The following is a 144,179-nucleotide window of genomic DNA, read 5'->3' on the forward strand; positions in this document are numbered from 1 at the left end:
ACAGGTTTCCTTGCCTTCCAGCTTCTGGGTGGGTTCACTCAGTGGGAAGCATTGGCAGGAGATCTGGAAGGTGGGAGGAGAGTGAGGTGTGCCATTTGAAATGACCATCAAGGCTAGGTTGAATGTGCAAAGCCATATTCCATTAGAAAATGAAAACGTAATATATAAGTTTGGGTCCAAGCTGGTTGGAAGGCACAAGTAAACTGCATGAAGAGGTGGTTCAGACCCTCACGATGCTTGCTGCTACTGGTTCACTTCTCCTTTAACCCAGATCTGCGACTTCCCGGAGAGTTCCCTATGACTGGATAACAGAGAAAGAGGAAGGTTTATGATGCACAGTTTCCCAGCACAACCTAAAAGTGGGTGGTAGCTGCATTCTAGCCCCTGAAAGACAGTGGTGAAGGGGCAACACTTTGGGCAGTACTTCTTGTTGTCCCTTTCATGTGGAAGGAGAGATGGCCTATTTTCTCTACGGGCATATTGTTGGGAGAGGTGATCCCCCATGGCCCAGAGAGTTCCTGCTTGTTCTTGCTGGGCATGCCAAAAATGCAAGGTCCTGACTGCTCTTTAGCTGGGCCGTTTATCAGGGCTCTATTGCAAGGAGCTGCCTTGGGGGATGAGGTGATATCTCCTTCTGGGACAAAGAGCAGGCTTGCTTTCCCCAAGGCTGGTATTCCTTGGCTGTGAGGCAAACCTGCACTGTGTACACAGTGTATCCACCTGGGCCCCTTCGCAAGGTCCTGTGGGACTTGGAGACTTAGGGAACTGCATGATCCCATGTGAGACTTAGAGAACTGACACAAATATGCTGATGCTCATGCTGCTAGCTCGTGTTGCTGACATCCGTGAAATGGATATGTGGATCCACAAAAGGCTAACGTGTAAATAGGGGGAAATCCCAGACCCTGGCAAATATTCGTTAGAAACATTGCAGTTGGTTTTACAAGCTTTTGGACATCATGTGACTTGTATGTGATTTCGCATTGGAGGGTACAACTCAATTATTTCTCTGTAGTTTTGGTCCCTAAGGGAAAAACTTTGTCACTTTTGTGTTTGAATGATTTTTTTTGTTGTTGTTATTCAGGCAAAACTCCACTGGCAAAGGTATCACTGCACATCTGTTGGAAAAAACAGGTCACTTTTAATAACTTCATGAACGTGTTTGACAGAGTTTCATAGCAAACAGTACTAAGGACTAAGGGCAACTGGATTGCCGATATAATAAACCAGAAATTTAAATATTGTCATTGTTTTCTATTCATCCTATAGATGGATAACATCACATGCCTCAAATTCCAATTGTTTATAATATTATTTTGCCCCTTTCTTTTCCATAGTAGCTTTTAAGCTTCTCAGATCTGTCTTTACTTTTTTCAGTTCTAAATAATGGAATTCCAGCATTTCATCTGCAACACCACAGGCCCTCCTGACTGCTGGTATAAGAAATCCTAGCAACGGAATAAGGAAAAAGTGATTTTTCTGGTCTCTTAAAATACCCTTGAAAATGTTATTTCTAACAAAGGGCTCTTGTAAGACATCTAGAACTCTGAGCTTGTGACTTGATCTATGAATGTAACCTTGGCCTTAAAAAACCTGAAATTCTTGGCCAGGCGCGGTGGCTCACGCCTGTAATCTCAGCACTTTGGGAGGCTGAGGTGGGCAGATCACCTGAGGTCAGGAGTTTGAGACCAGCCTGGCCAACATAGTGAAACCTCGTCTCTACTAATAATACAAAAATTAGCCAAGCGTGGTGGCACACCCGTGTAATCCCAGCTACTCTGGAGACTGAGGCAGGAGAATTGCTTGAACCCGGGAGGCAGAGGTTGCAGTGAGCCAAGATCATGCCACTCCACTCCAGCCTGGGCAACAGAGTGAGACTCTGTCTCCGAAAAGAAAAGAAAAGAAGAAAAGTCTGTAATTCTTTTGGTTTGTATCAATTAATAATCTGTTCCCCTAGTGATAATATTTAAATTGACCTCTCCATGTCCTAAAAGCTGTGAATACCTATGAGTTTTCTTTTCTTTTCTTTTCTTTTCTTTTTTGAGACGGAGTCTCTCTCTGTCGCCCAGGCTGGAGTGCAGTGGTGCGATCTCGGCTCACTGCAACCTCCACCTCCCTGGTTCAAGCAATTCCCCTGCCTCAGCCTCCTGAGTAGCTGGACTAGAGGCGCACGCCACCACACCCGGCTGATTTTTTTTGTAGTTTTAGTAGAGGCAGGGTTTCACCATGTTGGCCAGACTGGTCTCGAACTCCTGACCTCAGGCAATCCACCCACCTCGGCCTCCCAAAGTACTGGGATTACAGGGGTGAGCCACCTCCCCCGGCCAAGTTTTCTTTAATAGCTAAGTGAATTGAAAATTTTTGTGCAGACAAAACCCTGTATGTAAATGTTTATAGCAGTTTTATTTATTTTATTTATTTATTTATTTTTGAGATAAATACATTTATTTATTTATTTATTTTCAGTTTTGCTCTGTCACCCAGGCTGGAGTGCAATGGCGTTATCTTGGCTCACTGCAACCTCCGCCTGCCAGGTTCAAGCAATTCTCCTGCCTCAGCCTCCCAAGTAACTGGGATTACAGGCGCACACTGCCATGTCCAGCTAATTTTAGTAGAGAAGGGGTTTCACCATGTTGCCCAGGCTGGTCTTGAACTCCTGACCTCAGGTGATCCACCCGCCGCAGCCTCCCAAAGTGCTAGGATTACAGGCATGAGCCACTGTGCCTGGCCTATAGCAGTTTTATTTATTTATTTATTTTTGAGACAGAATCTCTCTCTGTCACCCAGGCTGGAGTGCAATGGTGTGATCTCGGCTCACTGCAATCTCTGCCTCCCAGGTTCAAGCAATTCTCCTGCCTCGGCCTCTCGAGTAGCTGAGACTACAGGTGCGTGCTACCACACCTGGCTAATTTTTGTATTTTTAGTAGAGATGGGATTTCACCATGTTTGCTGTCTGTTCTCAAACTCCTAACCTCAAGTGATCCACCCACCTCAGCCTCCCAAAGTGCTGGGATTATAGGTGTGAGCCACCGTGCCTGGCCTTATAGCAGTTTTATTAATCAATAACTGGGAACAACCAAGATCTCCTTCAGCAAGTGAATGGATAAACAAACTGTGGTATATGTGTACAGTAGAATACTCGTCAATGAAAAAAAGGAAAGATCTATCGACTCACTCAACAATACAGGTGAATCTTGTTTTTTGTTTTTTGTTTTTTTGGGATGGAGTCTTGCTCTGTCACCCAGGCTGGAGTGCAGTGGCGCGATCTCAGCTCACTGCAAACTCCACCTCCCGGGTTCACGCCATTCTCCTGCCTCAGCCTCCCGAGTAGCTGGGACTACAGGCACCCGCCACCACGCCTGGCTAATTTTTTGTATTTTTAGTAGAGACAGTGTTTCACCATGTTAGCCAGGATGGTCTCGATCTCCTGACCTCGTGATCCACCCGCCTCAGCCTCCCAAAGTGTTGGGATTACAGGCATGAACCACCGTGCCCGGCCTCATCTGTTTTATTATACACGTCATATTTTTCTTTTTTTGTTTTTGTTTTTAAGACAGGGTCCTGCTCCGTAGCTGGAGTGCAGTGGGGTAATCTCGGGTCACTGCAATTTCCATTTCCCGGACTCAAGCGATCCTCCCACCTCAGCCTCCTAAGCAGCTGGGACTACAGGCACACCTGACCACACCCAGCTAATTTTAAATTTTTTTTGTAAATACAGTGTCTCACTATATTGCCCAGGCTTGTCTCAAATTCCTGGGCTCAAGCAATCCTCCTGCCTCGGCCTCTCAAAGCGCTGGGATTACAGGTGTGAGCCACTGCACCTGCCATATTTTCCTATGCTATTTTTAATGTTTCCTTGTCATTTTTTCTTTTATGATTTTTCTTTTTTAAAAAATTTTTATTGAGATGGAGTCTTGCTCTGTTGCCCAGGCTGGAGTGCAGTGGCGTGATCTCAGCTCACTGCCAACGTCTGCCGCCTGGGTTCATGCAATTCTTGTGCCTCAGGCTGCTGAGCTGGGACTACAGGCGCGTGCCACTACGCCCGGCTAATTTTTTTTTATTTTTAGTAGAGGCGGGGGTTTTGCCATGTTGACCAGGCTGGTCTCAAACTCCTGACATCAAGTGATTTGCCCTCCTCGGCCTCCCAAAGTGCGGGGATTACAGGCGTGAGCCACCATGCCCAGCCTTATGGTTTTTCTATTGTTTTTTTTTTTTTTTCTTCTCCCTTTTGAGCGTTTGCTTTTATCTTCTTCAGTTCCTTGGAAGGCATATACACTCCTTTCGATACTGGCGAATGCAACCTTTCAGTTTTTCCAAAGCATTCTGTGGGTATTGGGAAAGTAATGTATAAGGTGTTTTGTTTTGTTTTTTGAGACGGAGTTTCGCTCTTGTCACCCAGGCTGGAGTGCAATGGCGCCATCTCAGCTCACTGCAGCCTCCGCCTCCCAGATTCAAGCGATTCTCCTGCCTCAGCCTCCCAAGTAGCTGGGATTACAGGCATGTGCCAGCATGCTCGGCTAGTTTTTGTATTTTTAGTTGAGATGGGGTTTCTCCATGTTGGTCAGGCTGGTCTTGAGCTCCCGATCTCAGGTGATCCTCCTGCCTCAGCCTCCCAAAGTGCTGGGATTACAGGCGTGAGCCACCGTGCCCGGCCTATATAAGGCATTTTAATAGCAAGAAAGTTATCAACAATTGCTAGGTTCCCGTCAAAAGGACTAAGGAGCCAACTTAAAGAAGTTCCTACTAGCCAAAATTAAAATAATTTGAGTATCAACAGAAATAATTGCAGTTGATTGAAACACATCAAATAAGTTTGAGCCCATTAATATATAATATTACTAAACAAACTTATTTTTACCTTTAAAAAAACCTGATTGAGGTAGAGGACTTCCAAAATAGTGGGATGAGGAGATCAGTAGATATACTCCCAAATGGAACAAACTTTAACTGGTGAAAATTATTATTGTTTTTTTCTTTTTGTCTTCATTTTTTTGGGGGGGAACAGGATCTTGCTCTGTCGCCCAGGGCAGAGTGCAGTGGCATGATCATGGTTCACTGCAGCCTCAACCTCCCAGGCTGGTCTTGAACTCCTCAAGTGGAGAAACTTATTCAAGAAAATCTACCTACTAAACCTTGGGAAGAACAATGGGAGTCTGTGGCTTTTGAACCCCAAAATGCTTCCTGTCCTCTCACCTCAAGCTCGGTGTGTTAGAAGCTCTACTCTGGGAAGACACAGCCAAGAAGATGGGGCACCCTTTCTTCCCAGATCCCAGAGTAGGGCTATGGTTTTACTCTAGGAAGGGCATGCCATCAGCATCGCATCACCACCAGTTCTGTCTTACAGAAGTTGTATTCCAGGCAACTGCAGGGCAGAGGATTGGAGCTCCCTCCTCCTTCCAGCCTCCACCTTAGAGCAGAAGTTCTACTACATGGAGGCAGGCTGCAGTACTTTGCCTTGCTTATTCACAGGGTAGAGTTTCCACACCAGGAGGAGGGAGATGAGAAGACCAGGGGCTACTATCTTTGCCCAGTGCCCCTCTTGAAGAGCAAGTGTGTCATTCTGGGAAAAGGAGGCCACCATCTTCCTCCCCCGGCCAGCTCAGGAGTAGTGGTACAGAGGTTCTGTCCAGCAGGAGAGGCAAACCAAAAGAACAGATTGCTGGCTGGGTGTGGTGGCTCACGCCTGTAATTCCAGCACTTTGGGAGGCCAAGGCGGGCGGATCATTTGAGGTCAGGAGTTTGAGACCAGCCTGGCCAACATGGGGAAACCTTGTCTCTACTAAAAATACAAAAATTAGCCGAGCGTGTTGGTGGGCACCTGTAATCCCAGCTAGTCAGGAAGCTGAGGCAGGAGAATCACTTGAACTGGGAAGGTGGAGGTTGCAGTGAGCCAAGATCACGCCACTATACTCCAGCCTGGGCAACAGAACGAGATTCTGAAAAAACAAAACAAAACAAAACAAAACCATAGAACAATCACCTAGAAATTAGAAGAGGCTAAGTGGGTGTGAAGTAGACCAGCCAAAAGCTTAAGAGTTCATCAGGGAAATAGATAGAGAGCCTAGAGTCAGTCATCCCTGGTGGTCATGGAGACTGTGTGTGCCCAAGGCTGTGGCCTCTGAGGAAGACACCAGCGGCTCCACATTGCATGGGTACCTGGACTTCACCGAACTAGTCCAATCAAGTCACTAAACAAATAACAAGCAAATACAGCAGGTCCTGGAGGTAGGTAAGGGGGAATCAGTATCCAGAGTTGCTACCATAGTCTCTAAAATGTCGTTTTCAACAACAAAAAAATTACAAGACATGCAAGAAAAAGGAAAGTGTGACCAATACATAAGGAAAAAGCACACAATAGAAATTGCTTTTGAGGGGTCAATGGGTTGAACTTAGCAAAACTTCAAAGCAGCTATTACAAATATATTCAAAAAACCAGGCGAAACCATGTTTAAAGGGTTGAAGGAGGCCGGGCAAAGTGGCTCATGTCTGTAATCCCAGCACTTTGGGAGGCCCAGGTGAGCAGATCACCTGAGGTCAGGAGTTCAAGACCAGCCTGGCCAACATGGTGACACCCCGTCTCTACTAAAAATAGAAAAATTAGCTGGGTTTGGTGGTGCGGACCTGTAGTCCCAGCTACTCGGGAGGCTGAGGTGGGAGGATCACTTAAGCCTGGGAGGCAGACGTTGCAGTGAACCAAGATTGTGTGCCACTGCACTCCGGCCTGGGTGACAGAGTGACACCCTGTCATAAATAAATAATAATAATGCACTAAAGAAAAAAGTGTCAAAATTAATTGGTGTTACCCTCTGGGACAGCTGTCCCTTAAAAAAAAAAAAAAAGAATCACTTGCACCTAAACCCAAAGAATCACTGTTTCTTGAAGTGGTGGTTTAAACAGAGGTGCAAACAGCAAGCGAATCTCATTACTTTTGGTGGCTGTGGCCATGCTCCTTAAAGTGAACTTAGAGGCTCTACATCCCTGGTGGCCAGTGCCTGCTGGGACCAGAGGCTGTGGCCATCTGGCCCCCCAGTCAGCCCCAAGTCATCGCCCCCAGGCAATGGCTGTGCCTGACAGAATGTACCAGGTCACTGGACAGGCACTCGATAGGAGGTTTGCCAAATGCCTAGAGTCCAGGAAATGCGGTTACCCTGCTCCCTCCCCCTTTTTATAGACCTAGACATGGGTGCCCAGCACCACACCCTGGCCCACTGGAGGAGATTACAGCCAGCAAGTGCAGTTCCACAAATCCATCAAGTTCCTGCTGCTCCACCGCGTCCTGCACCATCAGCACAAGCCATGCTTCACTACCAAGAGGACCAACACCTTCTGCTAGTTGCAGGGGCCTCTCACCCCAGTGTGCCCCATATAAACTCGGGTACGCCAAGAAAGAAAAAAAGAAAGGAAGGAAGGAAGAGAGAGACAGAAAGAAAGAAAGAAACAATCAGTAAATTTGAAGATCAATAGAGATTATGCAATCTTAAGAACAGAGTGAGAAAAAGAATGAAGAAAAATTAACAGCTTCACAGAAATCTGGGACACCATTAACCACACACCAATATACGTGTAATGGGAATACTAGAAAAAGAAAAGGAGAAAGGAGAAGAGAAAATATTTGAAGAAAGAATGACTGAAAACCACAAAACATTGCTGAAATAAATTAAAGAAGGCTTAAATAAAAGGAGACATCCCATATTCTGAGATCAGAGAAGTTTACAGCATGAGCTCAGAAGATCAGACTGCCTAGGCTCAATCCTGACTCTTAGGTAAGTTACCTAACTTCTTTGGGCTTTGGTTTTCTCATTTGTGAAATGAGGATAAGAAGTCCTATATTATAGAGTTGTTCATGGAGTGAATGGCTCAATATACATATAAAGCACTTAGAGCAGTGCCTGTCACATGGTGTGTGTTTAAATGCTTTTTAGCTATCCTGAAATTGTGAAAGACAATTTGGCAGAGTGTATGAATCTTCAGTTACAATCTTTTTCTCCAGAAAGTCCAGCTGTTGCTCCATTTTCTTCTGAAAGCTAATGTTGCAGAGAATTCTGAAACCAAAGAGGCTTTGTTTTCTTAGAGCAGGGTGGTTAAGAGTCTGGGGTTGGACTGCCTTGGTATGAGTCCTGGCTCTCCCATTTACTGGATGTGTGACCTTGGACAAGTTGATCTCTCCTGTAATGTGGGGCAACTCATAGACCCTCCCTTTCGTGGACGCTTTGCATTTGTTGGCCAAACCATCCTTCCTCCCTTTGAGTTGTTTGGGTTTTTTTCACTCCAACCTTTTGATTCAGGTGGGACTTCCATTCATAGCAGCTTCACCCCCTTGCCAATATCTCACTGAATTCTGTTGGCCACTGTGCTGGATCTAAGTGTTGAGCATGTACCCTGAAGACAACAGGAGTCCTTCTATGGGCAAACCAGGAGGGAGACTCTTTCTTCCTTCTGGGGTTCCTGAGCTAGGATTACGTGAACCTGGAGCTGCCTGGGCCTCACCTGGAAGCCTGTCTGCAGTAGGAGAGGCTCAGGCTACCACAAGAACCAACCGGAGCTGAGCAGCTGGAGAGTGCAGAGGCACCCCAACAACATGGGTTGAGTTCCTGCATCCAGCCAACTTCCAGGCTGGCGCCGCCACTTTATTGGGATGCTGTGTGGTTTAAATAAGAGAATTCGTGTAAAGCGCCAAGTATGTGTCAGACACAAGGCAAGTCCTCAAGAAAAGATGATCTGTCTCCTCCTGTCATAATGACTGTAGGAGTTTTTTTCCTTGTAGTTAAAAATTGTTGGGCCTGGAGCAGTGGCTCATGCCTGTAATCCCAGCACTTTGGGAGGCCAAGGTGGGAGGATCACTTGAGGCCAGGAGTACGAACCCAGACTGGCCAATATGGTGAAACCCCGTCTCTTACTAAAAGTATAAAAATGAGCCAGCCGTGGTGGCACGTGCCTGTAGTCCCAGCTACTTGGGAGGCTGAGGCAGGAGAATTGCTTGAACCCGGGAGGCGGAGGTTGCAGGGAGCCGAGATGGCGCCAATGCACTCCAGCCTGGGCCACAGAGCAAGACTCTGCTCAAAAAGAAAAAAAGAAAAAATAAAATTGTTGCCAAATGTGTGTACGTGTAGGTAGCTGATTCTCCTGAAATGTGGTAAATTCCTTCAGTCTGCAGATACTGATCTTTCTTAAGCTTAGGAAAATTGTTTCCAAAGCTCTTTCATGATTGCATCTCTTGGCCAGGAACGGTAACTATCTGTGTGTTGGTGCCGCATTCTCTGTTCTCCGTATCTGTCATCTCTCTCATCATTTTCTCTCTCCTCCACCTCCGAATGTGGGAATTCCTCAGGGCTTGGCCTTGGTGAAAGTATTAATTATGAGAGCAGTTGACTCCTTGTTCCACCCCAACCTTCCATCCAAGGGCCGTCCAAGGGACAGAGGAGGAATCTTAAGCCACCTCCTGCCTCGAGCCCAGCTCCTTCCCACAGGCCACCAGGGGGAATGAGTTTCTGCCTCTTCTGGGTCCCCCATTGTCTTTCTAGCAGTGGTGCTGGCAGGTGTGGGTGATATAGGACTTGGTGACACAGACTTTCTGCAAAGCCAGTGGGAAATGCAGCAGCTCTGCAGGATCCCAGAGACCCCTGCTGTGCAGCCCAGCAGCTCCAAAGGCCGCACCTGAGAGCCTGTTGGAAACGCAGACTCTCGTGCCTTATCCTGGACCCCTGAATCAGAACGAGCATTTCCACAACATCCGTGGGTGATTCGTGTGCACATTAAAGTTTGCGAAGCTCTGCTCCAGGGTGCAGGCTCAGTTTAACCCTTTTTTCATAATCCATTTTTTGTCTACCCACAAAGTCATTCTTTACGGTGAAAACCCCCAACTCCTCACCAGACGAGATCATATAATACTGACTCTCTTTACTATTAATACCTACTTCGTTTTTGTGTGATATTTTCCCTCAATATAATGATTTTATTTTATTATTTTTTATTTTTTCAAACTCAGAAATTCTTAAGAACAATGTAATGTTATTGCCATAAAGTGGGAGCTCTGTTGCCAGGGCACTTTGAAGTTTTGTATGCACAATTCAGACTTCATTGAAACTTTAATTTTACTGTGTCCTTGGCTTGCCTTACCTTTTCGAGAATTACAAAACTTTCCACAGTTCTGCCAGCTGCTTCTTCCTGTTTTGTTCTCAATTTGGGATGTTTATTTCTTTTGCTTGATGTCTGTATGCTAAAAGAAATAAATAAGCAGAACACATTGCGGCTCATTGAAGCACAGGGCACGATCCAAATTCGTTCCATATGATAGTCTCTGACTAGGAATTCTTATGTCCTATAATTGGTGAGTATATTTTTGCATTAAGCTGTAATGTTGAATTATCACTTCTTTTAGCATATTTATTTAAATATATGTTGGGGGTGAAAAGTCATTATGTCATTAAAAAAAGGAGTCTTTGTTCAAAAGGTGATATAAGTTTCGAGAGCTGCTTTGGCAAATGTTAACTGAAGGGTCATTATGTAAGGTAGTTGTGTATTATATGTTATATATATTGTAGAAACCCCAGTGCCATTACAAATATAGTTTGTAGAGCGGTGTCAGTCAGTGAACTCTTTGTTACCCATCTGTGATGAGATAAATACAGAAATTGAGAGTGTTTAGAAACTTTTATAACATTTTTATGTCTGCTGCCTTTAACAGTAAAACTTTGGCTTTGTATTTTATACATCATTTTAAAATTTTATTTTTCTAGTGATTTATTTTTATTATATCTTACAGAAATATCAGTGTGCAATAGATGGGAAAATTTTTTAAAATTGGTTTTTCACTGCAGATGGTTTGAACAGCACTGATATAGAGCATATTATCTGGCTTTAAGAAATCAAATTTGGTATAAATAATAGAATGAAAGTATAACCTTCCTCTGCCCCTAGTAGGGACATTTAAAAACATTTCTAAATAATGACTGGGTTAAAAAAAGAAACTGAAAAGAAAATTACAAAATATTTAGAGCTGAACAGCAACAGAACAGAATCCATGAAAGGTTGTGTGGGCTGGGTGTGGGAGCTCATGCCTGTAATCCTAGCAGTTTAGGAGGCAGAGGTGAGAGGATGACTTGAGCCAAGGTGGTTGAGACTGCAGTGAGCCATGACTGTGCCACTGCACTGCAGCCTGGACATCAGAGTGAGACTCTGTCTTAAAAAAAAAAAAAAAAAAAAAAAAAGCTTGTGTGATAAAAGGTGGTATTTAGATAGAAATTAAAGTTTTAAATGCATATATTAGACAAAAAAAATTTACACTTAATGATCAGAATGTTCAGAAAAGGTAGAGAATCAGTACTCAGTACTTTTTTGTTGTTTTTTGAAACAGGGTGTCGCTCTGTCGCCCAGGCTGCAGTGCAGTGGCAGAATCTCAGCTCACTGCAGCCTCTGCCTCCCGGTTCAAGCAATTCTCCCACCTCAGCCTCCTGAGTAGCTGGAATTACAGGGGCGCACCATCACACCTGGCTAATTTTTGTATTTTTAGTAGAGACGGGATTTCACCGTGTTGGCTAGGCTGGTCTCGAACTGCTGACCTCAGGTGATCCACCCGCCTCAGCCTCCCAAAGTGCTGGGATTACAGGCATGAGCCACCGCGCCCGGCCAGGCTCAGTACTTTTATCAATGAGTCCCCAAAATATAGAAATTTAAATAAGATAGACCACTGTTTTCTTCTCATAAGATAGTCTCGTGGTAGGTGGTAGGTCCAGGGTTGGCAGGCATTTATGTCAAACTCAACATAAGCCTTTCATTTGCATGTCAAAAGTAGCACTATCTGGTTGTCATCACCTTTCAGTATCAGACAGTGGAAATGAGCTCAAGAGAGTGCACACACAATTTTTTAAAAATGTAAGACCTGGGCTGGGTGAGATGGCTCCTGCCTATAAACTGAGCACTTTGGGAGGCCGATGTGGAGTTCAAGAGGCCCAGGAGTTCAAGAGCAGCCTAGGCAACATAGTGAGACCCCGTCTTTACAAAAAGTAAAAAAATTAGCTGGGTATGGCAGCAAACACCTGTGGTTCCAGCTACTTGGGAGGCTGAGGTGGGAGGATCGCTTGAGCCCAGGAGGTACAGGCTGCAATGAGTCATGATTCATGGTGCCAATGCACTCCAGCCTGGATGACAAGAGGGAGACACTGTCTCAAAGAAAAAAAAAAAAAAGACTCTGAAGTGGTCCTCCATTCCATTGGTTAGAACTTGGTCATATGATGACAGGTAGCGGCAAAGGGGATTATTAAGAACTATGGAGTTTAGATAAGAAGTCCTGAGTCCAATTACAATTCCATATCTCTGAAGGAAAGGGAAAAAGATATTGGGGGACGATTACCAAACTGCCATAAGCAACCATATTAGTAAACTCAAAGACAATTGAAGGAAGAAAACAATAGGTATAAAAGCAGAATGCTATAAACAAGGATAACAAGGAACAATAGGTGATCAAAACTGAAAGTCAATTAATTTAAGAGAATTAAAAATAGGCTAATCACTTAGAAAACTAACTGAGAAAAATAAGAGGCATAATATACAATAGTACGAAGGAAAAAGGGCACACTATGATAGAAACAGTAAAGTTGCCAAAACTCGTAGGAGATTATTATGATCTCCTCTATAGAAATGCATTAGAAAACTCACAATGAAATAGACACTTTTCTAGAAAAATATAAATTTTCAAAATGAATTCAAGAGGTAATAGAATTCAGACACAGACTATTAATGAACTGATATAATAGTGAAAATACTTAATCACCTAAAATAGTCACACACATAAACAAAATACAACCAGGCCCAGAGGGTTTTATAGGAGAGTGTTGCTCAACCCACAAGAAAACAGAAAACCCTTATCTTAATTATTTAAACAACAATAATAACAATAATAAAAGAGAATGCTATCCAACTCATTTAAGAGGCTACATTAACCTTAATATGAAAACTGGAAAAAGGCCAGATCCAGAGGCTCATGCCTGTAATCCCAGCACTTTGGGAGGCCGAGGTGGGTGGATCGTTTGAGTCCAGTGGTTCAAGACCAGCCTGAGCAACATGGCGAAACACATCTCTACAAAAAACACAAAAATTTGCCGGTGTGGTGGTGCACTCCTATAGTCCCAGCTACTCTGGAGGCTGAGGTGGGAGGATTGCTTGAGCCTGGAAGCTCAGGGCTGCAGTGAGCTGAGATTGTGCCACTATACTCCAGCCTGGGCTACAGAGCAAGATTCTGTCTCAAACAACAACAAAACAACAACAACAACAACAACAAAACCCAAAAACAAAAAAACTGGAAAAAGATCTCACATGGAAAGAAAATGATAAGCTAATATTGAAACCAATCTAACAGTCCCATAGACAGTTTTTTCGGTTGTTTGTTTTTCTGAGACGGTGTCTCCCTCTGTCACTCAGCCTGGAGTGCAGTGGCGCCATCTTGGCTCACTGCAACCTCAGCCTCCCAGCTTCAAGCAATTCTCCTGCCTCAGCCTCCCACATAGCTGGGATTACAGGTGCCTGCCACCCCGCCCAGCTAATTTTTGTATTTTTGGTAGAGACCAGGTTTCACCATGTTGGCCAGGCTGGTCTGGAACTCCTGACCTCAGGTGATCCGAGGTGATCCGCCTGCCTCGGCCTCCCAAAGTGCTGGGATTACAGGCATGAGCCACTGCACCTGGCCAAGACAGGTTTTTTTTTTTTTTTTTTTTTTTTTTTTTTTGATAAACATAGAAATTGACCTTTCTGGTCTTAAAACTTGAAACTTACCAGATCTAGGCAATGGGATACCAAGCCTCTCAAAAGGTATCAAATAACTGAAACCCACCAGATCATTGCATCCAGACGTTAAGACACCCTCATTCATCATGATTGCTTCCTCTGTTTTCCCATACATAGTTAACATTTCTTTCCTGCTATATAAACCCCTAATTTTAGTTGGTCAGGGAGATGGACTTGAGACTGATCTTCCATCTCCTTGGCTGCAGCACTTGATTAAAACCTTCTTCCTTGGCAATCATTGTTGTCTCAGTGATTTGTCTTTCTGTGCACGAGCAGCAGAACCTAGATGGAGCCCCTGGTGTTTTAGTAACAGATTTTGGTTCCCTGACCCAGTATGCTTTGCTTGTGGCTTGGCTGCAGTGGGCTGCTGGGAGTCTCAGAAGCCCTCCTAAGCAGCTGCCCACCCAATTTAGGCTGGAGGTGAGTTTCCTTCTCTCTGGCCCCTCTGCAGCCAGCCCCAACAGGGTTCCTGATTGCCTCGGAAGAACAGTCTTTGAAATTTGACAACTGCATCCAGATAGGATGAGTGCACTTTTTGGGCCCAGACAGCAGGATCTGCTCCTTTCAGTTTGGGAAATTTGTAAAGGAATTCCCATTTGCAGGTTGAACAAGCCCAACTGAGGCTGGGCCCGGTGGCTCACATCTGTAATCCTAGCACTTTGGGAGGCCGAGGCGGTCAGATCATTGGAGGTCAGGAGTTCGAGACCAGCCTGGCCAACATGGTGAAACCCCGTCTCTACTAAAAACACAAAAATTAGCCAGGCATGGCGGTGGGTGCCTGTAGTCCCAGTTACTTGGGAGGCTGATTAAGGAGAATCGCTTGAACCCAGGAGGTGGAGGTTGCAGTGAGCCGAGATGGCGCCACTGCAATCCAGCCTGGGTAACAGATGGAGACTCTGTCTCAAAAAACAAACAAACAAATAAATATAAATAAATAAAATTATTGGTAAAATAAAAATAGAAATGTCTTCAGAGTTGTCAGCATACATTTTTGTTTGGGTTTTATATTTGTCTCTGCTAGATATCTTGAGATATCAGGGTTTGGCACAGAAGGTTATAAAACTATAAACCCAGCCAAAACAAAATGACCTTTATGCACATTTTTAATTAAGTAAGACTAATTTAATATTATTGGTTTAATGAAAAAAAAAAACAGCAGAATATTCTGAGTTAGTGGTGAAAATGCCCATGTAGTTACCTTTAAGGTTCTTAAAAGGTGAACACCTGATATTCACAGTTTGTAAAATAGATAACAAGGAAATGATTTATAAATAACCTAAACTGCTAAAAACAAAATATCAATGAGTAAGTGCTATAGGTGAACTTCTTGTGTAACTTAAAATCTTAAAGTTATTTTTGCTGCTCATTGGATGTCTGGGTCATTTCCCATTAAGAAAAGATTATGATATGGGGAAACATGTTTCTAAAAATCGTGGAATGGTTCTCATCTATAAAATGCTAATATGTGATAGGCAGCTCAGGATTTCTTGCTTCCCAGGTTTTCACTAAATTTAAAGTTACTAAGGAAAAGAATTCTAGTTAAGATATAATTCTGTATATAATATGTGCCCAAGAAGATGTGGTTTTATTGAGAGAAAGAATAATTTTATCTAATTCAGAAGTTATCTGAAGATTAATTCAAATTACAGACTTCAAAATGTTATTCAGGAAACAAGGTAGAAAGGAACCAGGAAGTAGAGGAGAGATGTGAAGAAAGTTATAGATATGAAGATGTATTTTTGGTAAGGAAGGTTTTAAAGAAAAGAAAATTTAGGACAAAAACAGAAAGTCGGCCGGGCACAGTGGCTCACGCCTGTAATCCCAGCACTTTGGGAGGCCAAGGTGGGCGGATCACGAGGTCAGGAGATCAAGACCATCCTGGCTAACATGGTGAAACCCCGTCTCTACTAAAAATACAAAAAATTAGCTGGGTGTGGTGGCAGGCGCCTGTAGTCCCAGCTATTTGGGAGGCTGAGGCAGGAGAATGGTGTGAACCCGGGAGGCGGAACTTGCAGTGAGCCAAGATCGCACCACTGCACTCCAGCCTGGGCAACAGAGCAAGACTCGTCTCAAAAACAAAACAAAACAAAACAAACAACAACAACCACAACAAAAAACCCAGAAAGTCCAAGCATGTACCAGCACTAAAGTACTTACTGGTCATATGCCTACAGCAAATTTCTTAATTCCACAAAATGTATAGTGGTATTGGTAGATTTAAAGATATTAATTTGGGGCCGGGTACAGTGGCTCATGCCTGTAATCCTAGCACTTTGGGAGGCTGAGGATCACCTGAGGTCAGGAGTTCGAGACCAGCCTGGCCAATATGGAGAAACTCTGTCTTTACTAAAAATACAAAAATTAGCTAGGTGTGGTGGTGTGCACCTGTAATCCCAGCTACTTGGGAGGCTGAGGCATGAGAATCACTTGAACCTGGGAACCAGAGGTTGCAGTGAGGTGTGATCCTGCCACTTCACTCCAGCCTGGGCGAAAGGGCGAAACTCCTGTCTCTAACTAACTAACTAACTAACTAAATAAAAAGACATTACTTTGGCTGGGTGTTGTGGCTCATGCCTGTAATCCCAGCACTTTGGGAGGCCAAGGCGGCGGGGCGGGGGGGGGGGGGGGGGTCTCTTTTGAGGCCAGGAGTTCGAGACCAGCCTGGGCAACATAGTGAGACCCGTCTCATTTAAAAAAAAAGTTCCCCAGGATTTTAATTGACTTTAAGATGTGCAACTAGAAAAACTACCTTAGACAAAGTTAGTTAAAAGACAAGCAGCAGACAAGGAAATGATATTTGTAACATACATAATTAGCAAAGAAGTATATTCAGAATGTAGAAAGTATTTCTACAAATGAATAAGAACAATAGAAAAACAGACAAAGGTTATTCCAAGGCAATTTTCAGATGAGGAAAACTATAGCTAATAAAGAGTGAAAGATACCTTGAACTTACTTGTTATCAAGGAAATGTCAATTAAAACAATTTTACCATTTCTCACTTATTAGATTGTGAAAAAGTATGAGCACATCAAGAGTTACGAAGGAGTAGGGAATTGGGAATTCTCATATTCTGCTGGAGGGAATGTTTATTAGGATAGTCATTTTGGAGAGTAATATTGAAAATGTGCCATATTCTGAAATTTTACTTGTTTATACTCCAAGAAAAACTCTTATACATGTGGGCAAGAGGCATTTACAAGGATGTACTAATATTTCTTAAAGTGTTATTGGTGTGTGGATGACTTGTCTGTGTATCACCAAGACTCCTGGTTAAACTGGCCCTATCCCATACCTATGTATCAGTCAGGGTTCTCCAGAGAGAAACAGAGTCAATAAGATATATACATAGATATATAAGAGGAGATTTATTATGAGAATTGTCTTATGTGATTATGGAGGCCAAGCAGTCTTACAGTCTGCCTTATGCAAGCTGGAGAACAAGGCAAACTGGTGGTGTAATTTGATCTGAGTCCAAAGGCCTGAAAACCAGGAGCTCCAATGTCCCAGGGCAGCTCAAGAAGAGAATTCACCTTTCCTCTGAATTTTTGTTCTATTTAGGCCCTCAATGGATTGGACGATGTTCACCCGCGTTAGTAACGGCAGATTTTTTTTTTTTTGAGATGGAGTCTCACTCTGTCACCCAGGCTGGAGTACAGTGGTACAATCTCAGTTCACTGCAACCTCTGCCTCCTGGGCTCAAGTGACCCTCCTGCCTCAGCCTCCTGAGTAGCTGGGGTTACAGGCACTCACCACCACGCCTGGCTAATTTTTTGTATTTTTAGTAGAGATGGGGTTTCACCATGTTGGCCAGGCTGGTCTCGAACTCCTGACCTCGTGATCCGCCCACCTCGGCCTCCCAAAGTGCTAGGATAACAGGCGTGAGCCGCTGTGCCTGGCCGATAAGGACTAGTTTTTAGACATAATCACACCATCATTATATCTAAATGAATTAACATTACAATAATTTGTTTATATGAGCATGTATCCAGTCAGTATTGACAAAATCCAGTGTTCATATTTCTCCAATTGTCTCATATTTTTAGTTTTTTGTTTTTATTTATTTATTTTTTGAGACAGGGTCTCATTCTGTCTCCCAGGCTGGAGTGCAGTGGCATGATCTCAGCTCACTGCAGCCTCAACCTCCCGGGCTCAAGCGATCCTCCCAACCTCTGCTTCTTGAGTAGCTGGGACTACAGGAGCCCCACCGTGCCTGGCTAATTTTTTTGTACTTGTAGAGGTGGGGTTCCATCATGTTGTCCAGGCTAGTCTTGAACTCCTGAGCTCACTGGCCTCCCAAAGTGCTAGGATTACAGCATGCGCCACCGCACCTTACCTACAGTTTGTTTGAATCAAGATTGAAATGAGCCAGGTGCCGTGGCTTGTGCCTGTAATCCCCCCACTTTGGGAGGCTGACGCAGGTGGATCACTTGAGTCCAGTTCAAGACCAGCCTGGGCAACATGGCAAAACCCTGTCTCTACGAAAAATACGAAAATTACCTGGGTGTGCTGGTGTGCACCTGCAGTCCCAGCTACTCAAGAGGCTGAGGTGGAAGGATCACTTGAGCCTGGGAGGTCGAGGCTGCAGTGTGCCGTGATTGCACTACTACACTCCAGCCTGGGCAACAGAGAGAGACCCTGCCACAAGAAAAAAAAATGAAATGAAGTTCATACACTGCCATTGATGAACATGTCTTTTAAGTCTTTTCTAATCTATTGATTCCCCTCCTATTTTTTTCTAATAATTTGTTTGTTGAAGAAATGTATTTGTTAAATGTTGAATTTTTCTTATAATTTGTTTTCTTATAATTTGTTTATTCTTATCTTTCATTTGTCCTTTAGAGTTTCTCATCAACTGGATTTTGTCGACCGCATCCCTGTGGTTTCATTGATATGTTTCTCTGTTTCCTGTATTTCCTGTAAACTGGTAGTTAGAGCTAGAAGGTTGATCAAACTCAGGTTCGATTTTTTTTTTTTTTTTTGTCTAGTAGCATTTTGTCCTTCCATCTTGAGGCATATTTCTGGTTTTCTCTCTGCTTAGCAGCCACTGATGATCATTGCCAAGGTCCATTAATTCATTAGATGTTGCAAAATGGTGATATTTTGCAGTCGACAAAATCCAAAATGGTGATATTCTAATTTCATCAGGACTTCTTCATGTATTAGTTGGAATACTTCTATTAAAAGGAAGGTCCCTTCGTCAACTATTTGGTTACTCTGAGGAGTAGATCTTACAGGCTTCATCTCTTTTCCTTCACTAGTTTTCAAAATATTGAGTTGGTTCCCTAGCATTCTCCAAAAGTGATCACTTAAAAAATTGAAATATGACTCTTATACTATCAAATTCACCCTTTTAAAGCATACATACGTCACTAATTTCTAGTACATTTACAAAGTTGTGCAACCATCACCACTAGTTGATCATTTTTAAAGTCTCATAAATTCATTAACATATCCACTATGTTTCACTCCATAGCAATTTTTTTTTGACATCCAAATTTTCTTAATGTTAGACAACCTAGTAAGCTTGGACACTTTCTTCTTTTGCTTTCTGCTATAAGGAGATGTTCCTGGCTTATCTTATACTTTCCTGCTCCAGCCCTGGAATCAATCACTTCTCCCTTTCCTTTGGTGGGAAACTGTAGAGGCCCCAACTTGGACACCAGGGGTGCACACTGCTACTGCTCATTGTTTCTAGGCCTCTATATTGATTTTTTTATCTCTTTAGTGGAGCTAGTTTGTTTGCTGTGCCCTGTGATTTATAATCCATGAAGAATTTGGCTATTATTTTCAGGAATTAAACAATGTCTTGTTCGACTAATGACTCATGTAAAAAGCACTGCTTGAAAATCACCTATTTGCCATTGTTTATTTTAAAATTATTCTCCTTGGGGAGAGTGTGTGGCTTAAGGGCTCAGATGAAAAATTCTTACTTGGCATTAATTATGGCCAACTGAATTCCAACAGAAGATGTAACTTGCGCACGCTAAGTATAACCTAAGTATAAGTTATCAGATAAATGGTTAATTTTTATAGGGCATGCTTAGTTCAATAAAACTAGGGCCTTTCTAGGGGAAGGTAAATATTTTTTAATGTTTGGGATACAAAAAAAAAAAAAAAAAGAATTACCACAACTTTATTCAAGAAGGTCTACATTTTCTCATAAGCCAATAATTTATTGCTTCTTATTTGAATTCCCATCAGTCTCTGATGTGGAGTGAAAATCAACAGCTTCTTTTCTGACTAATCTTTCTCTGGAAAAATGATTGAAAGGCCTTCTATCGTTTCTGGCTCAAGGACCTATAAACATGTCAGAGATTTTTAGTTAAGTTATTAAAACACTGTCAAAACCTTGAGTAAATGCTTTTAACTATCTGATGTACATTAACAGCTCTGAAGGAACAAATACATTTTAGCACGTAATCAAAATTCCTTTTACTGCTTTGAAACCAGCTATTTTGTATTCATAGCATTCTCTTTTGAAATGTTCTGCTCTCGACCTCCCTAGATAAAATTTCCTTTTATTATGTTTACTTAAGTGAGAAAATGAAAGTACTTAGGAATGTTTTTATTTTGCCTTACACAGCCTCCTTATTCGAGTTCCCCAAGGGCAAGCACATCTTTGTTACTTCCTGTGCCCAGAATTCTAAAGGTCCCTAATACGAAAACAATTATCAAGGCAAGATAGGCTGCAGTAGGTCCTTTAAGTGCAAGATGTCTGGTGCTTAATTACCAAATGCTTTCAAGGATCTTAGGTGTCCTCAAGGTCCTATTGTGAGTACTTTCATAAAATGCATTTTGTATTTTGTCACATCAAACAATTTCTGATCTCTGCTGTTTACACTTCCTTTTCATCTTCACTTTATCATGAGTATAATACTAAGTGTACCTCTAGTGAAATGATTTTTACCATTGTTCTTTTACCAGTTAAACAATGTTCTTTACAGACTTCCGTAAATGGGCTTAAAGTACAACTTTACCTTTTTTTTAACTAAAAAAAATATAGTTGACCTTATCTGTATAGTCATCTATAAAATAACTGGACTTTATAAAGTTTGCTGGACTTTAATAAAGGTTTATCTAATAGAACTAGGCCATCCTTTCTTTGTTTCCCACCAAAGTTAACAGTCTCTTCCTGTATGAAAAGTAATGACAAAGGGCTCTTTGAAAGTATCAATCCCTAAACTACTTGTGATCTTTTAAACTGAGAAAACTTCTTTTTCTTTCATGCTCCTTGGACACTGTTTTCTTAAGTGCTTTACACTGGTGGATGTATAAGTATTTTTGATGGTAATTATGGAAAAACTAACAAGAATGGTGACATTAGGTTTTTCTGTCTTGAACATGCTGCTTACAGTTGCATGGATGAAGTGAGGCTCTATTCTTCTTCTTCTTTTTTTTTTAATAGAGACGAGGTCTCACCATGTTACCCAGGCTAGTCTTGAACTCATGGGCTCAAGTGATCCTCTCGCCTCGGCCTCCCAAAGTGCTGTGATTACACGACTGAACCAGGGAACCTGGCCTCCATTCTTGCCATACCGTAGCATCACACTGAGGCCCTTGGAAAGTACTTAAACGCTGGTTATCAACGTTTTGAAATATTAATGTGGGCGGCCGGGCACGGTGGCTCACACCTGTAATCCCAGCACTTTGGGAGGCCGAGGCGGGTGGATTACCTGAGGTCAGGAGTTGGAGACCAGCCTGGCCAACATGGTGAAACCCCATCTCTACTAAAAAAATAGAAAAATTAGCCAGGCGTGGTGGCAAGTGCCTGTAATCCCAGCTACTCGGGAGGCTGAGGCAGAAGAATCGCTTGAACCCCGAAGGCAGAGGTTCAGTGAGCCAAGATCACGCCATTGCACTCCAGTCTGGGAGTGCAAGAAATATTAATGTGGGCACACAAGCTATTTCTCATTTTTTTTGATTGAAACAACATTGCTTAGTTTCATTTACCTTTCTGTGAAATGTCTTTTTGTGAAAGTCTATCACAGCCTGATGTAATTTTTATAAACAATGAATACATGCTGTTACTATTTTTGAAAGGAAATTTAATCGCTTGGAAAAATTCAGACTAAAGCCCCGAGAGGAAAATTATCATCCAGTGCATGCTCAGAGATTTCTTCTTACTCTACTTTTGTTTTTCCTTTTTGAAAGCATTTGTGATTGAGAGATGTCTGAGGGAAGGGACAAATTGCATTCTGGGAGTTTTAAAGAGTTATGTCAGGCAACTAAAATACGTGGCCTCTGTATTTAAAGAGATTTCACACCAGTATACTATTTGCTTTATAATTTTTGTGTTTCTTATTGTTTAAAAATGCCTTTAACATTTAGTGCTGTGTTAAAGGATAGCATGCCAGATTCCAGATTAATGTAAAGACTCCACTATTTAACTTTTCCCTAGTAACTTTAAAACAGAGTTTGGGTTCCAAGTTCAGCATGGAAAGATAGCATAAACATTTAAACTAAGTAAAGTGCGAAATACACATTTTTGAAGTTGGTAAGTGCTGTTTAATCATTTTCCCCTTCTCTCCCAAGTCTTTTGAAACTTCAAAAGGCTTGTTTAAGCAGTTTGTTAAAAAAAAAAAAATCCATACCCAATTGGGCTCCTCTCTATTAAGGAATGTGGAAAATTCATGATTTATGAAACGATGACACCAGTCTTACATTTCACAGGCTCCCAAGCTCTGAAACACGGGTACATAGGAAAATACACAGAAAATTCCTGTTCTTTGCAACGTGCGAAACGTTTCAAAATGCAACTTTGCTCATCTCCCTCCCCCGTACAAACTAATAAAATCACTTTGGCTCTGACTGCTTATTTTTAAAAAGTAGACGGCCTGGTAGGTGCTCTAGGGATAACCCTTCTCCCCCCACTCCACCCCCCTTCCCGCACACCCATTTAGACTGGCAAGCCCGTTTTCATTTTATTTCAAAGATTTTTTTTTTTTTAAGCGAAGGCAGGGGACGGCGGGGGTTGCTAAATTTATCTTCCTCCCCAGCCACGGGGATGAAGAAAACACATTTACTGCGGGCGGGGGTCTGAGGGCCTGCAAACAACTCGAGCTGGAGCCTCGGCCAGGACCGGCGCGAGAGGCGGTAGGTCTCCAGGGAGGCCCCCGGGGGGCGGCCGCGGCCCACGGGACATGGTGGGGGGCGGCCGGGCCGCCTGCCTCTCCGCGGGGTCGGCCGACCGCGGCCCCGCGCGGGCTTTACGGCCGAGGCGGCGGCGGCAGCGGCGCGTGTGTGGCGGCGGCGGGCGGGAGCGCGGAGGAGGTGGAAAGAAGGGGGGCGCTGTCACGGAGACTCCGGCCGCCGGAGACCCCGCCGCAGCGAGGCCACTGGGCTCCCCGGTCGCGGGGCGGGAGCGGCGCCGACACGGGGTGCCAGAAGGACCCACCGGGCGGAGGAGGGGGCCTGTCTACCCTTCCGCATTTTCCTGGGTCTCTCTCCCGGGCGGTGACGTGACGTGCTGACGGCGGGCCCGTGCCGGGGAGCTGGGCCGCTTTTTGTCAGCTCCGAGCTCGGCCCCTCCTCCCTCCCTCCGCCCGCCCCACCAGCCGGAGCCCGGCCCAGTGCTCCAGAGAAAGGCCGGCCTGCAGCACCCGCCACCGTCGCCGGCCGCCCGCACGTCCGTCCGGTGAGTCCCGGGTGCCGCCGCGGCCGCGGGGCCTAGTGCGCGCACAGCGGCCTGGTCTCGGCCTGGTCGGCGGCCCGCAAGGCGCCCTCCCGCGCTAGGCCGGGCGGCGTGGCGCGCGGCGCCGAGCAGGCCCCGAGGAGGCCGCAGTTAGGCCCGGGGAGGAGCCCGGCTGCCCCGAGCGGCGGCGGAGGCGCGCTCCGTAAGCGGGCGGGGGTTGGGGGAGGGTCGCCCGGTTGTGCCGGAGGCGGTCGAGGGGCCCCGGGTCGGCTCCGCGGCCGACCTGGGGCACCGCGCCGGGGTGAGGCCTGGGGAGGAGGCGAAGGCTGCAGGCGTGAGGTGAAGGCCGCAGGCCGGCCGGGCCGATTTTCGCTATGTAAATATCGGTGAGGGGGGGGGAGGGACGGGGGACAAGATGGCGGCGGCTCGGCGCCTGCTGCAGGGGACGATAGAGGGGGTTGCCGGGAGGGGGAGCCGCCATCTTGGAGGCGGTGTCTGGAGAGAAAATTCCGCTACAGCCCGTGAGGGGGGGTGGGAGAGCGGGCGGCGGCGGCAGCGGCGCCGGTGACGGGCCCCGGAGGCCCGGCGCGGCGGCGTGTGCGCGCGGAGGGGCGTGCTCGCTCCCCGTGGCGGCCATTGCCCTTGCCGCCATGATGAGCGCTCGGGCTCCAGGCGCTCGGCGGCAGCGCCACCTTCCTGCCTTGCCTCCCGCAGCCCCGTGACTGGCTGCAGTTTCCGCTGCGTTTCAGCTGAGCTGCCGCAGGCGGCCACCGCCGCCGCCCGGACGCCGGGACCGTTTCACCCTCAGCGCCCCCGGCCCTGCGCCTTCCCCCGCGCCTGTAGCCACCCGAGGGCAGTCGGGGCAGGTGGCATTCCGGACACCTGGGCTTACCAGGGCATACGGGACCCCAGGAAATGTTATTTTTGCTTAAGTCAAATCATATGTGGCTGCTAAGGTGCTTTCGATGCAGTTGTTTTTCCAACAATCTTTGCCGCCCCGAGTATCTGAATAAAGGAAGAAAAATAAAGATTGATGGGAAAGTTTTTGCCATTCTTTTGTCCTATAGGGAAAAAAATTGCACAACACGAGAGCGGAGGAATAAAATTTTGAATCATTCGTACTCATTTATGTGGAAACAACTTTCTTGAAAAACGATTTAAGTAGTGATCTGTTGGTGGTATTTTTTTAAATCGAGGAATAAGGGCAGACGTTTTTTATTTTCTTATTGGAGGACAACTTAGTGTGGTGCATATTTATTGTGCATTTGCCTGTCATGGTATTTCGATTTTTCATTTGTGAAGTTTTTAAGGCGGAGTTTCATCCCCTAACGTACTTTTTTGATTGCACACTGTGCAACTTTCTTGATAAACTCGGAGCCTACTGTTAGCGATGCACCGTGCTAGATGCTAAGAAACATTAAAAAGGTTCTTGTAATGCAGACGGTGGCTGCAAGAAGTCTCATGTTTAGAGGTAGGTGGGGCAAGGTGAAATGCAGTAAAGTGAGAGGTACAACTAATTACTGGGATTTCCGAGGGAAGCAAGGTTGCCATTGGAGGATCAGGGAGGGACGGGTTCCTGAAGTATTAATAGGTAGCATTTTGAGAAGGTTACCGAGGGATGGGTAGGACTTTGTTAGGTAGAGGTGGAGGTGGAGAAAGGACGTTTCAAGGGTGAAGCTTCTTCAGTAAACAGTAAGTATTTACAGTTTGGCAAAAGTGGATGGTATAGGTAGGGGAGCGGTGGGAATTCAGGCTAGAAAAGTTAGATTGCAGAAGAGCTTGCTTGCCAGGTGGAGGGGCTTATACTCAATGGGGTAGGCAGCGGGGGTGCCCTCAACTAGAAGAGTGATGGCACACCTGAGCTGCACGTTGTTATTTACTTATTTTTTATTTTGAGACAGGTTCTTGCTATATTGCCCCAGGCTGGTCTCGAACTCCTGGGCTCAAGCCGTTCTCCCGCCTCCCACTGCCCGCCTGTCACTGTCGTCTGTTCCCTGAGCTGTGCTTTACGGTACTTAGTAGTTCCATTGGACTAGGAAAAGTTTCAAAGTTGAAAAATAATGAGAGTAGTAAGTTGATCAGTGTTTTCATTATCAGAACGATTACAAGAATGTTCAGAAGTTAAGCAAATTTTGCTACTTTTGGAACGATGCGTCTCTATTAAGACAGCTGCTCCTTTTTTCTATCCTGATTTCTCATCCGAAATAATCTTTTGCTCAGAGTTGTCAGAATTTCTATGGTACACAAATAGGGAGGGGTTTCTAACATTTCATTTACCATGGTTGAAAAGTACAGGATTAGTGCTGTGGGTTATTTGACGAAAATGAGAAATGAGTATTCCCGTGGTAATTTTTTTTTTTTTTTTTTTTTTTTTTTTGAGACTGAATCTCACTCTCTTGCCCAGGCTGGAGTGCAGTGGTGTGATCTTGGCTCATTGCAACCTCTGCCTCCCGGGTTCAAGTGATACTCCTGCCTCAGCCTCCCGAGTAGCTGGGACTACAGGACCCTGCCACCATGCCTGGTTAATTTTTGTATTTTTAGTAGAGACAGGGTTTCATGTTGGCCAGGCTGGTTTCGAACTCCTGACCTCAAGTGATCTGCCTGCCTTGACCTCCCAAAGTGCTGGGATTACAAGCATGAACCACCGTGCCCTGCCTGTTTCCTAGAATTTTATGATGGAAACCTTTAGGTGGCATAGATACCCATTTTCAGTTTTTCCATTTTTCTAGACTGTAACAGGTCATGAGCAGCGGTGCTCCATGAAAGGGCTGGAGGGAATGAGAGTCTCATGTTTATTATAAAGGGCTATGGTTTAGAAAAGTTCGAGAAACAGTGCATTGGATGAGGCTGACTAGAAGCAAGTTGAGAAGGCGGGTTGTGGTTGTTGAGGTGTTAAGGGTAAACATAAACTTAGAAGAACCAGGTGCTTTTATATTTTGACAGCTGGGAAAGACATAGAAGAACTATTAAGAAGATAGAATTGTTTTGCTGCGCAGTACAGCAACAGTGGATGTTCAAGATTAAGATTAGAGTCAAGTTGTGTGATTAAGACAGGTAAGTGTGTAGTTTAGTTTCAATTAGAAATGGTTAAATATAAAATTATTTTTGCCTGAAAGGGTAGACCTTGAAACTTTGGAAAACTGACTGGTGGAACACCTTCGAACCCAACCACCCTGGATAAATAAGGTGTTAGTTTTTAATTTCTGTGTATTTTTCAGATAGATGCAGATTTGTTTTTTTAAAAAAACATGCTCACGAATGTGTTACAAATTTTTTTTTCCACATTGCTTTTTGTAAATGCTTACTCTCATTGCAAATGCTTACTCTCACTTAACCCATTTAGACTGATTCTGTCACTGATAATCTTCTTTGTATTATTTGTTCTTGTGTACACTGGCAATTCCAAACTTTTTTTCACTCTTAAAACTACTCAACGGGTCCTTGAAATCTCTCACCTTCAGCAAAGATTACCCAATCTTTCACTTCACTGAGAAGGGTAGATGGCCATCTGATAAAGAGCCAAGTCTCCCCTCCCTTCCCCTTCATGCCTTTCCTGTCTTCACCTAGGCCTTCCTCCTTTTGCCGCAGGGGAGGTTGCAGGAGGGATTGCTGTCTCACAAGCCCCACTGCTGCTCTGAGCCTGCTCTTCACCCTGGCTGCCTCCTTAGGGACCAAGCTCTGTGCGTGATGCCGTCTCTTGCATCATTAACCTCTCTTTACAAATATTCCTAGGTTTGCTCATCTTACAAAAGCCTCACCTGTCTTCACTTTCTTTTCACCCCATTTATTCTTAAATCCAGTATTTCCCAAATTGGGAAACTTGCACAGCATGTTAACAGGTGTGTTATATAAAAGTGCTCTGTGTTTCAGAAACTCTCTGTGCCTTCTCTGTCTTCTATGGTGGGATTCCCCTTAATTTAGCATTTAATGTATTATATTTGAACTGTGTGTTTATATTTTTTCCTTCTACACTGTGAATATAGAGACAAGTTCTGATTTATCTTTGTCTCCAAGCAGTACCTGGCATATGGACCATTATCTCTCAAAGCAATAATTTCGGTTACTGGGTGCAGAGAATTCTACGTAGTTAATAGTTTTCAGCTGTTCAAAAATCAGGTATCCAGTCAGTGTGTTTTTTGACTAAGGGACATACATATTAAGGCACACTTATTAGGGCACCAGGTCAAGGAGTAACCCCTCCCACCACCCCTTATCTGATTGGAATATGGCCAGCCTATTCTTATTCCTGCCAAGTTATTTTTCCAGACAACATTTTATAAAACCCAGGTATCTTGTAATTGTATTTTACTCAAAGGAAGTATACTCTAAGGAAATTGTGTGGCCTTGAGGTACACAGCCATTAGGCATTTAAAAAATATATTTAAAAAGTTTTATGGAATATTTTTAAATTACTGAAAATCAGAATCACCCAGATTTAAGAGATCTTAATATTTTGCTACATATTTGATTCATATCTTTTTGTTGTTTAAAGAAATAAAATCTCACAGATTCAAAGGGTCCCTCCCCATCCCCTTCCTGTCTTCTTTTCCCCAGAAATAACCACCTGTCCCAATATGTATGTACCAAAACAATATCAGGTATTGCTTGTGTGTTTAACTTTACATAAACAGTATCATAACCATACCTTATATATTATTTTTACTTAACAGTGTGTTTTTGAGATTTATCCATGTAATGTGTTTAGTCCAGCAGTTTTCAAAGTGTGCTGCAGGGATTCCTGGGGATCCCTAAGATTCTTCCAGGGGGTCCATGAGGTCAAAACTATTTTCATAATACTTTTTATTTGCTCTTTTCACCCACATTTTCCTGTACACTATAGGAATACTGTACAGAGGCTGCATGACATGTGATGTCATAATAGATAGAATGCAGAAACACTTATGGGAATCCAGCCGTTTTCTATTAAGCCAGACATGAAAGAGATTTGCAAAAATGTAAAACAGTGCCACTTGTTTTACTATTTTTTTTTGTTTAGAAAAATAGTTATTTTAAAATAAATATGCACCCATAAAAAAGAACGAGATCGTGTCTTTTGCGGAAACATGGATGGAGCTGGAGGCTATTATCCTTAGCAAACTAACGCAGGAACAGAAAACCAAATACTGAATATTCTCACATACAGGTGGGAGCTAACTGATGAACACAAAGAAGGAAACGAGACACTGGGGGTCTACTAGAGGGTAAAGAGAGGGAGGAGAGAGAGGATCAGAAGAGATAACTATTGGGTACTGGGCTTAAATACCTGGGTGATGAAATAATCTGTACAATAAACCCCCGTGACAGAAGTTTACCCATGTAACAAACCTGCACATGTACTCCCGAACCTAAAATAAGAGTTTTAAAAAAATCTCAACAAAAGGGAAAAAAGGAATAAAGAAAAAAAGTATTTTTATGGGTTAATAAGTGCTTTTAAATATCTCAGTTTTAATTTCTAGTATGATAAACATCTATAGATACGACCCACGTAAAAACTCTTTGTGGTTCTTAATTTTTGTTTTTTGTTTTGTTTTTTAAATTTTATTGTGATCCTTAATTTTTAAGAGTGCAAAGGAGTCCTGAGACCACGAAGTTTGAAAACTACTGATTCCATTCATTTTATTTGTATTTCAATGTATAAATAAATATACCGTGGTTTATTTATCTTTTATTCTTGGAGGGACCGATAGAAACTGTTTGCAGTTTCTGAATTTCAAACACTACTGCTATGAACATCCTTATACATGGTTTGTCTTTCTTGGGATTATATACATATAGTAGAAGTAGAATTGCTTCATTTAAGAAGTCTGTGCATTGTCAACTTTACTGGGAATTGCCAAAATGGCAAATTGTCTTCTATTTGACACTCCCGCTGTGTTTGATCCTGTTTCTCCAAATCACTGCCAAAGGATTAGATTTTGCAATTTTTTCCCAATCTGTTGGGTATAAATGGCATCTCCTTGCTATTTTCATTTTGCATTTCTAAGATTACTAGTGAGGTTGACGTTTTTTCCCCATGTATTTATCGGCCATCAGAGTTTTCTATTAATTGCTTGTGCATACCTTTGGTTCATTTTTCTGTTGGATTGTTGCCTCCTCCTTATTGGTATATGGGTTTTATTTATTTATTTATTTGAGATGGAGTCTTGCTCTGTTGCCCAGGCTGGAGTGCAGTGGCACGTGGTCTGGGCTCACTGTAGCCTCTGCCTCCCAGGTTCAAGCAATTGTCCTGCCTCAGCCTCCTGAGTAGCTGGGATAACAGACGCCTGCCACCATGCCCGGTTAATTTTTGTGCTTTCAGTAGAGACGGGGTTTCACCATGTTGGCCAGGCTTGTCTCGAACTCCTGACCTCAAGTGATCGGCCCTCCTTGGCCTCTGAAAGTGCTGGGATTACAGGTGTGAGCCACTGTGGCTGGCTGGTTTATGGGTTTTATATTCTGGATACTAATTTGTGATTATATACACTGAAAATATCTTTTCCTGGTCTGTGGCTTGGCTTTTAGCTCTGTTTGTGGAAAGTTTTTTATGTAGGACTTCTTAATATGATGGTAGCCAGTTCTCAGTTTTTTTCATTTATGGCTTGTGTTTTCTTATGTCTTCAATACATTCTTCCCTTACCCCAAGGTTGTAATGATACTGTGCTTTTTCATATTTAGGTCATTAATTCACCGGAGTTTTTTGTATATTGTGTGACGTAGGAATCTAATATCTTTTTCATGTGGATTTATCAAATGGTTCAGCGTTTCTCCCCACTGATTTATAATGCAACTCCTGAGATAGATCATATTCCCACATATGTATCTGTTTTTAGTTTCTCTCTTTTGGTTTCATTGGTCTGTTTGCCTATCTCTATATCTATACTATCCTGATTTAATAATAGCCTTTTTTTTTTTTTTTTTTTTTTTGGAGACGGAGTTTTGCTCTGTCGCCCAGGCTGGAGTGCAGTGGTGCGATCTCAGCTCACTGCAAGCTCCGCCTCCTGGGCTCACGCCATTCTCCTGCCTCAGCCTCCCGAGTAGCTGGGACTACAGGCGCCCGCAACCACGCCCGGCTAATTTTTTGTATTTTTAGTAGAGATGGGGTTTCACCATGTTAGCCAGGATGGTCTCGATCTCCTGACCTCATGATCTGCCCACCTCGGCCTCTCAAAGTGCTGGGATTACAGGCGTGAGCCACTGCACCCGGCCTTAATAATAGCTTTATAATTAAAACTGAGTATATCTTCTTTTCCTTCAGGATTATTTTAGCTGTTTTCCTCCCTTTGCTTATTTTGGGGTTAGTTTGTCATTTTCTGTGAAAACTGTTGGATTTTTATATTTGCCTCAAATTTATAGAATAAATACATAGATTCATGTAGATAAATGCTAATAGAGCTGGGATTTGAATTCTAGGTATGTGCTACTACTTTTCATAAAGCTCTTGCACAACTTTTGTTAGATATTTTTGTTAGATACTGTGTAATTTTTGTTGTCATTGTGAATAGGATTTTCTTTTAGTTATAGTTTCTATTATTGCTGATGTATAAGGATCACTGTTGACTTATATGTATTGATCACGTAACCTTGCTGAACTCTCATCATATTTCATAGATTCTGAGGTACACTTTTCCCCCCTACATCTTCACATATCTGAAGTCAAAATAGATCTTTGATGGTGTCCCATAATCACTGTTGTCTAGGCACCAGTCATGATGTAGTTATCATTGCTTGCACATGCACAAACTTGGTCAGGGCTCTTCATTTTGTCATCACTTTAAATGAGTATGTGCATTGCTGTATTGTTATTTCATGCCAAACAGTAAAACTGGAGGCGGAAGAAATTGCAAAGTGGGTGTCTGCCTTGAAAGAAAATCCCATAAATAATAATGGATCATTTTAAGAAGTGCTGCATCACCAACACTCTTATTGGCAGAGCACAATATTGTTAGCAACAGTTGAACAGTTTTGAGTGGAAGAGCAATCCATAGTAGGACCTTGAATGTGAAGTTGTAGGAATACCTTACCAATTTATTTTGCTTCTTTTTTTTCTGTCGCCCAGGCTGGAGTGCAGTGGCACGATCTCAGCTCACTGCAACCTCCGCCTCCCGGGTTCAAGCAATTCTCCTGCCTCAGCGTCCCGAGTAGCTGGGACTACAGGTGCACGCTGCCACGCCCAGCTAATTTTTTGTATTTTAGTCGAGACAGGGTTTCACTGTGTTTCCCAGGCTGTTCTCGAACTCCTGAACCCAGGCAATCCGCCCGCCTCGGCCTCCCAAAGTGCTAGGATTACAGGCATGAGCCACTGCGCCCGGCCAATTTCTTTTGCTTCTGTATACACAAGATATGATAAAAGTCTGTCTAAATAAGTCTGAATTGTCTTGATAAATCTAGAATGAAAATCCTAGATAATAAGAAAATACTGTATCAGTTTAATTGGCAATGTTTTTTTCTTAGTCATGTAAAATAAGGGTACAGCTTATAATTGGTATCTTCAGAGTCAGTGAAATGTAGTAATAACAGTTCATGGCCGGGTGTGGTGGTTCACGCCTGTAACCCCAGCACTTTGGGAGGCGGAGACGGGTGGACTTTGTCTCAAACAAACAAACAAACAAACCAAAAACAAAAAAACACAGTTCATAATTCTTTTGTATATAGTTTTCATGTCTGTGAATAATACAGTTTTATTTCTTCTTTTCCATTCCTTCTTGCCTCCTGTTTCTTGTTCTGGTTTTACTGCATTGACTAATTCCTCTATTGAAGTGTTCAGTAGAAGCATTGATAATGGGCATCCTTCTCTAGTTACTTTAATGGAGTGCTTCTAATGTTTTATCATTAAATATGATATTGTAGTGGGCTTTTTTGAGAGGGGGTGCTGATGATATTTTTATTTATTTATTTATTTTGAGCCGGGGTCTTGCTCTGTCGCCCAGGCTGGAGTGCAATGGTGCGATCTCGGCTCACTGCAACCTCCGCCTCCTGGGTTCAAGCCCTTCTCCTGCCTCAGCCTCCCAGGTAGCTGGGACTACAGGCATGTGCCACCATGCCCGGCTAATTTTTTTTTTTTTTTTTTTTTGTATTTTTAGTAGAGATAGGGTTTCACCATCCTGGCCAGGCTGGATGATATTTTTTAGTTGCAGTTCTCTTTTACTTATCATTTTAGAGTTTCTACTGTGAGCAGGAGTTTAATTTTGCTAATGCTTTTGCTACATCTATTGGCGTGATGAAGTCCATTAATCTTCTATTTTATTTTTAGTTTTTTTTATTTTTCATTTTGAGATGGGGTCTTGCTCTGTCGCCCAGGTGGGAGTGCATGGCTCACTGCAGTCTTGACCTTCTGGGCTCAAGCCATCCTCCCACCTCAGCCTCCCAAGTAGCTGGGACCATAGGCATGTGCCACCATGCTGGCCTGATTTTTTAATTTTTTTGTAGAGACGGTCTTGCCTTGTTGCACAGGCTAGTCTTGAACTCCTGGTCTCAAGCAGTTGTCCTGCCTGGGCCTCCAAAAGAGCTGGGATTATAGGCGTGAGCTACAGCGTGGGTCCTACATTTTCTATTTTAAACTATTTTTCGATTCCCGGATATTTGCATATCTTTGTTATTGCCATGTACTTTTCCTTTTTTATGTAATCTTGTTTGGATAACAAAGTTGTATTAACCTCATAAGATAAATTGGGGAGTATTTTTTTCTTTCTTTTTTTTTTTTTTTAAACAGTTGCTGTTTAATAGAGACAATCTGTTTCTTTTCTTTTTTGGAGACAGAATCTCTCTCTGTCGCCCAGGCTGGAGTGCAGTGGCACGATCTCGGCTCACTGCAATCTCTGCCTCCCTGGTTCAAGTGATTCTCCTGCCTCAGCCTCCTGAGTAGCTGGATTACAGGTGCCCGCCACCATGCCTGGCTAATTTTTGTAGTTTTTAGTAGAGACGGGTTTCACCATGTTGGCCAGGCCTCGGGTCTGGTCTCGAACTCCTGACCTCAGGTGATGGGCCTACCTTGACCTCCCAAAGTGCTGGGATTACAGACATGAGCCACCGTGTCCGAGCGAGACGATCTGTTTCTTAAAAGTAAGAACCCATCTGTGAGATTATCTGTGCTTGGTGTCTTTTGAGTGTAAATTTGTGGTTTCTGATTTGTTAATTGTTTCTTTCATGATGATAAGTCTTGTTTTAGCTGTTCTTGAGTTTTTTTGGTCATTTATACAAAATGAACAATTTTCTAGAAAAATATTAAATTTCAAATGCATTATTATAAAATATAGATTTCCCTGATGACTTTTAAAAACCTAATTTTGTTAGTTTGTTCCTTTTTTTCTGATCAGTATTGCCAGTAACTGCCTTTATTATTGAATTTTTAACATAGTTATTTTTATTGATCCTTTCTATTTCTACTCCTGTGGTTAATATTTTCCTTCTGCTTTATTTGCATTCATTCTGACATTTAAAAATGTAAGTTAGAGGCTTAGCTCATTCATATTTAATCTATTTTTATAATATATATACTAAAAACTATAAAATTTTCTCTAGACTATAATTGGATGCTATTTAAAAAAATTGAAATGCTTTTTTTTTTTTTTTTTTTTTGAGAGCGGGTCTCGCTCTGTCGCCCAAGGTGGAGTGCAGTGGCGCACTCTCGGCTCACTGTAACCTTTGCCTCCCGGGTTCAAGCGATTCTCTTGCCTCAGCCTCCTGAGTCGCTGGGATTACAGACGTGCACCAGCACACCCGGCTAATTTTTGTATTTTTAGTAGAGACGGGGTTTCACCATGTTAGCCAGGCTGGTTTCAAACTCCTGACCTCAGGTGATCCACCTGCCTCGGCCTCACAAAGTGCTGGGATTACAGGTGTGAGCCACTGAGCCCAGCCGAAATACACGTATTTATGGGGTAGAGTGATTATGTACATGTATACAATGTGTAATGGTCAAATCAGGGTAATTAGCATATCTGTCACACCAGCATTTATCATTTCTCTGTGTTGGGAACATTCAAAATCCTTTCTTCTAGATATTTGAAAATACATAATGAATTATTTTTAACTATAATCACCCTACAGTGCTATAGAACACTAGAACTTATTCCCCCTATTTAGCTATAATTTGTATCTGTTAACCAAACTGTCCCTATGTCTGGATACTATGATTTTTGACATGAATTGGTTTTTATTATTTAGTTCTAAATATATTGTGATCTCCATAATTTTCCTGTTGCCCATTAAAATTATTTAGAACTTTGTATTTACAGGATTTTCTTTTTGTATTACTGTTATCTCTGTGATATTTATTTCTAATTTTATTGTATTATACTTGGGGAACATTGAGATGCAAAAATCAACTCTGTTTCTCTATACCAGCAGCAAACAATTTGAAAATCATATTTGAAAACTAATATAATTTATAATAAGGTCAAAAAACATCTGATACCTTGAAATAAATCCAACAAAGCATACCAAGGCCTTCAGTAAAAACCTTACTAAGAGAAATGAAAGAAGACCTAAATTAATGGCAAGAGATAACCATGTTCATTGGATTGGAAGTGTCAGTATTGTAAAGATGTCAGTTCTCTCTAAATTGATATATACAGAAATTCAGTGCAATCGCAATAAATATCTCAATAGGGCTGTTGCTGCTGCCACTGCTGCTTTTTTTTCTTTTGGATAGGCTAGTTCTCAAATTTACATGGAAAGGCACAGGGCCAAGAATGGCAAAGGCAATCTTGAGAAAAAGTTGGAAGACTTAACACTAACATATATCAACACTTATTATAAGGCTACAGTGATTAAATTAGTGGGTGCAAAGCCAGATTGACCAGTGGCACAGGATAGAGTCCAAAAGTTGACCTACACATACAAGGTCAGTTGATTTAAAGAAAGGTGTATTGGGATTTTGATTGAATGTAGAGGTTAATTAAGGGAGAAGTGATACTACTAATCTAACATATTCTTTTTTTTCTTTTTCTTTCTTCCTTTTTTTTTTTTTTTTATTTAAAGACAGTCTTCCTCTGTCGTCCAGGCTGGAATGCAGTGCAGTGATGCAAATTTGGCTCACTGCAGCCTCTGCCTTCTGTGTTCAAGTGATTCTTCTTCTGCCTCAGCCTCCCGAGTAGCTGGGATTACAGGTGTGCGCCCCCATGTCTGGCTAGCTTTTGTATTTTTAGTAGAGATGGGGTTTCACCATGTTGGCCAGCCTGGTCTCGAACTCCTGACCTCAAGTGATCTACCTGCCTCAGCCTTCCAAAGTGCTGGAATTACAGGTGTGAGCCATTGCACCTGGCCCTAATGTAACATATTCAAGAGCAAGATTGCTTTCTCTATTTATTTGTCTAAAAAGGAAAAAAAAAAAAAAAGAAATCCCTAGCTAGGCGTGGTGGCACATGCCTGTAGTCCCAGCTACTTGGAAGGCTGAGGCAGGAGAATCGCTTGAACCTGGGAGGCGGAGGTTGTGGTGAGCTGAGATCGTGCCATTGCACTCCAGCCTGGGCAACAAGAGTGAAACTCTGTCTCAAAAAACAAAAAAATCCCACACAGTAGAGTTTTTAATTACTCTTATCAGTGGGATTTTTTCATTCTTAGGTGTTTACATGAGAAAGCTTTTGTCTTCAAGTATATTAATTTTGTACCAGCACACCTTATGAATTCATACCGATAATAGTTTTTCAGTCGATTCTCTTGTATTTCCTAGATATAGCATATGCAAATAAGTTTAATTTCCTTCAAGTAATAATTATATCTTCTATTTCATCATCTTACCTAATTACACTGGCTGGCATTTGTCACACAATCCTATAATAATAGTATTAATGGCCATTCTTAATTTTGACTTTAGAGAGAATACTTCTAATGTTTTACCTTAGGTTTAATAGATGTCTTTTTGTTATAAAGTGATAACTGACATCATTCTCATATCCCAAAACACATGTTCTGACATGAACTGGTTTAAGATTGCATATACTTGAGTATTTTTTAAACAGCTTTATTGAGATAAAGCTATTATTAAATCTACCCTTTAAAATGTACATTTCAGTGGTTTTTTAGTAGATTCAGAGTTCTGTAACTATTATCACTAATTAGAACATTTTCGTCACCCCAAAAAGAAACCCTATACCTATTGGTAATCACTCTCCTCTCCCCGCTTCCTTCATCCCCTAGCAACCACTAATCTACCTTCTGTCTGTGTGGATTTGCTTGTTCCTGACGTTTCATATAAATGGAATCCTATAACGTGGTCTTTCGTGTCTGGCTCCTTTCACTTAGCATATTGTTTTCAAGGTCATCCATGTTTTAGCGTGTATCCTATTTATTTAATTTGTTAACTGTTAAAATATCTATCCCAATTTGACTCAAAAGTTTGCTTTAAATCAAAAGTAGGCGTTCAGTTTCAACTTTTCAGCATCTGTTGAGAATATCAGGCGTTTTTTTTTTTTTGACCTATTAATTTGGGCCATTATTTGGCTCCATCCTTGAATTCTAGAGTACCCATACTGTGCCAAGGTCTGTGGTGTGTGTGTGTGTGTGTGTACATGTACATGGATGTGCTTTTTTTTTTTTTTTTTTTACATGACGGATCATATTTGCGGATACTTGACTTGGGATTCATAATTAACCAAGTTTGTAATTTGGTTAAATTATTTTTGTTAGGTTTTTCTTTTTTTTTTTTTTTTTGATACAGAGTCTCACTCTGTTGCCCAGGCTGGAGTGCAATGGCACGATCTTGGCTCACTGCAACCTCTGCCTCCTGGGTTCAAGTGATTCTCGTGCCTCAGCCTCCCGAGTAGCTGGGACTACAGGCGCGAGCAACCACGCCCAGCCAAGTTTTGTATTTTTAGTAGAGATGGGGTTTCACCATGTTGGCCAGGCTGGTCTCGAACTCCTGACCTCAGGTGATCCACCCACCTCAGCCTTCCAAAGTGCTGGGATTACAGGCATTAGTCACCGTGCCCGGCCGCCTAGCTAATTTTTAAAATTATTTTGTCAAGATGGAGTCTAGCTATTTTGTCCAGGCTGGTCTTGAACTCCTTGCTGCAAGTGATCTCCTGCCTTGGCTTCCCAAAGCGCTGGGATTACGGGTGTGAGCCACTGTGCCCAGGCCCCCTCTTTAAAAAAAAAAAAAAAAAAAAAAAAAATTCATGACGATCGGGTTTTCTTTTATTGAGTTGATGCTGGTAATTTACATTTTCCGTCACTGTGCTAGTGTAGAATTCTAGACCATTTTCATACAAGTTGTTTTCTTTTTTTCTGTCTGTTTTTTTTTCTTATTTCAAATTATATATGTTTGTGCTTTCTCCCAGTTTCTTCCCCTCTTTTAGATTATTATCTTGTATTTTATTGTCTTCCCAACCCCCTGGAAAAAGCTTGGTTTGGAGATTTTTTTGGGGTAAAAATTAGCTGGCTCCCTAGCTTTGCTCCAGAGAATGGTCATGAAATTAATGGTTGCTGATACTCAACCTGGAGCATGCCTGTTGTTGGTCTTGTGAGAAGCAGGCGTATTTCAAACCTGCCCCTGCATTGCCCAGCTTGTTCTTTTCTTTTATTATTTTTTTAATGATTAAAGGATTTATTAAATTCCATGTGCAAAACACATTGCTGATTGCATTAGCAAAAGATCAATGTAAAAATACCCCACAATTCTGGAACTGTCCATTTAAAATATTTGTTCTAGTTGTTGAAAGGCCCAGTGTTATATTCTTGCCAGTGCTTAAGGTATACAGAGAATACTGTAAGTGTTAACACTGAGTTTACAGAACCTCATAGGCCGAAAGTAATGTATTTAGGAAAAGCAATAATAGTAAGTATGCATTCATGTAGGTGAGATATAGTATGGTCAATATGGGTCAAATTACAGCGTTGGTGATCAGTGACAAGGGAGTTGGCAAGACAATTATGTTAAGAAAGATCATAGTTTAAGAATATTTAGGGCTGGGCGCGGTGCCTCACACCTGTAATCCCAGCACTTTGGGAGGCTGAGGCGGGTGGATCACCTGAGGTCAGGAGTTCGAAACCAGCCTGGCCAACGTGGTGAAACCCTGTCTCTACTAGTAAAAAACACAAAAAATTAGCCAGGCGTGGTGGTGCATGCCTGTAAATGCCAGCTACTTTTGGGAGGCTGAGGTAGGAGAATTGCTTGAACCTGGGAGGCGGAGATTGCAGTGAGCTGAGATCGCGATGTTGCACTCCAGCCTGGGCAACAAGAGTGAAACTCCGTCTCAAAAAAAAAAAAAAAATATTTAGAGTGTTTTCAAAACTGTAAACCTGCAAGGCATGATTTTTACAACTAGTTACCAGAAAATGAACGAAAGCACATAATTAGCTTGAATAAAGTAACATGAAAGCGAGACTGCACTAATTTAAAAAAACCCCAAATCCTAATACAGTATCAGAAAAATATTTTCTTTTCTTTCTTTTTTTTTTTTGAGACAGAGTCTCGCTCTATCACCAGGCTGGAGTGCAGTGGCACGAATTTGGCTCACTGCAACCTTTGCCTCCTGAGTTCAAGCAGTTCCCCTGCCTCAGCCTCCTGAGTAGCTGGGACTACAGGCACGTGCCACCACGCCTGGCTAATTTTTTGTATTGTAGTAGAGACAGGGTTTCACTATCTTGGCCAGGATGTTCTCGATCTCCTGACCTTGTGATCCGCCAGCCTCGGCCTCCCAAAGTGCTGGGATTATAGGCATGAGCCACCACGCCCGGCCAGAAAGATTTTCTAATACAAGGAGACATATTGCTCATTGAGAAGGGGTTTGATAAGAAAAGAACTTACTAAGTTAACAACTATGTTAATGACTAGTTCAGAGATAAATTAAATGCCCAATTTTGGGAAAGGTAGCAGGTGCAAGAAAAAGGAAATGTATAAGAAAACAGTTTCTGATACTTAAACCTTTCTTCATCATATACTGCATTTGACAGAAATTAACCTTTTAAAAATTTTACCTAGGATGGTTTTATTTCATTTATTCCATGTACAATGTAGTCTAAATCTCCACTTGATAGCATGTCAGAATCCTGTCTTCATGCTTTGATTACATCAAGTGTTTCTCACACTGCTCGAACTAAGTCTGCAACTAAAGGTAGAATACTTCAGTAGAGGAAACGTGAATAGAATTTCTTTTCAGAATTTCAGCAAAAACTAATAAGCTATTTTAAAGTTTTTCACTATGAAATAAAAGAGTGATCCAAAGAGTTGAGTTGTTTTACTCATTCCATTATGATATATGGTAGAATGTTATGGAATGAGCATGGATATTGCTAAATTATTGAATGCATTAAATGGCAGTACTTTATTAAGGAGGCTGTACTGCTTTAAATATCTGAAAACTAGTTAGAATGTGTGCATTTCCTCACATCAAGCTAAGCCTTAAAAACAAAAGCATTTAAAACTAGTGTTTGTAGCTCATTGGTACAAGTAGGTTCAGAGAGTATTGTGTCAACTCTTAATCTGAGCAGGAATAGAAGCTTTGAGAAAATAGGCTTTAAGAAGGTTTGTTATTTTACAGCCAAGTTTTAATAGATTGTGAAAGTTTGGACTCTTAGATTTTAAACAAACAAAACCTTGAAATTACTGATTGGCTCAGCGTGGTTTTATGGAAAAACTAATACAAAAACTTGGCCTTGACTATTTGAGCAAAGCCTACAAAAGTTCCAGATGGGACAGGGCAAGGAAGGATGGGGCTCTATTTACAACAGCAGATATTTTCTTTTCCTCTTCTTGACGTGGAGTAGGCAGGGCTATTTGAAAATAAAATATTCTTTTCTTAGAGAATGGAACTTGAATTACAGTTATTAGATTAATATCGATTATATACATTTTCTCTTTTCCTTTTAGACTAGTTGATCTGTTAAGTGTTGATAGTTGTTGTAACCTTCCCCTACTATTGATTTTTTTTATTACTGTCTCATAGGTTCTTTTGCTTTTTTTATATTTACATATTTCCATGCTGTTTTATTTGGCACATAAAAATGCATAATGACTTCAAATTCAACATAGACTAGAGAACACACACACTTATTTTTTCTTCCTTCTAAAATCACATAAAGAATATAAAAACAAATCCAGAGAAACAAGAAAACCTCAGTGGTATGAATCAGAATATGATGAATTTTTGGTTGAATAAAGCAATTGGAAATCAATTAATGTCAAAACCCAAGAGAGCTTAGTGAACGTGTGACCTTATTCAGAAAGTAGAAGGGACCAGCCAAGAATTGGCATCCTGCAGTACCACCAACATCAAAAGCAGGGAGGCACTTGGAGATAGAACAAGCCATGAGTACAGCCAGATAATTAAAGCCATGGAAAGCTAAGCCATTTACCTATTAGTATAGGTGCCCGTAATGGTTTTCCTGCTGGGATAATGCCCAAAATTCAGCTCTCTGAATTGCTTGTTTGTCCATAGGAAATTCCAAAGTGAGTGCTGTATAGCAAGAAAGATAGGGGCAGTAGTTTAGGTAGCTTGTGGCTATCCTGAAGGATATTGAACCTCCAGCACCTGGAAGATGGGATACTCTTCCACCATTAAAGGAGAACCTGGCTGGTTACATGGCTTCTTTCTCGCCTATGGACTCATTCTAGATAGGACTCCTGTGATCTGAATTTAAGTTTATTGTTGGGCAAACAGGAATTATCACTTGGGCTGAAGAAGTTCACCCCAGCAGTCAGAATATAACTCTAGTCTGGACCCTCATCTACAAGTAGGAATAGACAACCAGGAAGAACCATGCTTTTCAGGAGAACCAGCAGTTTAAAAGAGAGGCACCAAATTCAACTAACTGAATAATGAAACACCAGAGGAGACAGTTTATATAGGGTACAGAATGAACTTTAAATCCACAGAGAGATTTGGGAAGATATCGTGTCCACCCAAAAAAGAAAAGATTGCTATGGAAAAGAAACTATTGGAATTAAAATATGAACTTTTAAAGAAAAATTCAGTAGATGGGGTGGAGATCAAATTAGCTAGCTTAGAAGAAAGAATTCAGGGATTCTCTGAGAGTGTAGTAGAAAGACAAAGAAAATCTGAGAGAAAAGTTAAAGCAATATAGAAGCTAGATTTAGTAGCCTTTTTACATCCTGTAATAAATGCTAGTAAGAATGAACAGAGAAAATGGAGGAAAGTATAGAAACAACAAGAAACTTTCCTAAGTTCTAGAAGGGCGTAAGTCTTTTGATTGAAAGGCCCCACATGGTCTGCATGTGAGAAGAGAACTTGTTAAGAGTGGTAGCAGTGAGAATAAAGAGGAAGTGATAAGTATAAGAGTTACTGGCTTTGAGATGAATTTAATTTAAGGGCTGATAGAGTCAGAGAAGAGAAATATGACTCCAGATTTGAAAATGAGGTATCTGGAGAAATGATGGCTAACATTGAACAACATGGGGGAAAAATTAGGAAAGAAATGCAGCTTAAGAGAGAAGATATTAATTAGGCCTTAAATATAAGTTTTCACCAGTTCTGATTTCCCTCTAAGACAAATTGTTATAGACACATTTGCCTTTGTTTGCCTTTCCTGCAGCTTAAGCATTCCTTCTACCATGTATAATAAAATTTAGTTCTCTGAGTGTGACTTAGTGAGAAGAATTAGAGTTGAGTCATAGAATTAACAGGCAGTGAGGTTTTGGGAGACCTAAAGCAGAAAAGTGATTTTTATATGCATATTAGCTGCAAAAAGCAAAGTGAATAAATAAGAATCCTGTTAACTTGCCCAAGAGGGAGATCACAGAAGTATCTAAGCATCAAAAGATATAAAACAAATAAATTATATCTGTGATCCCTAATTTAAGATAAAATGCCATTGCTATACCTGTTAACTTTTATTGCTTTATTATATATTTTATTTATAATTACCTTCTTCTAGGATGATATTGCTTTATTTTAAAGAATGGAAGGACATTTTTGTGAATTTCCTGGGTTCTCCCAGCCCATTATTTCCCTCAAAACTATACGTTTTTCTTTTCTTTCTTTTTTTCTTTTTTTTTTTTTTTAACTTTCTGTCCTCACAGTCTGTTCCCAAAAACTATGTTTTTCCACTGTGAATTATTTTCAGGATCATGATTCTCGTAACTGGGAAGGGAATATCTTACTGAGTTTGAGGTGTTAGTAGAGTCCCAGAAATACCTTGAGGGTGTTTGATAGTAAGACTAAATGTTAGTACTTGTTCACCCAAATTCTGAGATTCTTGGTTCTCTGAACCATCCTGCTTATTTGTCTTTAGGTTCAACTGATCTCTGGGCTTGGTTTGTACTACAAAGGCATGGACACCGCCAGTTACATTATCACGTACCTTCTTCCACCCTTCCTTTATCATATCTGAGAACTCCTCTGAGGAGGTTCTGTTCTGAGAACAGTTTCATTCTGATTGTCAAAGGGAGTTAGTATTCTAACTCCAGAGGGGTTACAAAGTTGAGGTATAGTCATCTCTGTTTAGAATGTTTGAATTTTTGTAATGACAAAACCGAAGGGAAAATGACCAGGCAAAACAATAGTTTGTTGAATAATTACTGCTCACTTAAGATGAGATGAGCGGGCACCCCCATGTAGGCCAGAATATCTATTAGGAAATGCACGTGATGTAAAAGGATGGGAAGAAAGCAAATCAGTCTGTTAATGGTAGCTTGGGTTAATACTGCAGAGCCTTTGAGTATTGAGGAACTGCTGAAGTGTTCAGAGCAGGGAAGTGGTATGATCAAAGCAGTGCTTCAGGAGGGTTAATTTGCCTACAGATTGCAGAAATGCCTCAATACTTGGCACCAGCCCTTACGTGTAGTATTAGGGTTTCTAGTCATTTGTTGTGGGAGTGGCAGAAAGGAGCAAGGCCAGTCCAGAGGCTATTTTCATCCCCCAGGGATCAGGAAATATGAAGCTGAGTGGGAATGCTAACTAGGAATTAAAAAAAAAAAAAAAGATTCTTGAGAAGTTGAGAATTGACAAGATCTGGCAATCTGACTGTGAGCAGAGAAGAAGAAAAAGGCCATAGTGGTCATATCAGGAGAAGGCTGGGTTTTATCCGGATGAGAATATTCAACAGTCTGTTGGACATGTTGGGATGATTGTAGGAATCATTGTTGTAGAAATAGTAGTTGAAACCATGGGAATAAAGAGAAAGCAGAAGAGGAGAGGGTTGAGCACACACCTGGGCTGAGCCGCAGTAAGGGGTGAGGGGAGGGTGAGCAGCCAGCAGTTAAGAAGAGGGAAGAGAACTAGAAGTCACTTAAAGCAACAGAGGAAGGAGAGCACTTCACAAATTAGGGAGTTGATTGTTTAATAGAAATGCCAAGGAGGATGAATGCCAAGAAAAGTTGTTCTGCAAGTTGAGAATCCGTAGAGCTGATGGGATTGGGTTTATGTAGGGAAATTTGTGCGGTGAGGGGCTTAAATACCTTAATGTATCCCCTTTATTGCCTTCTTAATTGGCTTGCTTTAATGTCATAGTGTTTCATAATGCTTAGAATTTTTTTTTTTTTTTGAGACAGAGTCTCGCTCTGTCGCCCAGGCTGGAGTGCAGTGGCGCAATCTTGGCTCACTGCAACCTCCACCTCCCGGATTCAAGTAGTTCTCCCTGCCTCAACCTCCTGAGTAGCTGGGATTACAGGCACCCACCACCACGCCTGGCTAATTTTTGTATTTTTAGTAGCAATGGGGTTGCGCCATGTTGGCCAGGCTGGTCTCGAACTCCTGACCTCAGGTGATCCACCCGTCTCAGCCTCCCAAAGTGCTGGGATTACAGATGTGAGCCACCACGTCCAGCCAATGCTTAGAAGATTAATTTACGTTTATCATTTTTAAAAGGGGGAAAAGGTATTCTATAGCCAGAGGTGGTTTTGCGGGAGTAGGGCAGTAATAACTTTTTCAGAGCATGTATACTTTCTGTTTTTCATTTGCTTTAATTTTTTTTCTTTAATTTTTTTTTTTTTTTTTTTTTTTTTTTTTTTTTGAGACGGAGTGTTGCTCTATGGCCCAGGCTGGAGTGCAATGGCATGATCTTGGCTCATTGCAACCTCCGTATCCCGGGTTCAAGCGACTCTCCTGCCTCAGCCTCCTGAGTAGCTGGGATTACAGGCATGCGCCACCATACCCTGCTAATTTTTTTGTATCTTAGTAGAGGAGGGGTTTCGCCGTGTTGGCTAGGCTGGTCTCGAACGCCTGACCTCAGGTGATCTACCCACCTCGGCCTCCCACGGTGCTGGCATTACAGGCGTTAGCCACCATGCCCAGCCCATTTACTTTTATTTGAAACAGTTTGAATAAATAACATGAAACATGCTATTTCTTAAAAATGAGTAGAATATATCTCAGAGTTGATATGTTGAGAATTCCTTTTATGAATGTTAATTTTCTCAATTAACATTTAATGGATATTTCCATTACTATTCCATGTTAATGGATTTTTTTAAGGACTATATATGTAATTTAGTATCTGTAAGTAAGACATATATAAATAATCATAATATGACAAACCAGTACAATAAGAGAAGAATAGAGTGCTGTGGAAATTTCAGAGGGAAAAATTGTTTCCAGCTTTCTCTTTTTTTTGTGGGGAAGGAGATTTAGAGGGAAAGATCAAAGCAGAGATAATGGGGGAAAGGGGTTCCAGGTAGAAGGATCCCTGAATCAAATATGAAGTTGGGGTTTTATGGGGATGTTGAGCATTTTTGTTTGGCTGAACTTTGTGTGGGTGGGGGCCGTGTGTTTGTGTACATGCTGACAGTGGTAGAGGGAAGTGCTTGAAGGAAAGTTAGGGGAGATGATGATGGGAAGGTAGTTTGGGGCCAGAACTTAGAAGATGACAGGTGTTTGAATTTTATTTAGAGGGAGCAAGAAGCCATTAAACATTTTTGAACAGAGGAATGATGTCACCTAGCTTTAGAAAAATGACTTGTGTTTCTGTTAATTGAAATTTTAATAAGCATGTAGTACTTATAAAATCAGCAAAAAAAGTGGTAAAGGTGAAAATCATTGGTTAGAGTTCTTTTTGTCAGAAGTTTTTGGCTTAAGTAGAAAAGGGAGAATTAAGGCCATTGGAATGTCTTACAAGAATTCAAGGCAGGAATATAGCTGGACCTCAGATAGGTCTAGAACCAGGAGCTAAAGAGCTGTCTCCCCTCCCTGCTTACTCTATTCTGTTACTCAAGGCACTCACAGTCTAAGCCAGAGTTGCAAAATGACTTTTCTCAGCTCTTATGTTCCAGCCACCAGGACAGAGAGAGAGAAAGAGAGAGAGAGAGAGAGAGGCAGACAGACAGACAGACACTGATTCTTGCTCATGGTTTTGGATTCTCAGGGATAGGACTTTGATTTTATTGTGCTTAAAGATGAACTTATTGTTTACCGCTTTATAGCTAGTGCCAATCAACTGTGGCCAGGAGAATATAAATACACTATGGGAATTTACTTCTCTAGATGAGAGGGTTAGTTAAGAGAGGTTAGGCAGAATCCCAAGGGTTGTTTACTACAGTTATGCACTTTGAATTTTTATCGTTGTGTAATCTACTGGTTGGAAGTTAGTAGACTAATTACATATAGAGAATATGAAAATTGTGCAAAAATTTCCCCCAGTAAGCTACAGAATGTATTTTAAGTTGAATCTTAACAAAACTGGTTACCCTTGTGGGAACATGGGGTGTTACAGACTGAGGACACAAGAGTGCTGGGGTCTTAAAAGCGTTCTATATTTTGATCAGGGTAGTGATTACAAAAGTTTATGTATGTATCAGAATTCATCAAGATGTGTGCACTTGATAGACGTAAGCAATACATTTATTGCTTCAACTTAAAAAGAAGTCCAGGCAAAGTTGACTTGTTTATCTGCCCTGCTTTGTCATATAGATGCCCATTTATCATTGTAAATCAAGTAAGTTCTATTTTACTTTAGATAGGTAAGTTTTTGATACACATTTATCTTTCACATAATTTGAGTGTCTCAGAAATGAAACTATCATGATGGCATTTAATACCTGATATGAAAAAACTAATGGCTTTGGTTTACTTTTTTCCCTGATTTAGGAGCTGTGACTGATGAGAATTAAAGGCCATGGATGAAGATGGGCTTGAATTACAACAAGAGCCAAACTCATTTTTTGATGCAACAGGTATAACTACTTGAATTGTTCCACTTCCCATCTACCAGATTTGGAGTTGGTTGTCATCAATGAATTGCTAGAACTCTCACATTGATCATTCACAGGTTATCTTGTTATCCTGTCAAAATTCACAGATGTTACGGTGAGCGCATTATTATTACCCTCCTCAAAGATGTGGCTCCCTCACAACCAACTCTCATATTCTTGTCAGTAACAGCAGCAATATCAAACCTTAGTTTTATCTTCAGTTATGAAGATAATATCTTGCCAAGTTATGTCCCTAATTCCTGTTGTTTTTCCCTTTGAAAATATTCCTTGTTAGCTTTGTTTGGACCTTTGTTTAAAAAAAGAAAAAGAAAAAATATTCTTTATTTACATCTGCTCTTCTTCATCCTAGTGCCTACCACATAGACAGGCTCTACGTCTCATTCTTAGTCTGGAAATAACTTTTGCATTATTTTCCTTATCCTTAGTCTCTCTTATCTAGCCTGCTGATCAGAGTACTCACTGTAAAATAACATGTGGATCCTGTCATTTCTCTATTCTCTTAATACCCAGCAGATAAAGAAGGTCTCCCACATTGACCCTGTCCTATTTTTATAACTCTCTCTCTCACAAGTTCCCAAAAAGAGACTTCTGCTTCAGGAAGATGGAGTCTTCACTCCCCATAGTGTACAAGGAAAAATTATACTCAGGAAGTTCTAAAAATAGGAAAAAAACAGTATTAGAAAACATGTATTTCAGATTACCCATGGTTATAATTATATAACGTTGTAAAGTGGTTACACTTGCGTTTTGGGTTTTTTTGTTTTCAGACAGGGTCTTGTTCTGTCACCCAGGCTGGAGCACAGTGGCGCCATCTGGGTCCACTGCAACCTCCGCCTCCCAGGCTCAAGTGATCTGCTCAGCTTCCCGAGTAACTGGGGCTACAGGTGTGTGCCGCAATGTCTGGCTAACTTTTGTATTTTTTTTTTTTTTGGGTAGTGACGGGGTTTTGCCACGTTGTCCAGGCTGGTCTTGAACCCGTGGGCTCATGTGATCTGCCTGCCTCGGTCTCCTATAAGTATTGGAATTACAGGCGTGAGCCACCATGCCTGGCCTATACTTGGTTTTATAACGTAAAAGGGATTTGAGGCCAGACACGATGGCTCGCACATGTAATCCCAGCACTTTGGGAGGCTGAGGTGGGTGGATCACTTGAGGCCAGGAGTTCAAGACCAACCTGGCCAACATGGTGAAACCCCGTCTCTACTAAAAATACAAAAAAATTATCTGGGTGTGGTGGTGCACACTTGTAATCCCAGCTACTCGGGAGGCTGAGGCATGAGAATCGGTTGAATCTGGGAGGCGGAGGTTGCAGTGAGCTGAGATCGCACCACTGTACTCCAGTCTGGGTGATAGCACGAGACGCGGTCTCAAAAGAGAAAAAAAAAAATAAATAAAATAAAAGGGTTTTATATCACACCAGGTAGCTACCCTTATTATAAATAAAATGCTAATAAGTTTTCCATTGGACTGTAAATGATCAGATTGTAGTATATTAAAGAAATAGCAATCAACTTTATCAGGAAATTAAATGTCAGTGATTTTAAATTAAAAATTTTTTTTTTTTTTTGAGACGGAGTCTTACTCTGTCACCAGACTGGAGTGCAGTGGCATGATCTCGGCTCACTGCAACCTCTGTCTCCTGAGTTCAAGTGATTCTCCTACCTCAGCCTCCCGAGTAGCTGGGACTACAGGTGTGCACCACCACGCCCAGCTAATTTTTTTGTATTTTTAGTAGAACGGGGTTTCACCATGTTGGCTAGGATGGTCTCGATCTGTTGACCTCGTGATTCGCCTGCCTCGGCCTCCCAAAGTGCTGGGATTACAGGGGTGAGCCACCGCACCTGGCCCTAAAATTTTCTTTTTATTATTATTTTATTTTTCTTTTAGAGGCAGGGTCTCACCCTGTTGCCTGGGCTAGAGTACGGTGGCATGATTATAGCTCATTGTAACTTCAGACTCCTGTGCCCAAGGGATCCTCCTACCTCAGCCTTCTGATTACCTTGGACTACAGATGTGCGCCATCAAGCCCAGCTAATTTTATTTTTTGTGGAGACGGGGTCTCGCTGTGTTGCCCAGGCTGGTCTCGAACAAGTGCTCCTCCCACCTTGGCCTCTCATGGTGCTGGGATTACAGGTGTGAGCCACTGTGCTCGGTCAAATTTTAAAATTTTCTTGAATCTCTAAATCCAGTGGGGATGTGTGTGTGTTTCTTAACAACTTGGGATACTCTTTTAACTCGTTTGGTAATTTCAATTTGATAATGATAAATGTAAGGTTTATAATTCTTTCTTCCTTGGAACGTGAAATATAAGTAATATACTTGAAAGAGACTAAACTCTTTGGAGAAAAATGTGCAGTGTTTGTTCACTTAATCTTGCCACAGGCAAACCTAGGTAATGGACTAAGTGGTAGATTGAAGGGCTATTGCGTTTTAGTCTTGATTGATAACACTTAATGGTATTTGTTTATCTTTGAGCAAGTCACTTAATCTGCCAGGGCCTCCGTTTTCATATGTCATAATAATAATGAAACCTCTCATTACAGTTTTTCAGAACACTTCCCATACATTCCCATTTGATCATCACCACAGTCCTGTGAGGTATGCATGGCAGATACTACTGTCCTCATTTTACTGATGAGGAAACTGAAACTCAGAGGTTAAATGACTTGCCCAAGGTCACAAAACTAATAAGTGTCCTACCCTGATGTACTCTCTGATTTAGATTTTGGTTTTTTTTTGGTTTTCTTTTTGAGATGGAGAATTGCTCTGTTGCCCAGGCTGGAGTACAGTGGCCATGATCTCTGCTCACTGCAACCTCCACCTCCCTGGTTCAGGTGATTCTCCTGTCTCAGCCTCCCGAGTAGCTGAGATTACTGGTGCAGACCACCATGCCCGGCTAATTTTTGTATTTTTAGTAGAGATGGGTTTTTGCCATGTTGACCAGGCTGGTCTTGAACTCCTGACCTCAAGTGATTCGCCTGCCTTGGCCTCCCAAAGTGCTGGGATTACAGGCGTGAGCCACCGCGCCCGGCTGATTTACGTTTTATAACCAGTGCTCTTGCCACTAGATGCTTTCATCTTTATGTATGCTACATGGAGATTAGTGATCTATTACTTAATGATAATATTGTGGATATTGAAAACAAGTATAAAGCATTTTGTAGAAATTCTGTAGAAATTAAAGTGAACATACTCTTTTTTTTTTTTTTTTTTTTTTTTTTAAATGAGATGGAGTTTTGCTCTTGTTGCCTAGGCTGGAGTGCAATGGCGCGATCTTTGCTCACCACAATCTCTGCCTCCCGGGTTCAAATGATTCTCCTGCCTCAGCCTCCTGAGTAGCTGGGATTACAGGCATGCGCCACCATGTCCGGCTAATTTTGTATTTTTAGTAGAGATGGGGTTTCTCCATGTTGGTCAGGCTGGTCTCGAACTCCTGACCTCAGGTGATTCGCCTGCCTTGGCCTCCCAAAGTGCTGGGATTACAGGTGTGAGCCACCGTTCCCAGCCTAAAGTGAACATATTCTTTTTATTATTTCTAGATGTAATTAAAATAGATATTAGTTGACTTCCTATAATTTCTAATATTCCTTGGCCTTTGATTTTTTTTTTTTTTTTGAGACAGTCTTACTCTGTCGCCCAGGCTGGAGTGCAGTGATACAATCTCGGCTCAATGCAACCTCCGTCTCTTGGGTTCAAGTGATTCTCCTGCTTCAGCCTCCCGAGTAGCTGGGATTACAGGCATGCACCACTACGCCTGGTTAATTTTTATATTTTTAGTAGAGACGGGGTTTCACAATGTTGGCCAGGCTGGTCTCGAACCCTTGACCTCAGGTAATCTGCCCGCCTTGGCCTCCTTAAGTGCTGGGATTACAAGGCGTGAGCCACCACGCCAGACCTGATCATTTTTGGTTGTTGATTAAGCTATGTATTTCTCTGAGGGCCTGGCCAGTGACACATAGTTATTGAGTTAGGCACCTGGTTGGACTCAGCCTGGTCTGAGTCAACCAGAGGCACTAATCTACTGAATAGCTATGTAGGTAAGACTTTTATAAAACTTTCTTTGCTTTTCTGTAGAACAGAAGCCAAGATATTTTATTTATTTATTTATTTATTATTGAGACGGAGTCTTGCTCTGTCACCCAGGCTGGAGTGCAGTGGTGCCATCTCGGCTTACTGCAACCTCTGCCTCTTGGGTTCAAGCAATTCTCCTGCCTCAGCCTCCCTAGTAGCTGGGACCACAGGCACGTGCCACCACACCCAGCTAATTTTTTGTAGAGACGGGGTTTCACAGTGTTAGGCAGGATGGTCTCGATCTCCTGACCTCGGGATCCGCCCACTTCGGCCTCCCAAAGTGCTGGGATTACAGGTGTGAGCCACTGTGCCCAGCCTTCTTTTATTTTATTTTATATTTTTGATAAGGATATTTGATTCTATTTCCATTTGTGACATTCATTCAGAATAATATTTTCTGAGCACCATACACTGTGCAAACTGTGTGATCTTGGTTAAGTCATTTAATCTCACTGGGCTTCAACTGATTCAGTCCTCTACCTTCATTCCTTAACTGCAAAATGGACTAGGGGAACTATGTTCCGAGGAACTGCCTTGGGAGTTGGGGTCTAGAGGGACGGGAGGAGGCTAGATGGAGGCAACGTACCCTGGTGAAGTTGGGGCAGCTCCTGCTCCAACTACTCTCAACCTCCACCACTCCAGCGCAGCTGCACTTGTATTTATCCTATCAGTCTCCAGAGCCTCCTCAACCCAGTTGTCTTTCCTCCTCAACTGTGGTCTTTAGTCCCTCTTTTAATTTATCCTTTGATCCTTGTATGTCCTAGATTCAGAGGATGATTTCTAAATTTCTATAGCCATAGATGGAGCATATTGGTGGTATATTGCACCAGAACAAAAAGGGAAGCGTGTGAAGGGAGAAAGGAAAAAAAATAGAAGTAAAAGAAACACATGGGAGAGATGGAAAGAAGAACAAATATGAGTTGAGGAGAGGGAGGTGGAGCAAAAAGGTAAAACACATATAATGAAGGAAAATAGTATGTTTGTCACCTGAAGTTGCATTACTTAATTTTTTTTTTTTTTTAAGAGACTTAGAGACGGAGTCTTGCTCTGTCACCCAGGCTGGAGTGCAGTGGCACGATCTCGGCTCACTGCAAGCTCTGCCTCCCGGGTTCACGCCATTCTCCTGCCTCAGCCTCCCGAGTAGCTGGGACTACAGGCGCCTGCCACCACACCCGGATAATTTTTGTATTTTTAGTAGAGACAGGGTTTCACCGTGTTAGCCAGGATGGTCTCAATCTCCTGAGCTCGTGATCCACCTGCCTTGGCCTCCCAAAGTGCTGGGATTACAGGCGTGAGCCACTGCACCCGGCCTACTTAATTAATTTTTGTAATCTTCCCTTAAGTACCTATGTGTATGGTTTTCTTTTCTTTTTTTTTTTTTTTGAGACGGAGTCTCACTCTGTCGCCCAGGCTGGAGTGCAGTGGCGCGATCTCGGCTCACTGCAAGCTCTGCCTCCCGGGTTCACGCCATTCTCCTGCCTCAGCCTCCCAAGTAACTGGGACTACAGGCGCTCGCCACCACACCCGGCTCATTTTTTTGTATTTTTAGTAGAGACATGGTTTCACCATGTTAGCCAGGATGGTCTCGAGCTTCTGACCTGGTCATCCGCCCGTCTCGGCCTCCCAAAGTGCTGGGATTACGGGACTGAGCCAGCGCGCCTGGCCTTTTTTTTTTTTTTAAAACAGAGTCTTGCTTTGTCACCCAGGGTGGAGTGCAGCAGCGCCACCTTGGCTCACTGCAATGTCCGCCTCCCTGGTTCAAGCAGTTCTGCTTCAGCCTCCCAGGAAGTTGGGATTATAGGCTTGTGCTACCATGCCCGGCTAATTTTTGTGTTTTTAGTAGAGGTGGGGTTTCACAATGTTACCCAGGCTGGTCTCAAACTCTTGGCTTCAAGTGATCTGCCCACCTTGGCTTCCCAAAGTGGTGGGAATACAGGTGTGAAGCCATTGCACCTGGCTATATATGGATTTTATTAGTGTGCCTAAAATTTTACTTTCATGTATGTATTTTTTCTGTGACTGCCTCAATTGCTTTGTTCTCCTAATTTTTAAAAATCTATTGATTTGAGATGATTACAAAAGTTCTTGGGTTAAAAACATGTGATTCAAAATAGATTCCCTCTTTATTTCTTTAATCTATCTTAATGTTTAAGAAAACTGAGGAGCTAATCTGTTTTCCCAGTAGAAATTAAGTAACATTTACGTTAATTGTAGTCATGCATACTTACCTGAAATTTGTCATTTTAATTTTTTTTTTAAGGAGCTGATGGTACACACATGGATGGTGATCAAATTGTTGTGGAAGTACAAGAAACTGTTTTTGTTTCAGATGTTGTGGATTCAGACATAACTGTGCATAACTTTGTTCCTGATGACCCAGATTCAGTTGTAATCCAAGATGTTATTGAGGACGTTGTTATAGAAGATGTTCAGTGCCCAGATATCATGGAAGAAGCAGATGTGTCTGAAACCGTCATCATTCCTGAGCAAGTGCTGGACTCAGATGTAACTGAAGAAGTTTCTTTAGCACATTGCACAGTCCCAGATGATGTTTTAGCTTCTGACATTACTTCAGCCTCAATGTCTATGCCAGAACACGTCTTGACGGGTGATTCTATACATGTGTCTGACATTGGACATGTTGGACATGTTGAACATGTGGTTCATGATAGTGTAGTGGAAGCAGAAATTGTCACTGATCCTCTGACTACCGACGTAGTTTCAGAAGAAGTATTGGTAGCAGACTGTGCCTCTGAAGCAGTCATAGATGCCAATGGGATCCCTGTGGACCAGCAGGATGATGACAAAGGCAACTGTGAGGACTACCTTATGATTTCCTGTAAGTCTTGGGGTACAGTGATTGTCAAAGGTGTTTTTGTAGGCTGCCTCTTCTAATTTACATCAGGGGTGAAATTTTCTTGACTTAAATGTCTGTAAAAGTAAATCTCATAGACCTACCTGCATTGTTGTTTCCATTTGCAGCCTACAAGATAACTGAAAATTAAGAAAAGTGAGGCCGGGTGTGGTGGCTCATGCCTGTAGTCCGGGCACTTTGGGAGGCTGAGGCAGGTGGATCACCTGAGGTCAGGAGTTCGAGACCAGCCTGGCCAACCAACATGGTGAAACCCCGTCTCTACTAAAAATACAAAAATTAACCGGGTGTGGTGGTGGGCGCCTGTAATCCCAGCTACTTGGGAGGCTGAGGCAGGAGAATCGCTTGAACCCGGGAGCCGGAGGTTGCAGTTAGCCAAGATTGTGCTACTGCACTTCAGCCTGGGTGACAGAGCAAGACTCCTTCTCAAAAAAAAAAAAAAAACTGAAACGAACAGAACTGAACTTTGAAATCATGAAGAATGTGATTAGGCTGTTACCAGCCTTTATTAGAATTATGAACTCTCTTGAAACCTAAAAGGAGTTCAACTTGGAAAAACAAAAAGTCTAACCAAGCTACTTACTTTTTTTTTTTTTTTTTTTTTTTTCGGAGGGAGAGTCTTGCTCTGTCGCCCAGGCTGGAGTGCAGTGGCGCGATCTCAGCTCACTGTAAACTCTGCCTCTCGAGTTCAAGTGATTCTCGTGCCTCAGCCTCCCAAGTAGCTGGGATTGTAGGCACGCACCACCACGCCTGGCTAATTTTTTGTATTTTTAGTAGAGGGGGGGTTTTGCCATGTTGCCCAGTCTAGTCTTGAACTCCTGAGCTCAGGCAATCCACCTGCCTTGGCCTTCCAAAGTGGGAGGATTACAGGTGTGAGGTATCACGCTGCTACTTATTTTCTTGAATATGGATACACGGTACTGTTTATGTAATACTTATGTACTTATATAATATGTAAAACACTGCATAACAGATAACATGAAAAAGAGCTCTGGTATAGTATGAAACATGATTCCAAAACATGGTATCAAGTATGATGGATTCATATTAGGTTATTGGAGAAAAGTAAAGTATTTTGAAACACACCTTTACATGTTTATCTTAGCATCTGGAAAGACAACCGTTATCTTCTTACAACATACTTCTTGGTACCAATTTCGGAGATAAAATTCTAGATTGGCTAGGCCACGGTTCTGACCCAGTGTGGAAATTCTTATGCCTTAAGGAACTAAACTTAAAATATAAAGGATTCACAGACTATTTATAAATTTACAAGAATATTTGCGTTGTTCGAATACCTGTTTTAATACAGGAATTTAATATAACATTAATATACTGGAGTCCACCAGCATTTTAGGAAACTTCTTTGAGATTTTGAAACTCCTTTGAAAACTTCTTGAGATTTTGAAAATCAAAGAATTATTTGTGGAAAAGGGAAGAAAATGCCTTCATTCAACACGTTTATTGGACCCTGAATGTGTGAGACATTGTTGGAGGTAGCGTAGATACAGATATGTGCTAAATAAATACATACATAAGACCATTATCCCTGGAGAGCTTTTGATCTGCTGTGGGAGAGAAAGTTTGTAGTGTGATGCAGAGGTGTGACTAAACTGCCATGGAGATGGGATGGAGTAGCTGACCTTTGAAATCAAGGATGAATTCTGGTTTTACAGGATGAAGGGCACGGGTGGCAGGAAGACATTCCAGGCATATAGTATAGTGTATTAAAAAAGAAAAAAGTTCTGGCCTTTGCTGATATTGCTGATAATGATGGGAACTTTAGGATACACTTTTATATCTTTGTGTACGTTCTATTTTATTCCTTAGAATAAATTTGTAGAAATAGAATTGATCAAAGGGTGTACACATTTACAAGTTTGGTTATGCTTTAAGTTTGGTTAAATTCTCTTGGTATTTTGCCTTAATATTCCCTTCACCAAGTTTATGAGAATGTTCATTTCCCTACACTGGAACCAACACAGAGTATTATTTTTCTTTTTAGTTTTCGCCAGTCTGATAGGGAAAAATACGTTACCCTGTTTCAATTTTGAATTTATTTTAGGATGATGATCCTTGTATGTGGAATAAGACTTAAGTGAGGGAGAGATTAGTGGCAGTGAGCTGTTGAAATGGTTCATATATAAGATGATCTGAAGTACGTTAATAATAGTAAAGGGGACAGAGAGGTAGCTGCATTCAAGAGAGATTAGGAAGAAAAATGGATGAGATTCGATGATAGATAAAAGAGGCTAGGGGTTTGAGGAAGAAAGATAATTCAAGGATGACCCTAAGTGTTCTACCTTGGGAGATTGGATGCCTAGTCATGCCATTACCTGAAAGGAGGAGTAGGTTTGGTGGGGGAAGGTGGGGGAAGGGGGAAGATTTAGGATCTGTTACAGTTTGAATTGCTTGTTGGTGGATGTTTCTTCTAGGCAGTTGAAAATATGACTTTGGTGCTTTTGAGAGAGTTTGTTGCTAGAGGAAGAAATTTAGGACAACAGAATGTAGGCAGTATCATATATGGAAATGGATGGTAGTCCCCAGAGCATGCTTGTCGAGTAAGAGTGTCAAGTATGGCTCCTTTAGGTATTTAAGAAGTAGGCAGAAAAGAGTCCTTGAAAAATCAGGAGGTTTGGGGAAGAGAAGGAGGAGAAAAAGTGTTTCCAACACTGTTAAGGATAGAGTTTCTACAAGTTATCAGCCACTGAGGAGAAAGCAGGCTTTTTTGTTTGGCATTTAGGAGGTCATTGGTATCTAAATTAGAGTAGGTTCAGTAAGGCATGGGCTATTGGAGAGGAGATGGAAGAGATGAGCTGTGATGGATTGAGAAGTTAGTGGAAGTAGAGTTAGGCGAAGCGGTTTGGATAAATTGCCATTTTGGTCAGCAAAGGGACTAAAGAGGTGGGAGTATAGCTTTTGATGGTTGCCTGGATGGCGAAAGTAAGTTGAACATGTTTATAGACTTAAGGGAAAAAAAAAATCACTGGACAGAGAGAACCTGAAGATAAAGAAAGGATGGGCTAGTGGAGCAGGTTCCAGAGAAGGGGAAGGGACTGGGGTCCAGGGCTGCAGGAGACGGCTGTTAGGTAAGTCCTGGAGAGGGAAAGTGAGTCCCCTTCTCTGAGACAGGAAGACAGTTAAGGATGAGGCCCCTTTCCAGGGACAGAAGGTAAAGGGAGTACTTGAATGTTGGGAGCTATTTTGTCTGTGAAGCAGGTTCATCTGCACATATGGAAGGACTGCAGAGGCTGGGTGGAAAGCTGAAGGATAATGGCAAAGGGTTGAAAAGCTTTAGTCTTTAGGGGATGGGCCAGTGTGGGAAGCCAAGAATTTATGAGATAGATTGCTGAACCGCATTGAGGGGCCAGCTGAGGTTAGGAGTCTATTTTATTTTATTTTATTTTTGAGATGGAGTCTCACTCTGTTGCCCAGGCTGGAGTGCAATGGCACCATCTTGGCTTACTGCAACCTCCGCCTCCCGGGTTCAAGCGATTCTCATGCCTTGGCCTCCCGAGTAGCTGGGATTACAGGCACTCGCCACCATGCCCAGCTAATTTTTGTATTGTTTAGTAGAGACGGGGTTTCACCATGTTGCCTAGGCTGGTCTTGAACTCCTGACCTCAGGTGATCCCACCCGCCTCGGCCTCCCAAAGTGCTGGGATTACGGACGTGAGCTACCACGCCTGGCCGAAAATGCTATTTTAAAATGCAGGTTGAGCATCCTTAATCCAAAAATCCAATATCTGAAATGCTCCAGAATCCAGAACTTTCTAAGTACAGACATGACACCACAAGTGGAAAATTCCACACCTGACACTTGGTTTCTGAGGGTTCAATGTATATAAACTTTATTTCAGGCACAAAATTGTTTTAAAAAATTGTATAAAATTACCTTCAGGCTATGTGTATAAGGTGTATATGAAACACAGATAATTTTTTTTTTTTTTTTTTTTTTAATTTGAGACAGTCTTGTTCTGTCTCCCAGGTTGGAGTGCAGTGGCTCCACCTCGGCTCACTGCAGCCTCCACCCCGGCTCACTGCAACCTCCACCCCCTGGGTTCAAGTGATTCTCCTGCCTCAGCCTCCCGAGTAGCTGCGATTATAGGCACGTGCCACCATGCCCAGCTAATTTTTTTGTATTTTTAGTAGAGACGGGGTTTTGCCATGTTGGCCAGGCTGATCTCGATCGAACTCCTGACCTCAAGTGATCCATCCGCCTCAGCCTCCCAAAGTGCTGGGATTACAGGCGTGAGCCACCATGCCTGGCTGAAACACAGATAAATTTCATGTTTAGACTTGGGTCCCATCCCTAAGATATCTCATTGTGTATATGCAAATATTGCAAAATCCACAAAAGTCTGAAACACTTCTGGTCCAAGTATTTTGGATAAGGGTTACTCAACCCTTACGACTGCCAGATTTTCTATTACAAGACTGGGCAACCCAGGACCAAGGCTAGAGAAAGCAGAGAGTTGAGTTCGTCCCAGTTTGTGAGGGGAAGAGGGCCTGGTGAAATACTGAAGAGGATAAAGCACTCTCGCTTCTCCTTGACTTCTCTCTGCACTTTCTGCCCTTTCTGTCTTCCTCAGCTTTTTTGCTAAGGAGTAAAATGCATGGTATTGGTTTGCCCTTTAACTGCGCACTATCTCTTGCCTTTACTTTCTCCTCTTTTAGGAAGTTCAGCCCTCCAAGGAAGTCATTGAAAAAAACCCAGAAGTTGCTTTAGTAACAATTTACTCAGCATATCAGGTTCTTGTGTTACAGAATTTGTAATACAAGACATGTAAAATTTTACAGACTTGTAAAATTTTCATTAAAAATTTTATTTATAGTCATCTTTAGGCCCTGGGTTTCTTCTAATTTATATAGATTTTAATGTTCCTGAAAAAGTAAATATGGATGAACATAAATGGCTATTAGTGTATTTTATATTTTTTAATATATGTTTTATGTATGTGTATATATTTTGGTAATATAATTTCTTTCCTTTTAAAATAAAACATATCCAAACTCAAATAATGCAGAGATACATTTAAACAAATACATACACACATGAGCATTTGCGTGCACACATGTGCTATTCCCCTATTTCACTATAATGAAATGGTTGTTTTTAAATTGGGTTTAGAGATGGTGGCCTTTAGTAGTATCTTTTGTCTTCTCTATTATTATTATTATTTTTGAGATGAAGTCTTGCTCCCTTACCCAGGCTGGGAGTGCAGTGGTGCCATCGCGGCTCACTACCACCTCTGCCTCCTGCGCTCAAGCAATCTTTCCACCTCAGCCTCCCGAGTAGCTGGGATGACAGGCATGTGCCACCACACCCGCCTAATTTTTACAATTTTTGTAGAGAGGGGGTTTTGCCATGTTGCCCAGGCTGGTCTTGAACCTGGTCTTGAACCAGCCTGGGCTTAAGCAATTTGCCCACTTCAGCCTCCCCAATTTCTTCAATTCAGGTGTGAGCCACCTTGCCCGGCCTCTATAGCCACTTTTGCACTCTTACTTCCCTCTACTTCATCATTCCCTTTCCTTTCAAAGTAATGATCATACTTTAAAATTTAATTTACTATTGGCTTTGGGATCAAACCAATTGAACACTTTAGAATTAACTAATATTTCTCTTGGCTGTGCCTCCCAGCAAAGATACTTAATGATGCATTTTATTTTAATTAATTTATTTTTGAGACAGAGTCTTGCTCTGTCGCCCAGGCTAGAGTGCAGTGGCATGATGTTGGTTCACTGCAGCTTCCACCTCCCAGGTTCAAGTGATTCTCCTGCCTCAGCCTCCTGAGTAGCTGTGACTACAGGCGCGTGCCACCACGCCTGGCTAATTTTTGTATTTTTAGTAGAGACGGGGTTTCGTCATGTTGGCCAGGCTGGTCTCAAACTCTGGCCTCAAGCGATCTGCTCACCTCGGCCTCCCAAAGTGCTAGGATTACAGGCGTGAGCCACTGCTTCCAGCCTTAATGATGCATTTTAACTTAAAACTTATATTGAGGTCGGGCACAATGGCTTATGCCTGTAATCGCAACACTTTGGGAAGCCGAGATGGGGGAGGGTCGCTTGAGCCTAGGAGTTCAGAGGTTACAGTGACCCTTGATTGCGCCACTGTACTCCAGCCTGGGCGACAGAATGAGACCCTGTTTCTTAAAAAAAACAACCCCTCCCAAAACCCCCCTAAAACACCTATATTGATTTCAGAAGTTAAGGATTAACAAAGGTTTTGTCGTAAGTATATAGAGGAACTATGGGTTGATTTAATCCATGATAGAGAATGTGAAGATACCATTATCGGTAGTCAACTTTAATGCTTTTCATATTATGATGAGAGATGGTAGTATTTCTGAATTCTTATATTTATTAAACACTCTATCTTTAGGTCAGAAATGTGGCCAGATGTCCAAGTACTCTCTTTTCTACTCTCTTCTTTAAAAGTTTCAGTAAGTTACTGGATCTGAGTGTCTAATAAACAGCTTTTATAATGTCTTTAGTATCCATCTTGGCAGGTTTCTTCCCTCTGCAGGTCTCATTTAAAATGATGATGGGCCAGGTAAGGTGGCTCACACCTGTAATCCCAGCATTTTGGGAGGCTGAGGTGGGAGGATCTCGGGGGTAAGGAGTTGGAGACCAGCCTGGGCAACATGGCGAGACCCCATCTCTACTCCCCACAACCCCCCCAAAAAAAGATTAGCTGGTGTGGTGGCATGTGCCTGTGGTTCCAGCTGCTCAGGAGGCAGAGGCAGGAGGATCCCTTGAGCACAGGTGTTCGAGGTTGCAGTGAGCTGTAATCATACCATTGTACTTCCGCCCGGGTGACAGAACGAGACCCCATCTCTTAAAAAAAATCAAAAACCAAAAAACCACACGAAACAACAATAAATGATGATGAAGCAGTCCTCATTCTTTATAATATCATGGTTGTGTATATAGACACAAATGTTCATTGTCACAGTATATAGCTACCTTTGAGGTCAGGATGACTGCCTTCTTCAGTCTTTGCAATCTAGATTTTATGATTGGCTTCTAAGTTAATTATATGTTTCTTGAGGACAGGAACTATTTACTGCATCTTTGCTGCTTATGTATCTTCCCCATCACACTGTATGTATATTAGGTATGAAATAAATATTTGTTGAATAAGTGAATATATGAATGTTATAGCTGAAAGTCCGTGTACATCATGCCTCATCCAAGGCATTAACGATACATTTCTTCCCTACCAGTAGCTATTGTCTCTTGATAAAAATAGGTAATAGTAAATCTTCAATAAATGATATCTATGTGCCGGAATTGAAAATATAGTTAGTTTTTGAGATGAGATCTCACCGTGTTGCCCAGGCATACATACATACATACATGCCTGTAGATGTGCAGTGGCTATCTGCAGGTCTGATCATAGTGCACTGCAGCCTCGAATAACAGCTTCTCCAAGGTCACTCCCAGCAGCATTAGGGTGAGGCTTTGAAACCAGTTATGTTTTATTCCAAAGTGTCCACTCTTAATTCTCTTATTGGCCCCCCCTTTCTCTCTCTGTGTCTCTCTCTCTGTGTTTGTATGTTTGTATGTATGTGTGTATAATTTAATACTACAAAGCAGTAGAGTTCATGATAAATAGTGCTTATTGGTAGATGGGGGAGGCAAATAGAATTCCAAAGATAACTACAATTTACAATAATAATGAATACCAAATTTCAACAATGTTAAACAGTAATTTGTTGGGAGGGATTAAGCATTTTTTTTATTTAACTCATTCTAGCAGAAGCCCAGACAGCTTCCAAACCCCATCCTGTTGTTTTTCTAACTGAAAAGTATTAATTTTTTTCAAATTTGTGTTTACATGAGAAAAAGGAATCATATATAAGCTATCACTTTTACTCTTGCCAGTGTTGATTTTTCTTTTGCCTTCATTCATTCAGAAAACATTTATTGATCAGCCATAATGAGCTGCGAACCTCACTAGGGGTTGGAGATAAACAGCAAAGTCCCTGGCTTTTTAAGTTCACAGTCTGGGAGGGAAGATAAACAGAAACAGGCAATTACAGTTGAGTGTAGGAAGGTATGTAAATAGATATACAAAGTACTTTAGAAGCACTAAGAGGATGGGGCCGGGCACGGTGACTCACGCCTGTAATCCCAGCACTTTGGGAGGCCGAGGCAGGCGGATCATGAGGTCAGGAGTTTGAGACCAGCCTGACCAACATGGTGAAACCCTGTCTCTACTAAAAATACAAAAATTAGCCGGGCATGGTGGTGCGCATCTGTAATCCCAGCTACTCAGGCGGCTGAGTCAGGAGAATCGCTCGAATACGGGAGGCAGAGGTTGCAGTGAACTGAGATCATGCCACTGCACTCTAGCCACTGCACGCTGGTGACAGAGTGAGACTGTCTCAAAAAAAAAAATTTTTTTTTTGGTACGCTTGAGGGAGACGAATGCTACAAAAGCGTTATAAACTGAAGTTCTATGGAAGCTCACTTGAAGATATTGACCAAGTTTATTTTATCTCCTATTCATTTTCCTCCCTCCTGTATTTTAAGCAAATTCCACATAACATTTTTTTCATAAGTATTTCAGTATTTGCTTTTCAAAGACAAGGATTAAAAAAAAAACTGTTTTCAAAGCTTTAAAAAATAATTTGAGATGAACTCAATCTGAAGGGCGTATAAAATAAAATGTTCATGAGGTGGCTGAGGAGGGAAGAAAGGCAGAGAGATGTGAGACATCATTGAGTGTTCAGAGACCTATTCTTTGGGTGCTAATAATGTCTGGTGAGGAGGATGGAGGAAGTGGTGAGAAAGAAGATTGGCAAATAGGGCCCAAAACATAAAGGCTCTTGAACATAGACGCCTGCTTTACTTTTTGGACGTGGGAAGCTGTTAAAGGATTTTAGGCAGATTAATAATAACATGTTTAGATTTATAGTTTAGAAAGATAATGGCAATGTTCAGGGCAGGTGCAAGGTAAGAGTGAATTCAGAAACAAAAAGTACATTTCGGAAGGTTATTGTGGTAGTCTAGGTAAGAAACAGATGATAATAGTTTGAGATAAGTTTGTGTTTTGTTTTTTTGAGATGGAGTCTTGCTCTGTCACCCAGGCTGGAGTGCAGTGGTGCGATCTCTGCTCACTGCAAGCTCCGCCTCCTGGGTTCAAGCGATTCTCCTGCCTCAGCCTCCCGAGTAGCTGGGACTACAAGTGCGTGCCACCACACCTGACTAATTTTTTGTATTTTTAGTAGAGACGGGGTTTCACTGTGTTAACCAGGATGGTCTCGATCTTCTGACCTCGTGATCCGCCTGCCTCGGCCTCCCAAAGTGCTAGGATTATAGGTGTGAGCCACCACGCCTGGCCTGAAATAAGGTTTTATCGGTAGAATTTAGCAGAAACTGATTCATGACATATGTAGGAAGTAGAATTTGGATTAAATTTAGGGTTGAGGAAGACGGGAGGGTTTGCAGCTCACTTCTTGGTTTCCAGCTTATGCAACTGGGCACATGGCAAAACTGTTACTAGAAGAGGAGCAGATGGACATGCTAAAGATTTATTTACAGGGTTGCTGCATACAACTACAATGTAAAGGGACTCCTGTAAATGTGTAATGAGGTGGCCCTGGTTTGCCCTGGCCATCTAGTTTAGGTATTTTGACCAGTCACTCTAATATTAGCTCCTAATTAAGCATGACTTTGGTCATAGTAGACATCCAATAAAACGTGGTTCAGGGAGCGAATAAATACATAAAGTCCAAACCCCTATGTTTAATGTATAAACCCTGAGGGTCAACACAATCTGATAGTTGATTGATTGATTCTAGGGACTGTTAGCACAGAAGAGATAGTAAAATATTTACTCTTTCATTCCATGGGCTAATTATTGGCTAGGTATGTATTTTACCATTATTTTTATGTATGTACCCTACCAGTTTTTTTAAACCAGGGAGCAAATAAATACATAAAGTCCAAACTCCTGTCTTTAATGTATAAACTCTGAGGGTCAACACAACCTAATAGTTTATTGATTGATTCTAGGGACTATTAGCACAGAAGAGATAGTAAAATATTTACTCCTTTGTTCCATGGGTTAATTATTGGCTAGGTATGTATTTTATTATTTTTATGTATGTACCCTACCAATTTTTTAAAAACCATTTGATAAAACACAGGAAAAAGTTTGGAATTTGAAAACTATATATCTACATGGGAATATTTCTGAAATGTGAGAAAAGTGTTATTTACTGAACTAAGGATATTTTGGAGAAGGTGTATTGAAGATTTTTAAAATTTATTTCATTATTTTTTAATTAAATTTTTTTAGTTGCCCAGTAAAAATGGTATATATTTATGGTACACAACATGATGTTTTGAAATATGTATGTGTTGTGGAATGGCTAAGTGAAGCTAATTAACATATATTACCTCACATTCTTATTTTTTTTGTGGTGAGAACACTTAAAATCTGTTCACAGTGATTTTCAAGTATACAGTACATTGTTATTAACTGTAGTCACCTCAAGCATCTTTTTAAAGCTTTTTCAGTTAAAATTCGAAAAGTGGTTATTTTAATCCATCTAAAATTGTATCTTTACTGTAAACTGAAATTTATTTAGAAATCAACACTACAATTAATGACTTAAGAGTTTTCAGTATAATGTTCAATCTAGGTGTTGGCTAGCTTTATAACAAGAATAAAGCACTCAAATAAGGCAAAGATGTTTTAGTTTCTCCCTTCCCCTGCCAAAAACAAGGTTGGGAAAAGGTCTCTATTTTGAAAGCATTACGAGCAATTGGAGCTTCAGACTGGCCTTGTGGTTAATATTTACTGTTTATCTGCTGAAACCTAGACAAAAATGTCACCTTGCCCTTTGAACAGATATATGATTACTTTGTGAGGTAATGGGTTTGGGGAGGGAAGAGAAAAGGAGAGAGGGAGAGAGAGAACATACCTCTCCTTGCCTATCTTAGAGAAGCAACATCTGGTATATGGAAACTCAGCTTGCAGCTGAGTCAGGCAGCCTTGGATTTGGATACCAGCTCTGCTACTCATTAGCTGAATGAATTCGGGCAAGTTAACTAACCTTTTTGTTTTAGCTTCCTTATTTGTGAAATGGCAGTAATACTGCTTGACTTCCAGGGTGGTTGTGAGAATGAGAGATCCTGTCAGTCACTGCTAGCTGTTGCTGTGGTTATCATCCAGAGGCTTTCAGTCAGTAGCATCCATTGGGCTAGCAAGGCTTAATCTCGACTAGCTTCATTATGACCTTTCTGTTGTCCCATCAGGGAATTCTTCTTGGGTAAGGGCAGGTACAGGGTGGGATTGTAACAGTTATTCCTTTTTTTTCCTCCTGAATGTATAAAGAAATCAGTTATTGTTTTACTAGTTTTAGACCTATTCAACTATTTTTCATTACTTAGGTCTCTGACACCATGCTACAGATCACTCTAACTTAGGACAGGGACCTGACTGGCACTGTTCCTTTAATTCCTCGTCTACGGAATGAGGCTAATTTCACTAAACCTTTGAATCGCTCTAGGAATGTTTCAAGAATTAAAGGAGATCAGATCGTACCCAATTCTTTCAAGTCTCTTATAGGCTATATAATAAAAATAAGGTGGAATTTTAACCCCACAAAGAGGGTTCCTGAGGAGGAAGTTAAGAGAGGAAGGTCTAAGAGTGAAATTTAAATGTATTTATCTACTAAAGCATTTGCCTTCTTGACAGAATACTTCCTGCAAGTTACTCAGTCTTTTAGGTGCTCTGTTTTCACATATGTCAAGTAGAGACAAAACATCTAAGTTCTGGGGTTGTCGTCATTGATTTCATAATAAAATACAGGGAAACTACTTACCATAGTGCCTGGGACATAATAGTTGCTCAGATATCCTTTTAGGAGGAAATACCCATCTTTGATATCTTCATTGGATTTTTTTTTGTTTTCGAGATGGAGTCTTGTTCTGTCCCCCCAGGCTGGAGTGCAGTGGTGCGATCTTGACTCACTGCAACCTCCATCTCCTGGGTACAAGCGATTCTCCTTCCTCAGCCTCCCGAGTAGCTGGGATTACAGGTGTGCGCTACCACACCCAGCTAATTTTTGTATTTTTAGTAGAGATGGGGGTTTGCCATGTTGGCCAGGCTGGTCTCAAACTCCCGATCTCAGGTGATCCACCCGTCTTGGCCTCCCAAAGTGTTGGGATTACAGGCGTGAGCCACCAAGCCCGGCCTTCATTGAGTATTAAATAGCCATCCACACAGGGACCCTGAGGATGTTGAATAATATCAAGTCTATCCTACAGTTTTTCTTTTGATTGGATTTTGGGGTTAGAGGTTTAAAAAACATTCTGGTAATTAGGTAGTAAGACTATTAGACTTGCCATAGTAAGTTAGAATAGGCTCATTGTTCACAGAACCTAATTTTATCTTAGCAATAGTGAGGTGTATGGTAAGGAAAGGCCTGGTTTCCCTCATTGACATCAGTCCCAAGATCACAGGTGTGAATCTTGTTAAAACTTTAGAAAAGATTTGTGTATTCATACTGCCCCTTGAGGTAACTTACTTAGGAAGTAAAATCATCTTTATTTTTCTCTCAGATTAGCCTGTTTAAAGATTTATCAGGTGTCTGGAAGGCTGGGATTTAGTGAATGAATTTATGTCTACCTTGTGAGTATTGGCCGTAGGTTTATTGACTTCAAGTTTAATTAGAGTTTGAGACTGATTGTGTCCTCATGGCATAGATTTTCCCTCTTGTTTGTGCCTCCTAGATAATTTCAATTGTTCTCAAGACGAGCACAAGATCTTTTCAATCTTTATTGAAATGTGGCAATCAGTGTTGCAGTGTTAAGATTTTGAAGCCTGGCACAATGGCTCACACCTGTAATCCCAGCGTTTTTGGAGGCTGAGGCGGGAGGATCACTTGAGCCCAGGAGTTCAAACTAGACTTGACAACATCGGGAGACCCCATCTCTAGAAACAATTAAAAAAAGAAAATAGCTAGGTGTGGTGGCACATGCCTAGGAGGCTGAGGTGGGAGGGTTGCTTGAGCCCAGAAGGTCAGGGCCACAGTGAGCCATGATTGTGCACTGCATTCCAGCCCGGGTGACAGAGCGAGACCCTGTCTCAAAAAAAAAAAAAAAAAAAAAGATTTTATTGGAGCTTATTTTAATGACTGTTTAATGACTTCTCTTTTCTGGGTTTTATTTAAGAGATCATTTCTTATCTTTCAGGTCTTGTTGTTTCTTTTATACTTCCAAAGGCTTAGTACTTCCATGTTATGCCCTTCTAGTGTCATTAGCAGACACTAGTATATTGGTTTAAAGATGTAAAACCAGATGGGCCATTGAAAACATGTTCACACAAAAACTTCTGCACATTCATAGCAGTATTATTCACATTAGCCAAAAAGTGATGACAACCTTGATGTTCATCAGCTGATGAATGGATAACTGAAATGTGGTATATCCATACAATGGGATATCATTCAGTCATAAAAAGGAATTAAGTTTTGTTGAATGCTGCAATATGGATGAACCTCGAAAGCGTTATGCTTAGTGAAAGAAGCCAGGCGAAAAAGACCACATGTTGTATGATTCCATCTGTGTGAAATGTCTAGAAGAGGCAGAGCCATAGAGAAAGTAGATAAGTGGTTTCCAGGAGATTGGGGGAAGAATGAGTTGGGCCTGACTGCCAATGGGTATGGTGTTTCTTTATGGGGAATTAGAAGGGTGCTGATGGTTGCACCACAGTGAATGTACTAAAAATCACTTAATTGTACACTTTAAAATGGATAATTTTGTTATGTAAACTATATCTCAATAATGATAAAAGCCAAATGGGCCAAGCAACAATCCCCTAGAGCCTTTATTATTAGCTTTTCTATTTACTAAAGGCCCCAAATTAGCTTTTCCTCTTTAAGCAATTACTTTTTTCAATAAAATATCTTCAGGTATCATGAGGGATGTTTAAAAAAGGAGAGGTGATAGTTGTGGAATTGTGGCAAAAGCTTTTAATTTAGTTTTTAAAATTATTATTTTTTAATTATAAAATACACATACAATTTACCATCTTAACAATTTTTTAAGTATACAGTTCAGTGGCATTAAGTGCATTTACACTGTTGAGCAACCATCAGTATCATCCATCCCCAGAACTCTTCATCTTGCAAAACAAACTCTCTATATCCATTAAATACTAACTCCCCGATCCCCTCCTTCCAGCCCCTAGCAGCAACCCTTTTACTTTCTGTCTCTTAGGAATTTGACTACCCTAGCTACCTCTTATAAAGTGGGATCATACAGTATTTTTTCCTTTTGTGGCTGGCTTATTTCACCTAGCATGATTTTTCAAGATTTATTCATGTTGTAGCTTGTGTCAGAATTTCCTTCCTTTTTAAGGCTAAATAGGATTCCATTGTATGGATAGACCATATTGTGTTTATCCAGTGAAAAACTATTTTAAAGCAGTAATCCTTTGCCTTACCTACCCTTTGTTCTTCCTGGCTTACCCTCCTCCCCCCACCAAAGCAACTGTAGCAGGTCCTGGAATAACACGTTATTTCCTTATAATGTTGATGAGAAAGAAAATCGACTTTCTGCTGGGGCCACTGTCCCTGTGGCGTTTGCACATTCTCCTCCTGTCCGTGTGGGTTTCCTCCCACATCCCAAAGCTGTGCACATTAGGTTTATTGGCATGTCTACGCTGTCCCAATGTGAGTGAGCATGCCCTGTGATGGTTCCTGCCTGGTACCCTGAGCTGCTGGAGAGGCTCCTACACCCATGACCCTGATCTAGAATCATTGGGCAAATAATTATCTTGTTTTTACTAATCTTTCTTAAATATATGTGTAGCCCACATTTATTTCCATGTTTAATGCTACAAGTGTTTTAGACTATATTTAGAAGTTTGGTGATGTTTTTGTGACCAGAAATATGCCATAGGAACTTAACTCTTGTTTATATCAATTAGCCTACAGTAAAAAAAATTTTTTTTTTTTTTTTTTTGAGGCAGACTCTCACCCTGTCACCCCAGCTGGAGTGCAGTGGTGCTATCTCGGGTTACTGCAATCTCCACCTCCCTAGTTCAAGCAATTCTCCTGCCTCAGCCCCCCAAGTAGCTGGGACTACACGCATGCACCACCCTGCCTGGCTAATTTTTGTATTTTTAGTAGAGATGGGGGTTTCACCATGTTGGCGAGGCTGATCTCGAACTCCTGACCTCAAGTGATCCTCCCACATTGGCCTCCCAAAGTGCTGGGATTACAGGCGTGAGCCACTGCACCCGGCCAAAAAACTGCTTTTCTTATATACTACGTTGTTTGGCTAAAAGTCACAATTTTCGAGAACCTACCAATGACATTACGTGAGGACTTATACTGTACTTCTCTTTCAGCTATTTCTAATGGTACTTATCTATATGATTGTAAATAATACGCTTTCTTGATTTTTTTTGAGACGGTGTCTCGTTCTGCACCCAGGCTGGGGTGCAGTGGCGTGATCTTGGCTCACTGAACCTCTGCCTCCCAGGTTCAAGCAATTCTCCCTGCCTCACTCTCCTGAGTACCTGGGATTACAGGTGTCTGCCACCGTGCCAATTTTTTTTTTTTTTTGAGATGGAGTCTCGCTCTGTTGCCCAGGCTGGAGTACAGTGGCGCGATCTTGGCTCACTGCAAGCTCCGCCTCCCGGGTTCACGCCATTCTCCTGCCTCAGCCTCCTGACTAGTTGGGACTACAGATGCCCGCCACCATGCCTGGCTAACTTTTTTGTATTTTTAGTAGAGACGGGGTTTCACCATGTTAGCCAGGATGGTTTCGGATCTCCTGACCTCGTGATCCGCCCGCCTCGGCCTCCCAAAGTGCTGGGATTATAGGTGTGAGCCACCACGCCCAGCGTGCCCGGCTAATTTTTGTAGTTCTAGTAGAGACGTTTCACAATGTTTCGCCATGTTGGCCAGGCTGGTCTCTTGTGATCTGCCCACCTTGGCTTCCCAAAGTGTTGGGATTACAGGCATGAGCCACCACGCCCGGCCACTTTCTTGATTTTTATTACTTCTGTTTTATATGTTCTTTCTTCACGTCCTGTTGTGATAGCTGACAATTTTGCTCACTTTTGTTCTCACCTCCCTTTCCCGTGACTTTTCATGATAAGTGTGTTACAATTTTTGGTTCTTTGCCTTTCAGAATTTAAGTAATACATTAACATCTTTATTTCTTGTTCCATCAAATGTGGACAGTATCTTTTGACTCCTGCTTTTTAAGATGAGGATATCAGTGCCTTTGCCCTCCACTTTCCTTGAGCTGTTCAGCCTACCTTCCAATCTATGTTTACTTTGTATTGTTGAGGCTGATCCATCTAAGTTTATTTTTTTTGAGATGGAGTTTTGCTCGTTACCCAGGTTGGAGTGCAGTGGCGTGATCTCAGCTTACCACAACCTCTGCCTCCCGGGTTCAGGCGATTCTCCTGCCTCAGTCTCCCGAGTAGCTGGGATTACAGGAATGCGCCAACACGCCCGGCTAATTTTTCTATTTTTAGTAGAGACGGGGTTTCTCCATGTTGGTCAGGCTGGTCTCGAACTCCTCACCTCAGGTGATCCACCTTCCTTGGCCTCCCAAAGTGCTGGGATTACAGGCATGAGCCACTGCGCCCAGCCAATCCATGTATGTTCTATAACCATTAGCCTTCCAATAAAGTAGAAAATCAGTACTCAGTGCTTACATTATTTTGATTGTGAAAATACCATTTGCAGCATAACCATTGATCACTTTGATTACATTTTTGCATACAGCTTTTTTCCCCTAGAAATTTTAATTGTCTCCTTTCCCCCTTGTATTACCTTTTTTTTTCTTTTGGGAGACAGGATCTTGCTCTGTTGCCCAGGCTAGAGTGCAGTGGTGTGATCATGGCTCACTGCTGCAACCTTGGACTCCTGGGCTCAAACAGTCCTCCTGCCTCAGCCTCCTGTGGAGCTGGGACTGCAGGCACGTGCTACCACACCCAGCTAATTTATTTTATTTGTAGAGATGGGGTCTCACTATGTTGTCCAGGCTGGTCTCAAACTTCTCGCTTAAGTGATCCTCCCACCTTGGCCTCCCAAAGTGTTGGGATTACAGGTGTGAGCCACCATGTTTGGCTGTAGGTTTGTTTGTTTGTTTATGCATTGTATTTTCATGCATGGGAGCCCTTTGAATTTGGAGATTTCCTCTAATAGTAGCCACTAGCCACATATTTGGCTAAATAAAGTTGTTAAAATGAATTAAACATACAGTTCCTGCATTGCACCAGTCACAGTTCAAGTACTCAATAGCTACATGTGGCTAGTGCAGAGCATTTCCTTCATCAAAGAAAGTTCTGTTGGTTAGCACTGATCTGCAGGCTCAGTGAAATTGCAAACAATATGATGTCTTTTTAAAAACTTGAGACAGGCCAGGTGTGGTGGCTTGTACCTGTAATCCCAGCGCTGTAGGAAATGGAAGTGGAAGGATTGCTTGAGGCCAGGAGTTCGAGGCCAGCCTGGGCAACACAGATCCCATCTCTACCAAAACAAAAACATTTATTTATCATATATTACAAGGCAATAGGGGCAGTTAGAGTAGAAATTGACAAAATTCAGAAAGAAGCTGAAGAGAAAAAAATATGATCAAGGTAAAAGCCACCAGAGAAGCAACAATAAGAAAAAATGTATCTTAGCATATAGCCAAGGACAGAGGGATTGGGCTTTAAGAAATCACAAAATGAAATTGTAAGAAAATAAAATTGTGAAAATGCTTATGGAGAAGAAGGATAGATATGGAGAAAGATAAAGGATACAAACACACATAAGTGAAATTCCAGAAGAGAACAACTAATGAACTAGAAAAATATTTATAATGGGAGATTTTTTTCCTGAAATAAAGATTAGGATCTTTCTTGTTCCAAGAAATTGTCAAAATGGTAAAACAAGCAAATCATAATCATACTGTTATTTAGTGAACTTTAAGGATCAAGAATTACAGGGACATCCACACACAAATGCTCAATGCTAGGAGACAGTGGAACAATGTCTGCAAAGTTCTGAGGAAATTGTAACCTAAGAGTTTTGTACTCAGCCAATTCATTCTTCAAGTGAAGGCCATGGACCAACATTTTCAAGTATTCAGGAATTCAGGGACTGTAGTACCCATTGGCCTTTCTTGACAGGGATGGGGGAACTATTTGGTATTGAATCTAGCAGATTAAAGGATCAATCAATAGAAAGAACCCTAGAATGGAGAAACTGATTTAAAAAAACTAGAAATGAGCAGTGAATTCATTTAATATAAAACTAGCTATAAAATATTTGGGGGAGTGGAGAAGTCAAAATGTTAACTTCCACATCTTTCACGGTAAAGTGACAGTAGATGCTGGCTCTAAAACTTATTTGTGTATTATAGGCAAAATATGGATGCTTTTATAATATTTTTTCTTTTATTTATTTTTTGAAGTGGGGTTTCGCTTTGTTGCCCAGGCTAGAGTGCAGTGGCACGATCATGACTCACTGCAGCCTTGACCTCCTGGGCTGAAGTGATCCTCCTACCTCAGCCTCCCGAGCAGCTGGGACCACAGCCCCATACCACCATGCCCAGCTAATTTAAAAAGTTTTTTAGAGATGGTCTCACTATATTGCCCAGGCTGAAGCAATCCTCCCACCTTGGCCTCCCAAAGTGGTGTGATTATAGGCGTGAGCCACTGCACCTGGCTTTGTTTTTTTTTTTTAGAGGGTTAAGAACTAATATCTTAATGACCAAACATTTACTTGAAGATTAGCATTCATATATTTAACGAATGAATGTTGCTTGCTTACTCTATATGCTGGGCAGTATTGTAGGCACTTGGAATACATTAGTGAACAAAACACAGGGAAGTTTCTTTCCCTTATAGACATTACATTCTAGCAGAGGTACACAGACATAGGTGAGTAATACAGCATATTATAAGGTGATGCGTACTTAGGGAGGTAAAAAGCAGTATAAGGAGGATTTGGGTTATAAGTATGGTCAGGGTTTTGCTGAGAAGGTAACATTTGAGCAGAGACTTACTTTTGAGACATCTGATAGACACCAAAGAGGAAATACATGTACAAATCTGAGTTATGGAGACAGGTCTAGAGTGGAGATGTAAATTTGGGAGTTGTTGGTACATAGATGAAATTTAAGCCATCAGACAGAAAGAGATAACCAAAGGAGTGATTGTAGACAAACTAAGACTAAGGACTAAGCCCTGGGGTTTGCAGCATTAGGCGGTAAGAGGAGGCTCCAGCAAAAGAGTGAGGAGGCATGGTCTTGGTTAGTGAGGTGAGAGGAAACCAAGAGGTTGGGTCAGGGGAGCCAAGTGAGGAAAAAAATCACAGAGAGTGAGCATCTGTTAGATGCTGCTGCTGCAAGTCACACAAGGGCTGAGAATTGGTCACAAGTGACCTTGATGAACAGTTTTGGTGAAGTTATGGGCAAAGAATGACCTGATTGAAGTGCACTTTTTTTTTTTTTGGAGGCAGGGTCTCACTGTCACCCAGGCCGAAGTGCAGTGGCACAATCACAGCTCACTGCAGCCTCGACCTCCCAGGTTGAGGTTGTCCTCCCACCTCAGCCTCCTGGGTAGCTGGGACTACAGGTGCACACTACCATGCCTGGCTAATTTTTTAATTTTTTGTAGAGATAAGGGTCTCACTTTGTTGCCCAGGCTGGTCTCTAACTCCTGGGTTTAAGCAATTCTCCTGCCTTGGCCTCCCAAAGAGCTGGGATTATAGGTGTGCACCGCTGCACCCAACCTTGAAGTGACTTTAAAGGATGAAATGAGGCTAATTTGAGAAATGGAGGTGGAGAAATGGGATCAAGAGTTTTTGCTTAGCCGGGCACGGTGGCTCACGCCTGTAATCCCAGCATTTTGGGAGGCTGAGGTGGGTGGATCACCTGAAGTAAGGAGTTCAAGACCAGCCTGACCAACATGGTGAAACCCCATCTCTATTAAAAATACAAAATTAGCCAGGTGTGGTGGCGCACGCCTATAATCCCAGCTACTTGGGAGGCTGAGGCAGGAGAATCGCTTGAACCTGGAAGGCAAAGGTTGCAGTGAGCTGAGATCGCACCATTGCACTCCAGTCTGGGCAACAAGAGCGAAACTCCGTCTCAAAAAAAAAAAAAAGTTTTTGCTCGTTTTAAGCAGGGGAGAAAGAATGGCTTGTTTGTATCCTGATGAGAATGATCCAGTAGAGGATGCAGGGAAAGAGAGGGGAGAGGTGCTCAAGCAGTGAAGAAGGGCCTTCAGAAAGAGGGGATGGGCGATAGGAAGGAACACAATGGTTTGTGGGAACAGGCTGAAGACAGCGTTTGTGGGCTTAGTTGCTGGTAGGTGGATTAGATGTGGTAGCAAATCTTCTCTTCTGATTGTTTGAATTCTAGGTGAAGTAAGAAGTAAGTGATGATGGGGAGGTGGTATTAGACATTTGAGGGGAGATGAGAATAGGGAAAAGAGGAGAGAACAGAAAGTAACAGAAAGTAGCAGAAATGGCTCACTGCAGGTTCAGGGTTATGAATTTAAAGTGAAACCATCTGCTGGGTGTGTGTTTGTGTTTCTGTGTGTTTCCAGCCACATTTAGCTACATAGGTGCTAGTGCAGAGGCAAAGAGGCAAATTGTAAAGTGTCTGATTGTGCCAAGCCTGTGTGATGAAACAAAAGAAGGGGTAGGGAAAGGGAATTGAGATCGTGGGCAAGGGAATGGGATCGACTTTGGAATTAAAATTGTTTTGTTGTTGAGTTTAAATTCTAATGTTGTACCTTTGTTTAAAAAGAGCATGTTACAATATCTTATTTTCACAAAAAATTCTCTGTTCTTTCTTCCATCCTTTTATTTGTAGTATGCGTGGAGAAATGTCTAATGATGTGTAAATTCTGTTGATAGTTCCCAGTGGCAGGATTTTGAGCACATTTTCATTTCTTTCAGAAGATGAAGATAAAGGTCTGAGTTCTAAAGACAGGCACCTCACTTTCTCTTCCACCTCTCACTTAGTAGCTCACTGACTTTGGGCAAATCACATGCCATTTCAGAGCCTGTATTTCTTTATCTGGAAAAGATGAGAATCAGATGTAATAAAAAAATGTAGAAATGCTAAGGAAATTACAAAATGCCATGCAATTGGTAGTTATTATTAGAAGTAGTCTTAATTTCCAGAAATTATGCTCTTCTATTTTGGAGAGGCCTTATTCTAAAGCTCTAGTTCTTCATTACTACATTAGGAGAAGGCACTTATGCAGGAATCATAGGTAGGATGACTCAATTTTATCGAAGCCTTGTCTGTTTTTAGAAATTCATTTTTAATAATGGTAGCTTTAAAATCATAGTGAAATTTTGAGTACTTAACAGGACCATAAAAGTGTCTTTTTTAAAGTAAATCATTCCTGTAACATTTCATATTCAGAATAATTTTATAGATTGAGTTAGTGGGATAAATGTTCAAGGTGAAAATCTGAAGGTGAATTATACTTATGTAATAGAATAGCTTTGCTACCAGGTAAGCTCATATATTTGGAATGTGTTTTCCCACACATTTGTGAAAGCAAACAAAGGGCTTTTACTCCAAGTTACAGGTAAAACCATGACATTTTGCAAGCTCTAAAATGATTGGATTTTCTAGTCATCAAAGGTTTAACCTGAAGGGTACAGACAAATTGACATGCAAAAACAACAAGCCTGGCCCTGTTCTTTGTAAACACAAGGACATTGGATTTTCCAGTACTTGTTAGAATCAGTTTTGACAAGCCTTGTCAAAAGAGGCCAGCTTTATCAACAACATCAAACTGTTTTGAGTTGAGTTATCCAAAGATGTTACAGATTTCTGCCTAGTTTGGTGATAACTTTATCCCTCCACTGCTATCTCAGTTTGAAATTCCAAACCACCTTTAAGAAAATAACCTTGGCCCAGTTAGCTGGGTATATCATAAAAATAGCTTTGAAAAAGGGTAAGTACATATCAGTCCAGAAGTAAGAACATTAATATTGACTCTTTCTCCCTACAAACCATTTTTATAAAGCATAATCAAAATACTTTAATTTAGATAGTTATGTCCAGCGTTTAGAGAACCTGTAGTTGTTTTCTAACTGCAAAGACTTTAACCAGTTGGACTCTTTAAGCCTTCATATCATTAAGCTTGTCCTGGATCACTCATTTTCTCTAGTTTCTTAAGCTCTTAACCCAGTCTGTTGTTTTCTCACTGATTATCCAAGTTCTTGCCTCCTGTTTCATACCTATGATTGAAGCCACCAGCCATGAACTACAACTTTCTGCATTATCACCTTCCCTGCTTCCCTAAACACAGCATAGCTACATTCTCATTCAAGTCTCAGAAGGATAGCATGTTTCTCTTCTATTTAAGGAAAATTCCTTCATCTTTGCTCCTAGTTTCATTTATCCCTTTTCCTCTGAGATCTGGATCCCAAAATTTCATCATGTCCTCTGGCTTCAGTCTCTCACTTTCTATTCCGTTTTCTCCCACAGACTGAGCATGCTTGAGTATTTTTATCTATTAATACTAAACGGAAAAGTCCTTGACTCTGCAACCCATTCTAGTTATTGTCCTTTTGTTTGCCTTTTTACATACTTGAAGAAATTCACATGTTCCATTGACTCCTCAGCCCACTCTAGTCTGACCCCCTACAGCCTTCACTCCACTGATTTTAACCAAGAACATCAGCGACCTCATGCTACTACGGTGGACATTCCTCCTCCACGTTCCTTCTGGTGTGGTGCTGCATTATTGCCATGCGCCTTACTAGGGTTCCTGCATCTTTTAACTCCCTAGCTTCCTTCATGCCCTTCTACTGCCCTCTCCAGCTTTCCCTTCTCTGGTTTATGAACTACTCTTGCCCCTCCCTTCAACTGTGGCATTCCCCAGGACTCTGTCCTCACACTGCAGATTCTCACTGCATGATGGCAAAGCTTAGTTAACACAGTTGAGGGCTCCCCAAACTGTGTCAGCCTTCCAATTTCAGACTTGAATATTAAGCAGCTGGCTTCACATCTCATTCATTCAGTGAATCGTTGATTCATCAATATTCTGATCATCTACCATCACCAGACTGGGTCTTAAAAGACTGAGTAATGAAAATACAGGTTCTGCTGTGTCAATGGGAAAGACGGGGAGAAAAACCAGACAGTGGCCACACAGTGAATCACATATTCCAAGAGAAGCAAGCAAAGGGTGCCGTGAGCACAAAGCAATAGCGACAATCACTGGTTCTTAGGGCTTTTCAGGACGTTATTCTTAGGACCTTAAGTTAATCAAACATGCAGGAAGAGAGATCCTTTTCCTCATTTCTCTCACATTTCTTACCCCAGTCACTCAGTCACCTAAATTTAAACCCAGTTATCCTTGGCTTCTTCGTCATGTTGGGCTTTCAGTCAGACACCAAGTTCTACTCATTTCAGTCCCAAGATAGGCCTCAAATCCAGCCCACTCCGCCAGTTGTACTACCTCTGTCCTGATTCAAGGCCTCGTCATCTATCACCTGCATTACTGCAGTAGACTCAAGTCAGCTCCATGCTTTGATCTCATTGGATCTACCTTTCCAAGGCCAGCAAAAATGGGCACCTGACTTAGTCACTGCTCCGTGTGAAAGTCTCCCAGTCCTGCAGCAGATGTTCTCCAGCCTCTCATCAGAGTCCCAGAGGCAGGGCGCCCCTAAATCTGTCTCTATATAGCGGGTCCCAGCGCTGCAGATTCTAATTCTGTAGAGCTGCTGGACTGGATGCTTTGTTTTTAAATTCCCTAAGAGATTTTGACACCTGACCAGATTGAGAAACCCTTGGCCTGCAAGGATAAAGTCGGAGCCCCTCTGCCTGTGCATGAGGCCCTTCATGACCTGGCTTCAGCTTAGCAGTCGGCTGCATTTCCTGCCATGTCCTGTGCCACCCTTTACCCTCACATTCCAGCAATATTGAACCATGCATTCCCTTACCATCACGCCGTTTTGTGTCTCCCTTCATTTGTCCCCTCTCTTTCTCTTCACCTGAGTGAGGTATCTTTCTTTTGTTCCCATGGCAGCAGTCAGTGCACGGTGATGTTTGCCAGTCATTTCAGACTCTCATCCTCTCATTTTCTGTATCAATTTATTAAAGATTGCATTAGAGGGTTCAACATTAATGTCATCTTACAATATACATAAATAAGCTTTAGCTTTTTTCTCATAAATGACCTTCATTTCAATTTATGTAGGAAAAAGTATAATTTATCAACAAGTCCATTTTTAAGTGACTTGTTTGGTTTTGAAACTGAAGGTATATTAAAATGTAGTTTGTTGATTAGTGATATCAAAAATAGACCAAAACAACAACTGCTTTCAGTGACCCAGAGTTTGGGATTCTTGAACTTTGCATTTGAAACAAGCTGATTAAATTTTATAATTTTTATGTTTGTAAATGACAAAGGTTTGGGGCTGCCATTTTCAAGCTTTTCTTTGCAAGTAATTTGGGATGTGGATGGTCTTGATTCTCAGTAAGTCAGAAGTTAAGTTGACAAATTGTCACTGTATTTTTGCTTTTTAATGTTGGCTTTTGAGATATTAGATTCATCTTGATGTTCTGTGTAAGAATTTTGATTAGGTAAACACAGTTTTTGGATCTGATGGAGATCACGACAGAACTTTGCAGAAGTATCATTTCAAAGACGTCAGAATCTGAGTTCTGTCTTGGTATAACTGGTGTAAATTACACAAGGGATGACTGTGAATTTTAAAAGTTATAGTGGTCAGAACCACCACCACCTAGCCTTGGTTGCAATACTGATTATGCCTGCCTGAGTCATGAGCACATTCATTTGTTTTCCACGAAAAGAAAGCATGTTTAGATAGTTACGCTATTTTCTGATTTTTCAAAAATCACAGTTGCCTCTACCAATTTAAACCCCATGCTCCAAATTCCAGAAGTTGATGAGCCCTGATTGGGACTAACGTAGCTTGAGATCTGAATTGCGTGACTCCAGATAAGTTACTCAGCCTCTCTAAACTTCAGTTTGCTTTGCTGTAAAATGTAGAGAATATTGTACCACCTGCCTCACAGGGTTGTTGTATTAAGTAGTACTTACCATAATCACTTAGTAAATGGTAGCTGCATTATTATTACTACATTTAAAAATACTCACCTGTTTACTTGTCCACTTTGCCATAAGACTGTAAATTTCTGGAGCCCTTGACTTTTTCATATTTGCATCTCCAATACCTGCCTAGAGTCTAATGTAGTTGTGATTCACTGTTTGCTGAACTGAATAAAACAATGTCCATCCAAAAGGAAAACAGATATGTCTAGCAGAGGAACACCAGAAAGGGAACTAAAAGGGCAAAGGGGAAATGAAAAGGCTTGTTGTTGCAGGTATTACAGACAAGCTCAATGAGCCTTCTTTTCTGGGCCTCGGTCCTGCTCCCCTCTAGTTGGTCTTCCACCATGTCAGATAGGCCAGCTGGGCCTAGAGCAGAGAGAACATTGCTTCAGTGTTTCACTAATGGACTCAACATTGAAAAACCCAACTTTTTGTGATAAATTAAATTGTATTGGGTGCTAACTTTTCATTAGTCTTTGCCACACTTTTTGTTGAGCTAGACATAGCAGTGAGTGTCCATAAGTGACATGTAATGTAAGGCTACATTATATGGGGATTATGCTTTTGGTATTTATTCAAATCCAGAGTCTGTTATTTGAAGACACCATTTTTTGCAGCTTTATTTTCCAGGTCCTGTGAATAACAGGACACTTATTTTCTTGGCTACTTTGTAAAGTTTTAAAAAATGTGATGTTTGGCTGGGCGTGGTGGCTCACGCCTATAATCCCAGCACTTTGGGAGGCCGAGGTGGGTGGATCACTTGAGGTCAGGAATTTGAGACCAGCCTGACCAACATGGCGAAACCTGTCTCTACTAAAAATACAAAAATTAGCTGGGTGTGGTGGCGGGCATCTGTAATCCCAGCTTCTTGGGAGACTGAGGCAGGAGAGTCGCTTGAACCCAGGAAGCAGAATGAGCCAAGATTGTGCCACTGCACTCCAGCCTGGATGACAGAGACTCTGTTTCAAAATAAATAAATAAAAATAAAATAAAATATAAAAATAAATAAATGTGATGTTTGTTGTATATCCCCTGAGTCTCTACTATTGGAAATCATACGTACCTCTTTTTTTTTTAAATTTTTTTTCTCTTTTTCTCCCCTTCTGTCTCTCTCTGTTTGTTCATTTTTTTAACACATACAGGCTATTATACCTTCATTAATGAGAGCAATGGGTATATGAGAATATGTTTAAATTCACGTATTGCTGCATTTGCCAGCAAGGACCTAGACTCATTATTGTCATAAACTAAAGTTGTGTGTGTATGTTATGCATATTTACATTTAAGCAGATTGAAGCTGAATTTCCATTGACCAATCTCATTGCGGTGTACCTTTCTGGCAATCATGTTTTGATTATTTTCAAATGTATTATTCTATTGCAAATAGATCATATCAAGTGATATTCAAGAATAGTGACCACGAAGTACTGCTTATAAAATATTTATATGAAGACTATTTCTTGATTTTACTTCTAGGACATTCTTCTAAGTTTTTTTGTTGTTGATTTGAGACAGGGTCTCACTCTGTAACCCAGGCTGGAGTGCAGTGGCATTATCTTGGCTCACTGTAACCTTCACCTCCCAGGCTCATGTGATCCTCCCACCTCAGCCTCCTGAGTAGCTGGGACTACAGGCACATGCCACCATGCCTGGCTAATGTGTGTGTGTGTGTGTGTGTGTGTGTGTGTGTGTGTGTGTGTGTGTGTGTGTATATATATATATATTTTTTTTTTTTTGGTAGAGATGGGGGTCTTGCCATGGTGCCCAGCCTGGTCTCAAACTCCTGGTCTCAAGTGATCCACCCACCTTGGCCTCCCAAAGTGCTGGGATTACAGGCATGATCCACTGCACCTGGCCGGTTCTTTTAAGGTTTTAGTATTAGAAGATCTTTAATATAAGAGTGCTTTTACCTTATGGCTTAGCAAAGGCTGTTAAGTATATTCTTTTGTATTTACAGTTTTCTAGGCTACCAGGAGTTTTCTCTATGTATAGTATTTTTTGCTTTAATATCTGATTCTGTTTTTAGAAGTCTTTAGAAATGTATTTATTGAATCTTCTAGTTGTCTAGGTAAAATCCAATTTTATGTGAATCAAGTTAGAGATTATATTTGTAAAAGAACTTTTGCCGGGCGCAGTGGCTCACACCTGTAACCCAGCACTTTGGGAGGCTGAGGTGGGCAGATCACGAGGTCAGGAGATCGAGATCATCCTGGCTAAAACAGTGAAACCCTGTCTCTACTAAAAATACAAAAAATTAGCCGGGCGTGGTGGTAGGCGCCTGTAGTCCCAGCTCCTCGGGAGGCTGAGGCCGGAGAATGGCTTGAACCTGGGAGGCGGAGGTTGCAGTGAGCTGAGATCGCGCCACTGCACTCCAGCCTGGGTGACAGTGAGACTCCGTCTCAAAAAAAAAAATTTTTTTTTTTTTTTTTTGCGAATAGTAACATTTTATTTAAATATCTGTTACTATTTGTGATTTATTTCCTTCCTTTTTAGTGGATGATGCTGGCAAAATAGAACACGACGGTTCTTCTGGAATGACCATGGACACAGAGTCGGAAATTGATCCTTGTAAAGTGGATGGCACTTGCCCTGAGGTCATCAAGGTGTACATTTTTAAAGCTGACCCTGGAGAAGATGACTTAGGTAAGAAGAAGTGTTTAGACATTATACATCCTCATCCAAATGTTTCAGCCTGATTACTTTTGGGTTATTTAGATTGAGAACATTTGGAGTCTCTTCTGAAGTAACTTTTATGTAAGAATTCCAGTATAGTAATACCAAAGTTTGTAAAAAGTAATAAGAAAAGTATGTAAAAAGAAATAGGTGGAAATGCAGTTTTCAAATAAATTATTGAAGCTGTCGTCTTCCCTGGTTGATAGGTGGAACTGTAGACATTGTGGAGAGTGAGCCTGAGAATGATCATGGAGTTGAACTGCTTGATCAGAACAGCAGTATTCGTGTTCCCAGGGAAAAGATGGTTTATATGACTGTCAATGACTCTCAGCCAGAAGATGAAGATTTAAGTAAGTAGGTGGCCTTTTTGTGGGAGAAAATTTTATGTTTCTGGAGCTTTTAAGTGGCCAGTGTTTGAAATAAGTAGCATTATTTTAGAGATTATTATGCTACTACATTCCAAGGGAAACATCTTTGACTCTTTTATATATGCTTATGATGTTGCTTTAAAACCAAGTTATGGTGAAAGCCAAGAAGTAAATGATTCATTCAACAAATATGTATTGAGTGCTTACTACGTGAAAGCTATGTTCTAGGTATGTAATATTTGGACCATCTTTCCATTTTGTCTATTAACTGAATTCAAATAAAAACGTGTTTCCTGTGATCTCTGTAAACCTGGTCACAGAAGTTTTTGTAACTTTCTACTTAGATGTTGCTGAAATCGCTGACGAAGTTTATATGGAAGTGATCGTAGGAGAGGAGGATGCTGCAGCAGCAGCGGCAGCCGCCGCCGTGCACGAGCAGCAAATGGATGACAATGAAATCAAAACCTTCATGCCGATTGCATGGGCAGCAGCTTATGGTAAGTTGCCCAGCAGCTCTTAGCATTGAAGAAGTTGGTTCTTAAACATGAATCCATGATTGAAAAATGGTTTCTGTGGTCTTAGGTTTCAGAAGTCTGAAATACCAGTATCCTGTAAGGATTATTTGAATTGAATTAGAGTATAAAGTCTACTTTTTGTCTTTATTTTTAACAGGAATTTCCTTCATGTGTATATTATGTAGAAGGAAGTACTGCAAGAAGTACACAGGCTTTCAGGCTGAAAGTTTTCATCTTGATTATGTTTGGCCCATGACTTTTTCATTTTGGGAGACAACAAGGGAATCCATGGGGCAAAAATGCTGACATGTGTTTTTTAGCTTTGGAAGCTAGGCGTTTCCTACGGTCTCGCGATAATAAATGTGCTCATAAAACCCATGACCTAGAATGGGGAATTTCTGTCATTCATGAGTATCATGGCTTACTTTTCGTTGTTGTAGTTAATGAAGAATTCCTAATTCTTTAAAATTTATAATACTGTATAATTTTGTTTTTTAATACACATTGTTAGGTAATAATTCTGATGGAATTGAAAACCGGAATGGCACTGCAAGTGCCCTCTTGCACATAGATGAGTCTGCTGGCCTCGGCAGACTGGCTAAACAAAAACCAAAGAAAAGGAGAAGACCTGATTCCAGGCAGTACCAAACAGGTGAGGGCGCACGAGTTCCATGGCGCAGCGTGCTCTGCGAGCTCTCAGAGGAAACTCTAGTATGTATCCACAGGGGTGTCACAATGGCATTTTAGCTGCTAGACCATATATAGCTTTGTCTATTGAACTTGAAAATATAATTTTCAGAATTCAGTGATATTCATGAATGATTTCCTTGGATAAAAAGAAACAGGACATGGCTGAAACATGGATGAGAAAAATTGAAAACTTGGATGATTTTTATGTGTACATGGAATGAAATCCCTCAAATATGTTATAAACATTAACTTTTTAAATAAATTAATATATTTAGAGAATCTATGTCAGCATAAAGCAGGCATAATTTACAGAGCAGCAGGATAAGTACTTTAGTTCATATGACATTCCTATTCTTGTATGATGATTTGCATATTAAAAATTTTATGGGTATATTTAAACTTTGCTGTAAGTTAATGTAAGTTATGTTTTTTGGAATAAACCGTGGAAATTTTTGTCACCAAAGTTTATTTTTATGAATAATTTTCCACCAGTTTATTTACTTATTTTTTTTGAGGCAGAATCTTGCTCTCTCGCCCAGGCTGGAGTGCAGTGGCGTGATCTCAACTGACACTGCAACCTCTGCCCCCTGGGTACAAGTGGTTCTCCTGCCTCAGCCTTCCAAGCGGCTAGGATTACAGATGTGTGCCACTGTGCCCCACTAATTTTCATATTTTTAGTAGAGGCAGGTTTTCAGCATGTTACGTTGGTCAGGGTGGTCTCGAACTCCTGAGTTCAGGTGATCTGCCTGCCTCGGCTTCTGAAAGTGCTGGGATTACAGGCGTGAGCCACCGTGCCCAGCCAATTTTCCACCAATTTCTAAATTGCTGTAGGTTTAATCACTAATTGATAAAAGTTACATATTCATTAATTTTATTAAACTAGAGGGAGTGAAGGTGATACAGTCTTCATGAATGAAGTTTCCAGACCATTTTCTCTATGACTAGGTTGCTATATCTCTTGTGTTGAAAAACAGTAAAAGGAATGTTAAGTAGCAAATAGTCCAATTTAGGAGTCCTTGGCCAACAGTGGTCAGAACCCACACTTTATATTCGCAAAGAAACTGGAACAGAACTTGGTTTGAGCACTCATACTCCTTTCTTTTCCTTTTTTAGCAATAATTATTGGCCCTGATGGACATCCTTTGACTGTCTATCCTTGCATGATTTGTGGGAAGAAGTTTAAGTCGAGAGGTTTTTTGAAAAGGCACATGAAAAACCATCCCGAACACCTTGCCAAGAAGAAATACCGCTGTACTGACTGTGATTACACTACCAACAAGAAGATAAGTTTACACAACCACCTGGAGAGCCACAAGCTGACCAGCAAGGCAGAGAAGGCCATTGAATGCGATGAGTGTGGGAAGCATTTCTCTCATGCAGGGGCTTTGTTTACTCACAAAATGGTGCATAAGGAAAAGGGAGCCAACAAAATGCACAAGTGTAAATTCTGTGAATACGAGACAGCTGAACAAGGGTTATTGAATCGCCACCTCTTGGCGGTCCACAGCAAGAACTTTCCTCATATTTGTGTGGAGTGTGGTAAGGGTTTTCGTCACCCGTCAGAGCTCAAAAAGCACATGAGAATTCATACTGGGGAGAAGCCGTACCAATGCCAGTACTGCGAATATAGGTCTGCAGACTCTTCTAACTTGAAAACGCATGTCAAAACTAAGCATAGTAAAGAGATGCCATTCAAGTGTGACATTTGTCTTCTGACTTTCTCGGATACCAAAGAGGTGCAGCAACATGCTCTTATCCACCAAGAAAGCAAAACACACCAGTGTTTGCATTGCGACCACAAGAGTTCGAACTCAAGTGATTTGAAACGACACATAATTTCAGTTCACACGAAAGACTACCCCCATAAGTGTGACATGTGTGATAAAGGCTTTCACAGGCCTTCAGAACTCAAGAAACACGTGGCTGCCCACAAGGGCAAAAAAATGCACCAGTGTAGACATTGTGACTTTAAGATTGCAGATCCATTTGTTCTAAGTCGCCATATTCTCTCAGTTCACACAAAGGATCTTCCATTTAGGTGCAAGAGATGTAGAAAGGGATTTAGGCAACAGAGTGAGCTTAAAAAGCATATGAAGACACACAGTGGCAGGAAAGTGTATCAGTGTGAGTACTGTGAGTATAGCACTACAGATGCCTCAGGCTTTAAACGGCACGTTATTTCCATTCACACGAAAGACTATCCTCACCGGTGTGAGTACTGCAAGAAAGGCTTCCGAAGACCTTCAGAAAAGAACCAGCACATAATGCGACATCATAAAGAAGTTGGCCTGCCCTAACAATACTTCTACAGAACGTTTGTAGAGATATTGGCCTTGAAGCAGAAAATTCATTTTAAAGCCAATCAGTCTCGTTCACATACAATACTGTATATTGATTTATGCTGTGTACAAATAGAATTATTACTTCTAGTTGACTTTTTTTAATATACATTTTGCTCAGTAGTGTGTTCTGAATTCTATTCAGTTTGTTTAATAAATAGGGAAAACTGGCAACATGCTAGTTACTTTTAATAAAGTAATCCCTGATTCTATACCGAAGTTTTATATCTTAGAATTTTATATTTATTTAAATATTTACCTTGCTTACCTTGATGGTACTCTTCTAAGACCATTAACTTAAGGTAACTTTATATTGGTAACTCTGAAAGTATTCATGTTGACTCATTTTTTTTCCCCATACATTTCTCACAATAAAATTGTCAGAGACATCTACTAATATAAATGGGAGATTTTACAGTCAGGTCTAATTATCATAACATGGAAGTCATTTACTTGTCTTGCTTAATATTTTCAGACCACTTGACAGTGAAAGTTTCCATTTGAGCTGTTGCGTCCCTGGCTTTGCTGAGTAAAGAGCAGTGGCTGGGTTCGTGTTTACTTTTCAAATATACTTCTTTTGGCTTTCTTTGGATTATTTACATCTTTTGTCAGCATAGCAAACTTTTAGAAAACCTTATTGAAAAATTGTGCTTGCTCATGTTGTATTTTGATTATTGTGTCTGTGCGGCTTCATCTTGGAATGGTTGTGTGCTACAAATGACACTTACTGAGGACTGCATTTTGGAATCTCCTAGAGGTAACTCATGGCTTATAGGATCTTTTGCAACTTTATGTATGTAAATGTACCCTGAATTATATATATACACATATATATCATGTACCTGTGTGTATTGCTTATTTTACATATTTATACACACAACCCCAAGTAGTAGTTGTTTAAAATCTATAATGAAAAGTATTAAATTTACAATAACATGAAAGATCCAGGGATGCATGAGAGAGCATTTTGTAAGTCATGCTCTTCAGAGAGACTACTCAGGTGAAGAATTAGAAGGAAAATAAGGACACTAGTATTTTTAAAGAGTAAAGATATTTTCTTTTAAATATCTTTGGTAATTGAAACATAGAGGTTAAGATGTTTCTAGGTAGAATGTTTTCATACAATTTCAGCTCCATGTCTTTATGTTTTTCTGAAAAGCAAATGAATATCCAGACATGACTCCCACAGTTCTCTTTGAGAAGCCTGAGAGGGAACTCTGTCTTACCTAGTGAGGGGGATGGAAAAGAAGTGATGGCTCTGTGGACCAGAGAACGGGTGCTAATTATGACTTCACACTCGGCAAGTTCAGGCTGATCTGTTATTTCTCAGTTACAGTTAGCAAACTTTAAAAACTTAACACTCAAGTTGGCTTTGATTAAAAGGTAAAGATGTGTTTTAAGTGGATAAGGAAAGTCTGAGGCCTTATTTGGAACATCATCACTAAGTCTTCCACAGGTTTTTTGTTTGTTTTTTGTTGTTGTTTTTTTTTTTCTTAAGACGGAGTCTTGCTCTGTTGCCCAGGCTGGACTGCAGTGGTGTGATCACTGCAACCTCTGCAGCTCACTGCAACCTCTGCTTCCTGGGTTCAAGCAATTATCTGCCTCAGCCTCTCGAGTAGCTGGGATTACAGGCGCCCACCACCACGCCCGGCTAATTTTTTGTATTTTTAATAGAGATGGGGTTTCACCATCTTGGCCAGGCTGGTCTTGAACCCTGACCTCGTGATCCACCTGCCTCGGCCTTCCATAGTGCTGGGTTTACAGGCGTGAGCCACCGCGCCCAGACACCACATAGGTCTGAATCAGTGTCATACATTCATAAAACAAACTCGGTTAATTAGAACTTGGTTATGTTAAGACGAATCTTGGAGAACAGAAAACAGTTTTTGGGGTCCCTTCAGTTGGCTATTGGTCCGTATGCATCTAGCACATTGTAGGAGATTTAGAAATTGTCTTCCCACCCGATAGCTGCCTTGTCACCTCATTATGGTGCTCCATCCCCTGTGTGCTTAGGTTTTTACCTTTCATCTTTCTCTTTGCCATTGATGTTTGTATTCAAGAGTTATATTTTTAGGGTTAGAAATCAAAATATTTGGTGTTTGGCAAACCTCTGAAGTGCTAGACTGATTTAGTCTAGTTTTAAACCAAGTGCTTTAGGCAGGTGTGAACTCCAGCCCAAATGCCAGTCAAAGTCAAGGCATGGGTTTTCCTAGCCTATCTTATAGGAAATTCCTGTACCTTCTTGGCCCCCATAATGTGTTTTTTTTTTTTTTTTTTTAACTAACTTACAATTTTGTGATCCGTGATTCATTGCCCTGCGATTCTTGAAAGCTCTGTCTGTTTTTTTGTGAGAACCTTTAAAATCTCCCTTAATTTTTATTTTCCCAGAAATAATGTAAAAACACTTAAATGAAAGTGGAAATGTATTAATTTTAAATCCTATAAAATTAATACAGAAAATATAAATGATTGATTGGGTCATTTAACTATATTTTTTTAAATAAACTGAAAGATAAAGAACACAACACATTTTATATTTCTCTTACATACTCTGGAATCATACACAGTTCTTTTCTTTTTAAAGCACAACATTAAAACCTTTAAAAGGTATTTAAGGGTTTGGTCAAGTGAATATGATAAAACATACTTGTCTGTATAAAGAGAAAATGAAATTGTAGTCACTGTTATGTACTGACATTAGTTACAACCTAGTTTTAATTCTTAAAACAATTTTGATTAGCAAAGCTAAAAAAATGGATGTTTCAGTTAAATGTTTTAAAGAGGTACAGATTTTTACAAGGACATAATATAAGTTATTGTTCTGTAGAAATATCCTATTAAATATTGTATGTCCCTCCCTCTGTACACTTTGTAAAGAAAGTAAAATACATAAAAAGAAAATCATATAGGGATGTGTGACATTATTGTAATTGTGTACTTGAGAATAACGTGCAAAAATAAAAATCAGAATATTTTCCTGTTATTGAATGTTTAGTCTATTTGATACCAGTACTAAGTTAATGCTTTTTCTCAAGGAAAAAAAATGTACAGTTTTTGTAAACCTAATAAACATCAAAAGCAGTGGATTATTTTCATCCCCCCATTTCTTAATTTCTTTTTCACAGCAGTGGAATGCAAAGTGCTTGATTGCTTTGAATTTTGTGACTCGGATGCAAATACTGGTAATATTTCAGTTCTGTGAATTTGCAAGTAATATTTCAGAGAAGTTAAGAGGTGATTGGTGAGTCCTTTGATGAGCATGTCCTTGGAATTCATTTTTTCTTTTATCTTCATAAAGGATTTGTTTTATTAGCATCTCCAATTCCCCTGAGATAAATTACTCATGCATAAAGTGGTTTTTGAGAGCACTTAAAGTTCATTTCAGTATTAATTTACAGCATATTTAATCAGTGGGGACTGTTACCACCTCCACAACAGAAATCATGCCCTCGAGTTACCCCACTGCGCCCAGTTTAGAGGACTAGTAGATGCTAACATACTAGGGAATGGTCATTGCCACAGTTAAAAATCGGCAGTTAAGTAAATGTCAGGAGTCAAAAGAGATAGAGTTGTGCCATCTTTGATTTTATAGACAAGATTCTGCAGTTCTTCCAACTGTATGAACAAACGTTTGCCTAATAGTTGAAACAATAAATTAAAATTTTAGGTAAATGACGAAGGGAATGTGGTGAATGTCACTGTCCAGAGCCATAAATCAGACAAAACCATACATAGCATGCTGGAAAACTTTTGTAATGGAACACCCAACAAATGACACCTAACCTGTCTGTGATCCAACAAGTCCGATAACATGCTGCTGTATTTGTATTCTCTGGGAATCTCAGTATTAATAATTTCATTTCCCACAAATTCTAGCATTCATGTAAGGAAAAACATGGCTAATCAATATCTTAAAGGGGCAATCTTTCAGAGCAGTGGTTTTCAAAGTGTGGCCGGACAGCATTGGCAGCATCTTAATCTCCTGGGACTTTGTTAAAGATGCAAATTCTCAGCCCTACCCTAGTCCTACTGAATTGGGAAACTGGCGTGGGACCCAGCAATCTTTGTTTTAACATGTTCTCCAAGTGATTCTGATGCCTGTTCAAACTTGGGAAACACTTTTAGAGCACTTGAGGAACCTAAAAGATGACTGGTTCAGCATTTTGTGTGGTAGATAAGAAATTATCACAAAAAATCAGAAATGAACAGTGAGAGAAAAATAGGACCCCAGACAGTTTATACCTTCCATTTGCTGTTTTAAAAGTGTGAGCCTGCCAAGTCAACAAGTATGCCTTTAGCGCACATGTAAATAGCCTGCACTTCCTAAATCTTGTGTGGCCTCCCATGGTTACATTCTTCAAAGGTAAACTGAGTTGAGAGGAAGATTCAGCATTTAAAAGAGAAGGGTTGAAAAAGATTGTGTGTGTGTGTGTGTGTGTGTGTGTGTGTGTGTTTAATTGGCCCAGGGTTACTTAAATAAATCATAACCATTTTGCCACATTCTGTAACTGTTTAGTTAAGGTCAAATTAAGTTTACCCTATGGATTTTGTTTCATCTTTTGTTTCGTGTATATACTGTTTGCCTTTTTCATAAAAATCTTGGATTTGTTATATATTGTTGCTGTTATTTTTGACATCTTTGCTATTGTAAATAAATTACTATTTTGTTTTAAGTTACCCTAGTGGAGTGTTGGCTATAGACAAGGTATATACTCGAAACGAGGAGACTTAAATCACACAGTTAATGAATTCCCAACTTGTTTGAAGCTGGAGGTGATTCGACTCCCTTCAGTGGTTCAACACTAATAATAGCACCAAGGAACATGTCACTGGTGCATATAGGCGTAGCATCTGTACCGACTTGGATTTCAAAATCATGTTTTGACCTCTGCGATGGAAGTACTCAGTCCATGAAGTTTGAGGTCAAAATCAAGAATTACTTTCCTTTACTTGGTTTTTCCTATTCAATTGGTCTCCCATGTTACTTGTATTGCTGGTATTGGTGGACACAAAGGATCTGGCATTACAGTGACCTGTCGAGACTGTAAAGCCACTAGGAGACTTGGCTACTAAAAACCTGCTCAGGACTTCTAGATGTTGTTTGGCTCTGTGAACTACCACAGAAGTATCTAAACACATTGACTAAAAGTATAGAATAGTTAACTAGACCTATATTATTTTGCTTTCTAAGAGGCCAGTTTCTGCTTTTAAATGCAGAACCCATTTCCTTTTGTCTGAGATTCTTTGAAATAGGAGGGGTATTGCAAAGCCATCTGTTGGGGTTTTGAAGGTTCTAGTCACCTGTCCTCCCCTCTTGAGTTCTAACCGCACTGAAGATAGACAAGAAACCACCAATTAAGTGTGCGATTTATTCTAGTAAGGCTGGATTGGGAGACCCAGAGGCTGAGATGAGTCTGTTTCCAATCTCTTTCCCTCCAATGTAGGCCTTGACTGATGCAGCCAGTCATTTGAAGGCATGGGGCCTACCTTCCACTCCTTTGTGAGCTATCAGGAGACTAGTTCTGTCATCAGAGAAAGGGAGCATCTACTCCAGCCCTCCCAGGCTAGAACACAGGAAAAGGGGGAGAAGAGTTCCCTTACATCATCCTAATAAAGGTTAGTCCAATTCTGGATTGCCCTCTGACATTAGCACACTAGCAACATGTGAGGTTTCGCCATTAGCCTTGCATGTTTGTGTCCACTTTTATTGATTTTTACTGTTCCCCCTTGAAGTGGTGGTTGTGGCAGACTTTCTAAAGTTCCTTTCTCTCTCAAGGCAGTATGCTTTGGTTGTTCTTCAGAAAATTAATTTTTAAAGGGCAAATGTACTTACTATACAAAGATGGAAATCTTGCAAGTTATTTTTATTGCATGCTTTCGTAACAAAAATTGGGAAAATGATCACCCACAAGGCCACCACCTTTATTAAAGGGATTGCTTGTCTTTGTTCTCTTCTAGTCTTAGTCCATACACATAAATCTTTTATCTGTCTTGTAACCACAATATCAATTCTATTCTGGGTTCAGGGATTTTCTTTTTCAAACATCAAATGTAATTCATGTGTCTACACCAGTATATGGGAGAGTTCGTTCCCCTCAACCTTACAAACAGTGGGTGTTACAGCTAATCTCACAGGTTAAAAAAAGAATATGTCATTGCTGTTTCAATTTGCTTTGACTGGACTCCTAGTGGGGTTTAATACTTGTATGTATATAATAGCACTTTAAGTTGTCGCTCTGATAAACTGCCTATTCAAATCCTGTGCCCCATTTTCTATTTGGAGTTCTTTGTACATTAAGCCTATTAACTTTCTAATACATTTGCTGCACATTTTTGTAGTCCATGATTTATCTTGTTATTGCTTATGTAATCTTTTCATATATAAAAATCTTTAATATTTGTGTAATCAAATGTTTTTTTCCTTTATGATTCCTAGTGTTTCTTGTTCTGCTTAAAAAGGTCTTTTCCATCGCAAAGTTCTACAAATATATGCCTAGATTTTCTTCCTATATTTTTATTGTTTTGTTTGGATTTTTATGTAATTAAAATTATTTTGTTTAGCAGATCCAATGGTGATTTTAAAAATTATTTTGAAAAAAAAAATTACCTGGGCAAGGTGGCATGCACCTGTTGTCCCAGCTACTCTGGAGACTGAAGTGGGAAGATAGCTTGAGCCCAGGAATCCAAGGCTATGGTGAACTATGATCGTGCCACTGCACCCCAGCCTAGGTGACAGAGTGAGACCCCATCTCAAAAAAATTTTTTAAAAATGTATTGTTTGGTAGGGCATCTAATTTCTGTTTTCTCTTGGATAGAGAGCCACCTATTCCAGTACTGTTTATGAAGTCACCCTTTACCCTCATGAGCCGAAATGACACTTTATGTTGTCATCATATATGTCTTTGGATTTATTTCTGAAGTCTATTTTGTTTTACTGATCTGTTTGTCATTTTTGTGCCAATGTCATATTGTTTTTCTCACAATACTCTGGTGAACCAGAAGGCAAGTCCCTCTTTAGTTCTATTCTTTTTCATAGTTTTCTTGACACTTATTCCATAGGAACATGAAAATCATTTTACCCTGTTTCCCTTAAAAGCCTCATTGGGATTTTTGATTCAGATTGCATGCATTTTGTTTGTTTGTTTTTTTGAGATGGAGTCTCACTCTGTCGCCCAGGCTTGAGTGCAGTGGTGAGATCTCGGCTCACTGCAACCTCCACCTCCTGGGCTCAGACGATTCTCCTGCCTCAGCCTCCCGAGTAGCTGGGATTACAGGCATGCTCCACCACGCCCAGCTGATTTTTGTATTTTTAGTAGAGACGGGGTTTCACCATGTTGGCCAGGGTGGTCTTGAACTCCTGACCTCAGGTATCCGCCCGCTTCGGCCTCCGAAAGTGCTGGGATTACAGGCGTGAGCCATGGCCCCCGGCCGAGACTAATACTAATTAGTTTGCATATTAATTTAACTCTAGCTCTAAAAAATAAACTTGGAAACTTTTCTACAATCTCCAATAGTTTAAAAACTGGAAGCATTATCTAATCCTTGAAGATCAGATAGAACTCAGTTGTGAAAGCACTTGGGTCTGATGCCTTTTTATAAATGGTAGGTCTTGGGGCCAGGCGGCGGTGGCGCACGCCTGTAATCCCAGCACTTGGAGGGCGGATCACTTGAGGTCAGGAGTTGGAGACCATCCTGGCCAACATGGTGAAACCCCGCCACTACTAAAAATACACAAATTAGCTGGGTGTGGTGGTTCGCCCCTGGTCCCGGCTACTCTCCGGGAGGCTGAGGCAGAATTGTTTGAACCTGGGAACCTGGGCGGCGTTGCGGTGAGCCAAGATCGCGCCATTGCACTCCAGCCTGGGCAACAAGAGCGAAACTCCGTCTCAATCAATCAATCAATAAAATAAAATTGGGAGGCCTTTACTTTTCCGATCTCTTCTACATTAATTAGCCCATCAGCTTTTCTTCTTAAGATTTGGTATCTTTGAAAATCATCCATTTTCTCTAGATCCATACTTCTCATGTTGTTAATGTGCATATGCATCATCCGGGGTATGTTGTGAAAATGCTCATTCTGATTCAGTGAGTCCAGAGTGGGGCTTGTGACTGTGCACTTCCTGCAAGCTCCCTGGTGATACTGACGCTGTGGTCCATGGACCACGTGGTCCAAGCCCTGGAAGAATTCAGTGGTTCTCGATTTCGGTCATAGAATTACACGGGGCAGCCTTTGAACTTCCCAGAGCCCGGTGGGAATGGGTCTCAGACAGTAGTTTTTCAAGTTCCTCAGGTGATTACAATGTGCAGCCAAGATTTGAACCACTCTTCTAGATTTGCAGTTTATTGCCATAGAGATACAATATTTTCTTACTATTTAATAATCTCATTCTCTCGCATTTCTGGTTGCATCTCCTTCCTCATCTTAAATGTTATATGTTTTGTTTTCTGTCATATTTTTTTTTTTTTTTTTGAGTCGGAGTCTTGCTCTGTCGCCCAGGCTGGAGTGCAGTGGTGTAATCTCAGCTCACTGCAACCTCTGCCTCCCGGGTTCAAGAGATTCTCCTGCCTCAGCCTCCAGAGTAGCTGGGATTACAGGCACACGCCAACATGCCTGGCTGATTTTTGTGTTTTTAGTAGAGATGATGATTTACCATGTTGGCCGGGCTGGTCTCGAACTCCTGACCTCAGGTGATCCGCCTGCCTCAGCCTCCCAAAGTGCTGGGATTACAGGTGTGAGCCACTGTGCCTGGCTCATATTTCTTTAAGTGGCTTTCAGAGGTTTTGCTATTTCATAGGTAGTGTCAAAGAAACTGCTCTTTTGTTTATATTTTTTGGTTTTCTACTTAATTTTATCTTTCGTTGTTACTTTTTCTTTTTTTCTCTTTTTTTTTTTTTTTTTTTTGAGACAAGGTCTCACTCTGTTGCCAAGGCTAGAGTGCAGTAGTGTGATCACAGCTCACTGCAGCCTCGACCTCCTGGGCTCAAGTGATCCTCCCACCTTAGCCTCCCGAGTAGCTGGGACCACAGGCACGCACCACCATGCCCAGCTAATTTTTGTATTTTTTTGGTAGAGACGGTGTCTTGTCATGTTGCCCAGGCTGGTCTCAAACTCCTGAACTCAAGCTATCCACCTGCCTCCCCCTCCCAAAGTGTTAGGATTACGGGTGTGAGCCACCCTGCCTGGCCTATTTTCTTTTCCTATTTTCTTCTGGTATATTTTACTATCTAATTAAAATGTCTGATGTTTTGTATTTCATTGATTTTCATTTATTTTTAAAGGAAATCCTTGAAACCTGTGTATTTCCTTTGGTATACAACTTTAGCTATAGGCCATTGTATATGAATTGTCCTTTTTTGTATTCTAGATAGTTTTACATCTGTTTTGATTTCCTATTTAAGTAGAGTTTAACTTTCAAGTAGTAAACATTTTTATTAATCCCTTTAGCCTTGATCTCTAGTTTTGTTGGTCTGAGTTCAAAGTATGGCCTGTATAACCTCTACATTTTTTTTTGGAATTTTTGAAGTTTTCCTTTTCGGCAAGACATAATTTTTTTGAAAATACAACACAGATATAGTATAACATGTATCTTTACATTTATAGGTATAAACTTATAGATAAAACTGAGCTTGTTGATTATTCAGATCCTTTATATCCTATATCCTTGCTATTTTTTGACTACTTGAGTTTTTTTGTTTGTTTTTTTCTGAGACAGGTTCTCGCTGTGTTGCCTAGGCTGGTCTCAAACTCCTGGGCTAAAGCGAGCCTCCCACCTAAACCTCCCAAAGTTCTGGGATTACAGGCATGGGTCACCGTGCCTGGCGACTATTTGATTTTTAATTTTTGAAAAAATATCAAAATATCTCACTATAAGGGAGTTTTATGGAGTTTCCTTGTACTTAAAGTTTTGCTTTATATAATTGGTTTCTATCGATTTTTGTTTCATAGATGTTTGACAGATCTTATTTATGATTGTACCTTTTACAGGATATTTTTGTCCTCTTTAACGTATTTGGTCTTGAACTCTACTTTGATATGTGTTTTCTATTTCAATCCTTTCTTATGTCTTATATTACAAATTCTGTTATAATTTATTAGACATAAGTGTACACTGCAGAATTTTTGGCTACTGCTGTTTCTTGTCCATTTCATCTTTCCCCATTTGACATCTCTGTGCTGAATAAATTTTCATTTGGTTGATGTATACTTCGTTTGTTCCTTCATATTTGGTATGTGGGTGTATATTCTTTCTAAAACCTTGACTACCCCAAAACATCTATTTTTGCCTTGACAAATGATCTTAGTAGGTATAAACTTTTGTTCACAGTCTCTTTTCTTTCACAGTTTATAGATGTTTCATTGTTTTCCAACTTTAGTGTTATGAGAACTCCAATGCCTCTTCCTTTGTTTCCTGAAGTTCATATGAATTTTCCTTTGTCTTTGGAACTCAGAAAGGTCACTAGAATCTATCTAGGGGTGTGTGTGTGCACGTGTGTGTTTGTGTGTACTTCTAATCACATCTGGGATTTGTTATTTGCTGATTCTTTCTGTTAAGTCTCTCTTCAGCTAAAGAAGTTTTCTTACATCTTGTGTGTAATTATTACTTATCATACTGGCATTTTGCTTCTTCGGGAATTCCTATTTTTCACATATAACATCTCCTGGATTTGTCTTGTCATCATAAAATGGCACCAAGAAGAAAGAATCCCTTTAATCCCGTGCCCCAGCATGTGATCATTATTGTACCGAAAAATTTAAATGTTTGAAAGGGATGTCTCTTGAAGAGAGAAGGTATGTCCCCAGTGGTGGGATTGCTGAAAGAAAAAAAGAAAAAAAAGAAAAAAAGAAGCAAGAGAGTGATAGTCTGTAAATGTGCAGACTGTCCTGATGGAGTAACAGTGCTCTTGATTTATTTCTCCCTAGTAGAAGGAACTTCAGCCAGAAATTTCCTTTCATAGAATAACAGCATTCTGAGTACCTTCTTTGCCTCAACTTTAAATAAAGAAGCATGTAAAAAAAGTCTTAATGCTAGGTACACAGTGCTGAATAAGAGTTCTCCATCTCTTCCTTTCCCTGTATGTTACATTTTGTTAAATGAGCAAGAATGAGAGCATTGTTGTAGCAGACATCACCACTGTCCCTGAATGTCATTCCTGATCTTATTCAAATTTAACATGTGTGAACAAATGTGAACCTGAGAGAGCCAGTCATTCAAGATGGATCCCCAGTGGCTAACTGGGCCTAAATTTAAAATAGATGTGAACCAACTGGTATAGGAAAAAAAAAAAAAAAAGGAAAAAAACTGTAAAAATAAAACAGAGCCAAGCAGCCATTTGCTGACTAGAGGTCACCCATATCCTCTGAATTCCCCCTAAATCCACACCTCTGTTCAACTTTGGGACTCCAGAACTCACCTGAATCAACTAATCAGAGCATACCTGCCTCAGTCAATCAAGGCTCAGCTGTATCAACCAATCAGAACTCAGCTTCACTGACCAATCAAAACTAAGTTTCAGTCCTTTATTTGCATGAACAGACCAGATTGGGAACTTGGTCGAGAACTTTTGCTATGAGACCCTAACCCTGTTTTTGTTCTCTGGAAAACACCTTTGTTTTACAGGGAAGCCTTCCTCTCCCTAGTTTGCAAACCATGCACGGAAATAAAGTATCTTTCCTCCAAATTCCTTTCCAGAGAACTTTTGTTCACATGTGCAGTCCTAAGCTTTGTTTCAAAATGGACCAATTTACACTCTTCACAGCAAAATTGGAAAATATTGAGTTTTGGTGAGGATGTGCAGCAATGAGAACATGGTAATATTGGCACACTTTTAAGTTTTGCCAATTTTGTGCATGTAAAAGAATATTATATTGAGATTTTAATGAACATATCCCTAATTATGAATAATATTGAGCATCTTTTCACATATTTATTGGTTATTCACATTTCCTCTTTTGTGACAAGCCTATATTGGTTTTTTTTGGCCTATTTTCTATGAATGGCCCATTTCTATTGGATCGCTTACATTTTTCTTGTTGATCCATAAACATCTATCTATCTATCTATCTATCTATCTATCTATCTATCTATCTATCAATCATCTATTTTAAGAGACAAGGTCTCACTATGTTGCCCAGGCTGATCTCGAACTCCTGGGCTCAATCAAAGAGCTGGGATCACAGGTGTGAGCCACCATGGCTGGCCCCTTTATATAGTCTTGATATTAGTCCTTTGTCAGTTATATGTAATTTTATTTATTTAGTTAGTTAGTTTTTGAGTCAGGGCCTTGCTCTGTCGCCCAGGCTGGATGGAGTGCGGTGACGCAATCTTGGCTCACTGCAACATCTACCTCCTGGGCTCAACCACCCCTCCCACCTCAGCCTCCCGAGTAGCTGGGACCACAGGTGCATGCCACTACGCCTGGCTAATTTTTCTATTTTTTTCTTTTTTGGTAGAGATGGGGTTTTGCCATGTTGCCCTGGCTGGTCTCAGACTCCTGGGCTCAAGTGATCCTCTTGCCTTGGCCTCCCAAAGTGCTGTACAGGTATGAGCCACCACACCTGGCCATACATGTAATTTTAAAATCTCTGTAAATATCTTCTCTTGGTCTGTGGCTTGCCATTTTACTCTATTGTGTCTTTTGATTAACTTAAGTTCATCATTATAACCTGGTAAAATTGGTATCTTTTCCTTATGATTAATGCTTTATGTGTCTTAAGAAATCCTTCCTGATAGTAATGAAGTTATTCTCTGATATTAGTTTTTTAAAGCTCTGTAGTTTGACTTTTCATACTTATGTCTTTATCCTGAAACGGATTCGATGTGGATTATAGTGTGAGTTAAGCATTCACTTTAACGTTTTTCAACTTCAACTTCATACAGTTCAACTCTTTATTGAAACAATCAATACTTGCCCACTAATTTGCAGAGCCAGCTCCATGATGTATAAAATATTCCTATGTATGTGGATCTGCTTCTAGAATCTCTGTTTTGTTCCATTTGTCATTTGTCTTTCTCTGTAACTGTGCCCCATAACTTTTTTTGCAGGGGCGGGGGAGGATGGAGTCTCACTCTGTCCCCCAGGCCAGAGTGCAGTGGTGTAATCTCAGCTCACTGCAACCTCCACTTCCCGGGTTCAAGTGATTCTCCTTCCTCAGCCTCCCGAGTAGCTGGGACTACAGGCGCGCACCGCCACCCCCAGCTAATTTTTGTGTTTTTAGTAGAGACAGGGTTTTATCATGTTGGCCAGGCTGGTCTCGAACTCCTGGCCTTAAGTGATCTACCCGCCTCAGCCTCCCAAAGTGCTGGGATTACAGGCATGAGCTAGCGCACCTGGCCCCATCATGGCTTTTTAAAACAATCTTTACTGGGATATAATTCACGCACTGTAAAATCCAACCATTTAAGGTATACAATTCAAATTTTAGTATATTCACAGAATTGTCCAACCATCAACATGATCTAAGTTTAGACTATGTCATCACTCTCAAAAGAAATTTCATACCCAGTGCCGGTTGCGGTGGCTCACGCCTGTAATCCCAGCACTTTGGGATGCTGAGGCGGGCAGATCACCTGAGGTCAGGAGTTTGAGACCAGCCTTCCCAACATGGCGAAACCCCTCTCTACTAAAAATACAACAAATTAGCCAGGTATGGTGGTGGGCATCTGTAATCCCAGCTACTCAGGAGGCTGAGGCAGGAGAATCGCTTGAACCTGGGAGGTGGAAGTTGCAGTAAGCCGAGATCACACCATTGCACTCCAGCCTGGGTGAGAAGAGCAAAACACCGTCTCCAAATAAAAAATAATAATAATAAAAAAGAAATTTCATACCCATAAGCAGTCACTTCCCACTCCCCCCATCCTCCTAGCCTCTGACATCCACTAGTTTACCTTTAGTCTCTATGGGTTTGCTATGCTGGTCACTTCATATAAATGGAATCATAAAATATATGCTGTTTTTGACTGGCTTTTTTCACTTAGCACAATGTTTTCAAGTGTCATCCATGTTGTAGCATGTCTCAGTACTTTGTTTCTTTTTAATGGCCAAATAATATTCCATTGTATGGATATACCACATTTTGTTTATCCATTCTTCCATCAGTTGATGGACATTTGAGTTGTCCCACCTTTTGGCTATTATGAATAATGCTGCTGTAAGTATTTGTGTACAAGTTTTTGTGTGTACATGTTTTCACTTCTCTTGGCCATGAACCTAGAGGTGAAGTTGCTGACTCATATAGTACCTTGACTTTTAACATTTTTAGCAATTACCAGACTATTTTCCAAAACAGTTGCATGATTTTACATTCCCATCAGCAGTGTATGAGGGTGGAAGGATCACTTGAGCCTGGGAAATCAAGGCTGCAGTGAGCCGTGACTGCACCACTGCACCACTGCACCCCAGCATGGGCGACAGAGTGAGACCCTGTCTCAAAAAAATAAAAAAAGGGAGAAATATTTGTTAGGCCTTCACATTGTATCCTGTATGTCTCTTGCACTTTTCAAAACATATTTTCCATGTTTTAGGTCTCTCCATGCTTCATTCTGGATAGTTTCTCTTAACCTGCCTTCTAGTTCAGTAATTTCATTATGGGCTACATATCATCTCTTAACTCTGCTACTCCTTTTTTTTCCCTTCTTAGTCTTGTTTCCTGCACTCAGAACCATTATTTTGAGATTCATCTCTATTGCTGCATATATCAATAGTTTATTCCTTTTAATTGCTGAGTATTATTCCATTGTATGGATACAGCACAATCTGCCCATTCACCTCTTGATAGCCATTTGGATTGTTCACAGTTTGGGGCTATTACATATAAAACTGCCATGAACATTTATATATTTGTGTGGACATATGTTTTCAATTCTTTGGGGTAGGTGGAATGACTAGTTTGTGTGGTAGGTATATATTTAATATTTTAGACATAGCCAAACTTTCCTACATAGTTGTACCATTTTACAATTCCACCAGCAGTGTTAAGAGTTGCAGTTGCTCTACATCCTCGCCAGCACTTGTTATGATCAGTCTTTTAAACATTTTAGCCATTTTAGGGTGTACGTTGTGATATCTCATTGTGTTTCCATTTTACTTTTAAATAATAAAGAGTAAAATTGACCTATTTGGTGTTCAGGTCTGTATTTAGAAGATAACACATAGTAAAATTGATGCTTGTTTTGGTGTAAAGTTCTATGAGTTTTAACAAATGCATAGATTTATATAGCCTCTACCACAAACTGGATATGGAATTCCATCATCCCCCAAATCTCCCTTAGGCTGTGTCTTAGTAATTACACCCTCATCCCACCTCTAAGCCCGGCAAACAGTCATCTGTTCTTCATCACTATAGTTTTCCCTTTCCCAGAATGTCATATCAATGAAATCATACATCTTTGAGGGTGTCTTTCATTCAGCATAGTGTCATTAAGATTCATCTATGTAGTTGCATGTATCAATAGTCTGTTCCTTCTTATTGTTCAGTAGTAGTCCATTATAACGCTATACCACAATTGTTTATTCATTCACCCATTGAAAGGCATTTGGTCACATAAAAAGCTTCTGCACAGCAAAGGAAACAATCAGCAAAGTGAAGAGACAACCCACAGAATGGGAGAAAATATTTGCAAACTACCCATGTGACAAGGGATTAATAGCCAGAATATATAAGGAGCTCAAACAACTATATAGGAAAAAGTCTAATAATCCTATCAAAAAATGGGCAGAAGATTTGAATAGACATTTCTCAAAAGACGACATACAAATGGCAGACAGGCATCTGAAAAGGTTCTCAATATCACTGATCATCAGAGAAATGCAAATAAAAACTACAATGAGATATTACCTCACCTCAGTTAAAATGGCTTATATTCGGCCGGGCGCGGTGGCTCACGCCTGTAATCCCAGCACTTTGGGATGCTGAGGTGGGCGGATCACCTGAGGTCAGAAGTTTGAGACCAGCCTGACCAACATGGAGAAACCCAGTCTCTACTAAAAATACAAAATTAGCTGGGCTTAGTGGCAGGCGCCTGTAATCCCCGCTACTCAGGAGGCTGAGGCAGGAGAATCACTTGAACCCCAGAGGCGGAGGTTGTGATGAGCCGAGATCGCGCCATTGCACTCCAGCCTGGGCAACAAGAGTGAAACTCCATCTCAAAAAAAAAAAAAAAAAAAAAAAGCTTATATTCAAAAGACAGGCAATAACACATGCAGGTGAGGACATGGAGAAAAGGGAACCCTCATACACTGTTGGTGGGAACATAAATTAGTACAACCGCTATGGAGAACAGTTTGGAAGTTCCTCAAAAGACCAAAAATAGAGATCCAGCAATGGATCTCTACCATATGATCCAGCAATCCCACTGCTGGGTATATACCCAAAAGAAAGGAAATCCGTACATCAAAGATATATCTGCCCTCCCACGTTTGTTGCCGCACTGTTCAGAACAGCTAAGATTTGGAAGTAACCTAAGTGTCCATCAACAGGTGAATGGATAAAGAAAATGTAGTACATATACACAATGGAGTACTATTCAGCCATAAAAAAGAATGAATTCCTATCATTTGCAGCAACATGGGTGGAACTGGAGATCATAATGTTAAGTGAAATAATCCAGGCACAGAAAGACAAACATTGCATGTTATTTGTAAGATCTAAAAATCAAAACAATTGAACTCATGGACATAGAGAATAGAAGGATGGTTACCAGAGGCTGGGAATGGGAAGTGGGGGGATTGGGAGGAAGGTGGGGATGGTTAATAGGTACAAAAAATAGATAGTTAGAAAGAATGAATAAGACATACTATTTGACTGCACAACAGGGTGACTGTAGTCAACAATAACTTAATGAACATTTTAAAATAATTAAAAGAGTGTAATTGGGTTGTTTGTAACTTAAAGGATAAAGTCTTGAGGGGATGGATGCCCCATTCTCCATGATGTGCTTATTTCACATTGCATGCCTGTATCAAGACATCTCACGTACCCCACAAATATATACATCTACTGTGTACCCACAAAAATGAAAAATTAAAACATTTTTTAAAAAAGTAAAAAAAAGAAAGGCATTTGGGTTTCCTTTTTTTTCACAATTATGGTTTGAGCTGCTATAAACATTTACGTAAAGGTTTTTGTGCACATAAGTTTTCATTTATGCAGGGTAAATACATGGAAGTGGGATGGCTGGGTAGTGTGGTAAGTATATGTTCAACTTTTTAAGAAACTGTCAAAATATTTCCTAGAGTAGCTGTACCATATTGTATTCTGATCAGAAATATATGAGAGTTCCAGTGGTTCTGCATCCTTGTCAGCACTTGGTATTGTCAGTTTTCTTTTCTTTTTTAGCCTTTTTTTTTTTTTTTTTGAAAGAGGGTCTCACTCTGTTGCCCAGGCTGGAGTGCAGTGGCATCCGGCTCACGATGGTCTCTGCCTCCTGGGTTCAAGTGATCCTCCCTGCCTCAGCCTCCCGAGTAGCTGGGTCTACAGGCGCGCACCACCATGCTTGGCTAATTTTTTGGTATTTTTTTTAGAGACAGGTTTCACCATATTGCCCAGGCTGGTCTTGAACTCCTGAGCTCAGATGATCCACCTGCCTCGACCTCCCAAAGTGCTGGGATTACAGGCATGAGCCACCACACCTGGCCTTTTTTAGCCATTTTAATGTGCATTTCCCTAATGACTAATAATGTTGGGCATCTTTTCATATGCTCACTTATCACATATCATTTTTGGTTTAATACATTTTGCTCACTTTTCAATAGGCTTTTTTTTTTTTTTTTTTTTACTGTTATGAGTTTATTATCTGGATACAAATCCTTTGTTGGGTATATGATTTGCAAATATTTTCTTCTAGTTTGTATCTTGCAAAAGTTTTGGCTATTATTAATCTGTTATTAATTCTAGCCAGTATATTTCATCTTGGACATTGTAATTCTCATCTCTTGAAGTTTGATTTGGGTCTTTAAAAGAAATCTTCCATGTCTTAACTTTTTGAACATATGAAATACTGTTATAACTCTTAATGTTCCTGTCTACTAATTCTAACATCCGTTCATTTAGGGGTTGGTTTGGATTGATTTATTCCCCACCCACCCCCCTATTTTGGCTTGTATCTTCCTTCTTTCCGTGCATAGTAATTTTTTTTTTTTTTTGAGACAAGGTTTTGCTCTGTCACCCAGGCTGGAGTGCAGTGGCGCGATCGTGACTCATTGCAGTCTTGACCTCCCAGGCACAAGCGATCCCATCTCAGCCTCCTGAGTAGCTGAGACCACAGACATGTGCCATCACACCTGGCTAATTTTTAAAATTTTTGGTAGAGATGAGGTCTCACTATGTTGCCCAGGCTGGTTCTCGAACTCCTGGGCTCAAGTGAGCCTCCCACCCCAGCCTCTCAAAGTGTTGGGATTACAGGCATGAGCCACAGGCGCGTGCCTGACCTGTGCCTAATAATTTTGGATTGGATACCAGACGTTATGAATTTTACCTTGCTGAATGTTTGATAATTTTTATTCCCATAAACGTTCTTGAGCTTTATTCTGGGACACAGTTAAATTACTTGGAAACAGTTTGATCCTTTCAGGTCTTGCTTTTAAAATCTGTTAGGCAGGACCAGAATCCTTTAGGATTAATTATTCCCACAACTGACCCAAGACTCTTCTGCGTACTCTACCAAATTCCCTGTGCATTTTGAGGTTTTCCAGTCTCGTTAGTGGAAACAGTCCGTTTCCACTTGGCCCTGTGTAAATTCTCAGCACCATTCCCTCTAATCTCTTCAGCTGGTTCATTCCCTGGCCTTGGGTAGTTTCCAAACATGCTTGGACTGATTAGTACTCTGTTGAATACTCAAGGGGAACCCTCTGCAGATATCTGGAGTTTTCTCTGTCTTTGCAGTTTCCTCCTCTCTGGTACTCATTCCTGCAGATTCTAGCTGCTTTGTCACCCCAGATTCTCAGTTTGTCTCCTCAACTCAGGCTGTTTGTTAGGTTATGCAGGGTTCTCCTTCCCCGCACCGTGACCTGGAAACTCTTTCAAGGCAGTAATGCAGGGCAATTTTAGGGTTTACCTTGTTTCCAAGCTCTCTCCATGACTGTTATTTGTTGCTTTAATATTCAGTGTCTTGTAACCTATTGTTTCATTCCCCCCCCCCCCATCTTTTTGGTTGTTTTGGATGGGAGGATAAAGGTAATCTTTTTAGTCGATCTTGGCCAGAATCATCCTAATAGTTTTTCATTGAATGTTTGGTATTGCATATGAAAAATTATAGACATAATTTGATTCCCTGTACAGTGTTTTTTCTTTGTTTTTGAGACAGTGTTGCTCTGTCGCCTAGGTTGGAGTTCAGTGGTGTGATCTCTGCTCACTGCAACCTCTGCCTCCCAGGTTCAAGCAATTATCAGATTATCTCCTGCCTCAGCCTCATCAGTAGCTGGGACTACAGGCACATGCCACCATGCCCGGCTAATTTTTTTTTTTTGGGTATTTTTAGTAGAGATGGGGTTTCACCATGTTGGCCAGGCTGGCCTCGAACTCCTGACCTCAGATGATCTGCCTGTCTTGGCCTCCCAAAGTGCTGGGATTACAGGTGTGAGCCACCACGCCCTGCCTACGGTGTTATTTTCTTATAGTTTTACTTTAGCTTCTGGCTGTCAGTTGAAAGTGGGCCAGTTCTCCTTAATCTACTCAGGGATTGAGCTGATTTGAATCTGGGAATAAGTCTTTTTGAGGGCTTATTCACTTCTGATTCACCAGTTTTCCAAATATTTGGCCTTTCAGATATTCCAGCTGAAAGCATGGAGTGTTTATGAGGGTCTCTTCCTTGGTGGACTCTAAAGTCTAATTTCCTCCCTATCCCTTTGAGACTGTTGGAAGCACTGCACAGCTCCTCGGTATGTATGAGTCATCACTTTCTGCTCAGCTTTTCAGCCTTTCAGCTGCGTGTGTGTGTGTGTGTGTTTTAAATCAGTAGATGACTCGATGGAAAAGCAGCACTGAATGTTGGTCTCATCTTTGTATGTTTCTCATCTATCTTTGCTCTCACGTCCTCATTGTACTAGTTCTGATACCTTCAAATAGATCTTAAACATCTTGTCTAGTTTTTCTGATTGTACTTAGTGAGAGAGTTGGTATGCAAAAAGTTAGTCTACTTCTGCCTGAAACAGAAAACCTACCTTTCATTTTTTGTTGTTGGTTATTTTACTTCATCAAAGTGTTTGGAATTGGCATTCTATTCTATGGTCATAATTTACAGAGTTGTTTAGTGGTAGTTCTAAATGTATATGGTTACACTGTTCACCACCAGCCATTTCACCATTGCAGTGCTGGTTTTGAGCTGTTTATTTTGATTCAGGATTTAGTTGGCTGGATTTTATTCACAAAAATTTTTCTCTGGGATCCTCCTTCCCCTGTTCCAACTGGCTTGATTTCTCTCCAGGTTGATTTGTGCAGCTGCTATCCTTGAATTACTTATTATTTTCCTAGTTATATTTACTATTTCTTTAACATTATATCTTTCTCTTTCTAGGCTTACATAGTCACATGCTGGAACACATCCTCTAAATTCCTGAAAAGGGTTTAAGAAGATAAATATTAAGTCCATGCATGTCTCAATACGTCTTTCTTCTGTTCTCACTCTTGACAGTTGCAGCTATATTAGTGCCTTTCTTATTACATTTAGAGGTACTGATGAGAATTCTAAGCATAATGTTATTCCGTTTTATTTTGAAGCAGTATGTCTCTTCTCTTTGGTAACTTTACGAATTTTATTCTTTATTCTTCGTGTCCTGATATTTCCCCATGATAGACCCAGATATATTTTTAAAAATTGATCTTCCTTGCATTTGAGCGACTCTTTAAATATGAAAACTGGTGTCTTGTTTTCACCTCTGGGGAATTTTCATCTCATTTCAAAAATGATTTTCTCCCCTCTCTTTTCTTTAGCTTCTCTGGAACTTTCATCAGATCAATGTTGATACATCTGGATCTTTGTTTTCTAACTTTTCTTGGACATTTTTGTCTTTGTCTCTTTTGTTCCCCTTTTGCACTTTTTTTTTTTTTTTTTGAGATGGAGTTTTGCTCTTATTGCCCAGGGTGGAGTGCAACGGCGTGATCTTGGCTCACTGCAACCTCCGCCTCCCAGGTTCAAGTGATTCTCCTGCCTCAGCCTCCCAGGTAGCTGGGATTACAGGCATGTGCCACCATGCCTGGCTAATTTTGTATATTTAGTAAAGATGGGGTTTCACTATGTTGGTCAGGTTGGTCTTGAACTCCAAAACTTCAGGTGATCTACCCATCTCGGCCTCCCAAAGTTCTGCAATTACAGGTGTGAGCCACCGTGCCCAGCCTGCACTGTGTTTTTAAAAATCACTCAGAAAAATTTGTTCTCCAGCTAGTGTTTTTTGATATTCAATTTTTAATTTTCTAATCTTTCACTGGTTTGTTTCTTCACAGCCAGTTCTTGTTTTATGAATGTGATCACCTCTTTAATCTTTCTCTAGATATTAATTATAATGGATTTTAAGTCATCTTCTGTTTTCCCTATATACCCCTAATAATTTTAATGTAAATCAAGACCATATGTAATCCATTTATTGCAAGGCATCCATCCAAAGAAATCTAGGTCAGCAGCTAAAATTCATGACAAGTAATTTGCAGCATTTTGTTTCTTGAGAAGAGCCAAAGAGGAAATGTATTTTTAATGCCTAACATCTTAAATATTTCTTCTCCCCAAATATACCCTACACCTCTAGCAATAGAGCTCTGAAAATCTCTCCAACTAGCACTTTTCAGCCCTACCCAAGTCCCCTCTAATATCTAGTCCATACAGCTTCTATTTTTTCCCTTTTGCCCATCTTTTTCCAACTTGGAATCTCTGATACCTTCAAATAGATCTTAAACATCTTATCTAGTTTTTTTTGAGACAGGGTCTGGCTCTGTCACCAAGGCTGGAGTGTAGTGGCATGATCATGGCTCACTGCAACCTCTGCCTCCTGGGCTCAAGCGATCCTCCCATCTCAGCCTCCCAGGTCGCTGGGAATACAGGCGTGCACCACCACGCCCGGCTTTTTTTGCCATGTTGCCTAGTCTGGTCTCGAACTCCTGGGCTCAAGTGATCTGCCTGCCTCAGCCTCCCAACCAAAGTGCTGAGACTACAGGCATGAGCCACCGTGCCTGGCCTTATTTCCTTTTTTTTTTTTTTTAAATTTCTCCTTGTGGGTTCTCTACAACAAAGGAAACCTAGGAGCTGTAACATGAAGAATTTTCCTCCCTTAGAAAATGAAGATAGTGAGGGAAGATTGTGAATTTTTGTCCCTGTTAGGCTTTTCCCAAGGAAGTATTTGAAAGTCTCTCTAAACAGAATCCTGGTATTTTATGGTAGCACCCAGAGACGACTTTTCTTCCAGTTCAATCTTTATCCTTTTCCTTTTGGGGTGAGTTTAATTACTTATTTTTTGAAATCCTGGAGGTCCTGCCAGGTCGAGCTTGACTCAATCATGATTCCTTCTCACAAACTTCAGAGCCAGGGAGTGGCAGATACGCCACAGTTTCTGCCCTACATAATATGAAAAGGAGGATATGCTCGCCAAGCGGTTATCTTCGTGTTTGTAGACTGCTGCTGCATGACCTTCTTTCTTTGCGGCTTGAAGCAAACCCAGGACACACAGAGCCTCCCAATGTTTGGAGCTAGCCCTTTAGCTTTCATTTTGCATGTGTCTGGGTTTCCAAAATGCCAGGGTATGAGTAGCCAAAAACTCAGTGCTACCCAATTTTTTTTTTTTTTTTTTGAGATGGAGTCTTGCTCTGTTGCCCAGCCTGGAGTGCAGTGGCATGATCTCAGCTCACTGCAACCTCTGCCTCCTGGATTCAAGCAATTCTTCTGCCTCAGTGTCCTGAGTAGCTGGGATTACAGGCACGCACCACCACGCCTGGCTAATTTTTGTATTTTTAGTAGAGGCAGGGTTTCACCATGTTGGTCAGGCTGGTCTCAAATTCTTATCTCATGATCTGCCCGCCTCGGCCTCCCAAAGTGCTGGGATTACAGGTGTGAGCTACCGCATCCGACCTGTGCTACCCCACTTCTAACTCATTCTGTTCAGCTGAAAGCAAACTAGTGGGTACAGTCTTGTAACTGAACTTTTGGGAGGGAGGCCCTATTCAGGTTTCAGACCTTGCTCATGCAAAGCACTGGGATCTTGCTCATCCTGGGTACATCTTGTATTTGGAATCACTTCTCTCACACAGATCTCCACCAGAATCCTCCATCTGAGCTTTATCATGTGATATGGTTTGGCTGTGTCCCCACCCAAATCTCATCTTGATTTGTAGCTCCCGTAATTCCCACGTGTTGTGGGAGGGACATAATTGGAGATAATTGAATCATGGGGGCAGTTTCCCCCATACTGTTCTCATTGGTAGTGAATAAGTCTCATGAGATCTGATGGTTTTGTAAGGGGAAACCCCTTTTGCTTGGCTCTCATTTCTCTCGTCTGCTGCCATGTAAGATGTGCCTTTCACCTTCTGCCATGATTGTGGAACTGTGAGTCCATTAAACCTCTTTTTCTTTATAAATTACCCAGTCTCGGGTATGTCTTTATCAGCAGGGGAAAACAGACTAATACATCATGTAAGCTTGCTTTTGGAGAACAGATATGGTAACCTTTTCCTCTCCCTCAGATCAGCTACACCAACTATGAGAATTCTGAAGATTATGATGAAGTCCATGATAACTGAATACATCTTGAGTATAAATTAGGATTACAGGCCCTTCATCTGCATCAGAGGTTCTTAGCTCTAGCTACATGCTAGACTCACCTGGGATCCTTTCAAAGTTCCTCTTTGCAGGACTCAGGCCAGGCCAATTGAAGGTGAATCTCTTGGGAGGAGGGCAGGCATCAGTATAAAAAGCTCCCCAGGTGACTCTGTGCAGCCGAGGTTGAGAGCTGCTGCTCCTGGTGCCTCTGGCCCTTCTAGCCTTGCTGGCTTCTTCCCCAGTAGATGCCTGCTGTGATTGTTGTTTCAATCTGAAGAAACAGAGGTGCCCTTTCTCCTTTCTCACCAACCTGTGCTGATAAATTGGGCCTGTGAATTTCAGCAGTTGTCCATTCTGCTATTCTCTCTAGGGGTATAAAGCAGCCCTCAAAAACCAAAACCAAAACCAAAACCAAAACCAATTTTGGTGACCTAAGGTTCATGAACAACTCTCACACTGGAGTCACTTAATTGATGTTCACTTCTTGGGGCTTCCACCTGTTTACTATTTCATTGGCACCTCTAATCACAGATCAAGCCTTCTGATCTGGTACCTTAAGAGGTACTTCTTACTAATTTGTTTCTGGTAAGCCTATGTTGTCACAAGCCTCACAGAGGCTGCTAAGTCCCAGGGAGCTGATAGCATTGGTGGAGCCCAATAGGACCCTGAGTGAGTGCAGGCATATTGGTCATGGATCCCCTGTCCCCATCCAGAAGCAACTTCAATTTCTTAAGAAACTGGCCATCTTGCAAGGGTGGCTCACAACTGTAATCCCAGCACTTTGGGAGGCCAAGGCAGACGGATCACTTGAGATCAGGATTTTGAGACCAGCCTGGGCAACATAGCGAAACCCTATCTCTACTAAAAATACAAAAATTAGCCAGGTGTGGTGGAACACACCTGTGGTCCACCTAATTGGGAGGCTGAGGTGGGAGGATCACTTGACCCCAGAAAGTCAAGGCTGCAGTGAGCCTGGATCATGCGGCTGTACTCCAGCCTGGGTGACAGAAAGATACTATGTCTCAAAAAAATAAAAATAAGGGGCAAGGCGCAGTGGCTCAAGCCTGTAATCCCAGCACTTTGGGAGGCTGAGGTGGGCGGATCACGAGGTCAGGAGATCGAGATCATCCTGGCTAACACGGTGAAACCCCGTCTCTACTAAAAATACAAAAAATTAGCTGGGCATGGTGGCGGGCACCTGTAGTCCCAGCTACTCAGGAGGCTGAGGCAGGAGAATGGTGTGAACCCGGGAGGCGGAGCTTGCAGTGAGCTGAGATTGCGCCACTGCAGTCCAGCCTGGGCGACAGTGAGACTCCGTCTCGAAAAAAATAAATAAATAAAAATAAATAAGAATAAGACCGGGTGTGGTGTGGCTCACACCTGTAATCTCAGCACTTTGGGAGGCCGAGGAGGGCGAATCACCTTGAGGTCAGGAGTTTGAGACTAGCCTGACCAACATGGTGAAACCCCGTCTATACTAAAAATACAAAAAATAAATTAGCTGGTCATGGTGGCACAAGCCTATAATCCCAGCTACTTGGGAGGCTGAGGCAGGAGAATCGCTTGAACACAGGAGGCAGAGGTTGCAGTGAGCTGAGATCTCACCACTGCACTCCAGCCTTAGTGACAGAGTGAGACTCCATCTAAAAAAAAATAAAAAGAAAGAAAGAAATTGGTCATTGGTGGAGATTAGGTTTTATTTTTATTTATTTTTTGAGATGGAGTCTAGCTCTGTCGCCCAGGCTGGAGTGCAGTGGTGCGATCTCGGCTCACTGCAAGCTCCACCTCCCGGGTTCACGCCATTCTCCTGCCTCAGCCTCCCGAGTAGCTGGGACTACAGGCGCCCACCACCATGCCCGGCTAATTTTTTGTATTTTTAGTAGAGATGGGGTTTCACCGTGTTAGCCAGGATGGTCTCAATCTGCTGCCCTCATGATCCACCCACCTCGGCCTCCCAAAGTGCTGGGATTACAGGCGTGAGCCACCGCGCCCAACTGAGATTAGGTGTTAAAAAGACAATGGATTTTCTCGATTTGGTAGACTTACATAATATCACGTATGTTTGGTTTTCTCTCTGGTATATACAATTCAAACAGCATATTCTCACCAGATGTACCACTCTGATACCAGACTTCACAATGTCTCTCTCTTGGGCTATCTGGGGTTAATGTCAGAATTATCATGGCTTGGAGCTGGGCAGCTCCTATTTTTTGACATCATTGTTGGTGAAACATGGTGAAAATGTTTTCTGGTTCAGGTTTAGCATGAAAGGTTTTTTTGTTTTGTTTTTTTGTTTTTGTTTTTTTTTTTGTTAAAATAAGGCAGGGTCTCACTGTTTCGCCCAGGCTAGAGTGCAGTGGTGAGATCACGGCTAACCACAGCCTTGACCTCCTGGGTTCAAGCAATCTGCCTGCCTCAGCCTCCCAAGTAGCTGGGACTACAGGTGTGCACCACCATGCCTGGCTAATTTTTTATTATTTTGCTTATAGAGGTGGAGTTTCACCATGTTTCCCAGGCTGGTCTCGAACTCCTGGGCTCAAGTGATCCTCCTGCCTCAGCCTCTCAAAGTGTTGGGATTACAGGCGTGAGCCACGACACCCAGCCAGCATGCAACTTTTAATCTGAAGTCCATCTGAATATCAGACCTTAAACCCCAAAGATGGTTTACAGCACTCCAAATATAACCCAGGCCCTATGCCCCTTGCTTTGCTGGAGAAGGGACAGGACAGTCAAGAACTATCCCTGCGTGACCTTTTCCTGTCTTTGTCTTCTACTTGGGAAAAAGCAAAGTATTCTGGGTGATTAGAGAGGTAAAATGTGTAGCATGCCCACATCCTCAGCCAAGGAAACATACGAAGTTGGTTATTTCCTTCATCTTCTGTGCCATATGGAGTCTAAAGATCTTGGAAGGTTGGCCCTCATCCATTCAACTCATCTTATGTACCTGTGTCCGGTCCTTCAGTCAGTAGAGGGCGACCTCCTTGAACCATTTCCTTCCCATCTTTGTCCCTTTCCCCATATTCCTTAGTCTTTTTATCTGTTATCCTCTTTCATCTTCCTGTCTCCTCTTCTGTCATGGACTGTCAGTTACATTGTAGCCCATCCACTTTCCCTCTTGGATAGAGGTGAGGGGGAGAAACCTTTAGGGTCCTGAAGGTGGAAGTCGACAGTGGAAGAATTCATCGTGATGCCGTGACTTGTGGGTGAAATAGTTATAAAGCAATCAGACATTTCTGTGAAGGAGAACTTCCTGTTGGTGTATATTTTGAACTTAATTATGCTGAAAGAGTTCGTGTCTCCTTCTCAACATTTAATTAGTTTTTTTTTTTTTTGAGATGGGGTCTCACTATATTAAGCCCAGGCTGTTTCAAACCCCTGGCCTCAAGTAATCCTCCCATCTTGGCCTCCCAAAATGCTGGGATTACAGGCGTGATCAGTTACGTTTTTAAAAAGCCCTCTTATCACCCCTATCTTGGGATGTGGCAGGCTCCTTGAGGTGGAGTGGAAAGAAAAAAAACACACAAAACTATCTCTCCATAAGCTGTTCCTTGTGTTGGTTGAGCTTGGTGCCTGTCTTTCATGGCAATGGATTTCTTCAGGTGTTCTGTGGTTTTTGTCTGTGTGCTCCTTTTGCTGTGTGAGAATTTCTGCTTTTGTGACTACAGATGCTGGCTCTGATGGAGAAGCTTGTTTTGAGGATTATGGGGTTGAGTGGAGTGGGGGATGTTAGGCTGCCTTTGTCACTTGGGGAATGGTGGCCCCGGGGGCAGTTTTAGGCAAAGAGTAAGCACAAGCCCTTAGAGAAAATGGGAGAGAGGAGAGGGGGCAGAGAGGGGGCTGAGCGGGGGCGGAGGTAGGGGGGTAGGGAAAGGGAGAGAAAGAGGGAGAGAAAGAGAGAGAATATTCCACATGTAGTCTTCAAATTAACCACCCGGAAGATTGTCCCATGACCCCTGCACACTCCATCTATTGCTCCCCAATTTTTCCAGTCTCCTTCCTCAGTTTCCTCTTGGGTTTGTTCTCACCTTCTATTTTTCCTTCAAGAGTTCCTCAAATCTTTTCGTTTGTAGTGTTTGGCTTTCTAGTGGTATTATACATAAATAATTAAAAATTTTTTTCCCTGTGATTTCAGTCATTTGGAAGGGATTTAGGTGCATGTGATCCATTTGAAATTTGTATCTAAATGCCAGGAGGCTGCCTTGGAAGGGCGCAAGCTCCCCACCGTGACAGGCTTCTGTGTTTAAGTAGAAGGAAGATGGAGAATATTTAAGTATGTGACAGGGAATTACTCTACACTGATGAATTTCAAAAAATGTTCACTGTGACCTGTAAGAAGAAATACATTTTACATAGACGTTCATTCATGATACAGGTAACTGAGACAAGAGTTTCATTAAACAATGTTTACCCTATGTGTAAGGCATCGTGAATTTTTTTTTTTTTTTGAGATAGAGTCCCACTCTGTTGCCCAGGCTGGAGTGCAGTGGTACAGTCTCGGCTCACTACAGCTGCCTCCCGGGTTCAAGCAATTCTCTTGCCTCAGCCTCCCGAGTAGCTGGGGACTATAGGCACCTGCCACTACCCCAGGCTCATTTTTTTTATTTTTAATAGAGACGGTTTCACCATGTTGGCCAAGCTGGTCTTGAACTCCTGACCTCAGGTGATCCACCTGCCTCGGCCTCCCAAAGTGCTGGGATTAGGGATTACAGTCATGAGCCACCGCGCCCATTCTGATTTTTTTTGAGTCAGGGTCTCCTCTGTCGCCCAGGCTGGAGTGCAGTTGGATAATTATACCTCACTGCAGCCTCCGCCTCCCAGGCACAAATGATCCTCCTACCTCAGCCACCTCAGCCTCCTGAGTAGCTGGAATTACAGGTGTACACCATCATGCCTGGCTAATTTTTATATTTTTTTTGTAGAGACAAGGTTTCCCCATGTTGCCCAGGCTGGTCTCGAACTCTTGAGCTCAAGTGACCCACCCGCCTTGGCCTAAGTGCTGGGATTACAGGCATGAGACACTGTGCCTGGCCACATTGTGATTTTTCTATTGTATTTCATGAAGACATTCATTTATCTAAATATGGCACTAAAAGCACAAGAAACAAAAGAAAAAATAGATAAATTGAACTTCATCTAAATTAAAAGCTTGCATGTTTCAGAGGACATTATCAAGAAAGTGAAAAGATGACCCATGAAATGGGGGAAAGTTTTGCAAATCATACATATGATGAGGGTTTAATATCCAAAAAATATAAAGAACTCCTACAACTCAAGTACAAGCAAACGACCCAATTTTTAAATGGGCAAAAGACTTAAATAGACATTTCTCCAAAGAAGACTTAGACATGGACCAAAAGCACATGAAAAGATGCTCAACATCATTAGTCATTAGGTAAATGCAAATTAAAACCACAATGAGATGTTACTTCATACCCACCAGGATGGTTATTATAAAAAAATGGAAATAACAAGTGTTATGGGGATATAGAGAAATTGGAACCCTTGTATATTGCTGGTAGGAATGTAAAACGTTGCAGCTGCTGTGGAAAACAGTATGGTGGTTTTTAAAAAGTTAAACATAGAATTACCATATGATCCGGCCTGGCTCACACCTGTAATCCCAGCACTTTGGGAGGCCAAGGTGGGCGGATCATTTGAGGTCAGGAGTTCGAGACCAGCCTGGCCAACATGGTGAAACTGCGTCTCTACTAAAAATACAAAAATCAGCCGAGCGTGGCGGTGCACACCTGTAGTCCCAGCTACTTGGGAGGCTGAGGCAGGAGAATCGCTTGAACCCAGGAGGTGGAGGTTGCAGTGAGCCGAGATCATGCCACTACACTCCAGTCTAGGCAACAGAGCGAAGACTGTCTCAAAAAAAAAAAAAAAAAAAAATTACCATATGATCCAATACTTCCAATCTGAGGTATACACCCCAAAGAACTGAAAACAGGAACTAAAGTTCTGATACATGTTACAACATGAATGAACCTTGAAAATGTTGTGTTAAATGAAACATACCAGATGTAAAAGGACAAATAATATATTATCCACTTATATGAAACATCTGGAATAGGCAAATTCATAGAGGCAGAAGGATAGAGGTTACCAGGGGCGGGGGAAAGAAAGAATGGGAAGCTATTACCTATGCTACAGTTTTTGCTTGGGATGATGAAAAAGCTCTAGAAATAGATAGTAGTGATATTTAAACAACTTTTTTTTTTTTTTTTTTTTTTTTTGAGATGAAGTCTTACTCTGTTGCCCAGGCTGGAGTGCAGTGGCGCTATCTCGGCTCACTGCAACCTCTGCCTCCAGGGTTCAAGTGATTCTCCCACCTCAGACTCCTGAGTGGCTGGGATTACAGGCACCCTCCATTGTGCCTGGCTAATTTTTGTAGAGACAGGGTTTCACCATGTTGGCCAGGCTGGTCTTGAACTCCTGACCTCAGGTGATCCACCCGCCTTGGCCTCCCAAAGTGCTGGGATTACAGGCGTGAGCCACCGCATCTGATCTAAACAACATTTTAAATATACATAATGCCACAGAATTGTACACTTAAAGTGATTACAATGATATATTTTAGGATATGTACATTTTACCATTTACCAAGAAATATTGTGATATAAATTTACTTATCAAAATCCACCAAGTTATTTTGATCCACGAATAAGTCACATAAAATAGGTAGAAAAGCACTGCTAGATTATCTTTAATACAACCTAGATATTTTAGCCATATGAAGAAAGGTTTAAAAGTTATGAATTGGTACATTGTGAATGGCGCAGCCACGTTTTTTTGAAGTATATTTTGTTAGGCACAAATGATCACATGTTGAATTTATCAGTTGTGATGCTAACTTAAGGGACCCTTAGTGTAGAATGACTGCTCTCTTAGTAAAACATCCTGGCTTGCGTGCAAAAACCTTACATGTCGTTATAATTTGCCACCATATGTGTCAAAATCTGCAAGAAAATTTGAAAATCATCTAAATCACTTAGAATGGTAACAGAATGGAAATTAATCATAATTTTTAAAAGAACAATTGCATAATATGCAAAAATTCCCTATTAACAAGAATATTTGATTGGCTGCTTAAATCTTTATTACCAGAGTTTGTTGTGTTAGGTGCTATTCTCAAGGGGCTGGGGACCCTTGTTCACAGTGATGGGTGCCACCTACTGGATATACTAATATTTTCTCTGACAACATCAGAAATTCTCTTTCAGGACTCTTTTGGAAGCGAGTATTCCCTCCCTTCCCTTCCCCCTATCCCACTCCCACTAGCCCCATGTTAACACAGCTAGAACGGAACACAGAATTCCCATGAGGCTATGACAGGCAGCTTCTGACCTGGATCCCCTGAGTGTGGGCTACACTAGTGACTTGCTTCTAATGAACAGAATAGGACAAAAATGATGGGATGTCCCATCTGAGATTAGGTTACAAAACACGGTGACCTTTTTTTTTTTTTTTTTGAGACATGGTCGTGCTCTGTCGCTGAGTCTGGAGTGCAGTGGCACGGTCACAGCTCACTGCAGCCTCGACCTCCTGGGCTCAAGCCATCCTCCCTAATAGCTGGGACTATAGGCGCATGCCACCACTCCCAGCTCATTTTTGTATTTTTTTGTGAAGACAGGGTTTTGCCATGTTGGCCAGGCTGGTCTCAAACTCTGGTCCTCAAGTGATCCGCCCACCTCGGCTTTCCAAAGTGCTGGGATTACAGGCATGAGCTACCGCGCCTGGCCAAGACTGTGGCTTCTGTCTTGATTGCAAACTGTCTCTGATACCTCTTGCGTGCTTGTTCTGAGGAAGCCAGCTACCATGCTGTCAACCACCCCATGCAGAGGTTCACATGGCCGGGAACTGAGAGCAGCTTCTGGCCAACAACCAGCAAGAAACTGACGCCCTCAGGGGAACCAAGGCCCTTAGTCCAACAGCTTATGAGAAATGGAATCTGGCCAACAACCACGTGAGTGAATTTGCAAACAGATCCTTCCCTTGTGAAACCTTCAGATGAGCCAGTAGCCCCAGTGAACATTCTGATTGCAGCCCTGGGAGAGACCCTGATTCCTGCAGCATAGAAACTGTGAGAAAAGAAATGTGTCGTTTTGAGCCATTACGTTTTAGGATAATTTGTTATGCAGCAGTAGGTAACTAATTCAGGGGCCCAAACTAATTCTGATGGATTTTCAAAAGCTTTAGAAGTTTCCTGTTTGAATTTGGCTTCATAAGCCTCAGTAAAAACTTTCTACTGTGCTTGCCTGTTTAGCCTGTTAGACCTTGTGTTCCCAGGGGAAAACTTTTGGATGCTTCTGGGGCCACTCAGTCTGTAGTCCTGCAAAGATGTCACAAAAGGTAAATCTTGATCATATACCATGTGAATGAGCGTTCGAAGGTTAGGTACACTTTCCAGAGGAACATGTATTTTTTTTTTAATCATTAATTTTCTGTTGCAAGAGTATAACATGAATACACTCTCCTTATGAAAATAAGTACGTTATAAATAGAGTCCTCTTTGACAGTAACTCAATCTAGGTCCCTCTCCTCCCCACCTGTCCCCACCCCCAGTTATGAGTTTGGAGTAAATCTTTCCAGACCTAAAAAAAAAAAAAATTACATAAACACATGTGTTTGTTTTTGCAACAATGATACTCTCCTTCTATATCATTCACTTTTTTCATTCCTCACTTTTTTCCACTCAACCATCTCATTCAGTTTTGAAATCCCTGTTGCTACATGTGGATCTAGTTAATTCTTAGCTATAAAAAATGAAAACTTATTTTCCCACTGATGACTTATAGGTTGTTTCTAGATTTTCATTTTTTCCACACGATGCTACAGTGAGCACCGCCTGCTTGTCCATGTCAGAGTGTCCTTTTCTAGGGAAGACACCTAAGACAGGAAATGTTGGGGAGGGCAGGGGAAATCATGTGAACATTTTAAAGTCTTAGACACACTCCCAAATTGCTCACCAAAATGACCGTGCCAATTTATACTTCCTGCAGTAATGAAATTGCCTGTTTGCCCCAATCTTTGCCAAAATGTCATATTTTCCAATCTGGCAGGTGAAAATGATTTCTTGTTGTTTTAGTTTGCATTCCCCTGGTTATTAGTGAGGCTGACAATCTTTTCATATATTAATTGGCAGGTCCTCTCCCTTTTTACAGGGCTCCTATGAGAGGAGTTGTGTGTGTCTGTGTGGGGGTGTGGGGGTGGGGATTGGATTTGAGCCTTGGTGCCAACTACTTGGGGGAGTTGCATACCAGTTCTGAGAATATGAGCTGCCATTGCTGATGGCACTGGAGGAGACTGTGAGAAACTGAGATCACAGACAGCCTCTCCCTCTGGGGTGAGGAGGAGCCACTGCTTTCAGCAAGGTCACCAATCTAGAGAGAGCCACTGGGGATATGCAGTCCACAAAGTGCTTGCTCACACCACTGTGTGAAGGCAATGACAACAGGGTTAGGACATTGGCTGGACTGATGGCCTCCAATCAGTGCAAAATCAAAATAGGTTGCTGTTGCACCATGGGGGTAGGACAGAGGATGGCTGGAACTCAGGGGGCGTCCCTAGGTAACAGTTAATGGAATACCACTGAATAACCAAACAGGCAGGACTAACAAGGGCATGGACCCTCAGGAAGTAAAGCTTGGATCACCTCACACCAGCAAGGGAAGAGGAATTTGGATTGCATGAGAGAGGACAGGAGCCTCATAGCTACTTGCAAACACAAAGACTGTTGCTGATCCTCAAATTTTCTTCCTTGCCAAATATATATGTTCATAAACAGTTTCTCATCTCTTTGGCTCCTTTTTCCTCACTATGGATAAACTTGCTATTTAGACCGTAGGTTACAGAATTGTGATGAAATTAGAAGAGGCAGAGGTCTGATCCAAAGATCTTTATCTTGGAGGTAGGTGCAGAAATGGAAGAGACTTTGGTGTGTCTCTCTTTGGGAAATGTGAGTCCACTTTCCGTTGTAAGGGGAAAAAAATCACATTATTTTAGGCAACAGAATTTTGGAAAGTTTATCTATGGGAAGCTATGTCCAAAAGGATGGACTATTTCGTGGGGGAAGTTGGTACCACCCACATCCATTCATCCTTCCTGACAGCACGCATGATCACCTCTGGCCAGTTCCCTAGGTGTGCACCATCTTGGTGGAATGATAAATCGAGGATCTAGCAGAACTCTCACTACAGAAATGAAGAGGCCCCTGAAGGCAACATCTTCCAGATTCTTCCTCTAATCTCTTCAACAGAGCCAAGGTGCCAGCATGTTGCCGAAAGTATGTGAGGGTGACTCACTCCTCCGGAACTTTTAATCCTTTAATCCTAAACGGAGTGAAGCAAGTCTATTCATTCCAGAGGCAGTGCTGGGAAAGACTGTCAAACCATGGAGACTTTCTGGAACTCCCCGATTCTGTTTTGTTCCATTGGATGAATCTACTACAATTTATTTTTCTCTATCGACATCTGGGGCTATCTCGAATACTGCTGCTAGGAACATTCTTACACTTCTCTTTTGGTGCACATGCTCACACATTTTTCTTGGGCACGTACCCAGGAGTAAAACTGATGGGCTGTAGTTGTAAGATTGCAACATGCATTTTAGATTTGTTGAAGTCTAATGTTAACTGGCATTTTTGCCTACTTCCCAGACAATGCAAGGACTCTAGAACACTTCATTTATACCCTCTCCTGACCTATATGCCATTATAGCTGTGTATATTAAGCCTCCCAAGACATTATTTTCATTGTATTTTATAGTCAGTATTAATTTAGAACGGCCCACATATTTACAATTTCAGTTGCTCTTCATTCCTTCCTGCAAATACAAACTTTCATCTGGGATCACCTTCTTTCTGCCTGAAGGATACCTTTTAGTATTTCCTTTAAGGAATTTTGTCAGCCTTTTGTCTGAAAATATTTTTATTTCACCTTCAATTTTGAAGGTTATTTCCAATTAATATATAATTTGGGATAGGCAGTTATTTTCTCTCAACACTTTGAAGATCTCATTTTATTTTCTCCAAACTTGTTCTGTTGGGAAACTAGCTGTCCTATTGCTCCTTTGAAGGCAATTGCCTTTGTGTGTGTTTGTGTGTGTGTCTGTGTCTTAAGATTTTGTTTCTTCGTTTTTAGCAATTTGACTATGATGTACCTAGCTGTGGTTTTATTTTTATTTATCCTGCTTTAGATTAATATTGATTCTTAAATATATGGCTCATATGTTTCATTTGTTTTAGAAAATTGTCAGCCGTTATCTCCAAAATATTGCCTTTGGTCCAACTTATCTCCTTTCCTGCTGGAACTCCAATTACCCTTTTGTTAGAGCTAGTCATTGTAACCTATGTTTCTTACCCTGTTTTCTTCTTTTTTTCCTTCTGTACTGTGTCATGGATTTTTTTCTCCCCATCTATCTTCCAGTTCATCAATTATTTTGTTAGCTGTGCATAATATGCTGTTAAACCCATCGATCAAGTTAATTTCTGTTACCGTATTTTTTTTGTTTTCAATTTTCATTTGGTTCTTTTCATAGTTTCTAATTTTTTGCCAAACTTAAAATCTTTTTTTTTTTTTTTGAGATAGAATCTCCCTCTGTTGCCCAGGCTGAAGTGCAGTGGCGTGATATCAGCTCATTGCAACCGCTGCCTCCCGGGCTCAAGTGATTCTCCTGCCTCAGCCTCCCGAGTAGCTGGGACTACATGCGTGCACCACCACGCCTGGCTAATTTGTGTGTTTTTAATAGAGAGGAGGTTTCACCTTGTTGGCCAGGCTGGTCTCAAACTCCTGACCTCAAGTGATCCACCTGCCTCGGCCTCCCAAAGTGCTGGGATTACAGGCGTGAGCCACCGTGCCCGGCCTAAATATTTTAAGTCTTTGGACATATTAACCACAGTAATTTTTAAATTGAAATCTAATAACCTCATCTGAATCTCTGTGGTTCTACTTCTATTGTCTAGTTTTCTTCTTTTTCTCACCCTCTCGAGTAGCTGGGATTACAGGCGGGTACCACCACACCCAGCTAATTTTTCTATTTTTAGTAGAGGCGGGGTTTCACCATGTTGGCCAGGCTGGTCTTGAACTCCTGACCTCAGGTAATCCACCCACCTTGGCCTCCTGAAGTGCTGGGATTACAGGCGTGAGCCAACACGCCCGGCCTTCTCCTTTATTCTTGAAGGACATTTTCACTAAGTATAGATTGTTATTGTTATTTTTCTTTGTGCTCATTGAAATTATGTTTTATTTTTGTCAAAAAGTCCACTGTTTCTTCTTTGTTGGTAATATATCTTTCATGACTATTTTTAAATTTTTATTTTTGAAGACTTTTTCTTCAGTTTTGATGCGATGTGTTAGGTATGGATTTTAGAAAGTCCTATTTGTGATGCATTGGGCTTCTGGAATATACGGATCAATGTCTTTTATCTCAGCTTCCATCACTTGCAAATATGCCTCTACCTAATTCTTGCTCTCTCTTTTCCTTCTGGAACTCCAACTACATGTATGTTAGACTTCTCACATTATTTCCCATGTTAGCTTCTCTTTGTATTTTGTTTTTGTCTGTATGCTAAATTCTGGATAATGTTTTCCGAACCATCTTCCAATTGGCTATTCTTTCTTCATCTCTATGTTACTTACTGTTAAACCTATCCACTGAATTTTCAATTTTGCTTACTGAGTGTTTTTTTATTTCTAGAAGTTCTATTTTGTTTTTCCAAGTATTTGGGGTCATCTTTTTATACAAAAGTATGTTTGTTTTTCCAAGTTTTGGGGTCATCTTTTTTATTTAACAAAGTAAACTTGATTTTAGAATAGTTTATTTTATTTTTGAGATGGAGTCTTGCTCTGTTGCCCAGGCTGGAGTGCAGTGGGATGATCTTGGCTCACTGCAACCTCTGCCTCCAGGGTTCAAGCAATTCTCCTGCCTCAGCCTCCCAAGAAGCTGAGATTACAGGCATGTGCTCCTATACCCAGCTAATTTCTGTATTTTCAGTAGAGATGGGGATTTCACCATGTTGGCCAGGCTGGTCTCAAAGTCCTGACCTCAAGTGATCCACCCACCTTGGCCTCCCAAAGACAATAGTTTCGGATTGACAGAAAAGTTGCAAAGATAGTACAGAAAGTTCAAGCTGCAAAGATAGTACAGAGAGTTCCCATATACCCTGCCTTCAGTCTTGCCTATTGTTAACATCTTACATTATGGTACATTTGTTGCAACTAATAAGCCAATACTGATATTATTAAATTCCTGACTTTATTCATATTTCATTAGCTTCCCGCAACGTCTTTTCTGTGTTCCAGGATCCCTCCCAGATATGTTATGTATAGTCATCACGTCTTCTTAGCCTCCTCTGGACTGCGACGATTCCTTACACTTCACCTGTTTTTGGTGACCTTGACCGTTTTGAGGAGCACTGGTCATGTATTTTGCAGACTATTCCTCAAATTAAGCTTGTGTGATATTTTTCTCATGATTAGACTAAGGTTACAGGTTTTTAGGAAGGAGGCTGCAGAGGTGATGGGCCCTCATCACATCACCATCAAGGACACATGCTATCAATGTGACTTGTCACAGATTACATTAACCTTGATCACCTGGCCAAGATGGTGCTTGTGAGGTTTCTCTGCTGTTATTTTCCACCCCAGTCTTTTAATACTGTCCTCATTGGAAGTAAAACTCTAAGCACAGCCTGTACTTAAGGTGTGGGGAGTTAAGTTTTACCTCCCTGGGGAGTGCGTATCTACATAAATCATGTAGAATTCTTCCATATAGGAGACTGTCCATTCTGCCTCATTTCATTTATTAATTTTTTCAATTGTTTATATTACTGTTGAGTCATGGATTTTTTTTTTTTGACAGAGTCTCTGTCACCCAGGCTGGAGTGCAGTGGCACCATCTCAGCTCACTGCAACCTCCACCTCCCCAGTTCAAGCGATTCTCCTGCCTCAGCCTCCCAGATAGCTGAGATTACAGGCATGCGCCACCACACCCGGCTATTTTTTATATTTTTAGTAGAGATGGGGTTTCATCATGTTGGTCAGGCTGGTCTTGAACTCCTAATCTCAGGTGATCTGCCCACCTTGGCCTCCCAAAGTGCTGGGATTACAGACATGAGCCACTGCACCCCGCCGAATATTTCTTGTATGCTTCAGATTATAATTCAGTACTACATTCTTCATTTTATTTCCCCTGTCCAAATTGTTCCAGCTTTGGCCATTGCTAGTTCCCCTCAGGTGCTTCCTGTGTCCCTTTGACACAGCCCCATCATTTTGTTGTTTGAGCACTTCATTATCTCTGGCCCTTCAAGATGCTCCAGGCTCATTTTGTATTTTCCCCGCCCCAGTCCTAGAATCAACAATTTCTCCAAGGAACCCTGGGTTCCCTCTTTTTTTTTTTTTTTTTTGAGATGGAGTCTTTCTTTGTCACCCAGGCTGGAGTGCTGTGGTGCAATCTTGGCTCACTGCAACCTCTGCCTCCCCAGTTCAAGCGATTCTCCTGCCTCAGCCTCCCGAGTAGCTGAGACTACAGGTGCATGCTACCACGCCCAGCTAATTTTTGTATTTTTAGTAGAGACAGGGTTTCACCATGTTGGCCAGGATGGTCTCAACCTCTTGACCTTGTGATCCGCCTGCCCCGGGCTCCCAAAGTGCTGGGATTACAAGCATGAGCCACCGCGCCAAGCCCCTGGTTCCTTTCACTGGAGAATATGGTATTAGAAACCAAGAAGGATCACTGTTTAGAGTTGTTTCTTCTTGCAGATATTTTAAATCATGTCTTTTATTCTTTAAACAAAGTAAGCATTTAAAAAATTGGTCTCGGCCGGGCACGGTGGCTCATGCCTGTAATCCCACACTTTGGGAGGCCGAGGCAGATGGATCACCTGAGGTCAGGAGTTCAAGACCAGCCTGGCCAACATGGTGAAGCCCCGTCTCTACTAAAAATACAAAAATCAGTGGGGCGTGTTGGCACACGCCTGTAATCCCAGCTACTCGGGAGGCTGAGGTGGGAGAATCGCTGGAACCCGGGAGACGGAGATTACAGTGAGCCAAGACTGTGCTACTGCACTCCAGCCCGGGCAAGAGAGTGAGACTCCATCTTAAAAAAAAAAAAAAAATTAGTCTCTGTCTGAAGTTTTGGTATGTCTGTTTCTGTACTCAGTTGTTTCAACTGGCTCCCACTCCTGGTGCCTTGTTCTCCTGTTTATTATTAATTTTTTTTTTTTTTTTAAATAGAGACAGGGTCTTGCTCTGTTACCCAGGCTGGAGTGTGGTGGCATGATCGTAGCTCATGGTAGCCTCCAACTCCTGGGCTCAAGCAATCCTCCTGCCTCAGTCTCCCGAGTATCTGGGACCACAGTTATGCACCACCACCTGCCTGGCTAATTTTGTTTTTTGTAGAGACGAGGTCTTGTTATGTCGTCCAAGCTGGTCTCCAACTCCTGGGGCTCAAGGGAGCCTCCTGCCTCAGCTTCCCAAAGCATGTACAGGTGTAAGCCAATATTTTTTACTTTATACTGGTTGCTGTACTTGAAAAATTATTCTGGAGATTCACTGAAGCCCAAGATGAAGCTGCTTTTCTCAAAAAGATTTTGCATTTACTTTTTCTTCTTGGATTACTCCTCATCTGGGACCATTTTAGATGAGGATACAATTGTAATTTCTCTGAACTACCCAGACACTGAACTTGTGCTGCAAATTCACGCAAAAGCCAGCTTCATGGGCACAAGATTTTTTTCCTTTTCCTTTTCTTCCTGCTCCAAATATCGATAAGCCAGTGCAATCCCAGCTTAGCCTGTAAAAGGCCTCCTGTTATTTTCTCTACCTTGGGCAGGCCCTGGCATTGTTTTATGTCCAAATTGTCTCATTAATCCACTAAAATTGAAGCACAGGTGTTTCTTATTAGCTTACCACCTTGGGGTAAGCATGGTTTTGTGCTTTAAAATTATCTTTCTATAGGCTTCTGCTTTTTTCTTGGAGCTTAGCCTGGAATTTACTTACTTTTTCATTAGCTTTTTAATGCTCTTAAGATTTAAAATTTTAAGCCAAGTGCAGTGGTGCGCATCTGTATTCCTGCCTACTCAGGAGCCTGAGGCAGGAGGATCGCTTGAGGCCAGGGAGTTCGAGACCAGCTTAGGCAACATAGTGAGACTCCCATCTCTTAAAAGAAAAAAAAAAAGATTTACAACTTTATAAAGTCCTTAAAACAGCATGAAAATAAAAAAAATAAAAAAATAAAATTTTATATCACATATTTAGTTGTTTTCAATGGGATGGTTGGTATAAATAGTACAGCCCATCTTTCCCAGAAATAGCTTTTTAAATCTAGGGACGCTGTCTTTCTTTGGTTCTGGAAAATTCTCAGACATCATCACCTTAAATATTGCTACCTCCTGATTCTAGTTTCTCTCTGTCTCTGGAACTTATATTAAATATGTTTTGGTGCTTTTCAATCTATCCCCCTAGCTCTGAACTACTTTTTCATATTTTTCATCTCTTTATCACTGACTCTGGATGACTTCCTCAGCTCAGCCTTCTAAATCACAAACTCACTCTTTGTGTACATTCTCTTGTTTATCCCATTATGCTGGGCACTTGTTACTTTGTCCCCAGATTCATTCCCCATCCTCCTCTACCCTGTGCTGTGTTGCAGGGAACTATATACCCCATGGTCTTTTCTGTGTAAGTTTGGCCTGTGGGAAGTATTGGCAGATGACTTGAGGGAGAGATAAGAGTGAAACTAGGGTATTTCTCTCCCTCTGTCTCGGCTTTAAGCAATGTCTCTGGAAGAGACTGTGTCTCCATCTCCTGCCAGATAGCTGCACCTTCCATGGTCTCAGATCCTGCTGTGGTTCTAGCCCCAATCAGATAGCTCTAAATGCTTGATTCTGGTAATACACCCTCCTTCTGCTGTCCCTTTAGCCATAGGGGAGGTAGCAGCTTTTCTTCTTTTTTTTTCCTGTTTTGAATCTCTGGGATGTCTCACCATCCCCTCTTGGCTTCTAAGTTCCTCTGTCACCTGTGTAATAAATTCCTTCTATAAAGATGCCTCTGTTGAAAATATCTAGAGAGATTTTTCTTTTCCTAACTGGACCCTGACTGATATACCATCTAAAAATTAGTTCAGTGGCTTTAAAAAGGTTTCCAAGAGTTTCATCTATTTTTAATTTTTTTTTGAGACAGAGTCTTGCTCTGTCGCCCAGGCTGGAGTGCAGTGCTGCAATCTCGGATTACTGCAACCTCTGCCTCCTGGGTTCAAGCAATTCTCCTGCCTCAGCCTCCCAAGTAGCTGGGACTACAGGTGTGTGCCACCATGCCCAGCTTTTTTTTTTTTTTTTTTTTTAGTAGAGACGGGGTTTTAACATGTTTGCCAGGCTGGTCTCGAACTCCTGGCCTCAAGTGATCCGCACACCTCAGCCTCCCAAACTGCTGGGATTATAGGCGTGAGCCATCGCACCTGGCTGAGTTTCATCTATTCTTGATTCATAACCATCTGCTTTTTTTTTTTTAATTAATTTTTTTTTATTTTTGAGACGGAGTTTTGCTCTTGTTGCCCAGGCTGGAGTGCAGTGGCATGATCTCGGCTCACCGCAACCTCTGCCTCTCAGGTTCAAGCCATTCTTCTGCCTCAGCCTCCCGAGTAGCTGGGATTGCAGGCAGGTGCCACCACGCGCGGCTAATTTTGTATTTTTTAAATAGAGATGGGGTTTCTCTATGTTGGTCAGGCTGGTCTCAAACTCCCGACCTCAGGTGATCTGCCTGCCTTGGCTTCCCAAAGTGCTGGGATTACAGGCGTGAGCCACCGTGCCCGGCCTGTTTGTTGACTTTAATTGCACTCATTTTTAAATCCTTTCCAGATTGCTCTATTACTTCTATTTTCTTTTATGTGAATCTTCTTATATGTTGGGTTTCATTGTAGCCTTTGTAATTTTTTTTTGAGTGCTCATCTTACACGGAGGCTTTTTTTCTTTCCCACTCTCCCTGGAAAATGGTTTTATGATTGCTTCAGCCCAGTGTCCTGAGAACAAAGTTCAGTGGCTCTGGGCTCTTGCCCTGTGAGTATATCACAATTCCAAACCGGGAGCTTGCATGAAATGTATTCCTGGTGCCTGCTGTGTAAATATCTCTGCTTTTCCACTCTATCACAGGCAAGAACTTTGTTTCTAGTTGCACTCTCCAGCCGCTAGGTAAGAATTTTTCAGACATAGCTGGTTGAGCATGAGCTCAGTGCATCAGTTTTCCTGTGAATAGGTGTGCAGTGGTTCCTTATTCCTTGGAGTTGAAATTTCAGACTTCGCTATTTGTGTCAGGTCCTGGGTGCTATGGGCCAATGCGTTAAGCTCCCACTTATTGCTATGGGTTTCCACTAAGTTTCCAGTCCATGAATTTTAAAAATCATGTCCTTGAGTATTTTCTGAAACACACCATCATTTCTTACATTTTTGAAACACAGTGAGGAAAGCTTAGCATATGTTCCCCCTGAATCAACACAGTACAGAACCACTGTTTTGTCTAAAGTCTTGCTACTCAACGTGTGGTCTGTGGGTTCGTTTCAAATGCAAAATCTCAGGTCCACCTGGACTTGCTGAATCAGAAACTGCTCTTTAACAAAATTCTGCAGATGATTTGCATACATATTAAAGTTTGAGGAGCACTAGTTTAAGGGTCAGTTAGTTCTAGTATAACCAACCTGAACAAAATCAGACCTTTAGAAAGCTTTTATTTCCAGCTGGGTGTGGTGGCTCACACCTATAATCCCAGCACTTTGGGAGGCCAAGGCAGGTGGATCACTTGAGGCCAGGAGTGCGAGATCAGCCAGGGCAACATGGCAAAACCACGTCTCTACTAAAAATACAAAAATTAGCTGGGCATGGTAGCATGTGCCTGTAATCCCAGCTACTCAGGAGGCTGAGGTGAAAGGATCGCTTGAACCCAGTAGGCGGAGGCTGCAGTGAGCTGAGATCACGCCACTGCACTCCAGCCTGGGCGACAGAGTGAGACTCCATCTCAAAAAAAAAAAAAAGGGTTGAATTCCCTTCCTCCCTCTCATATCTCTTCCATGTTGATATATCTTGAATTTTAGTTACAATTTGGTATTAAAGACTATGAATTTTATAAGCAATAATTTAGACCTACCAGGTATCTTATTAATTTCTTTGTTGTCTATTGCTTCTGGCATCCTACCGTTTCTTTTGGTTTCTTTTTTTTTTATTTATGAACTGGAAAATTTAATATTGTTAAGATGGCAATAATATCCACAATTTTAAAAAGATTTAATACATTTCATATTACATTTTAATGGTCTTTTTGCAGATATGAAAAAAGGTGATCCTCAAATTCATATGGAATGTAAGGGGCTCAGAATAATCAAAACGATATTGAAAAAGAACAGCCAGTTTGGAAGTCTCGCACTTCTCATTGGTTTCATTTTTTAATTAATTAATTTTTTTTTTGAGAAAGAGTCTCACTCTGTCACCCAGACTGGAGTGCAGTGGTGTGATCTCAGCTCATTGTAGCCTCAACCTCTTGGGCTCAAGTGATCCTCCCACCTCAGCCTCCTGAGTAGCTGGGATCACAGGCATGTGCCACCACTCCTGACTGTTTATTTTTGTATTTTTTGTAGAAATGGGATCTCACTATGTTGCCCAAGCTGGTCTTGAACTCCTGAGATCAAGCGATCCTTCTGCTTTGGCCTCCTAAAGTGTAGGAATTACAGGCGTGAGCCACTGTGCCCAGCCTGGTTTCATTTTTCTCTTACTGAAGTGCTCTTGGAGCATCTGTTATGATTAAATGTCTGAGTCCTTGTAATCTGAGGATGTTTTTATTTTGCCCTCATTCTCGAAGGACAATATTAATAGATATAGAATTTGAAGTTCAAAGACATTTTCCCTGGCAGAGTGTGCCCTTTGGGAGGCTGAGGCAGGTGGATCACCTGAGGTCAGGAGTTCCAGACCAGCCTGGCCAACACGGTGAAACTCTGTCTCTACTGAAAATACAAAAAATTAGCTGGGTGTGGTGGCGGGTGCCTGTAATCCCAGCTACTCAGGAGACTGAGGCAGGAGAATCACTTGAACCTGGGAGGCGGAGCTTGCAGTGAGCCGAGATCGCGCCATTGCACTCTAGTCCGGGCAACAAGAGCGAAACTCCATCTCAAAAACAGACAAACAAACAAACAAAAAAACCCAACAAACAAACAACAAAAACCAAAGATATTCTCCCTCAGCACTTAGCAACTATTACTCTATTATCTTCTTGCATCCATAAAAAAAACCAAAAAAACAAAAAAAATCTTTTTACTCTGAACAATTTTAATCTTACAGAAAAGTAGAAGGAATAACACAATGAGACCCCAGATATCCCTCCCTTGACTTCAGCAATGATCAATATATTTGCATCTATTTTGCTGATGGGATATCTCATGTTAATCTCGTTCTTATTTTTGGGGGGTCTTTTTGTTCTTCTGGTAACTTTTAGGTAGCTCTTCATCCTTCTTGTTCTGAAAATTTACCACAGTGTCTATGTTTTTTTTTTTTTTTTTTTAAATCCTGATTAGCATTCAGAGAGGTCTCTCTCAATCTAAGGACTTGTGTTTTGGTGCAGTTCCAGGAATTTGTTGACTATTATTTTTTGAATATTGCTTCAATTATCTCCTTCTGGAAATTCTTTTAGAGGAATTTGTAACTACTGAATCTTTTCTCCATGTGTCTTTACAATTTTCTTCATTCTTTTCATCTCTTTATCTCTGTGCTCTGTTCTGGGAAAATTTCTCAATATAGCCTTCAGCTTCCTGGTTTATCTTTCAGCTGTGTATGATCTGCTATTCACTGATACATTTTTTGGTTGCTAAGCTTTTAATATTTTATGGTTACAATGCTTGATTGTGTACTTCTCTCCCCTAGGAAAATTCTCCTGGGTGCATCCCTAGTGGAAATGGTTATCTAGAGGGCCTAACTGGCAGAGGGGCAGGCCTCATAGGAACACTGTGGCTGCAGGGTGAGCCCGGACCTCCTAGCAGCAAGGGTCACCATCCTCCTGACGTGAAGGGTGAAGGTCTTAGTTTAACTGATAGAATCTACTAACTACTTTTAAACAGCAAAGGAATTTTATTTCTACTTTTTTTTTTTTTTTTTTTAGACAGAGTTTCGCTTTTGTTGCCCAGGCTGGAGTGTAGTGGTACGATTTTGGCTCACTGCAACCTCCGCCTCCCAGGTTCAAGCGATTCTTCTGCCTCAGCCTCCCGAGTAGCTGGGATTACAGGCATGTGCCACCACACCCAGCTAATTTTTGTATTTTTAGTAGAGATGGGCTTTCTCCATGTTGGTCAGACTGGTCTTGAACTCCCGACCTCAGGTGATCCGCCTGCCTCGGCCTCCCAAAGTGCTGGGATTACAGGTGTGAGCCACTGCGCCCGGCCTATTTCTACTTTTTACTGAGGAATGGAATAAAGTACTCAAAGAGAGTTAATACATTATACACCTTAACTTTTACATGTGTATACACTTGTGTAATCACCACCTGGATCAAAATATAGATGATCCTCAGCCTTCCAGAAGTTCTTTGTGCCTCTTCCCAGTATGAATCCCCTCTTCCCACTACAAGTAACCGTTTCCTCTGATTTCTATCATCATCGATTAGTTTTCCTGTTTTTGAACATTATATACATGGAATTACACCATACGTATGTGTCTGACTTCCTTTGCTGAACATATGGTTAGGAGATTCACCCTTGTTGTGTATATAAGTTGTCCTTTTGTATTGCAGTGTAATGTTCTATTGGATGAATAGATCACATATTCCTTCTCCTATTGACAGACATTTGGTTCTTTTCCAATTTTTAGTTATGCTGAATAAAACTTCTAGGAACATTCTCATTCATGTATTTTGGTATACATATGCATTTATTTCTCTTAGGTGCAAACCTAGGAAAGAGATTGTTGGGCCATAGACCAGGCATGTATTTAGCTTTAGTAGATACAGTTAAATAATGTTTCCACAGTGGTTGTACAAATTTATATTCCCATCAGCAATGTATGAAAGTTCCAGTTGCTCCACATCCTTGCCAATACCTAGTATTATGAGCCTTTTTATTTTTAGCCATTCTGGGGATTTGTAGAGGTATCTCATGGTTTTAATTTGCATTTTCCTGATGAGTAGTGACGTTGATCACTGGGACAGATGAGATTTTCCTAAAGAAAGTCTCAACAATGTCTCCCATTCCACATGACCTTATAATGTAACTTTGGCATTCTTCCTATGGAGAGGTGGCGTCTGTGTTCCCTCCCCTTGAATCTTGTGACTATGGTGGAAATGGTAACATGTGATTTCTGAGGCTAGGTCTTAAGAGGCATTACCTAGTTTTTTGAGACACCCCTTTGGAGCCCAGAGCTTCCATACAAGTAGTTAAACCTGATGTCACTATGCTATGACAAAGCCCAAACAAGCTCATACAGAGAGATCATGGGAAGAGCCCTTGAGGCTACATGAGAAGAAAAAGATTTCCAGCCAGCTCCCCGCTGCTGCAGTCCCCCACTGGTCCAGCTCTAACTACCATTTGACTACAACTGCATGAATCACACTAAGCCAGACCCTCCCAGCTAATACAGTCCTCAATACTTGAATGTTGCTTTAAGCCAGTAATTCTCAACTGGGGGAGATTTTGCACCGCGCTGCACCCCGCCCCGGGATGTGTGGCAATGCCTGGAGATATTGTCATAACTTGGGGGTGGGTGCATGGTGGTACTTGCTTCCAGTGGGTGGAGACCAGGGGTGCTGCTAAACATCCTGCAGGACACAGGACAGCCTCCAGGACAAAGAATTATCTGGTCCCAAATGCCAACTGTGCTGAGATCGAGAAACCCTACTTAAACTACATAATCCACTAAGTTTTAGGTTGATTTGTAATGTAGCAAAAGTACTAGAACAATCATGCAGGCAGAGAGGGAGTTTATTTTTATTTATTTTTGAGACAGAGTCTTGCTCTGTCACCCAGGCTGGAGTGCAGTGGCACGATCTCGGCTCACTGCAACCTCCGCCTCCTGGGTTCAAGCGATTCTCCCGCCTCAGCCTCCCAAGTAGCTGAGATTACAGACACCTGTTACCACACCCGGCTAATTTTTGTATTTTTAGTAGAGACAGGGTTTCACCATGCTGGCCAGGCTGGTCTCAAATTCCTGACCTCAGATGATCCACCCACCTTGGCCTCCCAAAGTGCTGGGATTATAAGCATGAGCCACTGTGCCTGGCCCAAGAGGGAGTTTATTAAAGAAGATTAGTTCACGGGCTAGGCGCGGTGGCTCACGCCTGTAAGCCCAGCACTTTGGGAGGCCGAGGTGGGCAGATCACCTGAGGTCAGGAGTTTGAGACCAGCCTGGCCAACATGGTGGAACCCCATCTGTACTAAAAATACAAAAAATTAGCCAGACGTGGTTGCGGGTGCCTGTAGTCCTAGCTACTCGGGAGGCTGAGGCACGAGAATCACTTGGACCCAGGAGGCGGAGGTTGCAGTGAGCCGAGTTCGTGCCACTGAATTCCAGCCTGGGCAACAGAATGAGAATCTGTCTCAAACAAACAAACAAAGAAAATTAGTTCACAGATCTCTTAGAGGGCCGGAGTGTTGGACTTAAACGTTACTCAGCCTGGAGTACTGCTCAAACCGCATCACTGGGTGTCCAGTGAAGACCACTGGAATGTGGACCCACAGCTTGCACCTGTGATACTGAGAACTGGATTCCAGAACCTCTGGATTCTGGACGCCATTGCCACCCTCACCAGAAAGTAGGTTCCATGTGTTTCCTGCTTCTTCACATTGCTCACTTTGGAATCAGTCCGATTTTGAGATGGCTGATGGATGAGCCCTGGGTCGTGTGTGAACTGTCTGCAAAGGAAGCCGAGAAAGCAAGTTTTCTGGCTTCTACCAAGGAGGCAGGACTAACAAAGCTTCCAAAGATGCTGGGAAGCCAGGAACCTTGGCAAGATTCCTTGACACTATGTTGTGATAAGGTTGTTGCAAACACCTTTGGGTTATTTGTAGTTTTTTTTTTTTAACTTATTTAAAATAATGCTGTCTGTTATTATACATTTTGGGCTAGAGATTTTACTTTAGAGATTATAATCCCAAAGAAACAACTACCCAGCTATAGTAACATGGTACTTATTGCCTTATTGATAGTAACTACTGAAAACCAGAAATAGCTCAAGCATATAAAACCGTGGAACAACAGACTAATTTGTGATCTAACAAACGTCTAAGATTTCCACAGATGGTATGAATTCCAAATATCAGGTCACATTGTCTTCACCTGTTTATGCTTGGCCAGACCATGCATCCAGTTTACTTTGAAATGTGTGGTCACTGTGACTACATAATTTTATCCTGATGGAATATTATAACAAAAAATACTAACTCTATGTTTTACTAGGTGAATACATGGAAAGCAGGTACAAAATGTTTTATGAAAGAAACAGAAGAGTCTAAATACACTCATTGCGACCATGGAAAATTAGTGTTTGCATAATGCAAAGGGTTTGCTTTTGGTTTGTAAAGTTATTTAATATTGAAAAAGGAAATTCCCTTTTGTTTTTCCTAATGTTTGTATTAACCTCAGAGCTTCTGAAGAGCTTGCCCAATAGGTGGCAGTACTGGATAAGAACAGACAGAAACTGCTGCAGGCTGCCTTCAAGCGCTGCTTCTCAAACTTTGGTATACATACCAATGATCATGTTAAAACACAGCTTGTTGGGCCTCACTGCACTCGGAGTTTCTGAGTTACTACATGTCTTAGTCCCGTAGTGCTGCTATAACCAAATACCTGAGACTCAGTTATTTATAACAAAATACCTGAGGCTGAGTTATTTATAAAGAACAGAAATGTTGCCTCACAGTTCTGGAGGCTGGGAAGTCCAAGATCAAGGAAGTCCAAGATCACCGACAGGTTTAGTGTCCCGTGAGGGCCTGCTCCATGGATGGTGTCTTCTCCTAGCATCACCCTCACATAGTAGAGGGCAGAGGGGCAAAAAAAGCCTAAGCCGTTCCCTGCAGCCCTTTTATATGGCATGGATCCATTCATGACAGCAGAGCCCTCGTGGCTTAACACCTCTGAAAGGCCCCATCTCTTAATACCACCACCATGGGGATACCCTTTCCACATGAATTTTGGAGGGGATGCCTTCAAACCATAGCAGCAGGTTTGGGGTGGGGCCCGATAATGTGCATTTCTAACAATTTCCCAGGTGAAACTGATGCTGCTGGTTGGGGATCACACTTGAGAACCACAGTCTTCTCGCACTGGGAGCTTGTTAAAGTGCAGAAGATCATCCTTCTCTCCTTCCTTATAGCATCCCCCTGCCGCCTACCCCATTGCCATGTGTTAATGGAAGAGCTGGGCCACTTTTCCCTTGAAATACTTTCATCTTCCCCTTGAAATACTTTATTCCTTGGCTCCCACAATATCCCACTCACCTCTTTTGCCTTCTCTCTTTCATTTTTTTACTATTTTATTTTTAAAGAGATGGGGTCTGGCTATGTTGCCCAGGCTGGAGTATAATGGCTATTCACAGGCATAATCATCACAGCACACCCTGTGTTAATGGGGAAGCTGGGCCAGCCTCTTGGAGGTGGGGGGCCCTGCAAACAAATGTTTCTTCCTGGCCTACTTGACCTTCTACATCCCATCTTCCATTTGAAGGGAGTAAACGGGCACGATGGAGGGAATGCCCTTTATCTATCGCTTCCTGGAGGCACTGACAGACCTCACAATGGGGTCTAACTTGGGCCCCCATTACTGGTATCTCTGGCCCCCTACCTGGTATGCCCTTTGTCCACTTTGGGGTACTTCCTGTCTTGCTGCGGGCATCCTGGCGTCCTTGGCACTCCTCTCTTCCCTCCCTTCTGCCAACACTGATCTTACAGTGTACTTCGGACTTTGCTTTAACTCCCTCCTGGGCTTGGTATGTCTTGTGCTCTAACTACTGAAGAGCTTGCTTTCCACGCATAGAATCCAAGCAAAATTTAGCAATGGATATTTTAACTCTCTCCTCAAACTTTCAACCTCTCCTCCTCTATTTTCACTCTCTCAGCTGAGCTTGACTTTGCTTCCTACTTCACTGAGGAAATGGAAATTATTAGAAGAGCATGTGCACAAGTTCCCAGCACAGCAGCTTCCCTTCCCCCTGCATCTGAACCCGTGATACTCCACTTCCTCTCCAAGATGAATGACTTATGTTCCTAGCCAACCGCAGCCTCTCCACTGCGTGCTAGATTCTATCCCCTCTCAAGAACAGGCTGTGGCAATTCTTTCCTCTCTACCACATCACCAGTTTTCTCCTATTTACCGCATCATTCCCATCAGCACACGTGCTACTATTTCTTTGATATTAATTAATAAGAGTTGCTTCTGGGCCAGGCCCTGTGGCTGATGCCTGTAATCCCAGTGACTCAGGAGGCTAAGATAAGAAGATTGCTTGAGGCCAGGAGCTGGAGACCACCAGCCTGAGCAACACAGTGACACCCTGTCTCTAGAAAAAAAATAAAAATGTACCTGGGTATAGTGATGTGTCAGCCTGTAGTCCTAGCTGCTCGGAGGCTGAGGTGGGAGGATTGCCTGAGCCCAGGAGTTCAAGGCTGCAGTGAGCTATGAGTGTGCCACTGCACTCCAGCCCGTATGTGCTCTGCTCAATACTCCAGCCTTTAAAAAAAAAAAAAAAAAAAAAAAAAGCCCAGGCACGGTGGCTCACGCCTGTAATCCCAGCACTTTGGGGTGGCCGAGGCGGGTGGATCACGAGGTCACGAGTTTGAGACCAGCCTGACCAACATGGCGAAACCCCATCTCTACTAACAATACAAAAATTAACCGGGTGTGGTGGCAGGCGCCTGTAATCTCAGCTACTCAGGTGGCTGAGGTGGGAGAATAGCTTGAACCCAGGAGGCTGAGGTTGCAGTGAGCCGAGATTGTGCCATTGCACTCCAGCCTGGGCGAGAGACAGAAAGAAACTCCATCTCAAAAAAAAAAAAAAAAGTTGCTTCTGTTTATTGTCTCTAATTTCTCTGCTTCTATTCTCCCATGAACCTACCCAATCAGACCTCATCTCTCTACCAAACTACAACTTCCCTAGTCACAAAAGCTCTCCAACATTTGCAAAGTCCAATGGTCACTTCTCAGTCCTTAGTGGCAGCATTTGACATGTTGATCACTTTCCCCTTGAAATACTTTACTCCTTGGCTCCCACAATACCCCACTCACTTCTTTTGCCTTCTTTTATTATTTTAAAGAGACAGGGTCTTGCTGTGTTGCCCAGGCTGGAGTACAATGGCTATTCACAGGCTCAAGCATCACAGCACACTATAGCCTTAAACTCCTGGCTCAGCCTCCCAAGTAGCTGGGACTCCAGGTGTGCATCACCATGCCCAGCTGTCTCCTCTCTCTCTTTTTTTGAGAAAGGGTCTCACTCTGTTGCCCAGGCTGGAACCCAGTGGCACTATCATAGCTCACTGCAACCTTGACCTGGGCTCAAGTGATCCTCCCGCCTCAGCCTCCAGAGTAGCTTGGACTACAGGTGTGCACTACCATGCCTGGATAATTTTTTCTTTGAGACAGAGTCTCGCTCTGTCACCCAGGCTGGAGTGCAGTGGTGTGATCTCGGCTCACTGCAACCTCTGTCTCCCAGGTTCAAGCCATTCTCCTGCCTCAGCCTCCAGAGCAGCTGGGATTACAGGCACCTGCCACCACGCCTGGCTAATTTTTGTATTTTTAGTAGAGACGGGGTTTCACCCTGTTGGCCAGGCTGGTCTTGAACTCCTGACCTCCGGTGATCTGCCCACCTTGGCCTCTCAAAGTGCTGGGATTACAGGCAGAAGCCACTGCGCCTGGCCCAGCCTGGCTAATTTTTAAATTTTTTGTAGAGACAGGGTCTTGGTATGTTTCCCAGGCTGGTCTCAAACTCCTAGGCTCAAGCAATCCTCCCATCTCAGTCTCCCAAATCACTGGAGTGACAGGTGTGAGCTACGGTGCCCAACCTGGCTTCCTTTTTTTTTTTTTTTTTTTTGAGATGGAGTCCCCCTTGGTTTCTCTTTTTGGGCACTCTTTCTTGTCCCATTTGCTGGGTCCTCTTCATTTTCCCAACTTCCAAGTGTTAAGTTTAATCCTTAAACCTCTTTTGTATCTACTCTCACTTTCTACGTCATCTCCTTTAGTGTTTCAGGACTTTAAAGCCATCTATATGTCGATAACTCCCCAGTTTATATCTCAAGCCTGAACCTGTCTCCCTCCTGAGCTGTACATCCAACTGTCTACTAGACATCTCTATCTGGATATGTGTTAGGCACCCCACTTGCCTGACCCAATCAGAGTCTTGGATGTGTACCCTCCGCTCTACTTCAAGCTACTCCTGCAAACTTCCTCGCCTCAGCTGCACTGGCTCAGGACAAAAACCTTAGTGTCATCCTCGATTCCTTTCTCCCATAACCCATATCCAGGCTGTCAGCAAATCTTCTTGGCTATATTTTCAAATGATCCACAGAATTCAGCCATTTCCCTTGACCTTTCCCTCTGTCTCTGACTGCTACCAAGATCTAAGCCACCACCATTTCTCACCTGGGCTATTCAAATAGCCTCCCAAACGGTTTCTTGCTTCTGTCCTTGCCCACCTGCACTCTGTTCTCACCACAGCTGCCAACAATCTCGTTAAAACCTAAGTCAAATAGTGTTATTCCTTTGTTCAATCCCTCTGCTTCATTTTCTCAGAATAACACTGGAGTTTTTCTTAAGACCTGCAAGGTCCCACATGCTCTGCGCCCTGGACTTCAAATCTCCATTGCTCTCACCCTTGGTCACTGTATTAGTCAGGGTTCTCTAGAGGGACAGAACTAATAGGATAGATGTGTCTATGAAAGGGAGTTTATTAGGGAGTATTGACTCACATGATCACAAGGTAAAGTCCCATGAGAGTCTGCAAGTTGAGGAGCAAAGAAGCCAGTCTGAGTCCCAAAACCTCAAAAGTAGGGAAGCTGACAGTGTAGCCTTCAGTCTGTGGCCAAAGGCCCAAGAGCCCCAGCAAACCAGTGGTCTAAGAGTCCACTAAATCCAAGAGTCCAAAAGCTGAAGAACTTGGAGTCCGAAGTTTGAGGGCAGGAACCATCCAGCATGGGAGAAAGATGAAGGCCAGAAGACTCAGCCAGTCTGCTCTTCCATCTTCTCCCACCTGCTTTATTCTAGCCACACTGGCAGCTGATTAGATGGTGCCCACCCAGATTGAGGGCGGGTCTGCCTCTCCCAGTCCACTGACTCAGATGTTAATCTCCTTTGGCAACACCATCACAGACACACCCAGGACCAACACTTTGCATCCTTCAATCCAATCAAGTTGACACTATTAACCATCACAGTCACTCTGTTCCAGCAGCGTGTCCAGCACACGTCTACCTCAAGGCCTTTGAACTTGCTTCTCATGCTACCTAGATTTCTTTTTCTCAGATGTTTATTTGCATGACTCACTTCCTCACTTTCTGCAGATTTTTTTTTTTTTCCTCAAAAGCCACCTCCTCGGTAGACTTGGAGCAAAGCCAGATTACACACCATCAAGTTCCCTGGACCCAGCTCCTATCCCAGGCCAGTGTGTCCCCACTCTCTCTGTGATTTGTTCAACCAAGGGTACTCGACTCATGGCACATGGGCATCCATAGGTCACAGTTTTTTGTTTGTTTTGTAGGGATGGGGGTCTCGCTATGTTACCCAGGCTGGTCTCAAACTTCTGGACTCAAACAGTCCTCCTGTCTCAGCCTCCCAAAGTGCTGGGATTACACGTGTGAGCCACTGCACCCAGCCTGTATTAGTCTGTTCTCACACAGCTATAAAGAACTACCTGAGACTGGTTAATTTATGAGGAAAAGAGGTTTAATTGATTCACAGTTCTGCGGGCTGTACAAAACCATGGCTAGGAGGCCTCAGGAAACTTACAGTCATGCAGAAGGCGAAGGGGAAGCAAGCACGTCTTACCATGGCAGAGCAGGAGAGCGAGCGAGTGAGGGGGGAAGTACCACACTTGTAAACCATCAGATCTCATGAGAACTCACTATCACGAGAACAGCATGGGGAAAATCTGCCTCCATGATCCAATCACCTCCAGCCAGGTCCCTCTCTTGACACACGAGGATTACAATTTGACATGATATTTGGGTGTGGACACAGAGCCAAACCATATCACAACCTATAGGTCACAGTTCTTTGTGTCTGGTCCCATCAGTCACACAAGTTTGTCCCTTCCAGTGCCCTGATGTCTTAGAAGTGCTGGGTCCAGGTTGGCCCAGGTATCCATATTTTGTGAAACTCACAACTATTGCCTCTTTTCCAGTCCTAGGGAGTTCAACAGCACCAGAGGGCTCATCCTATATTCCCTAAACACAATACAGAGGTCATACCCTTTCTGAAGACATGTAGATTGTCTTCTCCACTAACTACTGCCCCAATCCATCAGGCAGTTTCTCTCCTTTGACCCTTCAAACACAAGAGACTCTGTTTTCTGGATCCCAGGACTCAGTTTCCTCCAATGGACTCAGCTTTTCAAACACACCGCAAGCTTATTTATGTTACACTTCCTCCCCTTTTCTGTTTCGAGAATTATCTTAAGGTGGCTAAGGTGATAGATACTAGCGTCCAAAACCCAAGTTTATCCGATGAGAGAACACATTGAGATAAAGATATATAGAGATATAGATATCTATCTCTATATAGATAGAGTTATATACAAAAAATTTGCCAGAGTTATGTACAAATAAAACATTGGTAAGTATTTAGTTCGATAAATATTTGTTAAGTAAATGAATGGGGTGTTCAATGATCTCTCGGGGGCTTCTCTCATGGGCCAACGTGCATGAGTGTTGTAACAGTAATTTCAGTGGCTCTGAGGCCTCTTTTGCCTCTGCCAGGGAGAGTTATATTCCATGGAGTTGAGGTTGCCAGGAGAGTGGCTTTCAGAAAAGTGCAGCATTGCAGATCTATTGTTTTCCAAAAGGAACAGTTGTAAAAAATTTAAAAGGTAGTTTTGGACCACGAATCAGAGACCAAGGTTCTGTAGACTGGCCAATAGCTATCAGAGTGACTTTGGTAAGTCAACCATCCACCTCAGAATGGGCCTTTAAAAAGGGCATATTTTGCCAGGCGCGATGGCTCATGCTTGTAATCCCAACACTTTGGAGGCCGAGGCAGGTGGATCATCTGAGGTCGGGTATTCGAGACCAACCTGGCCAACATGGTGAAACCCCATCTCTACTAAAAATACAAAAATTACCCTCATGCCTGTAATCCCAGCCACTCGGGAGGCTAAGGCAGGAGAATCACTTGAACCCGGGAGGCGGATGTTGCAGTGAGCTGAGATCGCACCATTGCACTCCAGCCTGGGCAATAGAGCAAGACTGTCTCCAAAAAAAAAAAAATAATAAATAAAAGGCATATTCCCAGCCTGGGCAACGTAGCAGGACCTCATCTCTACTAAAAAAAATAAAAAATTAGCCAGGTGTGGTGGCACATACCTGTAGTCTCAGCTACTCAGGAGGCTGAGACGAAGGACTGCTTGAGCCCGGGACGTCGAGGCTACAGGGAGCTATGATTGCGCCACTGTACTCCAGCCTGAGCAACAGGCTGACACCCTGTCTCAAAAAATAAATAAGTAATAATAAAATAATAAATACATTAAAAGGTCACATTCTGTGACTCAGTCACACTGTTAGAGTCACAATAAGTCATGTCATGCTTCATCAGCAAGTCGTCTCACTCCAACAGTGGTATTCGGTATTTTCTCATGCCTGATTCAAACCTCTGTAGGCTTGAGTGGGTGGCATTTTGGGGGCCATGTCACCATTACTCATCCACTCATCCAGTCAAGCAACCAAGCATTCATACCTTTAGTTGTTTATTCATTCATTTGTTTAAAAAATAGCACCTACTACACATTAGACATATGATAACATGTAACTGCTAGTTTCATTATATACCCCGATCCTCTAGAATCTCTAAATGGATAAATTTCCTAAATAAGTGACATTCTAGTAATATACAGACAATAAACAAAATAAATGAGTAAGATATATAGTATTTTAGATAGTGATATATGCTAAGAAAACAGGAAAAGGGATATGAAATGTCAGGGGATGGATTTTTTTTTTTGCAGACAGAATCTTGCTGTGTCACCCACTGCACTGGAGTGCAGTGGCACGATCTCTGCTAACTGCAACCTCCGCCTCCCAGGTTCAAGCAATTCTCCTGCCTCAGCTTCCTGAGTAGCTGTGACTACAGGCGCGTACCACCTCTCTGGGTCTCTGTTTTCTAGTTTTTAGTAAAGTCAGATTGGATTAGTATTTATTAACTATTTTTGGTTTGCAAACTCCTTTGCAAACCTGATTTAAGAAAAAAGAGCTCTCTTTCCTGCGTCATGCATCTCCGCATATATATATATACAAAACTCAGAGGCCAGTTTTTCATGGTCTCTCTATAACCTATTCCAAGACCTCCAAATTAAGACCCTAATGTTGTGCCTTCGATGATCACCGTAACTGCCTCCGATTTTGAATGACAGAAATTTCAGAAATTGCAATGTGTGATTTAGGGAAATTTTGAAGGGTGTAGAGTTGTTCTCAGAGCTCTTCAATTGTATGACCTCAGGAAACTATTCAAAAACCCCATCCTAAATATAACGTTTTAAATTTAAAATGTGAAGTATGTTTCCCTACTGTGAGCCCAACTACAATTGTTGGCCTTTGAGGTAATTTGTACATAATGAAAAGGAGTGTGTAGTATATTTTAACATGGTAATCATATAATAAAGTAGTTTACCTATTGTTCCTAAAACACCTCATGATTCATTTACTTTTATGGGGGTATATTTCAGAAGCAAGACAAATCAGTGGGAGACCACGAAAGTGGCTGAGTGGTTACTGACTCACAGGCTTCTCTGTCGTCTGTCCCTCCCGACCCCTGCCACCATCCCTCCCACTGTTGCCAATGTACCAAATTCAACCTTAACCCAACTATGAGCTCCTTTCCAGGTTCGCAGACCCAGTAACTGCCTGACATTTTATGGTGCCCCTACCCACTGGGCCCCCAGATGCTGAAACAAGAGTTTGGCAAACCAGTTGGTTCGGTTAAACCAATCAGGTTTGACCAATGACCCCACTCAGGTGGCCTTGACCTCATGTCATATGTTCCATTCGGTTCATGAAAGCTAGTGAGAGTCATTTCCAAGGGCTGCCAAGAGAATCTAACTTATTATAGCAAGAGTAAAGAAAGGCCACGGATAAAACCAAGACTTGCACTTCAGAACACAAACCAGAAAATGGAAGCAACAGATCCTATCTTTGGACCATGAGAGTGAAGACAAGAAAAAGTAACTGCAGAGAAATAGATGCCTGTGATTGAAGCAAATCCTCAGTAATCGACACGAATCAGGGCAATGTTAGAATGGAATAATGTAGAATTCAATAGAAATGTATATTACATCCATCGGGAGCCAGATGACTTCATCACAGCTAATGTATTACAATGACTAGAAAAGGAATTAATGATTCACCATTTAGTTACTTTCCTTCCTTCCCCCAACACCTTTTCTTCAGCTTTAACAAACTGGTCTGAAGCCAGCTGCGACATCAGTTTAGTAATGACTTTAAGCACCATTTACGCTGCTATCATGGCAATTTAAATTGTCACTTTCTATTAAAAGGTCTACCTCAGAATGGTTTTAAGTGAAAGCGTTCCACACTGACAGTGCAATTAAACAAGAAAAAAAATCCTTTCTTGGAATGTCAGTGCAAACGCATTTTAAATAGTGGTTCAGCAGCGCCTTGCTAATTTAAACTACAGTATTGCTTTCTACTAAAGAATAGAAACTGATTTGGGCTTTTTTCCCCTCTCTGTACTGTATGACAGTTTGAATTGGCACTGTGTCCCAGTCAAAGCCCTGATGTGCCAATGGGGTCCCTGAACCTAAAGTGTATCCTTCCCAAGACAGGCATTAAACAGAAATAATTTACCAGTGTGAAGGGGAAGCTTCACCTTTCACAGCATTTGCTTTTAAAATTGCCCTTTTCTGATCCAACTTGCCCTTCTCAAACTGTGGCCTCACTTGTTTATCAGGGAGAGAATGGAGAGGTATGGGGGACCTACTTTACTGAGATGACAACTTTCTGAATCAAAAATGGACAATCGGGAGGCCAAGGTGGGTAGATCACATGAGGTCAGGAGTTCGAGACCAGCTTAACATGGTGAAACCCCATCTCTACTAAAAATACAAAATTAGCCAGGTGTGGTGGCGCATGCCTGTAATCCCAGCTACTCGGGAGGCTGAGGCAGGAGAATCGCTTGAACCCAGGAGGCGGAGGTTGCAGTGAGCCGAGATTGCGCCATTGCACTCCAGCCTGGGCAGCAAGAGCGAGACACTGTCTCTAAATAAATAAATAAATAAAGGACAATCAACTAGAGAAAATTTAGTGTGGAAAAGAATTCTGAGTACAGGTGTGTGAGTCTTTCTCTTTCAGATTTCTAAGTTTAGATCCTGAGGCAGTTTATGCATTTCGCCAACCTCCTTCAATTCAGCTGAGAAAAGACCCTTCAGGCACTTTCATCTTTGAATACATTTTAACACAGAAACGATAAGGGAGCGCAAATGTTGAACGTGCCAGTACAAAATAACACGTTTTATCCACCTCATTTGTTTTCCGGACTCCTGTAGACCCAATAGTCCATAATTCCCAGGTATTTGACTTAGATAGATTCCAGCTATCAGAGAGAATAACACAATTACATTCTTAGGTGTGGGTGCCTTAAATTAGAAGTTGAAGAATATTTGAACAGCAGGAATGGCTGGCATTTTCTTTTAATGGTCTTGAAGCGTTTCCAGCCTGACAGAACCTTATGTCATGAGCAATAGCTCTGAAGCACACTAGGCTCACCAGAAGTAAACGAGGCATAACATTTAAGTTGCTTCTGTTACATTCTCAATTGATATCGTTATTGCTCTGAAGGACACCGAGACAGCATCTTGAGAAAAGTGTCCCAATGATGGTTATCGAGATGCAATTTTTTATGTCTACACAATTACATTTCTAACTTCGCCATATTCCACACTCGACTGCCGTGGAAAAGATGATCGATGTAAACCCAGTCCTCACAAGAATAATACATAAGCCACCAGGATCGAAACTCATTTTTATTTTACAAATCAGGCAAACTTTCTTTCAGTTCCATTTTCTTCCGTTAATATGACACATTAGTATTTAAGCCCAGGGCAGCTAGAAACAGAAGAAATGGCCTGCTGATTTGGGGGCTGACAGGGGCCAGGAAAGGGTCACCTCAGAAAGAA

At 41.7% G+C, this 144,179-nt stretch overlaps 1 protein-coding gene and 1 non-coding gene across 31 annotated transcripts; both read left to right on the forward strand.

Moving 5' to 3' along the window:
- The first annotated feature begins 6,845 nt into the window (after nt 1-6,845).
- On the forward strand, nt 6,846-6,978 carry LOC112207193 (small nucleolar RNA SNORA68). The gene has a single exon (XR_002941649.1). It is a non-coding gene; the product is annotated as a small nucleolar RNA SNORA68 (small nucleolar RNA).
- A 15,803-nt stretch (nt 6,979-22,781) lies between these two features.
- On the forward strand, nt 22,782-88,191 carry ZFX (zinc finger protein X-linked). 30 transcript variants are annotated; one of them, XM_063804091.1, is made up of 13 exons: nt 23,291-23,416; nt 25,315-25,424; nt 26,357-26,467; nt 35,372-35,499; nt 46,369-46,454; nt 47,261-47,377; nt 49,037-49,091; nt 52,825-53,403; nt 81,014-81,163; nt 81,400-81,543; nt 81,906-82,058; nt 82,588-82,728; nt 83,880-88,191. In XM_063804091.1, exons 8-13 carry the CDS (start codon nt 52,842-52,844, stop codon nt 85,061-85,063), a joined length of 2,334 nt encoding a protein of 777 aa, XP_063660161.1. In that variant the 5' UTR covers nt 23,291-23,416; nt 25,315-25,424; nt 26,357-26,467; nt 35,372-35,499; nt 46,369-46,454; nt 47,261-47,377; nt 49,037-49,091; nt 52,825-52,841; the 3' UTR covers nt 85,064-88,191. The 30 variants fall into 30 exon arrangements, with proteins under 30 accessions (XP_063660168.1, XP_016798975.1, XP_016798983.1 ...); XM_054676869.2 differs by lacking the exons at nt 23,291-23,416; nt 49,037-49,091 and adding an exon at nt 22,805-22,875; XM_063804092.1 differs by lacking the exons at nt 23,291-23,416; nt 35,372-35,499 and adding an exon at nt 22,805-22,875.
- The last annotated feature ends 55,988 nt before the right edge of the window (nt 88,192-144,179 follow it).

The sequence above is a fragment of the Pan troglodytes genome, chromosome X (genome assembly GCF_028858775.2).
Source record: "Pan troglodytes isolate AG18354 chromosome X, NHGRI_mPanTro3-v2.0_pri, whole genome shotgun sequence".
NCBI classification, from domain to species: Eukaryota; Metazoa; Chordata; class Mammalia; order Primates; family Hominidae; genus Pan; species Pan troglodytes.

Coding starts and splice junctions, on each gene's coding strand:
- ZFX (XM_016943486.4), top strand. CDS start 46,397: ATGGATGAAGATGGGCTTGAATTACAACAAGAGCCAAACTCATTTTTT. Junction 47,378..52,824: donor CCGAGTAACTGGGGCTACAG/GTGTGTGCCGCA, acceptor TTTTTTTTTAAG/GAGCTGATGGTACACACATG. Junction 53,404..81,013: donor GGACTACCTTATGATTTCCT/GTAAGTCTTGGG, acceptor CTTCCTTTTTAG/TGGATGATGCTGGCAAAATA.